Source organism: Dreissena polymorpha, chromosome 5 (assembly GCF_020536995.1).
Source record: "Dreissena polymorpha isolate Duluth1 chromosome 5, UMN_Dpol_1.0, whole genome shotgun sequence".
Classification (NCBI taxonomy): domain Eukaryota; kingdom Metazoa; phylum Mollusca; class Bivalvia; order Myida; family Dreissenidae; genus Dreissena; species Dreissena polymorpha.
In genome coordinates, this window is record NC_068359.1 from 72,562,910 (window position 1) to 72,707,088 (window position 144,179).

Consider the following 144,179-nt stretch of genomic DNA (forward strand, 5'->3'; position numbering starts at 1 on the left):
ACATTGCACGACATTAAACTGTGGGAACCCCTCCCCCCCCCCCCCCATTGCAAGTGCTACCAAAATTTGACAGTTGATCGACGGTCACCATAGTTGATCGACAGTCACCATAAAAACTTCCCATCAGATCTCTGAAATGCATAGCTTACAAGCCTACATAAATTACATTTGACAAAATAATGTGTAAACAAACATCTGAATAGCGCTCCATTGGTCGTTGTCGTCTCGGGTACTACTGAAAAGTACCCCAGGTACTCTAAGAATACTACAATATACCTCGGGCACGGAAAAAACGTTTTAAGGCATCCGACCATACCCCGGAGTAGTTTTGAGTATATTGTCCGTGCCCCGGGTACATTGTAGTATACTTCAGAGTACACGCGCTTCTTTAAAAAGTTCCTCAGCCGAAAATGACAAATCGGCCTAAAAAGTGTTTCATTTCACAATAAAGCGGTTAAAGGCTAAATCGAATTCATTTGCGAAATGCTTACATCGTTGTTATTTAAGGTTATGTGAACTTTAAGCTAAACATATTAGCAAAATATTTAATCTTTTTGCTTTAAAAGAGACATAATTCTAGATAGATTAACATTTCTGATGCCTGTTTAATGAACATACTGCGTTTTGATTCATAGACAAGGATAACTAGAATAATCATCAATATTAAAACAATGTGAACGCTGGTCAGACTTAAGAATTTCACAACAAATGGGAAACAAAATGGTTATCAAATTGTACCATCATTATGTGTATTGTATGACAATTTGAAAAAATGTCAAGGTATTGTTCGATTCATTTTATCATTTCGATTCGCTATACGCGCTGCATGTCAAGAATGTATATTGACGTACTTCTATAGCCATTGATTTCTTTCATAAAATTATAATGTATTTATTTAAAGCATAACCTAAATATTCACGTCTCGGGTAGACTTTCGACACGCGGTTAGCTTCAGCTAACATTTCAGTAAGGTACAACATGTTCTCTTAAGTTCACCTAACAAAGGCGGGTGTTTTAGACGATGTATCACTAAACGATTTCCACAAACTCCATGCTCCCTTGTGCATATAATGATAAGGGGTTATTTTTTTATTGAAAATGGGGCCTTTGATGTAAACGCAATCGATTATGGCGATATCTGAATCAATCAGTCAACGGTGCGGCTAATGCACCACTAAACTCATACAGAAAACCAGCGCCTAGTTTTTTGCGTGACGATTCCATTTGATCAGTACTCAGTGTTTGCACAATTGAAGCCAATTAATAGAGTTGTATAAGACAAGAGAAAGACTGGTTTGCAGCTTTGCGGGAACGATACCGAAAATACATGTTCTCACGCAAGCACCGTCCAATTAAAAAGTATGTTTTCAAGGTTCTATAAAAGCGAACCTTGAATAACCACAGGCAATGCTGTGTACAATGACCTGTTTTGATCTCGTTGCTCTTAATAATTGCTGTAATTCTAGGTGAATGTTATATTGACTTTGTGTGTTTATGATTTCCAAATAATTGTATTCGACTTATGTTATCTGTTAGTCCTTATATTGCTTTTAGTAGATGCTGGGATAACTAAGGAAGCAAAACACTCGACCAGCGCAGGGCTTTCGGCGGTCTGTTTAGAGTGACGATGCTTAATCTGCTATCATGTGAAATACCAATATAACAGCTGTTTCTGAGAAATCACACTTTCATAACAGAATTTCTTCGGTTGCAGGAGTTAAGTTTGACGAAACATAAGATAAAAATTCATTTAAAATAGCTCAATATACATATATTTACATAACCAATTTCAGTTGTAAAAAGCATGTCAGTACAAAGTCCGTAATTTATTGTCTTTGTTTACTTTTATAGAGCTCTTGTGCTGCAGCTTTGTTTTTTTATCAATCAAATGAACCCCAAATCATCGTCAAAGCACAATCTATTTACTATAGCGGCGTATGAATGTCATGCTCTTGTAAATTGTAGTGCTTAAAGAAGACAACAAACCAGTCTAAAAAATATACCCACCTTATACGCCTAATGAGAGTTCTTGTCGTCTTTGGCGAGTTTTAGTCCTCGCATATTGTAACTGTAGCGCATAGTCGTTTTGGTGCTTTTCTAACCAGCTAACAAATCAGAGACGAAAACACGCCAGAAAATATGCACACACATTACAGTTATGGTCGTCTTTAATTATGCGTGTATTCCGATTTAAATAGATGCGTTTTGTAAGACACACTTTATAGACTTCCAGTTCTATAAAAACGAAACTACTTTAGAATCCGTAAATAAATCATGCGGTTGGTGAAATACGGTATCGCTAGTGTACACTTATTTAGAAAATAGTTCTTCTATATATTGATTGTAATGGATTATCTTGCCGTCAGTTTGATCAAAAGAACTTATGGCTGGGTGAACGATGCATATAATTTATTAAATGCAATTGTAACGATAAATTTAAGTATCAAGTTAACGGCATTTTTGTAAGCTATAAGAAAAGCAACCTTTTGCGCTACTTTGTTGTAGTGGTTTCTAGCATAATGCATCTTGCCCTTCACGAAAAAATGCCACTCATGTCTAATGTAAATATTTTGAATAACAACGTCTATCATTGATTGTAATGGCGTTCTTTCAAACGTGTATGCCATTGTCTTTTTAACCATGATCAACGTAGACATCAAAAATAACATATTTTATATAGCACATCGAATGTAATTAATTGTGCGGGTATGACCTTTATCGGTTGACAAAGTGCTGCACCGGTCGCATTGCCATCGACGCTCAGTGATTTAAATTTTGCTTCTTGTCTTGTTGTTTTCGTTATCGTTCAAATAAAATAGCCGCACCGTTACATTGAAAGTTTAGACTAGGTCTCTAATTTTAAATGCGATTGATGAGTAAAACAAATGTAAATGTATTGTCATGCTTTGTTCGAACCAGGCTGTCGGCCAATTTCACTTCGTTAAACACGGATCATATAATAGGCCGTCGTTTTGATTACTGTCATCTTGATTATTACTACGGGATGTTCAAACGGAATCAGTTCGAATCGTTTAATATGGAAAGGTATTTAGGTAAAAATGTCTTTCTTCTTCACGACCTAGTAATGATTCTTGATGTCACTTTCAATTTGTATGTTGACACCTTTTCATGATTGATGGCTTTTACATCGTGCCTGGTGACGAATGTCTTTTTACATTCGGCTGAATGGTATTATTCCTGCGAATAGATGTAACATTCTTGATTGCAAATTGCATGCTGGGTATGTGTAAGTTGGTTTAACGCGATGGCAAGATGTGAATTTCATCCAAGCGCAGAACATCATTCAACATTCACGATACTATGATGTCAATTGAGATTTGCTTTGAAGTGCTACGAACGACTACACAAATTTACGACGTATAACGGAATGTTTATGTTATGGCAGACGCCGCCCATTTAAATATAATTGGTTGGTCCTTATTTTGAAAGGTAAAGTAGATTATCTACTTAAGTAGAGAAAACTTACAGCGCTATCGTCTGGATATGTATTTTAAAACTAAGTATTTTCTGTGTATTATTTTACTTTTAGATTCAACCTGTAATTGCTTATTTCCATCTACATGTACCTACAAATCTATTTAAATTGTTGTCCCTGCCAAAGGCGGATGGATATTGTTTTGTCGTTGTCCATCCGTCCGCCGTTCGTCCTTCCGTCCGTGTTTGTCAGGATCTGTTTCTCGGTAACTTGCATGGGATAGAATGAAACTTAAAAATGAATGTGTTTTATCGCCCTGTGAGTCGCCCTTGATGCATCTGCGCGTTTTCGCACGTGAGCGATTCACCAACCAATTTGAAAGCTGCGCTATGCGAGAGGCGGCCGATTCTCCGCAACCGCTAATGTTCGACTGGTCGCCGCCCGGCTTCGGTTTAAAGACCTCGTCGAGCATGCAAGACAAGTCAAGGCTCTCCGTATCGAAGGCACGGAAGTCGTGTCCGACTGAGCATCTCGGGACCGACAAGTCCTAGTCCCGTTCGCACCGCCGACGGCAGGTCTGTAGTTTCTTCCCGCTGGCCGGGTGTATATTCGACCAGGACCACTGCGAGCCGCTTCGGCGGCCGAGCTTCTTGCCTTTGCCAAGGGTTTCTTCATGCTGGTCTCCCCCGCTGGAAGGGCCCGGTTATGGCTCGCTCTTTACAAGCGCCCGATGTCCCTGCTCTCGAACACCTTCCCGCGACGATCAGCTTCTGTCCGAAAGAGTAGGAACCTCGCAAGAGAAAAATCTTTTGTGTTCCACCATATATGTAGAAATGTTTTCGTGTCCACCGGTACCGTCCTAACTGGGATTCTACCCACTCATCGGGACTGTCGCCCTTGACGATACACGGAAGTCGCAGCCACCGACAGATTATCGGCCGAGAACAAACCTTCGAAAGCCACCGCTGAGACGAGGACCTTCGGCCGCGTACGCCGGCTTGGCCCGCCATGTTCGACAGGGCGTCCGCGGTCCCAACGCGAGACAAACGGCCCCATGGGTCCCGAGCGAGACAGCTCAGCGATCAGGCATCGCGAGCTCGGTAGCCCGACTAGGCCCGCGAAACCAACCCTTCCATAAGCTCATCCCGGCTACAGCCGCCGTTCACCCGCGCTCGGCGAGAATCAGCCCAGAGTTCAGGCCTCGTGAGCTCGGTAGCCCGGCCCGCGCGAAGAGACCCGCGAGACGATCCCTACAAAACCTGTTTATATGCAAATAGTCTAGAGAATTCTGAAAGTTTATACGTACGGTTCTGTGGCAATGGGGTTTGAGCTATTTTATAAATATAAGGTCGATATACAATGTACATCGGTATATTATGTCTAAGAACTGCGATTATTCGGATAAAGGATGAGCCACACTTCCTACAAACGAGATCCGTTATGTCCACAGGCGCTTGATGACACTATTGTTTTTTTTATTTTTTTATTTTCAGTTACCCGTTGTTTATTATAATGCACACTTACTAAATCAATACAAAATTTTCCAACAAAACGTCTTCTTAAAAAAGATACTTCGACTATGTATATAGATCTATATACATAGTAGAACTATCTTTTTTAAGAAGACGTTGTGTCGGAAGATTTGTATTGATTTAGTATGTGTGCATTATAATGTCCTCAATAAAATACATGTATATTTCTGGAATACCAACTGCAACTTACCAATATATATAAAAACATTCACGGCAGTAAATTTCGTGTGTATCCAGTAGGCCTAATGTCTTTAATGTCAAAAATAAACGTTTTAAGTATTTAGTTTCATATATCAACAGTAACTAATTCAGTTTTTTTCAGAACAGTATTCAAAATCGTTCGAATGTTTTCTCCTTTTTCCGAAAAGCAATTTATTCAACGAACAGAATGTAAACGTGCTCCAACTGCTGTCATAGTTTGGTAACTTGCATTCTGCTTAGTTGTATTCTGGTTACTGCCTGTTGCTAACTGCCGTTGTTAATGACGCTTAGTGGCAGAACCGATTATGACTGGTTTCATCATGACTGTTGCAGTTTTATCACGTTTGTTTGATTTTAGAAGAACACATTAACCCAGTTATGTTAGCGTCTAGAAAAAAAGGCCTTGGCAAACATCGTAGACCCAGATGAGACGCCGCATGATGTAAAAAATATTCTAAATATAGAAATAATTATACTAGACATCCCTAATTGTGGAAATAAATTAGAAGGATTAGAGAGTCCACTAGGCATTAATGGATTAAAAGAACAGATTAATGGCAGTGAAAATATGTGCTAATTGATAATGAATCAGGAATAATGAACAAACAGATATTGGATAGTCACCAAGCATGTTGCAACACTCATCAAGTATAAACGAATAGACAACAAGCATGTTTGAATTGTCATGCAGCATATTAGAATTTATATCAGTCATAATCTAAATATTCGCCAGGAATAATGTATTTTTTACCTTAATATCAGTCCATAGTTTTACACATTATGCTTGACTTATTGTCAACCTTGACTTATTGTGTGTACGGAAATCGAAATTTAATTAAAAATGATTGGCAAAAGTTTTAAACTGATCCGTTTTCTAGTGGTAAGAAACTGGCACGAAAACCCAAGGATCTCAGGTTCGTTAACCCGCTCAACCCTTACCTACTTAAGCGAACATCTGATGAAACTTCCACCCAAGATGCGGTTTATAAGATGTTTTACACCGGGCAAATACAATCCAAGATCGTCTCTGAAACGGAACGTCTCTGGCAATATGGGAGAATGTTGGCGCACATGAAAACACCATACTACGCAAACTAAAAACCGCATCGTTGCGATGGTTGTCCCTACTCGTTACCTTAATGTAAGATTAGACACTTATGTAAGATTTATGTAAGCGTTGTTGCCACCACTCTTGTAAACTGATTATCTGCTATTTACCACCGTCGAAAATACGGTAAATGTGTGTGGGTGTTGTAAAATTTAGTTAATCCTTCCGTGCCTGAGGCTGCGTTATTTGAAGACCTAGAAGGCGGTTCCAGCTTTACTTCCATATGAACGTAATAGGCTTGCGACAGGTGTGACAATTTTTGTATTATAGCTGCAACTCCCGTAGATTTAGCGTTTTTACTTAATCCTGTCCTGTATGAAGTGGGAATTGACCGTAAGAAGCGCGTCTACCAACCACTGCGTTGACCGGGCAACCTACAAGGTAAATATTTCGTTATCACTACATTAAACACCGTGTGAGACAAGAGTTCATCCGGTATGTTCTACAGTTAATTACAACAAACCACTTGGAACAATTTAAAATTCTTTAAAATCCCAAGATAAGTAGATTCGGATTATGTACAGCTAATAGCTGGCATACCGGTAATTAAGTGGTTTTTTATGATAATTAATAATCCCCTTACGACTTTTGAAATTAAACGACACATTTACATACTGTTCAAAAGTGTACATGTATATAAATATATTTTTAATTTGCCCGATGGCGGCACATGAAACCACTTCATTATGTGTTTCCTTTCCGTGCTGTCTTGGACGTTTTGTTAATCGAATCGCCCGACGATGTTTTAAAACTGTAAAAGCATGTAGTTCGTAAAGCTTACAATGTTAAATCCCACTTCATGTATATGTATCGACGGTCTGTAAAACAACAATCTGTTGAAAGTTTCCAACTAAAACGTTATCTACGTTCCCAATTGCAATGAACCAATTAAAACAGTTCTAGTGCTTAGAAGTTGTAAGTACACAGTCAGTATGCTCAAATTAAAAGTACAGTATGGTTAAAAATGATAGGAATTGTCATTTTCTATAAATACGTTACCGTTTGCCATTTGTTCCTCTTTGATCGTGCCATAATGATCTTATTAAATTAAGTCGATCCTCATCCGCAGCGGATAATAATTATCATCAATTTATGAAATTGCTTTTCGTCGATGATATCTGTCATTATAATACACACTATATTAAACGGCAAACAAACTGATAAAGATCGGGCAGATTCCATTAAGGATATTGACTCATTCGGTAGTTCCCACGAGTAATTCGGCAATTCCAAAAGGACTGCGTGTAATGCTTATAAAACGACGTCGCACTCTGACAATGACCGACTTAGCAAGCAATGTCACGTTTAATTATTTGTAACAATCATTAAATGAGTTGTTGATATAATAATAATCGTGGGTTAATCGTAGAAAATCGTGCGCTGGGACATACACGGACAAAAGTATAGAATTTAATCTGTAGTTAATGGATTACACTTGGAGACTTTACTAACGCAACACTTTTTAAACTGTATTTCTCAGTTATAAGCCAAGATTTTGATTTAAAATTTTACGTATCATCATTTGACTCCATTCTGAGCAAGCTCAGGATTAAATCATTCAGCCGTGACGATCGGACGCTTTATGCCTCAGTCACAAATAATCCGGTCGCCGGCCGATGTGTCCGATCTCCAGGCATCGGGACGACTGGACACGTCGGAACCGTCCGCCGTCCGATGAGTAACAAAGTTTAAAACCTCAGTCACAAATAGACACCGATCACCGTCCGATCAGCGGCGCCGGCCGAAGATCGCAAGCACATCGGGTCATTTTGTAGCACCGGGGGGCGTCCGGATGATTTTTTTTTATATCACAGTTTGTTTTACTCGACATCGGGCCCGGGAAGGAATCGAGTTGAGATCGAAAAAAGATTGGACGATCTACGAACGGTTATCGCCCGGCATGCGCCCGACATCGGATTCATTGTACGTGTATCATAACGAGCATCGTCCGGCGTCCGTCGGGCATCGTGCGGAGGCCCTCCGGCAATCAGACGGTCGCCGGCCGATGTATATGCCTCTGGGAAATACCTCTACTTTTGCCGATACACGTTCAATTAATCCGATGTCGGGCGATCGCCGGGCAAAACCCGTGCGTTGATCAGCCGATCTTGTTTCGATCTCAACTCGATTTCTTCCCGGGCCCGACGTCGGGTAAAATTTTAAGTGATACTTAAAATTAATCCGGACGCCGCCCGATGCTACAAATTGGCCCGGTTTCCGTGCGATCATCGGCCGGTCGCCAGCCCGATGAGCGGAAAAATACGTCGGCCGCTGATCGGACGGTGATCGGTGTCTATTTGTGACTGAGGTATTAGCACTTGGTGTATGCATTGTTTCATCTGTTTGCACGTGGAAATGGTGAACCGCAATATTATTCTAAATTTATTTCAATATCATCATTTAAGGTGGGTTTTTACATCAGGATAACATAAAACTAGTTTTTAAAAATGTATGGCTCATGTGAATATTTAAGAGCGCAACCGCGCATTTTGGCAAATTGCGTGTTACCGGCAAGTTTATTGGAGACTTTTCTAACGCAACACTTTTAAAACTGTAATATCTCTCGTATAAGTTAAGAATTTTATTCAAAGTTGTAGATATGATCATTTGACTACATTCGGTGCAAGCTAACGATAAAATTTATCATCCGTGACGATCGGACGCTTTAACACGTGAGATAGGTAGCATGCAATTTACCACAATGCGCGGATGCCTTTCTGAATATTTATATGAGTAATACATTTTTTTAAATTAATTTTATGTTCTTTCTGGTGTAAGAATCCACCTCAAATTATAAAATTTAAATAAATTTACAATAATATTTCGTTTCACCATTTCCGCGTGCAAAAAGACGAAACTATACATACCCCAAGTGCTTAAGCGACCAATCGTCACGGATGAATGATTTTATCATGAGCTTGCTCAAAATGTAGTAAAATGCTCACATTGTAAACAAGAAATATCTTTAAAAAAGATATACGGCGTTGATTGTGGTCGATGTTTATGAACGATCAAAAGTTATCTCTATGAGATAAAAAGTAGCGGATGCCTTTTTTCTGCGCAGTTCTTAGCTACATCACGAGCAAATCAATTATGGGGTGTTGCGCCAGATTTCGTGGCTTATTTTGCTTTATGTGATATTATTACTCAGATATCTTTATTTACAGAATAGAAAAACACAAGAAACATGAAAATAAACGAGTGCATATAGGTCAGCCGGCAATACTCGAATCTTATTAATTGCATAATTATAGTATAGTGAATTATTGTGCTCATGCTTAATAAACTGGTCTAAATGGATAAATATTTCTAATTAATTTTATCTAAATTGGTCCTTATCATGCAAATGTTGAAAACATATTAAAAATCGATGATTGACATACCACAATAATATCGCCGAATATCTTTATTTAGTATCTTTCTGATCAAAACAGACTTCAAGTGCACAAAGTTTACGAGACGGCGTTTATTTAAAGATTTCTGCAACTGACCGCAAACTGACCTTGATACCTTGCGGATTGGAATGCAATACATTAAAGTTAGGTAACAATTCTGCTGCTGAAACGACGGCTTGTTTACGCCAACTGTACACGACCAAGGCAACAGCTGTGCCTAAAATATTGATATATCGACAAAGCGACTAAACGAACTATTTACTCCATCAGACAAAAATAGCATAGATTCCAATTTTTTCCTTCAATGAAAAGATCGCAACCCCTTCTGCGAACTCCGGTGATGAACTGTATATAAACTCTGACTTTCACACACTGGCCGCGAATTGACCGAAACCTCACGGGTTGAAATGCAATGCAAGTAAGAACTAAATATGAGAATATAGCCTTTAGTATAAACGCTTTTACGCTGGTAATTCTCTGAAAATAAAAGGTGAACGCACAAACTGTATTTATGTCGAAAATTGATTGTAAAACTGTTCTATCTATTGAGCCTTTTCATTAGAGATAAAATTGTTTCATGCGGTAAAACAGTGTTACAAAGACGCGGATATGTTTCCAATGTTCTGGTGTTATACTCAAATCAGCCAATGGAATAAATGAAGTGTATTCATTCGTACCTAGCCGCGGGAAATTTTATTTGAATATTATTGGACACTTACAAAGGTCAAGTCAGGGTGAAAAGCTGGCTTAATACAGCTTACGCCGAAAATATAATCAAAATCTCAACTCATAACAGAGAATTTTAAGTGTTAAAAGTTTTGCGTGAGAAAAGTCTCCAAGTGTACATTTTAATAGTAATTAATTATTTGATACAATTGTATTGTAATTATATTGATGCTTAATAGCTTTATCAAATCTAATTTAGTTTCTAACATTTAAACTCAACTTTTTGTATACTATGACATTTTGACAAATGGGCTTTACACGCATAATTCATAATGTTTGCGCTGTGATCATTATCGAAGTCATATGAGCATCATTTTTTATTGAATGTCCTCTTTATACCAATATTAGAAAACTGTATATCGACAAATTATATTATAACCGCCCAAGTATGCATAAATTTATACTTTTTTTAACAAATAATAACACTAAATTTATGTTCTAACTAATCTCGCGAAATATTGTAAAAATGCTTTTAAAATGAGAACCGAGGCATTGAATGCAAACGTAGACAGATATAATGGCCTTAGTGCATTTTAATATATTTGTATATATTATTTATGTCACTTTCGCATTACTATCAATGTGCTTTTTGCTTGTATATTGCCAGTTTTGTAAGTATAACGATAAACCGGACTTGTTCTAGTTCTAGGAATAAACTTTCTGCACACTGTTCTATTCTTATAATTACCGGTTATTGTATTTTAGCGCAAAACGAAGTAACTGTTTATTTACCCCAATTTAAAATGTTAACAATGAAATCAATCAGGTTAATAATAAATTTTATCAAACAATTCATGTGAATGTCTACTTTAAAAAAAATATTATGGCTTCTCCTAAAATTTAATAATTAATGTTAATGTTATCAAACAGAATCATCGAAAAGGCGAGTAAGGCATGAATCTTGCTGAAAGCATATTCAGTTATAACTGTCATGTTTTCCACACACACACACACACACACATATATATATATATATATATATATATATATATATATATATATATATATATATATATATATATATATATATATATATATATATATCGATGGTCACAATTCAAAATGCCGAACCTACATTTTTTGGCCTTCGCAATTTTGATACTGTGCAAAGCGGAAAAATCACTGCGCATATACCCCCACAATAACGAATTAGTTAACCAATCGCAACAGCTCAAAAAAGTCATGTGATGTAATGACGAACCGCAATTGGTTGAAGTCAAAAGGACGAAGCTGCAAAAAATGTAACTTCGGCATTTTGCGCGCTAATTAATACATAAAGTATCAATATAGCCATGTATTTTTAAGGTAAATTGACGAAACGTAAACTTTTGCTGATAGAATAATTCAATGATGTACATTTTATAGCATTAATGAACGCAAAAAGAGATCAAATTAGTATAAAATGTCGAGGCCTTAACTTAGTTACTTGTGGCCACAACTCATAGCTTGTTCCTACAACTTATTAAGTTGACGTCTCAACATAATAAGTTGTTCCTTCAACTTAATAACTTCTGGCCGCAAGTTACTAAGCTGAGACCACAACTTAATTAGTTGTGGAAACAACTTAACCAATCAGATAGGCCGTTTCATCTTTACCGTTTTATCACTGTTAGTACCCTTATAATCGAACTATTGTGTGTTCGGGTTTAAGCGCCGGTTTGAGCACTATCCCTGTAAGCTATGGATCCCGGGATTGAACCCCTGTCTGAGCACTTGCCTTGTTAGCGACTGGGTTCAGGGTTCCATCCGCGGTCTGAGCACTAGCAACGTAAGCGTCGGATCCCGGTTTCGAGTCCCGAAGCATTCGCTTCATAAAAGAGTGGTCCATGGTTTCTGGATTCTAACCCTGGGCCCTTCTCGTAAAGGGCGATAGCTCTGACCGGGGCTTGATCCCGGAAACCATCGCTTACGAGGCGAGTGCTAGATGCCTTAGTTTTCGACGGTCCCTGGGTTCGAATCACGGTAAGAGAACTAGTCTTTAAAGCTAATTTGGAGTTTTCGACGGTCCTGGAGTCCGAATCACTGTACGAGTACTAGCCATGAAAGAAGCTTTGGGTCTCTAGATCGAGCCTCGGTTTGAGGACTTACCCTATAAGCGAAGGCTTGAATTCCGATGTGCGAACAGTGTCGGGTCCCGGAATCGAGCCCCAGTCTGAGTACTAGCCCTGAAAGCTATGGAACCCGGGTTCAAGCCTGTGTCTTACCACTTGCCCAGTAAGGGAAGGATCCCGGTTGCGACCCTCAGTCTGAGCGTTCGCACCGAAAGCTACGGGTTCTCACAGGAACTCGAACCAAACAGCCGTCGCTAACATACCATACTGAGCACTCGCCTTCTAAGCGACCGGTTGCCGAAATAAGCACTAGCTTCGTAAGCAACATTTCCTGGTTTCGAGTCCCGGAATGAGAGCTCGCCTCGCAAGCTATGGGTGTTCGGGTTCGAGCGCCGGTCTGAGCGCTATCCATGTAAGCTATAAATCCCGCTTATTTTGAAGAACATATTGATGTGTGCTTGGTTGTTTGGGTCTGGCGCTAAGACTAAGACTTAGATCAGGATCCGTTCGCTTAAATGGTAAGTACTTCAACCGGGATTTGAGCCCGGGGCCCATAGCATACAGGGTGAGTGCTCAGGCAGGGCCTCCTAATCGGGACCCGTTACGTAGGGTGCGAATGCTCAGACTGGGGTCCCATTAGCTAACAGGGCAAGTCCTTAGACTGGGGCTAAAACCCAAAGAACCATCGTTTTAAAAAAGAGCTATCAGGCCTTGATTCGAAACCGGAATCCGTCGCTTATGTGGCTAGTTTTTACACCAGGGTTCGAAACCTGAACCCAGTCGCTAACTTAGCGATTGCTCAGATAGGGGCTCAAATCTGGAATCAATGGCTTACATGGCAAGTGCTCAGACAGGGCTCGAACTGCGGATCTATAACTAACAGAGAGATAGTGCTCAGACCGGCGCTCGAACCCGAGTACCTAGTAGTATAAGAGGTACTAATTGTGATAAAACGGTAAAGATGAAACGGCCAATCTTATTGGTTAAACTTAAAGTAGTGACCGTAACTTAGTTAGTTGGTCCCACAGATTATTTAGTTGAGGCAACAACTAATAAGTTGTGGGACCAAGTTATGAAGTAGTCGCCACAAGTTTCTAAGCTGAAGCCTCAACTTAATAAGTTGTTCCCGCAAGTTATTAAGTTGAAGTAATAACTTAAATGAACAAATTACTAAGTTGAGGCCACAACTTAATAAGTTTTGGGAACAAGTTATGAAATTGTAGTAGCCACACGTTACTAAGCTGAGGCCTCAATTTAATAAGTTGTGGGGACAACGTACTTAGTTGTTTCCACAAGTTATTAAGTTGAAGCCACAACTTATGAAGTTGTTCCCACAATTCTATAAGTTATTCCCACAAGTTACTATGTTGAGGCCACAATATAAATCAAGAATTGCGGTTGTCACCTCTGTGCCACCGTGTAAAACAGAAAAAAACACGCATTGCTTTTCTATATATAATGGAAAACCGTGGAATATATCATTCTATTGAAACAAAATCCATTACAATAAGCTGTCCAATTTGCCGAAGTATCACATAAATGCAAGTCTAAATGACGAAGATACATTTTACAGCAGATTTATTAACTTAACGTCAAAATAATTTCATACGAACATGCTCCATCATGAGACACTTTCAAAAATTTTAAAAATAATATTTATTTGATTTTGTGTAAGAAATGTTTAACAAAAATACATCTCCTGAAAACTTGCGTTTTTGTAGGTTCGGTATTTTAAATTGTGACCATCGATATATATATATATATATATATATATATATATATATATATATATATATATATATATATATATATATATATATATATATATATATATATATATATATTACTTTTGCTGGAGACTCATCTCGCAATGATTAAAATATATTTCAGTGCTTGTAAACTTCCCCCGCCCCCACTGAGGCTATTTTTGTCGACCCACATAATGCTTTTCATTTTAATTACTTCTTATTATCAAGTATATTTAGTTGTATTTTCAATTATATTTAGGGAAATATTCGATTTTAAAGTATTATTTTGATTTAACATTTTAAATAATGCATCCTGTACCAGGATACGCCAGATGGTGTCAGTACAATAAGGAAGAAGAAAAAGTATCTTAACTTTAAGTCCGTATGTGTTTGTCATTACAACATGTATACTATGTTTGGAGAAGTTTTTTTCACTTGTTGGCCGTTTTGAATAACACCGTTATGTCTGCTGTAGTGCATATATTATCTGGATGACCACACAATCGGACAATAAGTAGAACAGTCATCTCTATGTCTAAAAGTCTTTGTAGATTCTTTACAATTCAGTGCTTGACGAAGATCGCTTTTCGTTTGGACTCACATAGAGTATTTTCAGGTAAACGTCGGCACGCCTTAACATATGCTACTAAGTGTTGACTGTCATTCTATCGGACAAATGGGATTTCGGACCATCGCATTTCTTACTTTTAACTATGATCTAATTGCAATAATTCAACTCTCAGCTTCCGAGAGCCGCCATAGCAAAAATTATCAAAGGCTTTGGAAAAAACGTTTTTATGGACTATTCTTACATCCTGGTCAATTGTCTAATTGGCCACCTGTGGTATAGCTTGCACTGGCCACGCCTACTTGCAGGACACGCCTACGGCATGAATGCCTCTTTGATAGCATGTTCAGGGACAGACTGTTTTGTATGCTTGACGAGTACAGATGTAAATAAAACCAGTATAACCTTCAATGGTGTTTGTTCCTTAAATGGAGTTCCTTTAATGGTGCTAACTAGTGTATTCTGTAGATGAAACACTACAATTGGCGACGAGGATATTAAACATTCAATAACATTGTCTTAAATGATGGAAAAAGAAAACGACTATTTGCCCCGATTCGATGTGCATGGTGAACCGTCGGGATTAGCGGCAAAGTGGAAGCGTTGGTTTCGAGCGTTTGAACTGTATGTTGTCGGGAAAGGAATTAAAGACAATGACCGTAAACATGCATTGTTGCTTCACATGGCTGGCATGGAAGTGCAGGATGTATTCTATACTTTGCCGGAAGGAGAGGGAGCAAACGTTTATGCTAGAGCCGTCGATGCGCTAAGCAAGCATTTCGCGCCACAATCGAATGTTCCTTACGAAAGACATATGTTCCGGAAGTTAGATCAGTCGCCGACAGAATCCGTAGATCAATATATCACACGGTTGCGACAGAAAGCAGAGACGTGTGAATTTGAGAACACAGATGAGCAAATTAGAGATCAGGTGATTGAGAAGTGCATTTCAAGTGAATTAAGACGGAAACTTCTGCAAAAAGGACGGGATTTAACCCTGCCAGAATTGCGTTCCATTGCGAGAACTTTAGAAAATGCTGAACATCAGGCAAAATGCATTGAGCAAAGCCCACAGTCGGTAAACACAACAACAAGCCGAACAACAAAAGGTATGTTTGCACGGAAAAATCGTATTCAAAATGACGTTCAATGTTTTAAATGTGGGAAACGGGGTCACATTGCAAAAGACAGCACGTGTCCAGCGCGTGGAAAGCACTGCAATAAGTGTGGCAAGATAGGACATTTTGCGATTAAATGCCGATCGGGTGAAAAGTCGAAAAAGAAACCGCCTACTGTGCGTCAAGTTGTGGACACAACTGATGACAGACAGTTCACGTTTACTGTACAAAATAAGTACCCGACAGCAACATCGATAATGGTCGAAATTGGTGGTGTACAAATAAAGGCGATCATTGATTCCGGTTCAAGCTGCAACATTGTGGATAGGAAAACGTGGGAGTTCTTGAAACGAAATGACATAAAATGCAGGGACGAGCCAAGGAAAACAGAACTGTATGCCTATGGATCTAAGGAACCACTGAAGACTGCTGGTGTATTTTGGACAACGATTGTTTACAAGGGTGTAGCGGTAGATGATGCAGAATTTGTTGTCATTGAGGGATCTGGACAGTCCTTATTAAGCTATGATACAGCTATGCGACTTGGCGTACTTAAAATAGTGCGTCAAATGGAAACCCCGGGAATATCGGATGTTGTTAATAATTACAACGAATTATTTACGGGATTTGGAAAACTGAAAGGTTATCAACTTGAAGTGCCCATTGACCAGGCTGTAACACCTGTAGTGCAACCGACCAGACGCGTGCCATATCAGTTACGAGAAAAGTTGGAAGCTAAAATCAAAGAATTACTCGACTCAGATGTCATTGAACCCGTAAGTGGACCGTCGAAGTGGGTGTCACCTGTCGTCATAATACCAAAGAATGATGGCGACATTCGACTTTGCGTTGACATGAGACAGGCAAACAGAGCCATACAAAGGACTAGGTATCCGATACCAACAGTGGACGAAGTGTTGCAGGAAATGAATAACAGCAAGTATTTCAGCAAACTGGACATTAAAAACGCGTATCATCAAATTGAACTGTCCCCAGAATCACGAGAAATCACGACGTTTACAACACACAGTGGACTTTTCAGGTATAAACGTTTAATGTTTGGAATAACATGTGCTCCAGAGATGTACCAGATGATTTTGCAACAAACATTGCAAGGCTGTGAGGGTGTTAACAGCATTGCCGATGACATTATTGTCCATACTGCAACGAAAGAACAACATGATAAATGTTTAAATAATGTGCTATGTGTATTGAGAGACAAAGGTTTTACACTTAACAAGGAAAAATGTCAATTTTACATGAATAAGTTAGTGTTTATGGGTCATGAGCTGTCTGAGAGAGGGATAGGGGCAACGCAGGTCAAGGTCGATGCTGTAGTAAACGCGCCTGAGCCGCGAAACGCGAGCGAGGTTCGAAGTTTCCTCGGTTTAGTGAATTTTTGCGCAAGATTCATACCGAATTTGTCTACGATTTCCGCGCCGTTAAATGATCTGTTAAGAAAGAAAACGGTGTTTAAATGGGGTCGGTCTCAACAGGACGCGTTCAAAGAATTAAAAAGAAGGCTAGCATGTGCTGAAACATTGGGGTATTACGATAAAACCGCGCCGACAAAGGTCATAGTCGATGCGAGTCCAGTAGGACTAGGTGCTGTGCTCGTGCAGGTTCAAAATGGGGAAAACCGCGTAATAAGTTATGCCAGTAGAAGCTTAACTGATGTTGAGAGGAGATACTCACAAACTGAAAAAGAGGGTTTAAGCGTAGTGTGGGCATTAGAGCGTTTTCATCCATGGCTTTATGGTATCGAGTTCGAGCTTCTTACTGACCACAAGCCACTTGAATACATTTACGGACCAAGGTCAAAACCGTGCGCTAGACTTGAGCGATGGGTTCTTAGGCTGCAACCGTACCGATTTACGGTTAAACATGTGAACGGTCGAGACAATATTGCAGACGCACTGTCGCGACTTCCGCTCAAGCACAGTTCTAGGACAATAGATAGTGTAGATGACCACGAATACATTAAATTTGTTGCGCGCGAAGCAACACCCAGTGCTATGACCACTCGAGAAATAGAAGAGGTATCATTTCGTGATGATGAGATAAGCAGATTACGCGAAAGCGTGACGAACGGGACGTGGGATAAACACGAGCAAAATCAGTTCATACATATCAAAGATGAACTGTGTGTAATTGGTTACTTAGTACTTAGGGGTACGCGAATCGTTGTCCCGCGTGAATTACGCAAACGCGTATTAGACTTAGGTCACATAGGTCATCCGGGAATCGTGTTGATGAAAAGCAACTTGAGGACCAAAGTTTGGTGGCCGGGTATTGATAAGGAAATTGAAAATTACTGTAAAATGTGTTATGGCTGTCAGTTGGTAAGCCAGTCAACAAATCCCGAACCGATGACGAGAACCGAGCTACCAAGTGCCCCATGGCAAGATTTAGCCGCGGACGTATTAGGTCCGTTGCCATCAGGTGATTACATTTTTGTTTGTGTCGACTATTACAGTAGGTATGTAGAGCTTGAGGTCACCAAAGTAATAACTAGCGAAAAACTAGTGTCAATATTAAGGAAATGGTTTTTGACGCATGGCTTGCCATTATCTCTACGTACAGACAATGCTAGTAGTTTTGTTTGCGAGCATTTCGAAAATTATTTGCAGTCTCAAGGAATCGAACACAGGCGAAATACTCCCTTGTGGCCGCAAGCAAATGGGGAGGTTGAACGTCAGAACCGTTCAATACTAAAGAGATTACGAATATCTCAAAGTCAAAATCGTAATTGGCGATTAGACCTCGATGATTACCTGATAATGTATCGAAGCACACCCCATTCAGTAACGGGTATGTCACCTGCTGAGATGCTGTTCGGTCGTAAGATAAGAACATGTGTTCCTGAAATTAATACGTATAGGCGGGAAGATAGCGAAATACGTGATCGTGATTCCGAGAAAAAGGGGAAAGGGAAAGTATACTCCGACGCGAAACGAAATGCAAAAGAGAGCGAAATTGTACCAGGCGACAAGGTTCTTTTGAAGCAAAATAGAAACAATAAACTCGACACTCCGTTCAGTTCCGATAAGTACACGGTTATAGATAAGAACGGGAATAGCGTGGTTGTACGTGCCGATGATGGTACCGAGTATCGGCGAAATGTAACGCATATGAAAAAAATGAATGAACAAAATCCTCAGACAGACTCAAATGTAAACAATTCTAAAAGTGAACATTGTCAAATTAATGTATCATCTGCGGGTAAAGACAGACCGATAAGGGTTCGGAAAATGCCCGAGAAATTTAATGATTTCAAACTGGTGTAAATGCACCGCTAAATAGGCATGTAATTTAATGGTGTTCATTCGAGACAACACACGTGGCGCTTATCCCGCGGATGCTAGTAAATTTCTATTAAACTGACATGTGTATCATGCTCCGAGTGTAAAATGGCTTATAAACGGAAATTGATTAACAGCCAGTGTGGTCGCTCATTACTTTCATGTTAACGATAAAAGGGAATTGTGTGAGAACATTGTTTGTACAAGCGGCGTGCTATTTTATTTTCATTGATAGAATGTTTTCATTTGTGATGTTTTTGTTTTGATTAAATTTAGTTTAGATTGTTTCATAAATGCATGGTGTAATTTGTTATCATGAATTGTTTGTGAACGTATGGGTTTATGTTTAGAGTATGTATTTGTTGATCATGCATTATTTGGTTTGAAAAAAAGGAGGGATTGTGGTATAGCTTGCACTGGCCACGCCTACTTGCAGGACACGCCTACGGCATGAATGCCTCTTTGATAGCATGTTCAGGGACAGACTGTTTTGTATGCTTGACGAGTACAGATGTAAATAAAACCAGTATAACCTTCAATGGTGTTTGTTCCTTAAATGGAGTTCCTTTAATGGTGCTAACTAGTGTATTCTGTAGATGAAACACTACACCACCAACATCACAAATCATGTACGCAAATGTTAGAAAGTGTTGACTGTCATTCTATCGGACATATGGAATTTCGGACAATCGCATTTCTTACTTTTAACTATGATCTAATTGCAATAATTCAACTCTCAGCTTCCGAGAGCCGCCATAGCAAAAATTATCAAAGGCTTTGGAAAAACGTTTTTAAGGACTATTCTTACATCCTGGTCAATTGGAATCCGGGTCGTTTCGCCCTAAATCCCGTTATCCCCGAGTCGTTGCGCCCTAAGTCACGTTTGCCCTGGGTCGTTTCGCCTTAATTCCTGGGTCGTTTCGCCCTAATTTTTATACGTATAGCGATATTAAAGGATTTATCTTAGGCTTGTCGGAAGCTGAATGGGATATTGTTTAATACAGTATTATATTATCTGACGATGGCACGGTCTGCATATTAAATGCAGTTCGAGCTGTGATTTACGGGCCTGGTGATACTCCCTGGATGATATACCTAAACAGAAGAACCTGATATACACTATCATACTCGTAATGATGGGACAAATTATGTAAAAACCTAACGCTTATTACAGTAAATATCATTAACTGCAGACAACAATGTGAACACCTTTGCGCTTTCAATGCAAGGAAATGTTCAGCATGGAATTACATGTTATATCGGAATATATGTCATTTTATTTTTACAAAATTAGTCCAATCTATTTCCCTGTTTACATTATATACGGCAAACATTAACAGAAATATTCATTTAAATATTGAAAGGGAAAATAATGACATGTGGACAGCAACGACAACATGCAGAATATAATAAAATATATAAGCATCTCATACCTGTATCACATGTCTGATGTTGCCATCTATCACATAAATCGCATGTGATTGCATGTTGGCGAGGTGTCACTATCTAATCACACGAAATACACAGTTCGTCAGCCATAAGAACGTGTCGAAATATAAAATCACGAATGATGATGCCATAGCCAAGTTGCTTTTTATATACACTTGCGGCGAATATCTTGAGATCAAAAGATGCAAACTGGCTTAAAGTTTATAAAAACAATATAACACCTTTATAATGTCTCCTTTTGATGTTTCTGTGCTAGTAATTAGTCAATCATCTGATCACACGTCTTCCGATCTAAGTGTGTTTGCTAATTGTTAAATTGGTCCCAAAATTATTTTAATTGGCAAATCAAAGCATCATACCTCTGCCAAAATCATTCATCGTTATACTTTTCGTTTGTAACACAATGAATCATAATGTTTCTGTTAATTAATTGCAATTAAAATCAAACGGATAATTGAGCAAACATCAAATTTGCAATTAATAATCAAATTTGTATTAAAAATCTTAATTTTCCATATATGTTAAACAAATACTTTTCGGAGCGAAAGAATCATTTACAAAAGCCTAATATTACATAAGAATTAAATAAGGGCGAAACAACCCACTTGTAAGGGCGAAACGACCCGGGGCGAAAACCGGGGTGACAGAGGGCGAACGGGATTAAGGGCGAAACGACCTGAGACCTGTCAATTGCCTAACTGGCCACCAACATCACAAATAATGTACGCAAATGTTAGAAAATAGTTTATGATAAAGCAGATTTTCTACTACTTTTAAAGAACAAGCACTATGGTTACTGAAGCAGCCAAACTTGGAACAATTTAGAACTATGTTATGATTTGAAACACTGCTAATTAAGTAATTTCAATGACTAATTTCAGTGATGGCAGGTCAAGGAGCAGAAGGCTGGGATGAGAAAGAGCCAGGTCGGCAGTGGGGTCACCAGTCTGGAGGTCGTCACAGTGGTAATCATGTCAACAGGGGTCGCAGGAACTACCATAGGGGTCGGAATAGGGAAGATGAAAGGTTAGGTGTTTAAGCTGGAGAATATGAATAAAGATGAATAGTATCTTTGTTGGCTGAAATTGTTAAACCAATTGAGAATATTTTATATCTGTATTTATCTCATAGCTTTAAATGTACATGTGTTGTTGTTTTTATGCCCCCGGATCGAAAGATCGGGGGCATATTGTTTTTGGCATGTCTGTCTGTCTGTGTGTCATTTATTCATTCATTCATTCATTGTGTGTGTCCAAAAACTTTAACCCAATGGTACCGTTAAAGTTTTGCAATAACTTTTGCATTATTGAAGATAGCAACTTGATATTTGGCATGCATGTGTATCTCATTGAGCTGCACATTTTGAGTGGTGAAAGGTCAAGGTCATCCTTCAAGGTCAAAGGTCAAATATATTGCTTCAAAGCGGCGCAATAGGGGGCATTGTGTTTCTGACAAACGCATCTCTTGTTTTTATTTTAGACCAGTGTGCACATAGGGCTCAGGTATCATTTGCAGTTTGAAAGTTATTTGTGAATCTTGGGTCTTTCTTTGAGGTTTCTACTAATATAAGTTCCTCTGCATACATATTTTAATTGGAAATGGATAACTTACAGTCGGTGCAAAGCATGAGCCTTATCCAGCAGAATGAGTTGGTTAAAGATGCTAATGGTAAAACTATGACAAGATAAAAAAAAACTTGTCACTCTTGAGGTTTAAGATTCTCCTTCTTAATTGCCACATCATGCTCATATGATATCACTGACAAATAACTGTTCAGAATGTTCAACCACTTCCAACATGAAGAATATAGTGAGGACAGTTAGACCACAGTTATGGCGACTTTTGGGCACATTGGTCTTTATAAAGTCTTAACAGCTTACCCCTCTTTAAATTCATGTAAAGATTATCAATACATCATGTCACCTCAATAAATTTCACTCCTTTGATGCTTACTTTAACTCTTCATACAACAAAATGTCATTGTTACTTAAACATTTTTTAAAACCTGAAGCTTGTCCATAATTATGTGACTATAAAAGGGCCGCATACATTCTACATTTTATACGAAATCATGAATTGCTGTCCACTTCTACATATATTGTCCAGAACTATGTCTTACTCTTAAGTGATTTTAGAAACTAAGATCCAGGAACAGGATATATTTTCCACTTTTGTGTTTGCGTCCAAGAAAGACATTATAAAATTATTGTTTAGAAAGAAGATCTTGGTAGTTTTTTGTGAGAAGCTATCATGAACTATTTGAAAGTACAATCGATGCCTTTTCAGTGCCTTTTTTATTTGAACCTCGTTCTGGGAAATTTGGCTTAATGCATGTGCATAAAATGTTGTACCAGATTAGCCTGTGCAGTCAGGACACTTTCTGCATTTATGGTATTTATAATCTAGACAAAAAATGCATCCCACATCAGCCTGTGCGGACACTATGTACATGCAATAAACCCTTTTTTACCAAAACAAGGCTAACATGCATTATTTGCCTCCCAACAGAGACAAAAAAGTAAACCGATGGGGCCCATCAGAGGGTGATGACTCTTACAGATCGCGAGGGTCTGCGAGGGGTCATGGGGGTCGAGGAAGAGGGGGCAGACCCCCAGGGTTAAAGGGCAAGGACATAGGCATGTACTACGCACAGTTGTCAAAACAGAAAGCTGAACAAAGGATAAAAGACCAGGTAGACATGTTTTAGTCCCTGATCAGTTAAAAAAATTGCTTAATGTATGTGATTAAAGTGTGGTCCGAAATTAACCTGTTCAGTCGGTACAGGCTTATGAGGGACAACACTTTCTGCCTAAACTCCATTTTTACTAAGAAGGGTCATCTTTTAAACGAACAATGCCATATACCGTAGGTTTCCACGTATAGTGCGCTCCCGTGTATAGCGCGCAGGCTGTTTTTTAAATGCAAAAATGGAGAAAAAAATATTTACAGACAATAAAACCACTAAATCGGACCAAAAATGGCTGCCATTTTACTATTGCACAATCCAATAGTCCGGGGCATTGGAAAGCTTAATTAAGCATTCAAAAATTGCGTTACCCGCAAAAAAGACCTAGTTCCCACCTACCCTTGCCTGCTCTCCGGAATGTCGACAACAATCCCCATCGGAATTCATCAATAAAGAAGTGTCAAAACACAGACAAAGAAATGTCCGCAAGTTTATTCAAACAAATTTATTTTTGACCAAAACTTCTTCTACCTCATTGATATCTACCAGTAGCGACTTCTTGTTGTTTAGACAATGGCCCCTCAGTCTGTACGATTATAGGGTGGTAGTTTTCTGGAAAAAAACATGGCGGTCATTTTGATTATTTACGATTACACAACATTTTTTTTACCAATTTAGCAGCCAGGATAGCGCTGTATCAATGTATAGCGCGCACCAGCTTTTTAATTTGAATTTCGGAGGTAAAACACTGCGCGCTATACGTGGAAACCTACGGTAAGAAGAAAGTGTCATCCCATGTTAACCTGTGTGAACTGCGCATGATTATCTGGGACAACAGTTTACACACATGCATTATCAATATGATAATGATATCAGTAAAATAAAATAAAAAGACAGACCTTTTTCATAATGTGTATACCAATTCATGGCTTTCCATGTTTGCATTTTTTTATGTAGATATATGACTTTTCCTTTCAAAAAGACATAACGTTATATTTTTTCCATGTTTATCCCAGAGAGCAGCTGTGACCTTGCAAGGGGATCAGAAAAGGGCCATAACCTGTCTGCTACATGATATCCAGGCCAGCAGAGAATGTCCTCCCCAGCCTGATCGATACATAGAGGAACGTCAAGATGACAGGTAGTTGTGGTATGAAACATTAAAAACAAAATTCAAGCAAGAAAGAATGTTTAAAAGAGCCAAGCTCGGAAAAACAGGGCATTATGCATGTGCCTTAAGTGTGCTGCCAGATTAGCCTGTGCAGTCAAGAAAAGCTCTTCGCCTAGAAATGATTTTTGTTAAGAAGATACAGACTGCCTTTTAAGGAAAATTCCATAAAAAGTGAAAGTGTCTTCCCATATTTTTCTGTGCAGACTGCAGAAGCTAATCTGAGAGGTCACTTTTTGCACATGCACAGTTTTCCCAAAGCAAATATCATATAAGGAGACAAAAAATATGTTGCAAGCAAGCTAGGTCATGAAACAGAAATCTTGAGCAAGCCTAGTTCAAAATTTACCAGTACACGAAAGAATTGTTGGAGCTAGTTATGATCACTGTAACGTTAAAACAATATGCATTCATCTCTAAATCAATGCTCTTTAAAAAGAAAAATTCTTCAAATGCAAAACTTGTCAAAACTATGTTTATCTCCTGTTAGCTGCTTTGGTACATAGTCATCTGAGCACAACTAGATTTTCTGTTGGCAACTTATCTTCCAGCCAGTAACAGCCATATCTTATGACCTCCTCTCGAAACCCCCAAAACAACAATATACTGTATATGTATATAACTTTTATTGATCCATACTGAAATTAATACCTGAACGTTTTAAAAGACGTTAAGCTTTTTTACTCAAATTGTTTGCTAGTTCACCATTGTATGCCCCTGGCATCTACTGATGCTGTTCATTTATTTGATCTTGTTTCTGTCTTTAACAAAGAGGTTAACACAAATTGACAAGTTGCATATAGCATTAATAATATTTCTTACAAAGCTTTTGTTGTGTCAACATACCAACATCACACATACCTCACTTTGACCATGATATTGACTTACTGTTGGACCTATATGTATACTAATACAGAATGTCCATTTTTTTGGTAAAAAACAAAATGACGCATTTTGTCGAACCTGAATACTACCAACACTCCCACATCTTATTTATCCCATATTTACCTTGACAGGGCTTGTTTTCCTTCTTTAGCAAGGGCCTTATAAAGTCCACTTTCCCGAAAAAGAAAGGACCCCTTTCCGTAAGAAAATTTATTAAAAATGATGAAATTTTCCCAAAATTTCAAGCTATCTATAGCATTTTTTCTCTTTTTCCATTTTTGTCGATAATTTTCTCCCTAAAACAGAAGGAAGGGCCCTTTCCCCAAATCAAGAAAAAAGCCATGCTTGACATAGACCTACTTTTGGACTAAGACTTACTCAAATGAGCCATTCAATCAATCTGACAAGGCTTCCTCTGAGAGCATACATGTTGTAAACACAGCATCTTGTGCACTTTAGAAAGTCCACCAAAAAATGAATAATTAACAATTTAATGGTGATTTAGATTTTTGGTAAATAAAGAATTGTGGCTTGAGAGGCAATCAAATTTGGACAAAAACAAGATGTGTAGACTTATTAAACCATTTCAATGTGATCAATCAAGTTAAATGTTTATATTTGGCTCAAAAATAAAAGTTTGTGCTGTTTTTTGTGGTTGCATAAAATTTAGAACCTGGGGCAGTGGTCTTATTGATGGATGCTGGTCTAGGAATCGGAAGGTTCCTGGTTCAAAGCTCGTTCATACCACTGGAGTTTTCTGAGCAAAAATAATCAACGCTTGCTCACATCTGCCCCAGCTATATATATGTGTACCTGTGAGGAGATATAAGCCAATGTGCCGTGGCTACATACTGCACCTAGTGTTAATAGACGACTTATATACCAGTGATCAAGTAGGCTAAAGATGTCATCATGTTATAAATATCTGACCATTTACAGATCTTTAACCATTTAACTTTCAGAAATAGCAGATTGAGCCCAGCTGAAGAGGAAAACTATGATGGATTTCAAGGTTCAGCAAGCTGTGATGTGGGACATGGGAGAGGGAACAGGCCACCTGGTTTAAGTGGCAAACAGATAGGCATGTACTATGTTGGAGAGTCCAAGGAGAAAGCTGAGCGAAGTATGGCAGATCAGGTCAGTCTTATCTGTGTACTTAGCCTATAGGCAACAGGCCCCATGAAGGTTCATTAGTTTTATCGTAGACTTAACCTTGTATAAGCCTTGCTTTGGAAAATGGGGCTTAACGCATGTACAACGCTTTCCACCAGACTGGCTTTTTGTTGGGAAGTGGCATCCTTTTAACAAAAAAATTGTATGAAAACATAGAGTATTGTCCCTGATGAGCCTGTGCAGACTGCACAGTCTTATTTGGGATGACTCTTCATGCACAGGCATTAAGCCTAGATTTCCCAGAACAAGGCTCATATATTTAACCAATGGAAATAAATTCTCTGAAGTTACACACTTTCTGATTGGTCAATATTTTGATTTGAGAATAAGCTTTGGTCAATTTAACCAATAGAAATAAGGTCTCTGAAGTTACACACTTTCTCATTGGTCAATATTTTTATTTGAGAATAAGCTTGTCACTTTGGGTATTCCTAGGTAACATTCAGGTCATTTATAAACGTAAATTTAGTGACATTTAAGCATAAACACATTGTCTTGAAACATATGAATTTTATTTGGTAATCACCAATTCTAAGTGTAAATTTAGGCATTTGTTAAAAATAAATAAGTTATGCCATAATAATTAAGATAACTTCCAACCAACTAGAATACATATTGAAGGAAATAATTTAATGTCTTTTGCATCCAAACCTGATTTCACTTTGTACAATGCAACAATAGTAAGAACAAATGTTCTGTCTCTGATTTTCAGTCAAACAGATATAGCCAGGAAAGTGAAGATGACGATAGGTAATTTTCTTTTTTTTGTGTTCATTTTACAAGTGCCTGTAAATGTCAAGGTTTGGTCCCCCAAAATGATCATTAAGTTTAACAATGATTGTCTAATTTTGCGGTAAAACCATGTGTTTCACTCAAAAATATTAGAATATTATTCAAAAAAATAATAAAGGAGACATACATTCCAATTTGTATTGAGCTTAGAACTATGCCAACAGTTACTTACTCATCAACACATGACTGAAGCTTATTGATTTACATGTACATTATTTTTTCTCGTCCTTTGTGACCTGGGTCAGACATGTTTAATCAGTTTAATGATGATACATTTATAAAGTTAATACTTTGTGATCATAATATTTCCACCTATTTTTCGAAAGAAATTCTATAGCAATATCAAATTTGTGTCCAAAATGTCATTTTTCTTCAAAAATAATTTTGCATTCTGATCTTATTACTAGTCTTTGCAAAAGACGACATTAGGTCAAAGAAAACGAATTAAAACATATATGAATAACTGAATGAGTCTGTTTCCGTCGAACACAGATTTAAATCTATACATCTATAATTTAGCTTAAGTTTTTTAAGCAAAGTAATTTCATTTTTGGATTTTTATTGAATTTAAAAATTATTGCACTTACAAAAAAGGATGAAATTTTACTAATATATGAATTTACATGTTTGCTATATATTTATTATTTTACTTAAATCATCCGATTAAAGCTCTCAGCAAAAAAGATTTTTTGGATTTGTGCAGCATTTAACTGAAACTATGGGTACAAGGGCGATGAAACTTTACTAACATAGAAACTTCGAGCCCATCTTTGAAGTCATTTGTAAGGTCACCGACAGAAAAATATATTACACTTAAATCAGCAAAATTATTCAAGCACTTTGGCTCTCACTGGACAATATTTGGCTTTTATTGCCATTTTAACAAATTAATATAAGCCATTTTAAATTGCAAGTAGCTACTGTATTTTACAGCCAGATAAACAGCTTCATATTAACTTTGTGTCAAGCCACTTGCTGACACGAGACTTAAAGTCATACTTAGTGACTGCGTTTTCAATTATTTTCAGATACAGTAAACTGTTAACATTGGGGGCAAATAAAAATTATGACAAAAAAGATACTAAAAAAAAAATCTTCAGTTTCCTGAAACAATATACATGTATTTTTAAAAAGCTGCTAGTTTTTGCCAATTTAAATATTTAAGGCAACTTTTAAAAAATGGTATAATTTAGCAACAATTGTGATAGGCAGGGATTGCCCTGAGCATTACAACTTGTACAGCTCTTGTCATAATTGATTTCAAGGACCAGGTTAAGCCTTATTTGACTTTCATTGGGAGGGGCATTTTACGCATAAGTAAAAACCTGTATCATTGGCATGGTGTTTTCTTTACTTAGTAGTACCCTTTGCGGTAAATGCCAATTTAATGTTTGTTACAGTACACTAAGTATATACTGAAATCTCGTTGTATCCATATTTACAGCTTGGAGGAATATGAAGAAGAGGTTGAAAGTGAGGGGCCCAGTTCTGGAAGTAAGTTCTAAAATCTGAAAAATACATTTGGGCCGCGCCTAGGAAAATGGGGCTTTATGCATGTGCTAAAAATGTTAGCCCAGATTAGCCTGTGCAGACCTCACATGCTAATAGGGGACGACACTTTTTTCTTAAGTGGAATTTTTTGCTTTGATGAAGTCTGTAAGTAGCGAAAAATCCAGTTAAGGCTGAAAGTTTTGTCCCTGATTAGCCTGTACAAACTGCACTGGCTAATCTGCAATGACATTTCACCTCGTTTGCCAGAGTGAGGCTCTTTGAGGAAAGACATATAGAATATTTGTTGGATTCGGTGGATTATCGATTTTAATTCACGAGTGATAATAGAAAATATATATTTTATATGATCACGAGTGAATTAAAATCGATAATCCACCGAACCCAACAAATTTTCTTTTTATTTTATGCTTTTTTTCTCAGTTTATATACATTGTTAAAGATTTTAACGAAAGAATTTCGCTGGGAAAATGACGTCATTTCGTCAAAAAAATGACGTCATTTAACAAACAGTGAAAATTATCGATAATTTTCACTGATAATTTTCATTGTTTGAAACAGTGAAATTATCAGTTTTAATTCACTGATATTTCTCTATAAACCACCAGAAAGCATAAAATAAAACATGTTAATCTTATTGTATTTTACACTTATACCCACTGCTGTGAAATACGTTTTTTTTAAATATAATACTTGTACCGCTTTTATGGACAAATAATCAAAATCAGCAAAGTAAAATATACTTCTCCTTTAGATTGCACATCTGTTTAATAAATCATGCCAGAGTTGAAATAATTTAACTAGATATAGTAAGTCCATAGACTACTCTGTTTAACTCTTTCTTATTCAGAAGCAAAGTGAAAAGGTCTATATGCAAACAGCATAAAACCAGAACAGCCTGTGAGTAGCACGCAGTCTGTTAAGGTTTTATGCTGTTTGCTGCTCATAAGTATCTTAGAGTGGAAAATTAAGTATTTTAAACATAAGTAAAAAAGGTCTTTATTAAATATGGTTTTCTAAGGGACGACAAACACATCAAAATGGGTATCCGAGTGGTAAAGTGTTAATGTCTATCCATCAGAACTTTAAATTGCTGTTTAATTAAGAAATAATCGACGGGTGACCGTTGGTTATTGCGGTAATAACCAACGGTATGGAGTTCTGATGCGTAGGAATTAAACCACGACGGCGTAGCCCAAGTGGTTTGATAACAAGCATCGGAAGGACATACCGTTGGTTATTACCGCAATAACTAACGCTTACACGTAGATTATTTCGATTCTAACACGATTTCATTAATAAGTTATCCGCGATTTAACGGTTATAAATGAAAATTATATTAACCGAATCTCCTCCAATTTTCTGCGAAAACGTGACGTCACCACAACAATCAAAATCAAATGACATCGTGTTCATTCATAAACAGTGTGCAGACAATCAAAGTGACGTCATACTTATATCCGTTGGTATATTGGGGTAATAACCCACGGTAGTTTTCCTTCTTTGTATATAGAAAACAAGTCACGTGCCGTGGTAGAATAATGGATAAACAATTATGAACAATGATCAATTACACCAGGTGCAACAAATGTGAGTCATGAAGATCCAACAGTGACAGAAGTTCTCCAAATGCAGATGGGGGAAGACTTGCTTGTATCGGATAACAGTGATATTGGTGAGCACAGTCAAGCTGTTGAGTCATTGAGCCTAGTTGTGGGAAAACTTGGCTTAATTCGCCTGCATTAAGTGTTATCCAAGATTCTAATCTGTGCTGATACTTAACCTCTAAACTGGATTTATGTTAAGAAGAGACTTCCTATTAAAAAAATGATAAGTCCACTAAAGCGGAAAGTGAAGTATATGGGATTTCCCTGTTAATTTGCTTAGTTTTCTTAGTAAAACAAGTTCATATAGCTTTTGAAAAAATGTCTGTCAATTCTCTTTAGTTGGTCACTGTGTTGTCTTAAAGTTATTTAATTATTTAGAAGAATCGTCAAATATGTTACAAAAATTGTTCTATAGCTTTCATTTTGAAGTTAATTATACCCCCATAAACAAAGTTTTGGGGGGTATATAGGAGTGAACTTGTCTGTTGGTCGGTCGGTCTGTCTGTCGGTCCGTATTAAATGTCCGCTCTCTAATTCAAGTAGTTTTCATCCGATCTTCACCAAACTTGGTCAGAAGTTGTATCTACATGATGTCTAGGCCAAGTTCGAACATGGGCCTTGCCGGGTCAAAAACTAGTTCACGGGGTCACTTAGTGCGTTTTTTAACATTCAGCATGTTGTCCGCTCTCTAATTCAAGTAGTTTTCATCCGATCTTCACCAAACTTGGTCAGAAGTTGTATCTAGATGATCTTAAGGCCAAGTTCGAACATGGGCCTTGCAGGGTCAAAAACTAGGTCACGGGGTCACTTAGTGCGTTTTTTAACATTCAGCGTTATGTCCTCTCTCTTATTCAAGTAATTTTCATCCGATCTTCACCAAACTTGGTCAGAAGTTTTATCTAGATGACCTGAAGGCCAAGTTCGAACATGGGCCATGCCAGATCAAAAACTAGGTCACAGGGTCACTTAGTACGTTTAACACATTGAGCATGGTGTCCGCTCTCTATTTCAAGTAGTTTACATCTGATCTTCACCACACTTAATCAGAAGTTGTATCTAGATGATGTGTAGGTCAAGTTCGAACATGGGCCATGCCAGGTCAAAAACTAGGTCACGGGGGTCACTTAGTGTGTTTTAAACCTCACCATATTGTTCGCGCACTAATTCAAGTAGTTTTTATCCAATCTTCACCAAAATTGGTCAGAAGTTGTATCTTGATAATGTCTAAGGCAAGTTTGAATATGGGTCATGCCGGGTCTAAAACAATGTCACGGGGTCACTTAGTGCGTTTAAACATCACAATGTTGTCCGCTCTCTAATTCAAGTAGTTTTCATCCAATCTTCACCAAACTTGGTCAGAAGTTGTATCTAGATGATGTCTAGGTCATGTTTGAATATGGGTTATGCCGGGTCAAAAACTAGGTCACGGGGTATCTTAGTGTGTTTTAAACATCACCATGTTGTCCGCTCTCTAATTCAAGTAGTTTTTATCTAATCCTCACCAAACTTGGTCACAAGTTTTATCTAAATGATCTCTAAGACAAGTTTGAACATGGGCCATTCCGGGCCTAAAACTAGGTCACGGGGTTACTTAGTGCGTTTTTTAACATTCAGCATGGTGTCCGCTCTCTAATTCAAATAGTTTACATCCGATCTTCACCAAACTTGGTCAGAAGTTCTATGGAGATGATCTTAAGGCCAAGTTAGAACATGGGCCTTTCTGGGTCAAAAACTAGGTCAAGGGGTCACTTAGTGCGTTTTAAAAATTGAGCATGGTGTCCGCTGTTTTTTGTGAAGACGGCATGCAAAATATTATTGTGCCAATGCGGCATGTTGCGGTATTCGTCACGTCTGTGTCAAAGCTCTAGTTATGTAGGACGTTATGAATGTAACTACCATTTGTTAATTGTTCAATGTCAATCGAAGAATATTGAACAAGAAACTGTTGACCCGATCCTCCTTGCAGCTGGATTTCAAACTGCCACCACATCCTGGGACAATGCAAGGATATCTGCTGACTTTGCTGCCAAACAGACGACCACACTTTACCAGGACATGCAGGAATTCAGAAACAAACTGCCTGCCTACACTGACAGAGAAGTGGGTGGAGTTTGTGTCAAAGAGCCTCATTCTTGGAAATTGGGCTTAACGCATGTGCAAATGTATGCAGTGGGCACAGGCTAATCAGGAAGAACATTCTCCGCTTTTATAGAATTTTTTGTTTATAGGTACATGTTGTCTTTTTTGAACAAAAATCCAGTTTAGATAAAAAGTGTCGTCCTTGATTAGCCTGTAAAGACTGCACAGGCTTATCTGGGATGACATTTATCGCACATGCATAATTAAGCCCAGTTTTCCCAGAACATGGCTCGTGAGATCTTAATGATCAGGATGGTCTTCTTTTAAACACTTATCTGGGAGCCTTCTCAACTGTTCCGAAAGTAGCAAGTATTGGTCCTACCCATGCAATGTGTTTGATATTGTCTCAATAATCTGATGGTTGCAATCAAGAACAAATTAATAGTTTTTATACTAAGCCATATAAGCCTTCCATGGGGAAAATGGAGCTTAATGCATGTGCTTGAAGTGTCATCTTAGATCGGTCCACTCAGGCTAATCAGGGACAATACTTTCTACTTACACTGGATTTTTGTCTAGAAAAGACTTCCTTTAAACCCAAAATCCAATAAAAGTGAAAAGTATCATCCCTGATAAGCCTCTGTAGACTTCACAGGCTTATGTAGGATGACACTTGCTTGTGCTCATGCATTAAGACCAGTTTTCCCAGAACGAGGCTAAAAGAATCCCATGTGATACAATAACATGTTCTAGGCCTTGCCAGAGTTTTGTATCTTGGATTGACAGTTATTCAACACTGTACTTCAATTACAGAATTTTTGTTTTTAAAGCTTAAAAATATTGATTGCTTTATCTTGTTTGAAACTATGTGATAGATTTGAAAATAATTACTCTGAAGTGTGTCTTGGATGACCCTGTACACGGATATTTTGAATTATGTATAAATTGCTATGGGAATAACAAAAAAATCCCAATTGGAAGACCATCTTTGCTCTTAAATTTTAAAGTGAAAAAAAACAGAGATTTTTTTAAAACAAAAATAACCAATTATTAATAAAAAAGATACGACTTTCATCTCATACTTTATCTCAAAGACGCAAATCTTCAAGAAAAAGGGTACTTAAGTTTGCAAAATTTTGGTTTCAATAAGCTTTTCTGGTGGCCTTTAATTGAGGGATAGGGAGGTTATGCACCTCAAGTTAGCTCAGCTGGTTGAGTGCCATGCCACAAATCTGACAATTACAGGTTTGATTTTCATTGGGGAAACATCACTTATTTTATAATATCCTATTTCTCCTATCTGTGATACAGTTGTTACTTACTTACTGGTGGAAGTGCGCTTAGTCATTGTATATCGGCTTACCTAGGAAACGATAAACAGGTTAACCCTTTACCACTTAGATACGTATTTTGATTCATTTGTAGTCACTTAGAAAATGAAATTTAATTAAATAACTTTATTACTAAATTCATGTTTTAAAGGCTTTATTTCAAACTCTAAGATACTGATGAGCAGCAAACAGCATAAAACCTGAACAGACTGCAAATTACTCACAGGCTGTTCTGGTTTTATGTTGTTTGCACATAGCCATCTTGACTTTGCTTCTGAGTGGGAAAGTGTTAAAGGGACCTTTTCACATTTGAAAAAATGACAAAAGTGAAAAAATTGTTTCAGATTTGCAAATTTTTGTTGTAGTTGTCTTTTGCAAGGAAACAGTTATACTGAACATTTACCATGCTCTAAAACATGCATTATATGCATGTTTTGACGATTTAAAAACCTGAAAATTATAACGCATTACAAAGGCGAAACAATTGTATGATTTGGAAAGTTCTGTTGTAATCGTTATATTTTGTAACATTATGATGATTGCTTATACTAAGTATAGAGTATGAAATACATTTAGTCATATGTCTGCACCGATGGTCAAGTGGTTTTAGTGCTAGTATTAACTTCACGGGTCAGTCCTTCGAGCCCATTTGTGGATTGCTTTTTTTCTTTCTTTAATTTTATTTTAGTTTTATACCGGATTTACATTTATCAAATAAATCGTTCAAGGATTAGCTTCACAATATGTTAAAATCTGTGAAAAGGTCCCTTAAATATACTTCTGTGATGACTGAAATACTAATGTAAATTGTGATAAATCCACACAAAAACACAAACACTTTAATCATTTTTTTAGAGACAACAAAAGTAAATACTATGCTGACAACATTTACAAACATAGAATATCTCTAAAATGGTTAATTTCAGGCCATTGTTGATCTGATAAGCTCCAGCCAGGTGGTCGTATTGAGTGGTGAAACAGGCTGTGGAAAAACAACACAGGTGCACATAAGCCATCTGGGAAAACTGGGCTTGATGCGTGTTAATAAAGTATTATCAGAGATTAGCCTGTAAAGTCCACACATTATTGCCTGCGATGATACTTTCCACCCAATCTGGATTTTTAATAGATTAGACTTCCGTTTAACAAAAATTTCCCTTAAAGCTGCAAAGTCCCTGCATATTGCATGGGCTAATCTGGGACAACACTTTACGCAGGCTAATCTGGGACAACACTTTACGCAGGCTAATCTGGGACAACACTTTACGCAGGCTAATCTGGGACAACACTTTATGCACGCTCATCTGGGATGACACTTTATGCACATATATTAAGCCCAATGTACCCAGAATGAGGCTAAAAGATACGAGGTAGAAAGCCATTAATTTGTAAAATTGGTATTGGATTTTGTTAAAAAATAGAGAATAAAAATCTAATATAATTTTATGAAATATTCAAGTTTTTTGTTCTTAAATGAAGTTGTTGAGTTTTCAAAAACAAAGAGATAAATATGTATATATTTGTCAATATCCAAATCCCCTTTTTAAATAAGAATGTCATATCAGCATATAACCAATGCTGGACAGAGATAAATTACCTAGAAGATTTATTTCAAAGTTTTATAGTAAAGACAAATAATCTAGAAGATTTAATTCAAGTTTTAAAGTCTATGTTTTGTTTAAGTTTTATTAATTATTTATAAATATTCTATAATGTTAAAAGTTACTAATGGAATTTTTACTAATTTTTATGCCTCCTTTCGAAGAAGAGGGGGTATATTGCTTTGCACATGTTGGTCGGTCGGTCTGTCGGTCGGTCCGTCCACCAGGTGGTTTCCGGATGATAACTCAAGAACGCTTGGGGCTAGGATCATGAAACTTCATAGGTACATTGATCATGACTTGCAGATGACCCCTATTGATTTTGAGGTCACTAGGTCAAAGGTCAAGGTCATGGTGACCCGAAGTAGTAAAATGGTTTCCGGATGATAACTCAAGAACGCATACGCCTAGGATCATGAAACTTCATGGATAGATTGATCATGACTCGCAGATGACCCCTATTGATTTTGAGGTCACTAGGTCAAAGGTCAAGGTCATGGTGACCCGAAATAGTAAAATGGTTTTCGGATGATAACTCAAGAACGCATATGCATAGGATCATGAAACTTGATAGGTAGATTGATCATGACTCGCAGATGACCCCTATTGATTTTTAGGTCACAAGGTGAAAGGTCAAGGTCACGGTGACCCGAATAGTAAAATGATTTTCGGATGATAACTCAAGAACGCTTTTGCCTAGGATCATGACACTTCATTCAGGTACATTGATCGTGACTCGCAGATGACCCCTATTGATTTTCAGGTCACTAGGTCAAAGGTCAAGGTCACAGTGACAAAAAACGTATTCACACAATGGCTGCCACTACAACGGACAGCCCATATGGGGGGCATGCATGTTTTACAAACAGCCCTTGTTTTTTATGTCCCCCACTATAATAGTGGGGGACATATTGTTTTTGCCCTGTCTGCCTGTTGGTCCGTTGGTCTGTTGGTCTGTTTGCGCCAACTTTAACATTTTGCAATAACTTTTGCTATATTGAAGATAGCAACTTCATATTTGGCATGCATGTGTATCTCATGAAGCTGCACATTTTGAGTGGTGAAAGGTCAAGGTCAAGGTCATCCTTCAAGGTCAGAGGTCAAATATATGTGGCCAAAATCGCTCATTTTATGAATACTTTTGCAATATTGAAGATAGCAACTTGATTTTTGGCATGCATGTGTATCTCATGGAGCTGCACATTTTGAGTGGTGAAAGGTCAAGGTCAAGGTCATCCTTCAAGGTCAGAGGTCAAATATATGTGGCCCAAATCGCTTATTTTATAAATACTTTTGCAATATTGAAGATAGCAACTTGATATTTGGCATGCATGTGTATCTCATGGAGCTGCACATTTTTAGTGGTGAAAGGTCAAGGTCAAGGTCATCCTTCACAAGGTCAAGGTCATCCTTCAAGGTCAAACATCATATAGGGGGACATTGTGTTTCACAAACACATCTTGTTTATGTATTTATTTATTTATCAATTTTTGCAGAATAATAGCTAGTAAACATTTTTGACTAGGCTATATTTTACATAGGCATACATTCATTAATTTGTATATTTGCTGAATAGTAGCAAGTAAAAGATTACAACTATTATAAACTTAACATAGCCATAAATCGTTGCATGTGTCTATTTTTCAGGTCCCACAGTTTATTTTGGATGAATTCATATCTCAGAACAGAGGAGCTGAATGCCACATCATCTGTACCCAACCCAGGAGAATTAGTGCAATATCTGTAAGAAGGACATTACCCCTTTACCACTTAGATACATATTTCACGCATTTGTAGTCCCTTAGAAAAATATATTTAACCCATTTATGCCCAGTGGACTCTCCCATCCTTATAAATTGGATCAATTTATTTCCAAAATTAGGGTGTCAAGTATGTTTATTTCTATATTTAGAATATTCCATAAAGAAATTCATTTAAGCAAACAGCGCTTTGCAATGTCCTTTTTTCAGGACGCTAGGCATAAATGGGTTAATTTAAGACCTTTCTTGCTAGATTCAAGTTTTGAAAGCTTCATCTTCAAACCTTAGATACTGATGAGCAGCAAACAGCATGAAACCTGAACAGACTGCAAGTTACTCGCAGACTGTTCTTGTTTTATGCCGTTTGCAAATAGCAATTTTCACTTTGCTTCTAAATAAAGTGGGAAATGGTTACAATTTCATCATGTTGTTAGTGATACTTGTATGAGATGATATTACAACAATTATGTCATATATGACAGGGCTTTTTTCCTTCTTAGAGAATGTCTGTTTTTACAAATTTTAAAAGATCGCAACTCAAATTTCACAGTTTCAAAAAATTGGTGACTCAAATTTTCACAATTTTAAGTTTATTTTGAATGGTTTGCGACTTAGTTTTTTACAATTTTGAACAGTTTGTGACTCATAGATAGGAATAAAAGCCCTGGTTTATAATGTCTTATATATGAAAAGTACACTGCCATGACTCTCTTTTGAGTTTATCCTAAAAGTTAATATATACAGTCCACTCTCGTTATCTCGAAGTCGGCGGAACAAGAAAAAATATCGAGATAACGAGAGTTCGAGATATCCGATAAGGCCTTTTCAAAGAAAAAATGAGACGAAAAATTACCTTGTTTTTAACATCTAAATACCTGCTAAGTGGTCTTACTAAAGCCGTTACCGTGTGCCATAATACTCTCTACCTGATATATACGCGTTTTTACGAGGCACGATTAATTTTGCTATTTAAATGCTTAAAATAACTTTTTAAGTATAGCAGAATTGCATGAACACATGCGGTTATAATTGTTCTAAACGGTCGAGAAAACATCCGGTAATGTTGCTATTTAAAGTTATGATGCAATAGACTTCCAATCAAGACGCGGGTTTTCCATCTGAACATGCGTAAATCACGTTCCGGAATACTGAACCTTACATGTACATTTTGTATTTTGAAATGCAAAGTTCAATCGATTATTAGTCTATCGGCCTTTCGGCAGGCTGTGTATTAATTGCAGTTAATTGATGTTAAAGTGACAGGCCTTACTCAATTGTTAATGGCTGACGACATTACACACGTATGATCATTGATGCAATTAAAGGATCAATTTCCTACCGCACAGTATCGGGAGCAGCCGGGCGAAGTGTGACAGTGAAGTATCAAAGAAAAAATTTCTCACCATTTGCCGACACTGGGACAGTTATTCGCACTTCCAGATAAACGACAGTAAATACATGTAAAATCGGGAATCGGGACAAAATTTTATATCGAGATATCGAATTATTCGACATAACGAAAATCGAGATATGCAATGTTTATTTATATAGATAAAGAAAGAAAAAAGTTGGGACATTGAGCTTACTTCGACATATCGAGAATATTGAGATATCCGATGTCGAGATAACGAGAGTGGACTGTATATTATGCTGCTAACACTTTTAGATTCCTGTTCATTATACATGTATGTACGGTTTTGTGTGTGTGTTTTTTTGCATTTTTGTGACTGTTTTTATTGGTCTTATTCAAAATATGGACAATGAATGTTATCTAATTAAGTCGATAAAACACATGCCTATCAATGTTCTCACACATCAAGTAAAGCAAAAAACTAAAGTAAAAAATTGTTTGATTTTTTGCTATTTTTTTTACGTTTTTTGAATATTTAAAAAATATATTGGCATACTAGGTATAAGACTATAAGTAAATCAAACAAATGTTGACAAAGAATTCTGTTGCCATATAATTTATAAGTAAACCCAACAAAATGTTGACAAAGAATTCTGTTGCCATATAATTTATAAGTAAACCCAACAAAATGTTGACAAAGAATTCTGTTGCCATATAATTTATAAGTAAACCCAACAAAATGTTGACAAAGAATTCTGTTGCCATATAATTTATAAGTAAACCCAACAAAATGTTGACAAAGAATTCTGTTGCCATATAATTTATAAGTAAACCCCCCTAAAAAGTTGACAAAGAATTCTGTTGCCATATAATTTATAAGTAAACCCCCAAAAAATGTTGACAAAGAATTCTGTTGCCATATAATTTATAAGTAAACCCAACAAAATGTTGACGAAGAATTCTGTTGCCATATAATTTATAAGTAAACCTAACAAAATGTTGACAAAGAATTCTGTTGCCATATAATTTATAAGTAAACCCAACAAAATGTGGACAAAGAATTCTGTTGCCATATAATTTATATAAGTAAACCCAACAAAATGTGGACATACACTTATGTTGCATTATTATTTATAAGTAAACCCAACAAAATGTAGACAATTAATTCTGTTGCCATATCACAGGTTGCAGAAAGGGTTGCCGCAGAAAGGGGAGAGAAATGTGGGGAGTCAGTGGGCTACATGATTCGTCTGGAACAGTAAGTACTGGGCGGGGAGTCAGTGGGCTACATGATACGTCTGGAACAGTAAGTACTGGGCAGGGAGTCAGTGGGCTACATGATACGTCTGGAACAGTAAGTACTGGGCGGGGAATCAGTGGGCTACATGATACGTCTGGAACAGTAAGTACTGGGCGGGGAGTCAGTGGGCTACATGATTCGTCTGGAACAGTAAGTACTGGGCGGGGAGTCAGTGGGCTACATGATTCGTCTGGAACAGTAAGTACTGGGCGAGGAGTCAGTGGGCTACATGATTCGTCTGGAACAGTAAGTACTGGGCCGGGAGTCAGTGGGCTACATGATACGTCTGGAACAGTAAGTACTGGGCGGGGAGTCAGTGGGCTACATGATACGTCTGGAACAGTAAGTACTGGGCGGGAAGTCAGTGGGCTACATGATACGTCTGGAACAGTAAGTACTGGGCGGGGAGTCAGTGGGCTACATGATACGTCTGGAACAGTAAGTACTGGGCGAGGAGTCATAGGGCTACATGATTCGTCTGGAACAATAAGTACTGGGCGGGGAGTCAGTGGGCTACATGATACGTCTGGAACAGTAAGTACTTGGCAGGGAGTCAGTGGGCTACATAATACGTCTGGAACAGTAAGTACTGGGCGGGGAGTCAGTGGGCTACATGATTCGTCTGAAACAGTAAGTACTGGGCGGGGAGCCAGTGGGCTACATGATACGTCTGGAACAGTAAGTACTGGGCGGGGAGTCAGTGGGCTACATGATTCGTCTGGAACAGTAAGTACTGGGCAGGGAGTCAGTGAGCTACATGATTCGTCTGGAACAGTAAGTACTGGGCGGGGAGTCAGTGGGCTACATGATACGTCTGGAACAGTAAGTACTGGGCGGGGAGTCAGTGGGCTACATGATACGTCTGGAACAGTAAGTACTGGGCGGGGAGTCAGTGGGCTACATGATACGTCTGGAACAGTAAGTACTGGGACGCATGATAAAAATGTGCTTTGGTCCACTGCAGTGTTTTGTTTACATTTCGCAAGCAATGTGTACTTTTTCCCCATACATTAAAAAATATACGAGTCCCAAAGTTTGAATTTGAAATATTTGAAATATAGCAATGAGTCCTCAGCCAATTGTCAGAGTATAGGACTGGAAATGCGCTCCATAATGAAAGACTTTGCAAATGTAGGTCAGCAGAGCTAATAATGCATTTACAAAACAAAAACTAAAATAAAAAAATTCTATAAATCACCAGTTTCAAGCTCAATAGAAAAAATTGTTGGATTCTTATACAATTTGACAAATATTTAAGTCTTGCTCTGGGAAAACAGGGCTTAATGCATGTCTTCTTACTTTGTAACCTTTTGTTTGGAAGAGACTTCCTTTAAACAAACAAATCTATAGAAGCTGAAAGTGTTGTCCCTTATAAGCCTGTGCAGATTTCACAGGCTAATGAGGGACAACTCATTATTCATTGAGTGCTTTTTTCACGAAGCAAAGCTCAAACGTGCTTCGTTTGACTGCATATGTAGGTCACCAGAGCTTAAAATAGATTTACAAAATTACAACTTTAGAAAGAAATTCTCAAAAACCATCTTTTTCAAATGTCATGCATCCTTACTTTTTTATATAGATATCCCATTTAAACCTTAAACAATTTATGCCCAATGTAAAATTTACTGCGCAATATGTTTTATTCCTAAATATTTTTTCATTTCAGCAAGCTTCCGAGAGATGCTGGCTCTATTCTCTTTTGTACGACTGGAATCTTGTTGAAAATGCTGGAAGGGGACAAGTGAGTGATTGTTTTTTATCAAGGAAAATTTTAATTAAGTCATAATAATCATTTTTGTCAGTACAACTAAGTAAATAAGTTTATTCTTAATTACATACAGGTAACTAAAGTTTTATAAACCCTTACAACTTTTACAATATACCAAAAGCAAGCAACATTTTATCAAAATGCCAATGTCAGCATAGTATTATGTATTATGACTACAAGAATCTGCAATGTATTGTTTACATATGTTAATGTAATTATTTTGTATTATGACTAAAAGAATTTCAAATGTATTGTTTACAAATATTTATGTAAAAACACTTTTGGATGATTCTCGCAAGCTTCGCACATGCATTAAGCCCAGTTTTCCCAACACAATGCCCATAAAATACTTTCAGAGAGTTATCGTAAGCCTTGCACATCATTCTTGATGAGATTCACAAGCCTGACAGTTAAATGTTGTCCTATATTAGCCTCTGCAGTTGGCACAAGATAATCAGAGACAACACTGTCCACCTGCATTTTTGCTAAGAAAAGACTTTCTTTAAAATAAAAATATCATAATAGCTGAAAGTGTTGTCCCTGATTAGCCTGTGCCAACTGCCCAGGCTAATCTTGGACAATACTTTACGCTCATGCATTAAACACCCTTTTCACAGAGCACGGCCCATTTACAAAATTACTGAATCACAAGTTTCCATAGTAACACATATTTGCAAAATACAAAAAATCAATTTTACTGAGTAGAAGACTGATTCACGAAAGTTGTAAAAGCCTTGCTTCAGTCAACATATCCTTGTACCTTCTTGTGAAAAGATATGTGCCGTATTAGCTGTAATATGACCTGACCTAAAATTTAGTTTTGGAGAAACTTAGCTTTTTTGTAAAAAATTCCATAAAAGTGGAAAGTGGAAGAGGCTTGCATGAATCCCAGTGTTTTCCAGATTGAGACTCAAATGTTTACTTTATACAACCTTTCAGGTCGTTATCACGAGCCACGCACATTATCCTGGATGAGATTCATGAACGTGACCTGCTGTCTGACTTTCTGATCATCGTACTCAAGGACATTCTGACCTCCAGACCTGACCTGAAACTCGTGTTGATGAGTGCAACACTCAACGCTGAGGCCTTCTCCAAGTATTTTGGTGAGATCACTCATTAACAATCCTTAAGCCATTACCACTCAGGTACGAAACTGATCTGTTTGAAGTGCTTCAGTAAATCAAATGAAATTGAAGATCTTTCTTACAAGATTCAAGGCTTCATTTTCAACCCTAAGATACTGATGATCAGCAAAAAGCGTAAAACCTGAGCAGACTGCGAGTTACCTGCAGGTTGTTCTGGTTGTATGCTGGTTGCTTTAAGCCATTTTCACTTAGCTTTAAAGCAGAAAAGGATAAACATAATTGACCGGTAGATTTTGGTTTTGGCGGTAATTACCTATGGTCTTGAGTTACGATGTGAAAGAAAAAAATACAAGGGCAATGACCTGTAGTTTTTATGTCCCCCACTATAGTAGTGGGGGACATATTGTTTTTGCCCTGTCTGTTGGTCTGTCTGTTTGCGCCAACTTTAACATTTTGCAATAACTTTTGCTATATTGAAGATAGGAACTTCATATTTGGCATGCATGTGTATCTCATGAAGCTGCACATTTTGAGTGGTGAAAGGTCAAGGTCAAGGACATCCTTCAAGGTCAGAGGTCAAATATATGTGGCCAAAATCGCTCATTTTATGAATACTTTTGCAATATTGAAGATAGCAACTTGATATTTGGCATGCATGTGTATCTCATGGAGCTGCACATTTTGAGTGGTGAAAGGTCAAGGTCAAGGTCATCCTTCAAGGTCAGAGGTCAAATATATGTGGCCCAAATCGCTTATTTTATAAATACTTTTGCAATATTGAAGATAGCAACTTGATATTTGGCATGCATGTGCATCTCATGGAGCTGCACATTTTGAGTGGTGAAAGGGCAAGGTCAAGGTCATCCTTCAAGGTCAGAGGTCAAATATATGTGGCCCAAATCGCTTATTTTATGAATACTTTTGCAATATTGAAGATAGCAACTTGATATTTGGCATGCATGTGTATCTCATGGAGCTGCACATTTTGAGTGGTGAAATGTCAAGGTCATCCTTCACAAGGTCAAGGTCATCCTACAAGGTCAAACATCATATAGGGGGACATTGTGTTTTACAAACACATCTTGTTTTAAGCAGCATTTGACAATGAGACACTTTTGTAAAATCCTCAATGACCTACTTTTACAAATCATTAACACTTTTATTGATGCTAATTTATACATAGAACACTGAATAATTTCATGCAATATCCAGAACAACTTGCACCACATTTTGCTCTGCCCATGAATAGTTGCAAAAAAAACATTTTATTTAATGCTTTCCGGTGGTTTATAGAGAAATATCAGTGAATTAAAACTGATAATTTCACTGTTTCAAACAGTGAAAATTATCAGTGACAATTATCGATAATTTTCATTGTTTACTGTGAAATGACGTCACTTTACGCACATGAATTAAACCCCCTTTTCATAGAGCAAGGCCCATATCTTTTTTTTCCAAATGACTGCCTAACAAAATTCTTTGTCATTATTAATCAAAATGTTCAGTTTTTCTTCCAAGCTGTGAGAGTTGAACCAATGCAATTATAGTATTTAAAACACTTTTTTTCATAATTTGACAGTATTAGTAAGCATAAAAATCTTAATTTCCCAAGTTAAGTTAATGCGACACAATTTGTTTCCCCTTGAAGGCCCCCAGCCTCATTCCAAAAATGGTGAAGAAAAAAAAGTCCATATGAATATAGTCCATATAGGTATAGTCCATATGAATATAGTCCATATGAATATAGTCCATATGAATATAGTCCATATGAATAAAGTCCATATGAATATAGTCCATATGAGTATAGTCCATATGAATATAGTCCATATGAATATAGTCCATATGAATATAGTCCATATGAGTACTCAGATTATTATTTTACTAAAACGAATGGATGTCATACAAATATGCATATTCATCATGCCTTTGGTTTTTATACGTTTCAGATAATTGCCCTATGATAAACATTCCTGGCTACACGTTTCCTGTTGAAGAGTTTCTACTGGAGGATGTTATAGAAATGCTTCAGTGAGTCCTAAAGATGAGCTTTCTTTCAACAGAAGGCTACACAATTCCTCCTACAGCTGTTCATATGAGCCGCGTTCTGAGAAAACTGGGCTTAATGCATGTGTGTAAAGTGTTATCTCAGATTAGCCTGTGCAGTCCGCAAAGGCTAATCAGGGAAGACACTTTCCGCCTTAATTAGATTTTCGGTAAGGAGGGACTTCCTTGACACTAAAAATACCATAAAAGCGGAAAGTGTTGTCCCTGATTAGCCTGTGCGGATTGCACAGGCTAATCTGGGATGACACTTTACGCACATGCATTAAGCCCAGTTTTCTCAGAACGCGGCTCATACATGCATTGTTTAGGTTACTTCTGATGTATCCATATGCTCTAAAGAATTTTGTTTTGGTTTAACAGATATTGCATTGACTCATGACTGCTGAATTTTATTTCATCATTTTTTATGCCCCCATTTCGAAGAAAAGGGGGTATATAGTTTTGGCACTGTCTGTCGGTCGGTCGGTCGGTCGGTCAGTCAGTCAGTCAGTCGGTCGGTCGGTCGGTCACACTTCGTGTCCGCTCTCTAATTCAGATAGTTTTCATCCGATCTTTACCAAACTTGGTCAGAAGTTGTATCCAGACAATATCTAGGTCAAGTTCGAAAATGGGTCATGCCAGGTCAAAAACTAGGTCACGGGGTCACTTAGTGCATTTCAAGGATTAAGCATGGTGTCCGCTCTCTAATTGAAGTAGTTTTCATCTGATCTTTACTAAACTTGGTAAGAAGTTGTATTAAGACAATATCTAGGTCAAGTTCGAATATGGGTTATGCTGGGTCAAAAACTAGGTCATGGGGTCACTTAGTGCATTTCAAGGATTTAGCATGTTGTCCGCTCTCTAGTTTATGTGGCTTTCTGATTTATTTTGATATTCTAAGACATTTTTATGCTCTCGAAGGAGGGCATATAGTGATTGGACTGTCCGTTCGTCTGTCTGTCCGTCTGTCCGTCACACTTTGCGTTTAGATTTCGAAAAATGCTCATAACTTCTATGTCGCTTCAGATAGCAATTTCATATTTTGCATGCATGTGAATATGGACAAGGCCTTTCCATACTCACACAAATTTTGACCCCTGTGACCTTGACCTTGAACTTAGGGTCCGCGTTTAGGTTCGAAATCTGCGTTTAGGATTTGAAAAAAACCTAATAACTTCTACCAAGCGTTTACACAGTTATACTTTTATGTAGTGACAAAGTTACAGTTGGGGGCATCCGTGTCCTGTGGACACATTTCTTGTTGTAAAGTTAAAGTTCTTTTAAGGCCAAAAGTGTCTATGTACAAAAAAGTAGGTTAGTGTTGCATACTGATAAGTTTATTAAGTTAGGCTTAGAAAACCTTAGCTACAACCTTAGCAAGTGGTTTAGGTTTTTATGCCAAGCAAATAAACTTCTGGTTTCAACACTTAACTGGTATTCTATTTATCCCAACATTTTTAGATTATTCTGTCTTCATATTAAAATGTAAAGAAAAGAAAATGGCTGAAAACTACACTTGCCATAAAATGAGGTCATGTAACACATGCATTGAGCACAGTTTTCCCAGAATGCGGCACATACTTTTTTTTTGTTCATAGCTATGAGGCCCTTGAACATACCTTACACAGTGCTGTTGGTGTATCAGTCAGGTTTGTGACTAAGGTCCATTTGCTATTTGTTCATAGCTATGAGGCCCTTGAACATACCTTACACAGTGCTGTTGGTGTATCAGTCAGGTTTGTGACTAAGCTCCATTTGCTACTTGTTCATAGCTATGAGGCCATTGACAATACCTTACACAGTGCTGTTGGTGTATCAGTCAATTTTGTGACTAAGCTCCATTTGCTATTTGTTCATAGCTATGAGGCCATTGAAAATACCTTACACAGTGCTGTTGGTGTATCAGTCAGGTTTGTGACTAAGCTCCATTTGCTATTTGTTCATAGCTATGAGGCCATTGAAAATACCTTACACACTGCTGTTGGTGTATCAGTCAGGTTTGTGACTAAGCTCCATTTGCTATTTGTTCATAGCTATGAGGCCCTTGAACATACCTTACACAGTGCTGTTGGTGTATCAGTCAGGTTTGTGACTAAGCTCCATTTGCTACTTGTTCATAGCTATGAGGCCATTGACAATACCTTACACAGTGCTGTTGGTGTATCAGTCAGGTTTGTGACTAAGCTCCATTTGCTATTTGTTCATAGCTATGAGGCCATTGAAAATACCTTACACAGTGCTGTTGGTGTATCAGTCAGGTTTGTGACTAAGCTCCATTTGCTATTTGTTCATAGCTATGAGGCCATTGACAATACCTTACACAGTGCTGTTGGTGTATCAGTCAGGTTTGTGACTAAGCTCCATTTGCTATTTGTTCATAGCTATGAGGCCATTGAAAATACCTTACACAGTGCTGTTGGTGTATCAGTCAGGTTTGTGACTAAGCTCCATTTGCTATTTGTTCATAGCTATGAGGCCATTGAAAATACCTTACACAGTGCTGTTGGTGTATGAGTCAGGTTTGTGACTAAGCTCCATTTGCTATTTGTTCATAGCTATGAGGCCATTGAAAATACCTTACACAGTGCTGTTGGTGTATCAGTCAGGTTTGTGACTAAGCTCCATTTGCTACTTGTTCATAGCTATGAGGCCATTGACAATACCTTACACAGTGCTGTTGGTGTATCAGTCAGGTTTGTGACTAAGCTCCATTTGCTATTTGTTCATAGCTATGAGGCCATTGAAAATACCTTACACAGTGCTGTTGGTGTATCAGTCAGGTTTGTGACTAAGCTCCATGTGCTATTTGTTCATAGCTATGAGGCCATTGAAAATACCTTACACAGTGCTGTTGATGTATCAGTCAGGTTTGTGACTAAGCTCCATGTGCTATTTGTTCATAGCTATGAGGCCCCGTACACAATGCAGGCACGGCAGCCGAGACGCAGGGACTTGACCGCTCAACGAGAGATGGAGGAGAGAGAGGTGTGGCTACGTAACCTCGAAGGAGGGGTCAACACTGACAAAAGGTCTGTTCAGTTGTTGGTTTCTTCCTTTCTTTCTGTATTTATTTAGATGCATTTCATTCAAATAATATGCCCAGGTACTCTCATTATGTGTAGCAGGCCAGTATTGACCTACCCATGCTTAGATTTTAGCATATTCAATAGACTTAAAACAAAGAAAATACGTTCAACTTGGTCATGGAGTTCTTTCTACTACCATTGTCTTCCTATCTAAGATTCAAGTAGGGCAGTTGTCAGTTACTGGCCTAAGTATATGCCTGATGCTGCATCATGTGATGACCCAGAAGGTTTCCTAGCTCTTTTATCTAAATTATTTACTAGACTGGCAAAAGTTGTGACAAATTTTCAATTACAGCTGCAATTTCCAAAGAGTTCATTTTTGCTGAAAGATATTCAATTTTGGTGTGGTCTTGTGTTGTTGGGGATAAGCTGGGAACCCAATTGAAGCCTTCTCCTGTAGGGTATAGTGACTACATATCAACTCTCATGCACCATTAAACATGGGTCACCTAGGTGCAAAATAAGTTTACCAAGCACTTTGCTGACGTTACAATCGTTAAAACACTGACAATTTAGCTACCTGTGACAACGGGTAATCCTCAGGGATTACATATTCAGCTCTTACGTAATATATTTTGTTTGAAGGAAGACTCTTTTAAACTTAAATCCAGTCAAGACGGAAAGTGTCGTCCTGGATCAATCTTGGGCGACACTTTACGCACATGCATGAAGCCCCATTTTTCCAAAGTATGGCTCAATTATTTTCTGTTTTTTCTAGATACTCGAGACATACCATAAACCAGCTACAGAGTCTGGACTTCAATAAAGTGGACACTGAGCTCATATACCAGCTGATATGGCACATATCTTTACACAAGAAGGTATGAGGATATGTTTAATGCAGCAAGGCTTTTATAACGTTTGTGAATCACTCTTCTACTCTTTGAAATTGATTTGTTGTATCATGCAAATACGTGTTACTTTGGAAACTTGTGATTCAGTAATTTTATAATGAATTACTTCAGTAATATTTATACTCATTGAACTTAAGATCAGTCTTCATGCTAGCCTACTTGTACGAAGTCAGGGGCAAGGAAAATGACTATATGTACTCATGTCACACTATTAATTTTTATGCCCCCGAAGGAGGGCATATAGCGTTTAGGTTTCCAAAAATGCTCATAACTTCAATGTCGCTTCAGATAGCAATTTCATATTTGGCATGCATGTGTATATGGACAAGGCCTTTCCATAAACACACAAATTTAAACCCCTGTGACCTTGACCTTGAACTTAGGGTCCACGTTTAGGTTTCGAAATCTGTGTTTAGGTTTTGAGAAAAGCTCATAACTTCTATCAAGCGTTTATAGGGAACATAAGTCATCCTATGGTTACAGCTCTTGTTGCGTTCTGTATGTCGCACACACTTAAGCCTTGAACTGCTTTGAAACATTTTATGTTTGAGTTCCCAAATATATCAAGTTATAAATCCTGTATTTATTGTAGGAGGGGGCCATACTGGTGTTTGTTCCAGGATGGGGTGATATCAATGATGTGTATAAGAAACTCATGGCAAACATGGCATTTAAGTCTGCATGTAAGTTATTTCACATTTGTAAAATCATAAGTATTATAATTTATCATTTGAACAAAATAATCCCTGAAACTTTTACTTGTCAATTTTTTTATTTTTCCACTATGATCGATTTTACTAGAAGGAGCTGTATATTTACTCTCCATTGTAGGTGTTTGTCTTGCAGAATAACTGAATACTGTTATGGCTAAAAAATTACTGAAGATACTTGAATGAAACTTGGTACAATTATAATGCATGACAAGCTTACTCACAATCCATATGGGCCGTGCTCTGTGAAAAGGGTGTTTAATGCATGTGCGTTAAGTGTCGTCCCAGATTAGCCTGTGAAGACCACACAGGCTAATCAGGGTTGACACTCTCTGCCTAAACTGAATTTTTACTAAGAAGTAACTTTCTTTAAACAAAAAATATCATAAAAGCGAAAATTATCATTCGTGATAAGCCACACAGGCTTAGCTGGGACGACACTTTATGTGCATGCATTAAACCCCCTTTTCTCAGAACATGACTCTGTTGTGTTGAGGTCAAAGCTCAGATAACTCTTACTAGGAATAGAACCTTACTTAGTATTTGAATAAATCAAAGACTTCATTAACCCTTATGATTGGTCTGTTTATTCATCAGTCTTTCCATCTGCAAAAAACGGATTACATATTTTGGAAAGTAAATGTGATGAAACAGGAATATCAAGTGAGTGTAAACTGTTTGTACAATGCATAGGGAATATTACATGACTGGTGTTTCGATGAATTGTATAACAGGAGTTCATTGTATGACTTTCATTTTCAAGAGCCTGTATGTTAAAACCTATTTTAGCTCCATTTAATATAAAGCCTAAGGCTTATGTGAAACGCTCCCAAGTCCATTGGATGGGCCTAGAACCAGTTCTTGGTGTCTTTTGGGGGTAGATCTAAAGAATGCTTCCACAGTGGTGATCGAACCCTGTGCTATGAAGACACCATTATCCACTATCCACTGCGACCTTTTAAAGAGCCTGTATGACGATTGGAATAGGATTTAACACGATTAATATGTGCAGTACATTCCGTTGGAGCAAGCCAACCATGATATATTTCATTTATTATATGCTTTCATGTGATGAAAAACAGTATTTCCTCTCACCAGCAAAACAAATGACATAATAGCTCGAAACATAAACATAACATATTGAACTTTACAATTATTTACATGCTGTCATAACAAAAGAATGATGAGTACATTAATGATGTCATTCAAACATCTCCTGCTGTTTAGTACTTAAACAGATTGATCACTATGAAATTAGGAATACTGATCTGGTATTTGTTCTAGGTTTATGTTTTAAAGGCTTCATTTCGAAGGTACTGATGAGAAGCAAACAGAATAATAACACCTGAACAGCCTGCAAGTAACTTCACAGGTTGTTCTTGTTTTATGCTGGTTGCAAATAGCCATTTGTAAAATGCTTGTGAATGGGAAAGGGTTAAATGATGCCTCTACTGTTGCAGCCCACTTCAGAATTATCCCCCTACATTCTCTGATGCCTACCATCAACCAGAGGGAGGTGTTTGAGAGGCCCCCACCAGGAGTTAGGAAGATCATCATAGCAACCAATATTGCCGAAACCAGGTAATAAAGATATTTTAGTAATGTGCTTAACAGTACAAAGAGTCATGATTGCAAAAGAGTAATCTTTTATATATGTTGACGGATCTGTTTAAGATTAACTTAAGATGCAATGATGATGATTGGTACTAATTCTTCTACTGAAAAACTATTTAAATTCAAAGTGTTTTAAGCTGTTTGATGTCTCGATAAATTTAAAAGATATTTGTTAATTTGTATTTCGGAAAATATATAAAAATATGAGCTCTTTTGTATGTGTTGATATATCACTAGAGATATAATTCCAAATTGTCTACTAGTTTTGGGTAATCAAAAACTCCTTAATTATTTCTAATATGTAAACATGGATTATGGTTGCTTGAACACTTTATCTAATATCATAAAAATACTTCTTTCACCTCTTAAATGCCACTTTTTCATGTAAAATAAAATATTTCTTTTACATCTTTAAACTTGGTAAATCATATTGATCTCTTACAGTATAACCATAGATGATGTTGTGTACGTGATTGATGGGGGTCGTATCAAGGTTAAAGGGTTCTCTTACAGTATAACCATAGATGATGTTGTGTACGTGATTGATGGGGGTCGTATCAAGGTTAAAGGGTTTTCTTACAGTATAACCATAGATGATGTTGTGTACGTGATTGATGGGGGTCGTATCAAGGTTAAAGGGTTCTCTTACAGTATAACCATAGATGATGTTGTTTACGTGATTGATGGGGGTCGTATCAAGGTTAAAGGGTTCTCTTACAGTATAACCATAGATGATGTTGTGTACATGATTGATGGGGGTCGTATCAAGGTTAAAGGGTTCTCTTACAGTATAACCATAGATGATGTTGTGTACGTGATTGATGGGGTCATATCAAGGTTAAAGGGTTCTCTTACAGTATAACCATAGATGATGTTGTGTACGTGATTGATGGGGGTCGTATCAAGGTTAAAGGGTTCTCTTACAGTATAACCATAGATGATGTTGTGTACGTGATTGATGGGGGTCGTATCAAGGTTAAAGGGTTCTCTTACAGTATAACCATAGATGATGTTGTGTACGTGATTGATGGGGGTTGTATCAAGGTTAAAGGGTTCTCTTACAGTATAACCATAGATGATGTTGTGTACGTGATTGATGGGGGTCGTATCAAGGTTAAAGGGTTCTCACCTGATACCAACATGGCCTCCCTGGATTCACAACTTGTGTCAAAAGCCAATGCCAGACAACGCAGGGGTAGAGCGGGACGGTGAGTTCAATTTGTTTGTTAGCCATTATCTGGGTAAACTGGACTTAATGAATTTGCTTGAACTGTCATCCCTGATTAGCCTGTGTATTCAGCTCAGGCTAATCAGGGACAAAACTTTCCACTTTTTATGCCCCCGGATCGAATGATCAGGGGCATATAGTTTTTGGCCTGTCTGTCTTTCATTCTGTCACTCTGTAAGTCTGTCCCAAGACTTAAACCTTGGTTAAAGTTTTGCGATAACTTTTGCAATATTGAAGATAGCAACTTGATATTTGGCATGCATGTGGATCTCATGGTGCTGCACATTTTGAGTGGTGAAATGTCAAGGTCAAGGTCAAAGGTCAAATATATATATGGCTTCAAAGCGACACAAAAGGGGGCATTGTGTATCTGACAAACACATCTCTTGTTATTGAATGGTTTGTTTAAAGGAAGTCACTTCTAAAAACAAATCCGGTCTAGGCAAAAAGTGTCCTCCCTTATTAGCCTGTGTAGACTGAGTTGACTCTGCACGTGCTTTAAGCCCAGTTTTCCCAATACGCTGCTCATTATATGTTTGAAATGTTAGAAATGATGTAGCAATGAGGAAACTGAAATGGATCTCTCAATTTAGTTTAAAGCGAGACTATCCGATTTTTATATGGGTTAAATTGTAATATATTGATAAAAATATGTTACAATAACACAAAATAGGCAAGAAAAATTGTACATTGAACGCTAATTTCATCAAATGCAGCAAAGACAATTAAGCGCCCGAGCTGACAAAGATATTTTGTACATATGTTCATACAATAAACGAATCGTTCGTCTTTTTATTAGGATCGGAGTAAGTGTTCGTGTGTCTTATGAATAAATATCATTGCATGAAATTAAAATGATCCGTAAAACTAAATTTAGATTCACACCGTACATGCATGATATACATGCTTGCGAATTTGACTGTATTTTCATAGTATTTTCGATTTCAGAATAATCTATCTGGATTATTTCGCATTTTTCGACACATGTTCTTCTTAACTTTTATTTTAATTTATTTTGAAATATATGTATAATGTATAATAAGTTTTTTACACATTTTATATAAATTCATAAATATTTGATAAAATCGTATAGTCTTTAAGCCAGATAATGATAGTTAGGTTGCTTGACTATAAAATCACACATTTAATAACAACCTTCACAAATAAAATGACACAATTTCTTCCATTAAAATTACTTTGGTACATAAAATCACATTCAATTACATACTTTTCACATAATAAGTCTATCACACATATAATTACTCTGTTTTTCTCAAAAATCGCAGATCAAATCTTACACATTTTACAAGTCAAAGAAGACCCATGGGCATATCATATTACAATATTCACACATCAAATCACCCATTTCAAGACATCAAATCACTCATTTCCAGACATCAAATAACCCATTTCCAGACATTAAATATCCATTCCCAGACATCAAATCACCCATTTCCAAACATCAAATCACCCATTTGCAGACATCAAATTACCCATTTCCCAACATCAAATCACTAATTTCCAGACATCAAATCACCAGTTTCCAGTCATAAAATTACCCATTTCTAGACATCAAATCACCCATTACTAGACATCAAATCACTCTTTTCTAGACATCAAATCACCCATTTCTAGACATCAAATCACCCGTTTCTAGACATCAAATCACCCATTTCTAGACATCAAATCACCAGTTTCCAGTCATCAAATTACCGATTTCTAGACATCAAATCACCTGTTTCTAGACACCAAATCACCCATTTCTCGACATCAAATCACCCTTTTTTAGACATCAAATCACCCTTTTCTAGACAACAAATCACCCATTTCTAAACATCAAATCACCCATTTCTAGCCATCAAATCACCAGTTTCCAGTCATCAAATTACCTATTTCTAGACATCAGATCACCAGTTTCTAGACATCAAATCACCCATTTTTAGACATCAAATCACCCTTTTCTAGACATCAAATCACCCATTTCCAGACATCAAATCACCCATTTCTAGACATCAAATCACCCATTTCTAGACATCAAATCACCCATTTCTAGACATCAAATCACCCATTTCTAAACATCAAAACACCCATTTCTAGCCATCAAATCACCCATTCTAGACATCAAATCACCCATTCCAGACATCAAATCACCCATTTCAGACATCAAATCACCCATTTCAGACATCAAATCACCCATTTGTAGACATCAAATCACCCATTTCAAGACATCAAATCATTCATTTCCAGACATCAAATAACCCATTTATATTAGGGATGCAATTGGTTAACCGGTTAACCTTATAAAACGACCAGTTAACTGGTTACATGTTCCAGAAAAGGTTAACCTGGAAATTTTTTATTTGATTATGCTTTTTTTCATGGAATAATTCGTACGAGTTTACTTTTTTCGCGTGACATACTGCCAACTTAGGCTGGCGACTGGTAAGAACAACATGCCGCACCATCGCCGATAATAAATAACGTGTCAACAATCAAAGTAATAAAGCAATTAATTAGTACCTTTGTGATAACAAATAGGGGGTACGTTTTGATTACTGACACTATTGGTCTTTTGACTTGCTAAAATTTAAATACGAACTGCGGTGAGTGTGAGCTATTAGCGAAGACGTAATTGACATGTTTATTGAACTCGTGATAAAAAGCAGTTGAGACATTGGACGGCTTATTTTGATGATTTGTTAGCCAATATCCAACACTGATTGCTCGCGAAACAACCATGTTTATAAGTAACAATTTTGTGATGAATTGCATCCGTAGTTACAATCTTTACGAGTTAACGTCATTTTTGTTTATCAAAATTCAGTTTGTGAGCGATACGACGCGAACGTGATATAAGCAGCCCAACCAAAAATAAGTTAATAACACGTAAAAATGAACATTTTGTAGTTCTTTTTTTTTACTACTATGCATTAACGCAGGATAAATAAATAAAATATATAGCATACATTTACAAAATTATGAAAATAATTTGTATAGTACATTTTATTACAAAACTGACATGTTATCAAAGCAAGCGATTTCAAATTTGAAATTACTTTTGTTTCTACAGAACGGTTCTCTACTCTCAATCAATCTAACTACTTAAGGGTTTTTTCGGTTAACTGGTTAATAACTGGTTATGGAAAAAGGTTAACCGGTTAATAATTCTGCATCCCTAATTTATATACATAAATTCACTCATTTTTAGACATCAAATAACCCATTTCTATACATCAAGTCACTCATTTTTAGACATCAAATAACCCATTTCTAGAAATCAATTAACCCATTTCCAGACATCTAATTACCAATTTATAGACATCAAATAACCTATTTCTATACAATATATCACACACTTCCACACAACCATTCACACATTTTCACACATGTTATCACACACTTGCACACATTTTCACACATGTTATCACACACTTGCACACATTTTCACACATGTTATCACACACTTCCACACATGGAATCACACACTGTTTCTCACTCTCTCCTCCAGAGTACAGCCTGGTGAATGCTACCACCTGTACAGTGGCTACCAGGCCTCTATCATGGACAACTACATGGCCCCAGAGATACTGAGAACTAGACTGGAGGAGCTGTGCCTCACTATCAAGGTAACGGACAGTTTTTTAGTATTGAGCCTTGTTTTGAGAAAACTGGGCTTAATGCATGTAGCTAAAGTGTCATACCTGATAAGCTTGTGCAGTTCACACAGGCTTATCAGGGAAGACGGTTTCTGCCTAAACTGGATTTTTAGTTCAGAAAGACTACATGTTTGTATTATAAACAAACAAAATGAATAAATGCGGACAGTGTTTGCACAGGCTTATCTGGGAACACACTTAACGCACAAACAATAAGCCCTGAGAACTATGCTCTATTACAATTCATACTGCATACTTACATGATGATGTAATTGTTGAAAAAATATAAATGCTGTGCTCAGACATCTATGAACTACTGAACACAGTCAAGTGGGAAAGCTTGTGAAAACTTGCATCGTCTTTCTTGAAGACACTAAGTGTAATTACTTAAAGATTTTTGACTCTTAGAAATAAATATAAAAAATGTGTCCAAATGAAATCATAACCAGAAAGAAAACCAAAACGAATCCTTTCAATGTCTATTGTAATAATGCTGAGATATTCCTGTGTATAACATCACTAGCTGAAGAAAGTGTGTGCTTGTAAAAAATTCATCGTTAAGAAGTATTACTTTATGACCATTTGTAAATTATAAAACATGTGTACTGGTAAGTGCTGCCCAATGTTATTAACACCATTTTCATTTCATATTTTCAAATGTTAACCAGTTTTTCCTTCCTTTGTTTTTCACAGCTGTTAAACTTGGGGAAGATCGTGCCTTTTGTCCAGAAGGCGATGCAGCCTCCGTCACTAGCTGCTGTGGAGAGTGCCATAGTCAACTTGCAAGATCTGGTACTCAGTGTAGTGTTAGATTACCATGCAATCCATTGTTAGATAACTATACAATCTGTTGTTAGATTACCATGTGATCTTTTGTAAGCTAACCATGAAATCTATTGTTAGATCACCATGCAATCTGTTGTTAGATAACCATGCAATCTATTGTTAGATAACCATGCAATCTTTTGTTAGATAACCATGCAATCTATTGTTAGATAACCATGCAATCTATTGTTAGATCACCATGCAATCTATTGTTAGATAACCATGCAATCTATTGTTAGATCACCATGCAATCTATTGTTAGATAACCATGTAATCTATTGTTAGATCACCATGCATTCTATTGTTAGTTCACCATGCAATCTATTGTTAGATCACCATGCAATATATTGTTAGTTCACCATGCAATCTGTTGTTAGATTATCATAAATCTTTTGTGAGATTGCCATGCAATCTATTGTTAGATTACCATAAATCTTGTGTAAGATTTAAACAAATCTGTTGTGAGATTACCATAAGACTATTATTCAACTACCATACAATTGAGTAATAGCTTTACTTTACCTTGCAACATCTGGTATACAGTCCAGTGTTAGCTTACCTGAACGATAAGGAGAATTAAAAATATTTATGTGGTGAAATTTTTATGAGAAAGAAATTTTTGTGAAGACATTGTAATTTTGGTAATGCGTTGTTTCTTGTTTGGAACGACATTCTAATTTTATAATGCATTGTTCTTGTTTAAAAAAATATTCTTTTTTGGGGAAAGTTTAATATATTTTAAAAGGCTGTGTTCTATTTTAAGAATATTTTATTATATTATTGGAATTATTTATTCTTTTATTTAGAATGTATTGTCTTATTTGTTTGTATACATTGATGTTATTTCAGAATACCTTGTTCTATTTTTATAGTACTTGGTTCTATTTTTAGAATGCACTTGACAAGGAGGAGAATCTCCTGCCCCTTGGGAAGCACCTGGCCCGCATGCCCCTTGACCCCCACACGGGCAAGATGATCCTATACGGGGCCATGTTTAAGTGCCTCGACCCCATACTGACCATCGCAGCTAGCCTCAACTTCAAGGACCCCTTCTTTGCACCTTTGGTATGTGCAGTATATCGTTGTTATTCGGGGGCTCTTTGAGAACTGGGTCTCTAAGAATAAAGAATATTCTTTAAATAAAAAAAATCAGGAATAGCTTTACCGAGAATTGCTTTAATTTTGAGTCAAACTTGGTATCAGCTGCCTCTATCTCCATTATTCTTCATGTAGAAAAATCTGTTAACACTTAACCCCTCATAAACGTATTTTGACACATTTGAAGTCCTTTAGAAAATCAAATTAAATATCAGTCCTTTCCTAATAATATATTTAAGTTTGAAAGGCTTCATTTCCAACCCTATGATAATGATGAGTAGCAAACAGCATAAAACCTGAACAAACAGTGAGTTACACGCAGGCTGTTCTAGTTTTATGCTGTTTGCAAAAAGCCATATTTATCTTGCTTCCGAGAGGGAAAGGGTTAAAGCGAGACTATACCGTTTTGTCAAATATTTATAAAAATTTATATAAAATGAATAAAAAAAACTTATTATTAGATTGGCGAATGTCGACGGGCGGGCTGGCGGGCAGGCGGAACAAGCTTGTCCGCGCCATAACTATGTCGTTCATTGTGAGATTTTAAAATCATTTGGCACATTTGTTCACCATCATTGGACGGTGTTATGCGAAAGAATTACGTCATTATCTCCAAGGTCAAGGTCACAATTTGAGTTCAAAGGTCAAAAATGGCCATAAATGAGCTTGTCCAGGCCATAACTATGTCAATCATTGAGATATTTAATAATCATATGGCCTGTTTGTTCACCATCATTGGGCGGTGTGTCGCGGGAAAGAATTACATCAATATCTCCAAGGTCAAGGTCACAATTTGAGTTGAAAACCTGGTTTTGTGACAATTTTGTCCATTGTTCAATATAAATTAAAATAAAAGTTAAGAAGAACATGTGTCGAAAAATGCGAAATAAGCCAGATATTTAAATCTGAAAACTAAAAACGTCTGTACAGTCGAATTCGCCAGCATGTATATAATGCATGTACAATGTGAATCTAAATTTAGTGTTAAGGATAATTTTAGTTTCCTGCAACGATATCTATTCATATGACACACGAACACTAACTGCGATCCTAATAAAAAGACGAATGATTTGGTTATTGTAGGAAAATATGTGCGAAATATCTTGTCACAATTGGCTCAGGGCGCTAATTTGTCTTTGCTGCATTTTATGAAATTCGTCTTGAATGTATAATTTTTCTTGCCTATTTTGTGTTATAGTAACATATTTTTATCAATATATTACAATTTAACACATATAAAAATCATATAGTATCACTTTAAAGACATTATCACCAGTGGTAGCCCATATATCTTAAAGCGCTGGACATATTTTCTTGGTTCTATGCATACCCTTTATTCTCAAGTCTAAGAATTGGTCGGTGAATACGGGCCCTGGTTTTTGGGTTATTGTACCCCCTTGAGAAGTTTGAGAAGGGTTATATAGATGACACTTTGTCTGTTTGTCCGTAATACATTGTAAATGTTCGAAGTTTGTTAAGAGTATAACCTTCACAATTATAAACGGATTAAATTGAATCTTAATTTTTTTATTTGCAGAATGTGTAGGTTTTTAATACATTTTCCTTATCTCCTGAGATCCTTCTATTCTTGAGTTATTTTCTTTTGAACATTCTTCACAAAGTGGTGCGGGGGGGGGGGGGGGATTTGTCAGCAGCAAAGCTCTCATTTACACTCATGAAACATCTAAAAATGATCCATGATATCTTTTATTGTCATAATAACGTACTTCTTTTGTAAATGTTAAAATCTTCATTGACACATGTATAGAACAGCTAAAAATATGTGTACCTACTGATAAGTTTACTTCTAATTAATTAGGACCATTCTCTCATTTGTGCATGCGATTTAAATGTAGATTGTAGGTTTTACCCTTTACCACTTAGATAAGTATTTTGACGTATATGTGGTCCCTTAGAAAGTTAAATTTAATTAAAGACCTTTCTTACTAGATTCAAATTTTAAAGGCTTCATTTCTAACCCTTACTCGCAGGCTGTTTTGGTTTTATGCTGGTTGCAAAAGCCATTTTCACTTCTTATGGAGGAAAGGGTTAACCTTAATCTGGCACTAATTTAAATTCTTATTAGTTTAAATATACAAGTCCACACATAATGCAGCCTCAGGCCTGAATTGTTTTCAAAATGCACACACGATTGGGCTATTGTCTGTTTACACTTTTGATAAGCCAAGTACTTCTGTTGATTTCTATTCATGGGGTTATTGTAATATATCAGCCGAAAATATGTTTGGGATATGATATACTAGTCTCAACATCTGTTGTTTTTTTTCAGTCATTAAGTGGGTCTGTCCATCAGTCTCCATAAAATTTTATAACTTTGTTGAGCATGGCTTACTAAGTGGGATAGGGGTTTAATTCAGATTAAAATCTCGTGCTCAAAGCTCTTGTTTGTTTTCCTATTCACTACAAATACTTACCTTCTGTATATTTTCAGGAGAAAAAAGCTGAGGCTGACCAGGCTAGAATGAAGCTGGCAGAGAACTGTCTGAGTGACCATATCACACTTGTGAAAGCCTACAATGTAAGACTTGGATATGAACACTGGAGCAGTTTTACCACACAATTTTAAAGGGGCTTCACTATAAGCAGCTTCTTTGTGCACATCTGTCATTCATACATATGTTTAATGCATGTGTGTAAAGATTAGCCTGTGAGGTCCACAAAGGCTAATCAGGGATGACACTTTCTGCTGTGATTGTATTTTTTGTTTTAAAGTAGTCTCTTTTTAAGCAAAAATCTAGATATGCAGAAAGTGTTTATAACTGATTAGCCTGTGCAGACTGCACAGGCTAATTTGAGACGACATTGTACGCACATGCATTAAGCCCTGTTTTTCCAGAATGAGGCTCGTATATATCAGACTTGTCAAGGCCTACATCAATGTAGCTTTAGAGATGAGTTTAATTCCAGTACTTACTTTTACTGTGGTAAATTATAGACAACTCGCCTGTTTACCTCCCTCAGATTAAAATAAGCTCTTTACAAATCTAAGACATTCAGATAAGATGTATACCAGCCTTAATTGCAAAATGTAGTTTTAACAAGAGTACATTGAAAATTACCTTATACATATTTAAGTATTGAAATTTGACAAAAACCGTTTGAAAATGACTTCTAAAATTTTCTAATTTCTGTACATATTTATACCCCACAAATGAAGTTTAGGGGGGTATATAGGAGTGAACTTGTCTGTCGGTCGGTCGGTCTGTCTGTCAGTCGGTCTGTATTAAGTGTCCGCTCTCTAATTCAAGTTGTTTTCATCCGATCTTCACCAAACTTGGCCAGATGTTGTATCTAGATGATGTCAAGGTCAAGTTTGAATATGGGTCATGCCGGGTTAAAAGCTAGGTCACGGGGTCACTTAATGCGTTTTAAACATTGGGCATGGTGTCCGCTCTCTAATTCAAGTAGATTTCATCCAAGCTTCACCAAACTTGGTCAGAAGTTGTATCTAGTTGATGTCCAGTTCGAACATGGGCCATGGCAGGTCAAAAACTAGGTCACGGGGTCACTTAGTGCATTTTTTAACATTCAGCATGGTGTCTGCTCTCTCATTCAAGTAGTTTTCATCCGATCTTCACGAAACTTGGTCAGACGTTTTATCTAGATGATCTTAAGGCCAAGTTTGAACATGGGCCATGCCAGATCAAAAACTAGGTCACGGGATCACTAAGTACGTTTTACACATTCAGCATTTTGTGCGCTCTCTAATTCAAGTAGTTTTCATCCAATCTTCGACACACTTGGTCAGAAGTTGTATCTAGATGGTGTGTTGGTCAAGTTCGAACATGGGCCATGCAGGGTCAAAAACTAGGTCACAGGGTCACTTACTGCGTTTTAAACATTGAGCATGGTGTCCGCTGTTTTTGTAAAGACAACATGCAAAATATTCTGTGTCAATGCGGCATGTGGGGGTATTCATCATGTCTGTGACAAAGCTCAAAGTTTTGTTTAAATGAATTAACCTTTGCCATCGGTTTGATCAGTATTCCTATGCACTGTGTGAGTAAAAGTGTTTAAAAAAAATATGTACATTTCTGTGATAGGTTAAATATAGTTATTTTTATTGATCCTTAAAGGGAAGTACCTCAATCTTGTACAATTGGGCTAGTAATTACTCACTTGGTTCTTATATATGATATATTGAAAGAGAGTTTTCAAAACACAAAAAAGGCAGAGTGGATATCAGAGTTTAATTTAATTATGTGGTTATTTACATCCATTTTTATGAAAATAGTTCAATAGATAAATTGCTTCAAGTTTTGATGTCTTTATCCTTCACATATAACATATTTGTAGACACTAAAAAACTCACTTACATTTTTCAAGAACTAATATTTAAAAAAAAACTCTGATATTTTTGAAAAAATCCCTAATATTCACAATTAATTACAGATACTTTTGAAAATCTCACCTATCTTTCTCAAAAACTTACTAATATTTCTTAAATTTGCCCTACTAATGTTTTATCACCAGTTTATGTTGTAATTTTTATTTGATGATTTCGCCTCTTTCAGAAATGGGAGCGGTGTCGTAAGCGAGGGACCCATCGCCAGTTCTGCTATGACAACTTTCTTTCCGACTCCACACTTGTGGTAGGTAGACCATGCTGTACAGGGATTTTGTTTGCCCCAGAGGGAAAGTACTGGAACCAGCCCAATAGGAAAAAAAAAGCACGATATAACCTGAAATTGGCTGTGTGAATTTTTCAAATAGACATTTTGCTAAAAAATACTTTAAAATAATAATTAAGTGTTGTCAATGGACAATTTTACATTTACTTTTTAGAGGTTACATTTCATTTATTTTATTTCCCCCCCCCCCCTCACACACACACACACACCACAGAAAAAAGTGCCATTTTCCAGTACTTTATAAAGAAGGGAAAAAAAAACTGCGGCATCCACAACCCTTTCCAAGTAGAGTAAAAATGGCCATATCCTTTAGGCACCTGGGCAATTTTTGCAGCGAAACACTGTAGCGTATTGAAACGTATACAATTTTTCTCTCCTCAGAACCAGGGCTTTTTTAAAGGTAACACCTACAACGTTGTTAAACTGACACGTTTTTCACAATTTTCAATCCTGTAACGGATTTTCGCATTTTTTAAAATACATTTTACGGTTTACAACAAAAATCGGGCCTAAAATACGATTATACCCGTCACAGTTGTTTATCATCAAACAATTATCTGCTTAAATACGTTATAATTTGTTTTAGAAAGGGATGCCCCATAGCGGTTTCTACCGTATTTTTACGCTTTTATACAACTGAAAAATGATATGCATGAGAATACTAAAAAGAACTGTAACGTATTTTTACGAACTTTGTCAATAGCAAATAAACCTTTGCCAACGTATAAAAACATATTTTTGAAAAAATCAATACAGATAAATAAACACACATGATCCGTTGTATGATTTGATCTTTTTTGCCAAAACGTTGTCATATAAACATTCGAAATGCAGAACTTTCTTAAGTTTATACCACACACATGACAGAAAATCATTGTTTTCAAAATACCACTCATTTGCTTTTTTAAGTTGAATTTTGAAAATTTAAATATTTATTGATTTTAACTCTCAATTATTAACCATAAATGGTCGAAACTTTATTTGACAATTTTATTGTAAACAGACTGTATATTGAACATTCGAACGAACGTCGCAGTCTTTATTTAATTTTTGTCTTTGATTAAGTTTCAGTTCATTTACAAACATTGATAATTGTATTTTTTAAGAAAAAAAGTTTCAGGGTTACTACGCTTAAATGGGGTAGAGTTTGGAAACAACGAAATTGTATGCGTTCTATAACGTTGTAGTCGTTCACTGCAAAAATCACCCCGGTTTTGAGGAGAGAAAAAACGTGTACGTTCTAATACATTACAGGTGTGCAAAGGATATGCAACCACTATAAAGCCTGAACAGACTGCGAATAACTGTACTTATGAATTCTTATATTCAAATCATGCCCTGTGAGTTTGTCCAGTCTGTAACTTTGTAATTCATCAGGCAGTTTTAAAATACCTTACAAGAAATGTTCACAATCGCAAGACATTTGTATCATCGTCTTCTTATCTCAAAGATCAAGGTCACACTTCGAGGTCATAGGCCAGGTGTGGCCATAAAACAACTTGTTTGGACTGTAACTCTGTCATTTATCATGCAATTTTATAATAAATTTTCATATGTTATATATTTGTTGTGTACTTGCTAAGATGCTGAGGAAGATGAGAGACCAGTTAGCAGAGGTCCTTCATGAGCTGGGATTCCTCCGGGAGAGACATATAAACCAGTCAGAGGCCAATGTCTACTCCGGTAAGAACACAATGCACTCAGTTGTTCAAAATTTGAATTGTTGGTCAAATTGAGCTGTGTTTTGGACAAACTGGGCTAAATGCATGTGTCATCCCACATTAGCTTTTGCAGTCGGCACAGGCTTATCATGGACGACACATTCTGCCTAGGCTGGATTTTTGTCCCCTACCGGTGAAACCGGAGGGGACTTATGGTTTGCGCTCCGTCTGTCAGTCTGTCTGTCTGTCCGTCACACTTTTCTGGATCCTGAGATAACTTTAAAAGTTCTTCATATTTTTTCATGAAACTTGGCACATGGATAGATGGCAATATGGGATTATGCACGTCATTTCATTTTGTTGTTACGTCAAGAATTCTACTTGCCATGGCAACAAAAAATAGACTAGAAATTCTGCTGAAAATGGTGGTTTTCTGGATCCTGCGATAACTTTTAAAGTTCTTCATATTTTTTCATGAAACTATAAATATGGATAGATGGCAATATGGAGATTATGCACGTCATTTCATTTTGTTCCTACGTCAAGAATTCTGGTTGCTTTGGCAACAGATATATAAAAAAAAAAATTACTGACAATGGTGGAGTTTCACCGGTAGGGGACAATATTGATTGGCAATCTCTTGTCATTTAAAAGAGATGTCCTATAAACAAAAGATTCCATAAAAGTGGAAAGTGCTGTCCCTGATTAGCGTGTCCGGACTGCAAGGCAAACACTTCACTGCTGGGATGGCACTTCATGCACATGCATAAGTGTTCACACAAAGTGGCTTAGTAAATGATGGGTCAATTTGCAGTCTAATTTCTGATTCTTTTTTGTTATAAAACTTGTTGTAAATCACCTGAATACTTTAGGCAGTTTTTGGACCTTGTTTAATTCACTTTATATTGTCAAATTTTGTGGTTTGAAAATGGATGTTTTTTAAATGTAAGAATGTTAAACATCATCATCTAAATGATGAAGAATGATTTACTAATTGAATATATCTTACTATAAATGTCTCCAAAATAATCAGAATGAATCCCGTATACTTTGATGGATAGTTAATCTTATGTACTTATTTATGTTATTTCTCATATGTCATAGCCTGGTCACGCTGCCATGTTCTGAAATGTCAGTGTATATCAAGATTGAATGTTTGCGTTGAAAAGGCAAAACTTGTAAATTCACCTAATAATATATTAACTGCTCAAGAACTATAGCTTCCTCTTTCTTAGTTTGGAGTTATTAACATTGATTATGTTTTTATGTTTAACTTTCGGGGCTATAACTCAGAAAGTATAAATTCAATATTTCTATATAAGAAGGTTGTCATAACAAGCAATTTCTTCTTTTGTCAAAATTCTTACAATGTTAATGATTCATGATAAAGATATTGTCTAAATTTTATTGTCTGCTGCAATTCCATCACAGGTTCAAATAAGTTAAATACTTAATAACAAATTTCTTTTAGTTCTGAAAACCTTCATTTACAACATTCATTTTTGGGAGGTTGCTTGTATTTAAAAGTATTTTTTAAGTGATGTATATAAACAAACAAGCCATAAACCATTTTTTTTTCATTTTGTAAGACAGTTAATGACAAAAAGTGAAAAACCATTATAAAATTAGACTTATTCCACCAGATTTTGTTTCTTATTCAAACATATCTTGTTAAATTGTGTTCATTGACTTAATTATTAACTTTATAATGGTATACCTAATGGTAGCTCTATATTGCTTGTACAATTTAAGTATGTGGAAAAAATTAGCATGCAAATATCTGGTAACTTTAAATTATACAACCAACTTTAATATTTTTCTGCAAGATATGTCAATATTTTATAATTGAAGGTAGTTTTGCATTCTCTTCTCTGCAAAAAAAAATAGAAAGACGGAGCTATGAATATTCTATTATATAATTGGACGATTGCCATTGAGTAACAAACACAAGTTTGGTTTAGAATGTTGATTGCCAGACAAAAGAAGCCAATTTTGTCAGAGAGAAAGGTGTTGCTTTACGGTTTCAGACAGGAAGCAGCTTTCTGTTGATGTTGGCAAACTGTCAATGCACACACAGTGCAAATTTTAGTGATACTTTAATTAATTCAATTGACTCTTTGTTTACAATTTCTCTTAAAACAACACTTTCTTATATACAATTCTTCATTAAATTATCAAAATGAAAACAAGATTGAAGTTTAAAACTTTAATTATTTTAATTTTTGTCTTTTAAAAAGATGACGTTTTGTGCTGTAAATCAACGAGTTTTCTTTACAACATCAACAACTATCAATATTCTTGCTATGTCAATCTTTCAGTCTTTCTCTATGTTCTTTTTTCATGAACAACCTCAAAAGCGTGATTGTAATTTTAATCAATTTTCTAAGGAAATTTATTTGATATACCGGTATCACTGTCCCTTTAGGATATACTAGTACTTTTGATACACTATTGGTGATATAACAGTTGCCATCCTACTAGACAGGTTTATTTATAACGCAAGTTTTACATGCCATCAATTGATACTTGAAATCATTGACTACATTTTCGTGATATGATGTGATGAGTTTGACTGACAAGTGGTTTTTCTGGTGAAATGTTGGTCAGATAGCAATGCATAAATTATGTTTGCTACCACAAATGTCATCATGGCTCTGAGGTCAAAACAAATGGTTGACCATAGGAACAAATGAGATTTCCAGTGTAGATGAATTGCAATTGAAATTATAACCTGTTTTGTAGGTACAGTCTCAAATCCAATTTTATTAATTTTCCAATCATTGTATTTTCTTAACAAAACTTGACAACATCTGGTAGGTTATGGAGAAATAACATTAATTACATGAGTAGAATGTAATGCTGTGATCAAATACTAGTACTCAATTCTATTGCATGATCATTAGTGATCATGTGTTCATTTCGTGCAACACTGGTACTGGGTTATCTGAATAAGCTGTAAACATTCTGTCTGTACTCATGTGCTGGACTACAAATTGAAATACTAGTATTGAAGGTTGTATTCCCAGCCCTGCCGAATAATTGTGGGGGGATTGGGCATTTGATTGTTTTGAGCTCATCAGTGTGTGCACTTTGCACATGTAAACCAGTTTACCTAGAATATATGTCTATATATGTCTAACTGACCGCATATATAAGCCTCAATCTGGGAAAACAGGGCTTAATGCATGTAGGTAAAGTGTTGTCCCAGATTAGCCTGTGCGGTTCCCACAGACTGATCATGGTAGACATTCCATCTAAACTAGACTAGACTTCCTGTAAACAAATTCCATTAAAGCAGAAAGTGTCATATCCCTGATAAGCCAGTGCAAATCACACAGGCTAATCTGGGATGACACTTGACGCACATACATTAAGCCCAGTTTTCCAAGAACAAGACTCTTAACCCTTTGCATGCTGGGTAATTTGTTTTCTGCTAAAATGTCGTCTGCTGAAATTCTAAAATTAGCATTTTATTAGATTTTTTTCAAAGAATACTATCAGAATAGCAAACAGTTTGGATCCTGATGAGACGCCACGTTCTGTGGCGTCTCATCCGGATCCAAACTGTTTGCAAAGGCCTTCAAAATTCGGTTCCTGCACTGAAAGGATTAATCTTTGCAGGGAATGAGTCCCTGGTGAAGGCAATCGTATGTGCTGGGCTTTACCCAAATATTGGAATGATTGGGAAACTACCAAAGAACAAATGGAGGTAGGTATTTATAAAAAAAAAGATTACTTCTATGTAGGATATGTTTTGTAATGATCTATGGTAAATCCCAAAACTTCTGTTAATAAAAATACAAGTTATTATTTCGGAAAGTTCCATGAATGTTACCCCCCCCCCCTAAAAAAAAAAACATTACAAGTCTTCGTTTGGCATGTATGTAGCATGTTGTAAAACATAAATATCTGTTATTAAACTTAAAATAACAACATCTAATTCCTGATCTATATTGATGATAAATGTGTTTAAGAATGTCATGAACACAAACTTTTTACATTTTCCGAAAGTAAAAACTCGTGTGCACTATGTGAAGACTCCATAAAGTGAAATATGGGGCATGCCTCTATTTGACATTCAATCAGGAAAGAGGCCCACATTGAACATATGTAAATATTGTAACGCTATGTGCAAGCATCAAATACTGTTTTTATTCAACTCATCGTTGATAAACTCTAAATTGAGATTGATGCAATATGTACAAACTATTCATTGTGATAAAAAGGTACCATGTATTAGACAATTAATTTGCAGAGGAACACCACTAATAGTGGTCACATAATTCAATTTAAACGGATATTTTTTTATCACTTTCCTTCACACAGACAACATATGACAATAAATCAAAATGAATAATTTTCACAAAGGTTTCATTTTCGAAAGTTTCACACTCCAGCTGTCACCATTCGTCAGGTTCTCCACATTCTCAATCTTAGAAGTGTGCTGATAGCTTGTTTTAAGAAGCTGACTTACTGAGTAAACAATTCCCATCACTAATATGGAGCGTAAATTTAATATGATACCACAGGCTAATCAGGGATGACACTTTGCATTTAAACTGGATTATTGCAAAGTAAAGGCTTTAAACAAAAAATACCACAAAAGCAGAAAGTGTCCTCCCAGATTAACCTGTTTAAACTGCACATGCATTAAGCCCCGTTTTCCCAGAGCAATGCTCATATGTCGTGTATTTATTGTTTCCAGTCAGATCCAGTTTCAGCTGAGATCAGGGCGGTGCAAGCTGTTCCCAGGGTCTGTTGCCAGGGAGATCAGAGACCCTCGGGCCTGCTGGGTGGTCTACCACAAGATCATGAAGACCTCAGATGTAAGTTTGACAGGGTAGTTTCAAATGTAAGTTTAACAGGGTAGTTTCAGATATAAGTTTGACAGGGTAGTTTCAGATGTATGTTTGACTTGGTAGTATCAGATGTAAGTTTGACAGGGTAGTTTCAGGTGTACGTTTGACAAGGTAGTTTCAGATGTAAGATTGACTGGGTAGTTTTAGATGTAAGTTTGACAGGGTAGTTTCAGATGTAAGACTGACATGGTTGTTTCAGATGTAAGTTTGACTGGGTAGTTTCAGATGTAAGTTTGACTGGGTAGTTTCAGATGTAAGTTTGACAGGGTAGTTTCGGATGTAAGATTGACAGGGTTGTTTCAGATGTAAGTTTTACTGGATAGTTTCAGATGTAAGTTTGACAGGTTAGTTTCAGATGTAAATTTGACAGGGTAGTTTCAGATGTAAATTTGACAGGGTAGTTTCAGATGTAAATTTGACAGGGTTGTTTCATATGTAAGATTGACAGGATTGTTTTAGATGTAAGTTTGACTGGGTTGTTTCAGATGTAAGTTTGACAGGGTAGTTTCAGATGTAAGATTGACATGGTCGTTTCAGATGTAAGTTTGACTGGGTAGTTTAATGGGACTTTTTCACATATTTAGTTTTAAACCTTTTTATTTTTTTCTCTATTGCATTCAAAGCTATAGGCTTATTGAAATGCTATTAAGTCCGCTTTAAGGGTAGAACATGTAGTAAGTGATTTGGGGAGATCTTTAGAATGCTCCCACAATGGAACCCATGACTTCATGCTTGCTAGACTAACACCATATTCAATTAACCCCAGCAACACATTTGATAGTGAGATTTTTTTCCACAATTATTACTGCATCTAACTTTCCTCCAGTTCTGTAGTGCTGTATGTCCAATCTTTCAGAGGAAGGAATTCATAGAAATTTTCCCTTGTTCTTTCTGTTGTGTCAATTTTTTGTGCTCCAGGTAACTATATGAAAGACGTTATAATATTTGCTTTGTTGCTCCTTCCTGTCTGTTTGTCAAATTTGTTATTGTATGTCATGATAAAAGTTCAGAATCCCATATATTGGCATGTTTGTCAGCAGCTTAGTAATCTAGGTATTGATAAGGTCAATTTAAGCTGAGGTACACTGCTTTATAAGGAAAAAGGCACATCTTTTAGTAAATATTTACACACAAATGCATTATTAATGTTTAAATTGTTATGTCATTGATCTTGCATTCAAAAATAAGCATTCCTTTATTCTTACAAAAGCCTTGTATGAGTTGATAAATTTAGCTTCAATACAGACTAAATAACATTACTATGAACAGTTATTTTGCTTTCCAAAATAATGGAGTTTGTTTTTTTAATTGATGAAAAAGTCATTGTAACAACATTCATATACATGTATATACGTAAACAAAGTTTAAGGTTGACATGGTGTAATGTATATGGTGTCCGCCTAGAGGCCGGGAGGTCAGGGGTTCGATCCACTCTGTGGGAGCATTCTTTAGATCTCCCCCTAAGACACCAAATACTGGTTCTAGGCCCAGGAAATGAACTCGAGAGCGTTTCAATACGGCCTGAGTCTTTCGATAAGTATGAGGTAAAATGTTTAAACTAAAATAAAGTTAAATAATCACTGGCTGAATATGAGTAATTTTTGAACATATAAATTGAAACCAGACAGATGTGATGTACAAGTTCATCACAGAAAGGTATATGTTAGAAGAAAATATCAGTTGGCTTACTAAATGAAAAAAATTAATGCATGCATCACTCACAATAATCATAAATGTCATTGCTTGGTTGGATAGGCTGATAGTCATTTTCTGTAATTAATAAATGCTAAAAGCAACTATGAATTTTAATATCTCAATTAAATTAAGATATGATGAATATGATATTGTCCCCTCATTTAGTTCTAATATCTTACTACATTCCTGTTTCAATTATTATTACTAGTAAATAACCATCTTGAAAGATTAATTATTGTTGCTCTTAAGAAGCAGTAAGTTTGATTTTATTTGGGGAAATAAAAAAATGATGAATTCCCTGAACAGTAGAAAAACAATAAAAACACACAAATTTCTATCTTTATTCACATGATATAAACAAACCTTCATAGTTTGAGACAAGTGCAGGTGGGCAGGTTTGTAGCAACATTTAATATTTTCCCCAGAGCATAACTCTGCAGCATGGATGAATGTTCAAATATGCAACAAATACGTCCCTTAATATAATCCCAAGGTCAATTTTAATATTCAATTTCAAATTTTTCTTGACACTTTGTTAAGAGCACACATTTGTGCAGCATATATAGATTTTTATAAACTCACCACAAGTGATCAGCATGATGAGATGAAAAGTCATACGCAACAACCATCTAAGGCTTATATAAACGCTCTCGAGTCCGTTTCCTGGGCCTAGAACCAGTACTTTGTTTTAAAGTGAGATCTCGGACACTAATGATCTCAATTTGATGAAACATGGTCTGCAGCCTCCTATAAGGTGGACATTAGCATACTTGTCAGGTTGTTCTGCTCAAATGATTCTTGGAGAGGTATTTTTCGCTTTCATTATTAGTAGATTTATTTCCATTTTCATGGATAGCTCAGACTTTGATGAAACTCTTGATGGTCAGCTTTTCTATTTGGTTGACATGTGAATCCTTGTCAGGTTGGGCTGGTCTGGGGATTTTTATATTTATACTGGACATATTGTTTTTGCTCTGTCTGTTTGTTTGTTTGTTGGTTGGTTTTTTTCAAACTTTAACATTGGCCATAACTTTTGCAATATTGAAGATAGCACCTTGATATTTGTCATGCATGTGTATCTCATGGAGCTGCACATTTTGAGTGGTGAAAGATCAAGGTCATCCATCAAGGTCAAGGTCAAAGATCAAATATATGGGGGGACATAGTGTTTCACAAACACATCTTGTTATCCCCCGCCATAAGTGGAGGGATATTGTTTTGGCGTTGTCCCTCCGTCCGTCCATCTTTCCGTCCGTCCGGAGCCATATCTTGGAAGTGCTTTGGCGGATTTCATTGAAACTTGGTATGAGTATATATATTGATAAGGGGATGATGCACGCCAAATGGCATTGTACACCATCTGTTAATAACGGAGTTATGTCCCTTTTTATCTTGAAAAAATGCTTTTTGTTTGTTCGGAGCCATATCTTGGAAGTACTTTGGGGGATTTCATTGAAACTTGGTATGAGTATATAAATATGGATAAGAGGATGATGCACGTCAAATGGCATTGTACACCATCTGTTAATAACAGAGTTACGGTCCTTTGTATCTTTAAAAAATGCTTTTTCGAGTGTCAAATACTAGTGTAACACTTTTGTGTCCATAGGCATATTCGCAGGGGATATCAATTCAACGAATTTGCTTGTTTTGTTTCTGAGTTAGATGTCATAAATTGATGATCTTATTTGTATGAAAGTGTTTCCGCACTTTCCTTGTGGGTCGTCATGTGCATAATGTCAGGTCTTAACACTTCAATGATGTTTGAATATGATTTCAATATGATTCAAACTGTAACACCTTATATGACACAAATCTTAATTGTGAAAAATTTATTAATGCATTATTATAGACATAAGCAAAGTTTATAGCCAGCATATATTCAAATGCTGAACATGGTTATAATTATATCCTTTATTCATGAGTCACAGAATGGGTTGTGGAATACAGGCCCAGCTGTTTCTGCAGACTGTCTATTGTCTTCCAGGTCTGGATGTATGACTGCAGTGTGGTGACACCATACAGCCTGTTGTTCTTTGGAGGAGACATCAAGAAAATAAATGCAAGTACCTGAAGCCTGAAGTACAAATATGCTGCATTCTGGAAAAACTGGGCTTAATACATATGCATAAAGTGTAATCCTAGATGAGCCTGTGCAGTCTGCACAGGCTAATTAGGAACAACACGTTCTGATTTTATGGAAACCTGTTTGAAGGAAGTCTCTTCTTATGAAAATCTATTGTAGGCTGCAAATGTTGTCCCTGATAAGCCTGTGCAGACTTCACAGGCTAATCTGGGATAACATTCTTGCACATGCATTAAGCCCAATTTTCTAAGAACGTGGTACACATTTGGTATTGTCTTAAAGTGTTACAAGTTTAAGTAAGGACATAAGAGTGAAATAGATCTGTTATCAAAAGGTTACCCACAGGCTTCACAGAAGCAGGTTGAATGCCCTGTTACACCTAACTTACAACTTTTTATGCACACTTTCGAAGAAAAGGGGGTATATAGATTTTGCACTGTCCCTCAGTCTGTCTGTCTGTCAGTCTGTCTGTCTGTCAGTCTGTCTGTCTGTCTGTCTGTCTGTCTGTCTGTCTGTCTGTCTGTCTGTCTGTCTGTCTGTCTGTCTTTCTGTCTGTCTGTCTGTCTGGCTGTCTGTCTGTCTGTCTGTCTGTCTGTCTGTCTGTCTGTCTGTCTTTGTCTGTCTGTCCTGTCTGTCTGTCTGTCTGTCTGTCTGTCTGTCTGTCTGTCTGTCTGTCTGTCTTCTGTCTGTCTGTCTGTCTGTCTGTCTGTCTGTCTGTCTGTCTGTCTGTCTGTCTGTCTGTCGTGTCTGTCTGTCCTGTCTGTCTGTCTGTCTTCTGTCTGTCTGTCTGTCTGTCTGTCCTGTCTTCTGTCTGTCTGTCTGTCTGTCTGTCTGTCTGTCTGTCTGTCTGTCTGTCTGTCTGTCTGTCTGTCTGTCTGTCTGTCTGTCTGTCTGTCTGTCTGTCTGTCTGTCTGTCTGTCTGTCTGTCTGTCTGTCTGTCTGTCTGTCTGTCTGTCCTGTCTGTCTGTCTGTCTGTCTGTCTGTCTGTCCTGTCTGTCTTCTGTCTGTCTGTCTGTCTGTCTGTCTGTCTGTCTGTCTGTCTGTCTGTCTGTCTGTCTGTCTGTCTGTCTGTCTGTCTGTCTGTCTGCCTGCCTGCCTGTCTGTCTGTCTGTCAGTCTGTCACACTTTTCGTGTCCGCTCTCCAATTCAAATAGTTTTCATCCGATCTTTACCAAACTTGGTCAGAAGTTGTATCTAGACAATATCTAAGTCAAGTTTGAATATGGGTCATGCCGGGTCAAAAACTAGGTCACGGGATCACTTAGGATTTAGCATGGTGTCCGCCCTCTAGTTTATGTTCCTTCTGATTTATTTTGATATTCTAAGACATTTTTTAGGAGGGCATATAGTGATGGGACTGTCCGTCCGTCTGTCTGTCACACTTTGCGTTTAGATTTCGAAAATTATCATAACTTCTATGTTGATTCAGATAGCAATTTCATATTTGGCATGCATGTGTATATGGACAATGCCTTTCCATACGCACACAAATTTTGACCCCTGTGACCTTGAACTTAGGGTCCGCGTTTAGGTTTCGAAATCTGCGTTTAGGTTTCGAAAAAAAATCATAACTTCTACCAAGCGTTTAGAGGGGGCAAAAGTCATCTCATGGTAACAGCTCTTGTTTATGAGATGTTGATTTACTACCAATGTGCATTGTCCCTATGTTATCCAGAGATTATGCCAGTGCACTGTCTTTAGAGATGTATTTCACACACAAGAGATGTATTTACACACAAGAGATGTATTTCTGTACACAAATAGATGTATTTCACATGCAAAAGATGTATTTCACAAGCAAGAGATGTACTTCACAAACAAGAGATGTATTTCACACACAAGAGATTTATTTCACACAAAAGATCTATTTCACACAAAAAGATATATTTCACACACAAGAGTTCTATTTCACACACAAGAGATCTATTTCATGCACAAGGTCTGTCCAAGATTGAGCATAAGGTTGTTTCATTATAAAATGATCAGTATCTAAGAGTTCGAATTGAAGCCTTTAAAACTTGAATCTAGTAAGAAAGGTCTTAAATTAAATTTAACCTTCTTAGGCACTACAAATGTGTACAAATATGTAACTAAGTGGTAAAGGGTTAACATATACTATAGTTTTCCTTAAATATACAAATCAAGTGTTGTTATAATTTTGTCTTTTGTTCAATCATCATACACATTTGTTAAGTTTTAAGTAGGCATAGAAGGAATATAATTAAGGTTAAATTTGTTGTTGTTTTTTGCATTGTTTGACTAAGGGATTTATGCCAATTGAGGGACGCATCCAAGGTTTTGGTATTTGAAACAACTCTCATAAGTTTGTACATTACACATTCAATCAGCAATTCAATCCAAGCCGTATTTATGGCTCAATATATTGTCAGTTAACTCTTGCAGTAATGTGAGCTCTTTCTCATATATTGTAGGAAGATGGGCAAAGCCTGGTCTGTGTCGATGACTGGATAAAGTTTAAGGCTTCACCAGAAACAGTGACTCTTGTAAAAGTAAAGGAAAATAAAAATATTTAGTTTTTGCTTTGGACAGTAATCATATAGCTATTCCCCTTGTTTAAGTTCGTGTTCTTTTAGATGTAAATGTATTTTGGAAATCTATCATTCTATCTATACCAATACTCATTTTTGGTACAATAATCCATCATCAGTACTATTTAGAAAAGAACTTAAACAAGATTGTCTGCTTGAATAGTTAAATATTAACTGTTAAATTACTTTACATTTTTACACTAATATATTTGAGAATGCTGATTAAAAAATTGTATCCTAACCTCCAGAATCTTTTTAAAAGCTTAATTGTCATGTTAACTGTTTGTTCACCAAGTGTACTGAAACAGTGACTGCTTTTTATGCCCCCGGATCAAATGATCGGAGGCATATTGTTTTTGGCCTGTCTGTCTGTCATTCCGTCCCAAACTTGGTTAAAGTTTTGCAATAACTTTTGAAATATTTAAGATAGCAACTTGATATTTGGCATGCATGTGTATCTCATAAAGCTGCATATTTTGAGTGGTTAAAGGTCAAGGTCATCCTTCAGGTCAAAAGTAAAAAAATACAATCCAAGGGAAATAGTAAGCTTTAAAAGGGAGATAATTTCTAAACCTGTCAAATGATATATTGAAATTTTATTTTAAAGCGGCGCAATAGGGGGCATTGTGTTTCTGACAAACACATCTGTTGTTAACTATTGACTTAAAGTAAATAAAATTATACAATTATTTTCATGAATTACATCCAAAACTTTTTAAACAGACAGTAAGCACAGCACTGCATTTCTCAATTCAACCTAAACATTACATGTTTTTCTATTTTGTTTTGTCTTGCAGCAATTGCGTCAAGAACTGGACCACATCCTTGATGAGATTTTTTCCCGTAGTTGCCATGGAAACACGGTGCTGACCACCAAGGAGGAGGCCATTCTGAGGGCTATAGCTGACCTGGTAACAACTGAGGACAACTATGCAAGCACACGGTCCTTTGACAGATAGGAATAATGCATATTAAAGACAAACAGTTGTGAATTTGTTCTAGTAGACAAGAAACAAAGAAATTTGGCTCAGTTTTATTTCAACTATGTGTAGGGGATACGGTGTCAGCTCAGAAACTTGGAGGTCAGGTGTTCAATCTCCTCTGAGGGCTTTAGCTAATCTATCGACAACTGAGGACAACACACAGAACTATTGGAGCACACATTAACAACTGAGGACAATACAAAGAACTATGGGCACACATGGTGACAACAGAGGACAGATCTGGTTACAACTGAGGACAACACACAGAACTATGGGCTCACATGGTGACAACTGAGGACATATCAGGTTACAACTGAGGACAACACACAGAACTATGCGATCACACGGTAACAGCTAATGACAATACTCAGAACTATTGGATCATACTGTGACAACTGAGGACAGATCTGGTTACAATTGAGGACGGGTCTAATGACCACTGAGAACAGATGTGGTGGCAACTGAGAACAGATTTGGTTACAACTGAGGACAGATCTAATGACCACTGAGAACAGATGTGGTGGCAACTGAGAACAGATCCGGTTACAACTGAGGACAGATCTAATGACAACTGAGAACTTATGTGGTGGCAACTAAGAAGAGATCCAGTTACAACTGAGGACAGATCTAATGACAACTGAGAACAGATGTGGCGGCAACTGAGAACAGATCCGGTTACAACTGAGGACAGATACTGAGAACAGATCCAACTGAGGGCAGATCTGGTGACAACTGAGGGGCATATCTGGTGACAACACACATAACTATGGGAGCAAACTGTCCTATGACAGATAGGAATAGTGAATAAAAGCAACGAACAATTGTGTTTTGGTCTGGTAGTTGAGAAACAAAGATAACTAGTTTGGCTAGCTCAATTGGAAGGATGGCGGGTTCAATCCCTGTCTCAACAACAAAAGTTAATTGCTGGTGTTGAATTTCTTTGTATGGATTTTCGCCCTCTACTTCTTATTTAAGTAGGGCTGTTAGCAATTACTAGCATAAGTATTTTCACTTATTACTAGTAACCAGCTTTCCCAAGAAAGTGTGAGTGTGTGGTACAAGTGTGGGTTGGTAAACTGACTGTTGTGATGACTGAAATATTGTTGTCAAAAAACATCCAACCAAACAAAAATGCAGCAAAAAATAAAACAATAAGTCAAACGATTCTTTAGTGGTAAAACAGACAATCTGTGATGCTATGCAGGCTAAAACTCTTAAGACTGATATAAATAGTGCGAGCAAATAAGTTTCATGTGATCATTCAACTTTTAAATTTGGTACTGTGTTAGCCTTGCAGGAAAGCTTGAATTCCTTTTTCTTAAGAAATGTCATTTACTGGTTCTTCCCAGGAATCAAACTGGGGCGTGTCTCAATATGCGTCAACTTTTGTTAAAAGTTCAAGTAAGTAAAGTAAGGTTTAAAAATGCACATTTGCAAACCATGTCTATGTGTTTTAACATGCAAGATGAATCAATACGAGGAAACCAAGTTGTGAGGCTGTAATGGGTATGACCTGCACAACATGGTTGTATGGAAACACCATGTTACAAACTTCATTGTTGGCAACGTTACCTTACAGTAAAAAAAACAAATTATGGAAAGGATTGTTTTAGTTCTGTTGTTAACGTGGTCTGTGAAAAACGCAATGTTTTGGTAAAGAAATTTATCAAAATTGAGGCAAAGATATTTTCTGTTGTGAAATCCCTTACAAAAGCCATGGGATTGATTTGTTTAAAAAAATGTTATTTGGTTTTGAGCTCATCTATTTTTTGAAAAAAAATTATGAGCTATTGTCATCACCTTGGCGTCGGCGTCCGGTTAAGTTTTGCGTTTAGGTCCACTTTTCTCAGAAAGTATCAATGCTATTGCATTCAAACTTGGTACACTTACTTACTATCATGAGGGGACTGGGCAGACAAAGTTAGATAACTCTGGCGTGCATTTTGACAGAATTATGTGCCCTTTTTATACTTCAAAATTGAAAATTTTGGTTAAGTTTTGTGTTTAGGTCCATTTTATTCCTTAAGTATCAAAGCTATTGCTTTCATACTTGCAACATTTACTAACTATCATAAGGGGACTGTGCAGGCAAAGTAATGTAACTCTGACTGGCATTTTGACAGATTTATATGCCCTTTTTATACTTAGAAAATTGAAAATTTGGTTAAGTTTTGTGTTTAGGTCCACTTTATTCCTACAGTATCAAAGCTATTGCTTTCATACTTGCAACACTTATTAACTATCATAAGGGGACTGTGCAGGCAAAGTTATGTAACTCTGACTGGCATTTGGACTGAATTATGGGCCTTTTATACTTAGAAAAGTGAAAATTTCGTTAAGTTTTGTGTTTTGGTCCACTTTACCCCTAAACTATCATAGATATTGCTTTCATACTTGGAACACTCGCAAACTATCATAAGGGTACAGTAAAAGGACAAGTTGCATAACTCTGGTTGTCATTTTTAAAGGAATTATGACCCTTTTTTGACTTAGTAACTTTGAATATATGGTTAAATTATGTGTTTCGATCCACTTTACTTCTAAAGTATTAAGGCTATTGCTTTCAAACTTCAAATACTTTCATGCTGTCATGAGGTTACTGTACCTGGCAAGTTGAATTTAACCTTGACCTTTGAATGACCTTGACTCTCAAGGTCAAATTATTAAATTTTGCTAAAAATGCCATAACTTCTTTATTTATGATTAGATTTGATTGAAACTTTAACAAAACTACTCTTACCTGACATACAACAATAGACTCCACCCATACCATCCCCTGTGTCCTCCCCCCTCCCCCCCCGAATCCCCCCCCCCCCGAATCCCCCCCCCTATTTTTTTTTTAAAGATCATCTCACAAATGACCACCACACCCTCACACTATACTATACACCCCCCCCACCCCAACCCCCCAAATCGGTTTTTTTGAAACGGTTAAATAACAAATATTTATTTTTATTATTTTATGTTTGAAATACCGTCCAACCATCGCACCCAAGAATACCCCCCACCTCCCCCCTCCCCCCCCCCCCGAATTCCCCCCCCCCCATTTTTTTTTTTTAAAATCATCTCACAAATGACCACCTCACACTATACTATACCCCCCCACCCCACCCCCCCCCCGAATTCCCCACCCTATTTTTTTTTTAAGATCATCTCACAAATGACCACCACACCCTCACACTATACTATACCCCCCCCCCCCCCCGAAAACCCCCCCTAAATTTTTTGTTTATGATCATCTCACAAATGACCACCACACCCTCACACTATACTATACCCCCCCCCCCCGCACCCCACCCACCCCCCCCCCAATTTTTTTTTTTGAAACGGTTAAAAAACAAATATTTTTTTATTATTATTTTATGTTTGAAATACCGTCCAACCATCGCACCCAAGAATACCCCCCCCCCTCCCTCCCGAAATCCCCCCCCCCTAATTTTTGTTTTTTAGATCATCTCACAAATGACCACCTCACACTATACTATACCCCCCCCCCCCCCCCCGAATCCCCCCCCCCAAAAAAAAAATTTTTTTTTTTAAAGATCATCTCACAAATGACCACCACACCCTCACACTATACCCCCCCCCCAATTTTTTTTTGAAACAGTTAAAGAACACAAATATTTATTTTTATTATTTTATGTTTGAAATACCGTCCAACCATCGCACCCGAGAATCCCCCGACCCACCCCCCACTCCCCACCCCGATTTTTTTTTTTTCATTTTTTTCGCATTTTTGGAAAATAATGATAATGTAATATATGTCCACGTCCCCACGCTATACACCCCTCTTCACTCCACCCCTCCCTTCTTTGTGATTGAAAATGAGAGTCCCTTCACCTTTAAAAAGAAAATAGATGAGCGGTCTGCACCCGCAAGGCGGTGCTCTTGTTTAAATCAAGTTGTCATCCCTAACCTTTTAGGTGAACTTTACTTGTGTTCATACAATTTATGTATATATGGTACGAGATTGAAAGGCAAACACTTTTAGCCGAGACCGTTTGTGATTGATTGTATTGTATGTGCTGACTATGGGTGGTCCCCATATAGGTATATTGTTGATATAGTCAAGTCATGGTCTGGGAAAACGGGATTTGATGTGCGGTAAGTGTTGTACCAGATCGGTAAGTGTTGTACGTGATAAGCATGTGGAGTTGCGCAGGCTAATCAAGGACGACACTTTCGGTGAAAACTGGTTTCCACTGAAAAGGGACCTTTAAACGAAAAATACCATAAAAGTGTAAAGTCTCGTCTCTAATTAGCCTGTGCAGAGTGCACAGGCTCATCTGTGACGACTTTTTACGGACATGTATTAAGCCCCGTTTTCACACAGCGAGGCTAATATATTTTAAAATTAATTTGTTATTAATCTGTTGTTGTTGATTCCTTTTTTAATAAAAGCTTGTTATACGGTTCTCAAAAATATAATAAAGTTATAAAGTGTATTGTTGTTTTGATTGCTGTTTTGTCACATACTTATTTCTGAAAGTTAATTGTAGTTTGATTTCTAAGTACACTAATACTCAAATAAGAATACTTCATCATGAATGAAATAACAACACTATTTATTGATCATTGATAATTGATCACGGGGATTCATAACCCTGTTGCTGAATTTACCATGGATAGTAATTGACCATCTATGTACATATCGAAGTTGACAGATTGACGGTACACTTCTACGTAGCCAAGCCCCAAACTGGGCATTCTCCCAAAATCACTGATAAAGAATATTTATATTTTTTTATTATCATCTACTTTTACATCGCCGATTCCTAATGCATTTGTAAAATTTACATTTTCATAAGAATAACAAGACTTGACGAATCAAATGAGTAACTAATTCAAACTAATAAGAAACATACCTCTAAACGGGGGTGCTAAAAGCTCATTTTGTACTCATGTATGTTTTGTTTAAAAAAACAACACATTGTCATTCTACAAAACGATATGTAAAAAATAAGTTATAGTTAAACTACAGTAGCATGCACTCGGACTTGTATAGCTCGCAGTTATATACATCATATTTGTTTTATTAACTATAAGCATTTAAATATGTGAATGCATGCATCATATGCATGTGCAGGAACAACATTGCATAATAACACAATATGCCGCTGAGTGCGCATTGTAACTGTAAAATATCCAAAATGTTTTAAATATAAAATGCCTGTTGGCAATCTGTCGACTTTAATTAACAACTTCAATTCATGTTATAATTATATCAGTTTTGTGACATAAGATTATATATATATATATATATATATATATATATATATATATATATATATATATATATATATATATATATATATATATATATATATATATATTAGTGTTTTTCCCAGCAGGGCAAAGGGGCATGGCGCATTACTTTCAAAAAGGGCATTTTAGCGCGCAGTTTAGGCAAAAAAGGGCAAAAACGTTCCATGTTATTTGCTCCACGAAGCAGTTGTGGAAAAAATAACATATATATAAACAAGCACATTTAATGGTAATAGATGTATTTAACTTACTATGATTTATATTAATATATTAGCCTTGCAATGAACATTTAAGTTCCATGCTGTTTCAATAAACTGTACAGCACGACAAACATAATAAAGCAATATATGCATATGAATCTGATTATACACAGATCCACTAACATATAAATGAAACCATGTTTGTCTTATCCCATTTTCTAACAATAATCTCGACAGATGTTTAAAATAACATTGCGAGTAAATTGATCTCTAACAATATGCAAACACTCGTTTCCGTGACATACATCCACCGAGTAGATTACAAATAAATAAATTATGTTGTTGCTATCTAAAACATTTTTATGCATCGTTGATTATCACAGACATTTCGTTTATTCCTTCTTAATGTATAATCTCCATCGTTAGTTCGATCGTTTACGACGTTATTTGCCATTTTTGCCGAGTCACAATTTAATTCTGTATAGTCCGCCATGTTGATAAAATGGGCCACCCGATAAAATGTCAAATGATGTAAGCGACAGGTGCGCATAGCAACGTTAAATCGTATACGCGATTAGTATTTTGTTAAATTGGTATACGTCTCGGTAATTATTTCAATAATTAGATCTAATTATCTTAAAGACGAAATCGATAAAGAATAAATTTGTTTGTGAATTTAAAAGTAATGATGCGTAAAAAAATATGTTTTGATATAACTGAATAATGCATGCAAAGCACAATTGCCACAAGAATAACATCGAGTCTTTCATCAAATGTCTCCGAAGTAATGATTATATCGTGGAGGAGTACACATTGCCGAGCGAAAAGTGCGCTTGGTATAACATAGCCTCCGGCATTATCGATTGATACTGACACGGGGTTATTCACGCATGACTAATTCACAGCTTTGGGGCAGCCAGTAAGACGTAATCGAGCGGTAAATCTGCTCAATTAAATATAGTCGATTAGACGTTGACGCCTCTCGAGTAAATCAAGCACAGTCGGAGCGTCACAGACAATCAAGGAAGCTGATTTTGCGGACCAAGCTAGATCGTAAGGCAAATTTCGTGGCGAAATTTGCCTTTGAAAAAAAGGGCGCGTGGCGAAATTTGCCTTTAAAAAAGGGCAGCGTGGCGATCCGGGAGGGCGGCGTGGCTTTTCGCCACGCTAAAATGGCCTGGGAAAAACACTATATATATATATATATATATATATATATATATATATATATATATATATATATATATAATGAGTCGCGTTATGTGAAAATGGTGTTTAAAGCATGTGCGAAGTGTTTTTCCAGATTATCAGGGTCGGCAATTTCCGCCTTAACTTGTTTTTTGCTAAAAAGATACTTTCTTGAAACGAAAAATATCATTACAGCGGAAAGTGTCGTCCTTGATTAGCCTGTGCGGACTGCACAGGCTAATCTGGGATGACACTACGCACATGCATTTAAACCCTTTTTCACAGAGCACGGCTCATAAATATGTCATCTCAGCAAGATAACCAGGTGAGACGCTTTATTTTAAAATTGCCTTTCGAATGATGAAGTTAAGTTTAAAAGCATTGACCTTTAAATATGGACCGACATTTGTCAATTGTAAGGCGTATTTTTTTCCATTTATTTCGTTTCGACAAAAAATCTTAATTTGATAATATATACAAAAATAACTTTTTGCGATAATTTTCTACATTAGATCGCGTTGGCTAAATTGATTTCAAAGTTGAAAATTAAGAAAAAAGAATATCAAATAGAATTTTGAAACATTACTGCATGCCATTACATATTTGCATTAAAGCGGGGAATCGTAAAGAAGTGACCGAAACAAATATCGCCGACCCATCTTCCCTAATTGTTTGGTGAAGTTAGCGGAAACAGATGACACTTTCTCTATTGCTTAGTACGTTTTAGTTCAACGGTGACTTTTGGACATAAATATATTACCATCAGTACCGAAGACTGCTCTTTATTCATTAGTTGTTTGGAATGAAGTGTAAACGATTGCAGAAGATTTTACAAAAAAAAAACACGCAATAAAATACAATTATGTCAAAACAGGGATTTTCCATTTAAATGTTTACATTGCATGCAAGAACCACACGATAACCTCCAATATCGATGCCTTGAGCACGTTGAGATCAAATCACTCAGTTGTTTCCACTTATAGCGCCATAAAAGAGTGGATAGGTAGGTCGGCTAAACTTTGATTCTTTGTAATTTGTTTCTGAAACTCTTATTACATCGTCTTTTATAAGAATGTATATGACATGCAGACATGTTTATTTTTTTCCATTATTTCTTACGTTTTTTAATTAATCTATAATTAATTAAACGATGATTTTCGAAAATACAAACCTGATTACAAACCCATTAGCAAATTTAGCGAACTGGAGCTAAAACGTTCTTCTTGGAATACCCTCCCCCCAATCCCCGCCCCAAACAATTATGGCTCGGAACAGCTGGGGAAGAGGAGCAGCAAGGGGGGGGGGGTAGCAACAAATGCCAAATGCCTTAGGTTTCGTGTAATGAATTACAATGACCAGATTACTATTAAGTATTATCAATTTGTGTGTAACTAGTCGCATAAAAGTTACAATACAGAATACTAAATGATGTCAATAAAACTGTCAATAATTATCAAAAGTCCAACTAGCGTTCGAATACCGATCATAAACAGCAATCAATACGCGTCGTTAGCAGTTGATAACGTGCTTACACTTGTTGACATGTCAATTAGCCATGTTTTTGCCCTTTGTAAAGGGCTGCACCGCAATAAATTTGCGAACATGCCACGCGAACCACGCTAATTAAAAGGTTGACAAATAACATTTTTTTACAATAACAGCGCCCACCAAAAACTGATCGAAGCAGCGTCAAAACAAGCATTGTCGTTTAATGTTGTATTTAATTGCTTGTCGTTATCTTTTGCATATCATTCACACACAAAATATTCGGCTAGGAATCCAGCTGCACACTTTTTTTTATTCATTCAACAAAAATGAAATCGTTTAAAGCGATATTGTACATCGTAGTGGTGATTTTATACACCTTTGTGATAATGACGGATTCCGTCTCAGGTAAGTGTTTAGGATAATATTTCAACGGTGATCATATTTTAAGCAAATTACGGTCACCCCAATTGGGACGTGGACAAAGTCTTAGCGTAGCAAAGTCAACTTATATCAGTCTACTATAACACAAAAGAGTGCTATAGATGCTTGTGGAAGAAAGTCATATCAATATAATTATTCATCTTATCGTCACATAAATTCAATTAATAATTAATCTACCAAATTGTATCATCCTTTAAAAACACGTCGAGGATTTTAGTTGTATGTAAAAAGTATTTGACTTGACATGAAAACAATTACGTGAGCACACTATTATTAAATTGCGGAGTGAAAATACCGCCGAAGTGCGTTCAAATATTTTAAGAATGTGAAAGTCAAATAATTTAAAGAATTAGTGTTAGTCCAACAAAGTTCCATGTCAAAGGAGATGCTGGTTCGTTGATAATATTTAAAGAAAATATCCATGCAATTGGCAATTTTGTAGCAGTAATGATTGATGTTTTAGAAACGTGTTATTTTGAGTAAACGCCACCCGCATGGGCAGATAGACGAACGTCCGAACCAATCACTTTATAGGCCATCCGCGCCAGTTGATGACGTGATAAAAAACTTTTTTGTGAATATTTGTATTTTCTCATGAGCTCTCATCAACGATAAATGAAAATTTTATAAGTTAAGGTAGCCTTTTAGAATCTCAAAGATCAGAAATGCACATATCATATCATTATATGACCCGCGTGATGCGAAAATAGTCTTTTTTTCACTTCTGGTGAGAAGTTAACTTATCAGCTAATAAGAACAAGAAAACTTCAATGACTTTGCAACGGACTGGGTAGCTCCTGACAAGACTGCGCGTATTCGCAAGTTTGCTAAGAGCTATGCTAGCCGCTTCTGCCATTATATTGATATTCCCATTTGAGCATGACGCGGGTGATACAAATAATGTTGAAATAATGTTTGATTAACGGACAAAAAACACACAAAAACTAGTATAACACCCTCGCATTCAACTTCAAACGCTCTCGAACTCCAAATCGTTGTTTATTGGTCGATAAACATTGAAAAGCATAGCATAAATAAGACGCGCTCTTAAGAAAATGGGGCTTAATGTATAGCGTTAAGTCTCGTTCCAGATTAGCCTGTGCTGTCCTCACAGGCTAATCATTAGCGACACTTTCCGTCAAAACTTGTTTTTATATAAGAAGAAACTTCATTCAAACGGAAAATACAATAAAAGCGGAAAGTGTAATCCCCGACAGTCTAATCTGGGACGACGCTTTACGCACGTGCATTAAGCCCCGTTTCATGGAGCGCGGCTCAAATTTACATTTTCTTTCTTTCTACCCTTCCTTAGGGGAGATTTTCATGGACGTATTCGGCGACTTTGGCGGTGGAGAGATGTTCGGGGACCATTTCCTGCCCATGTGGTGCGCCTTCCGGATGCCCTGCCACCGGCTACTGTGGTACAGGATGATGTTCCAGTGACAACCGATAGATGGTTGTTGCGTTCGAGGGCAGCACGTTGCAAGGTTTGTTGCAATGCGTTCGTTTAACGCAGTCTTAGTTGGTAAATTAACGTCGTATACTGGAAATCACACTACAGTTTATACTGATTTTTAGTGTATACCGGTAAGTCTATTTTGTGAAAGGCTTTTCTATTTGCTTAATCGTTGGTTACATTTTTTAATACGATTCCTATGATTCAGAGAAAAAAAGCATATACTATAACCCATACAGAAAATTATCGAACCACAATGGGCATTGAACCCGGGATCTCTCGGTTCTAAATAAGACAGACACTACCGCGTCGCTATAAAAGCTAGCTCATATAGCAAGGTATCCATACACCCCATCCTATTAAGAAATTCTTCCACGAATTTCCCCATGCCACGACATCTGAGGGACGCCAGACACACATGTGTTTTTTTACGTTGAGCGACAATGTAACTCAGCCATAAAAATCTCCAAGCCACACTGGTGTTCGAACCCGGGACCTCCCGGTTCCAAATCAGGCAGACACTCTACCGCGTTGCTACAAAAGCTAGCTAAAGGAGCAAGGCAGTATAAGTTCTCCTTATACCGAACCCTGCTACAATACAAACAAGGCCGACCTCTTGTAGTGAACATTTTAATATGTTTTGTTCGTCATTGTTGATCGACCAATTAATGTTTTCTGTACAGGGGCTGTTTACAGCGCGCGTTTAATAAAGTATTCTCTTCTTTTTCAGTACGAACTGTTCCACAGAAGCAATGATCTTATGCTGAATCAAAGAAGTTCAAATGTATATTGTGTATTGTTTTTGTTAGCGGATTTATTAAATCACTTTTTTTTCGATGTTGTCATTTGTGGTTTTATTTCGGGGACTACGTTTGTAAGAATAATGTTGATGCCACAAAACCTAGTTTAAGACTTTTTAATCACTTCCTTAATTGTGCAAGCCAGGGAGGTTCTAAATTTAATTGACGAAGCATACATATAAAATATCATAACAATTCACGTGCTTGCATTCAAACTAAATGACTTTGCAGAAACATTTGAGTCTTGTTCTGAGAAAATTGGGCATAATGCATGTGCGAAAAGTGTCGTCCCAGATGAGCCTGTGCAGTTTGCACAGGCTAATCAGGGACAACACTGTCCGCCTAAATTGGATTTTTGCTAAGAAGAGACTTCATTTAAACGAAAAATGTCATAAAAGCGGAAAGTGACGTCCATGATAAGCCTGTGCGAACTGCACAGGCTAATCTGGGACGACACTTTACGCATATGCATTATGCCCAGTTTTCTCAGAACACGTCTCATTTGATCTTTTTAGTAGCAGTGATCATGACCCGACTAACCCTACGTGCAAGTCAATGCTCAGTGTGACCTTGACCTTAATGTTCTTACATGCAGTGTGAAGTGGACATTTGTAACAAGTTATTATAAAATTGCACATGAATGATAAAACCCCGTTAAACATGTAAATAATGCACAAATTTGAACGTTTCAATCTTATAGTGACCTTGACCTTTTGAGCTTGGGACAGCAGTCTTACATGGCACACTTTGTTCCTTAAAGGTGAATATTTCTAATAAGTTATTTTAAAATTAGTTGATGGATAATCCATTTAAGTTTTCACAAGCTGTATTATCTTCAATTGTTTTTATCTTGTTAAGTGATCTACATATTTGATACATGAATATGGGTCGCAAACAAAATCTCTCCCAATGGTTACTGTTTGGATATAGAAATATTAAAGTTGTATGTTGTATTTTAAAATGATTTTTAAATGAGACATTGGCCCTACATGCGACACATCGTCTTCATATTGTAAACATTTCTTATGAGTTACACCCATTTTATCAATTGACAGCTGAATCAAGCTAAATCACAACTATTGACCTGAAAATCAATAGGGGTCATCTGCCAGTAATGATCAATGTACCTATGAAGTTTCATGATCCTAGGCCTAAGCATTATTGAGTTATCATCCAGAAACCATTTTACTATTTCAAGTCACTGTGACCTTGACCTTTGACCTAGTGACCTGAAAATCAATAGGGGTCATCTGCCAGTCATGATCAATGTACCTATGAAGTTTCATGATCCTAGGCCTAAGCGTTCATGAGTCATCATCCAGAAACCATCTGGTGGACGGACTGACCGACCGACCGACGGACATGTGCAAAACAATATACCCCCTCTTCTTCGAAGGGGGGGGCATAAAAAAGCTTACCGCAAAATTCCCTTATTAAGCACAATTGTATTTATACCCTGAGAAATCAATGTCATAATTTAATTAACATTTTAATTTTTATGTTTTATTAAAAACACAATACAAACACTGCCATGCATACATAAATTGATATGATGCTCATACTCAATCATCATGATCATTCAAAAGTTATTACAACTAAAGCTTTGTCACAGACGTGACGTATACCCCCACTTGCCGCATTGACACTGACTATTTTGCATGCTGTCTTCACAAAACAAGAGAATCAAATTTATGGCGATTTTTACGAATTATTATGCCATTATCATTTATAGCCATTATGACCTTTGAACTCCTGATTTCTTTTACATAACACGCCGTCCAATGACTGTGAACAAAGAGCCAAATGATTTTAAAATCTCACAATAAACTACATAGTTATGGCCCAGACAAGCTCATTTATGGCCATTTTTTACCTTTGAACTCAAAGTGTGACCTTGACCTTGAAGATATCAAAGTAATTCTTTTGCACGACACACTGTCCAATGATGGTAAACAAATGTGCCTAATGATTTTAAAATCTCACAATGAACGACATAGTTATGGCCCGCACAAGCTCATTTATGGCCATTTTTGACCTTTGAACTCAGTGTGACCTTGACCTTGAGATATCAACGTAATTCTTTCCCACAACACACTGTCTTATCAACACATGTGCCAAATGATTTTGAAATCTCAATATGAACGACATAGTTATGGGCCAGACAAGCTCATTTATGGCCATTTTTGACCTTTGAACTCCAAATGTGACCTTGACCTTGGAGATATCGACGTAATTCTTTCTCGGGGCACACTGTCCTATGATGGTGAACAAATGTGCCAAATGATTTTAAAATCTCACAATCAACGACAAAGTTATGGCCCGGACAAGCTCATTTATGGCCATTTTTGACCTTTGAACTCAGTGTGACCTTGACCTTGGAGCTATCGACCTAATTCTTTCGCGACACACACCGTCCAATGATGGTGAACAAATGTGCCCAATGATTTTAAAACGTAACAGTGGATGACATAGTTATTGCCCGGACAAGCTCATTTATGGCCATTTTTAATGGATTAAATTTCGGGACAGACAGACAGACAAAAATACTCCTATATAGCCCCCATTACCAATGGTAATGGGGGTATAATAAAATGGCATTAATAATGATGTATGTGTTTACACAATGCAATACAACATTCTGTAGTATTATAGGGGCTTGTTCAAAGATTTTTGTGTTCTTGAAAAATCTAATAATAAAGGATTAGCTGTCAAATCTAAAATAATTTTATAAATTATAAACTAAACAAGAGCTGTCAGAGGACAGCGCACTCGACTATTCGAGTGCTTGACAGTATAATGTAAGCCATGATGGGGAAATTGTTCATATTCAATAATTTGTAGGGGGGTTGAGAGGGGGGTATAATGTGGGGTGGGGTCATTTATTAGGCGATCTTTCAAAAATAAGAAAAGGAAAAAAAAATGGGGGGGGGGGGTGGCGGGGTTGAGAGGGGGGTATAATGTGGGGTGTGGTAATAAATTAGATGATCTTTCAAAAATAAAACAAGAGGGCCATGATGGCCCTGAATCGCTCATCTGACTTACCAAATACAATTCCAACCCAGATTTCATCAAGATAAACATTCTCACCAAATTTCATAAAGATTCGATGAAAACTGTGACCTCTATTGTCTACACAAGGTTTTTCTATTATTTGACCTAGTTTTTGACCCCAGGTGACCCAAATACAATCCCAACCCAGATTCCATCAAGATAAATATTCTGATCAAATTTTATAAAGATTGGATGAAAACAGTGACCTCTATTGTCTACACAAGGTTTTTCTATTATTTGACCAAGTGACCTAGTTTTTGACCCCAGATGACCCAAATACAATCCCAACCCAGATTTCACCAAGATAGACATTCTGACCAAATTTCTTAAAGATTGAATGAAAACTGTGACCTCTATTGTTTATACAAGGTTTTTTTATTATTTGACCTAGTGACCTAGTTTTTGACCTAGTGACCTATTTTTTTGACCTAGTAACCTATTTTTGACCCTAGATGACCCAAATACAATCCCAACCCAGATTTCATCAAGATAAACATTCTGACCAAATTTCATAAAGATTGGATGAAAACTGTGACCTCAACTGTCTACACAAACAAATTGTTGACGGTTTTTCTATTATTTGACCTAGTGACCTAGCTTTTGACCTCAGATGACCCAAATACAATCCCAACCCAGATTTCACCAAGATTAACATTCTGACCAAATTTCATAAAGATTGAATGAAAACTGCGACCTCTATTGTCTACACAAGGTTTTTCTATTATTTGACCTAGTGACCTAGTGTTTGACCCCAGATGACCCAAATACAATCCCAACCCAGATTTTATCAAGATAAATATTCTGACCAAATTTCATAAAGATTGGATGAAAACTGTGACCTCTACTGTCTACACAAGGTTTTTCTATTATTTGACCTAATTTTTGACCTAGTGACCTAGTTTTTGACCCCAGATGACCCAAATACAATCCCAACCCAGATTTCATCAAGATAAACATTCTGACCAAATTTCATAAAGATTGGATGAAAACTGCGACCTCTATTGTCTACACAAGGTTTTTCTACTATATGACCTATTATGTTACCTAGTTTTTGACATAGTGACCTAGTTTTTGACCCCAGATGACCCAAATACAATCCAACCCAGATTTCATCAAGATGAACATTCTGACCAAATTTCACAAAGATTTGATGAAAACTGTGACCTCTACTGTCTACACAAACAAATTGTCGACACACGCACGCACATACAGACATCACACGGTCACATAAGATCACCATTTTTATTCAAATTTTATTTATTTATTTTTTTTTTTGGGGGGGGGGGGTTTGGGCAGGGATTCTGGGTTGGGGCGTGGGGTATTGTTTGGGTGGAATCCATTGTGGTATTCAGGTAAGAGTTGTTTTGTCAAAGTATTAATAAAATCTTAATATAAATAAAGAAGTTATCACAATTTAAGCAAAATGTTCGATTATCTAAGTATAAAAAGGGCCATAATTCTGTCAAAATGCTTAATACAGTTGTCTGCTCTTGTTTATAGGTTGGGGTCATGAATCCCGTTTTTTAAGAACATTTATAGTAATGCCTAAGTGATATGCTTTATGTACGCTAAGAACTCAAAATATCGTCATATTTTACTACATTTTTTATTATTTTCTTTTCAACACTATATACAAATACATGCACACACACATACAATGATATAAAGCTCATACATGCTTATAATTTGCAAGGTATTAAGACATTATGGATGTTAATTCTGTCAACACAACAAAATACTATGTTATACATTCTTAAAACGGTTTGTTCACAGGATTTTCGTGCTCTTGAAATATGCCATTTAAATAGATCAGGTGTCAAAACAAACGGGAGTTTGAATTATTATAATTATCATAAAAACAAGCAGAAACGATATTAACCATGCCTGCACTAAGATTTGTTTTACTATGCTTAACTTAATTTTCTTCATCATATCTTGACACCACAAACACAGCAAATAGATGAAAATAATATTTCAGCTCAAGTCACAGGGCAGATAATCATTTTTTTCAAACAACAGAGTTATGGCCCTTCAAATGAGAGAGATTTAGGTAGACACTTGAGTTTGGGGTAAACTGTCACCATTCATCAATGGCCTTTGAACTTCACGAAATTCTAACCCATTATCCGGTACGTCATAACTTCTGTTTTTTAATATCCTTCGAACGAATAAGATCAAAAATACAACTACTGCCACTACAACTATGAAAAGCCCAAGTATTATCCACAGCAAATTATTACTCTTATCGTTATTATCAGGTGGATTATTCAGGACTTTCAGTAGGCCATAGCAACCCGACTGATCTGATCCTTTATAAGTTATCGAAATATTCTTGTCCCCAGCAGACACATTGAAGAGGGTCAAACAGAAATTAACATGCTTATAGTGTGGAGCAATTTTATATGTGCAGTTTGGGTATATTTTAACATGATTCTGATTATCAAATCCAGGCATTGTGTTAAATGAACCACAAGTATCATTATTGACATGAACACTGCAATTTTCCCTAAGAGGAACCTGGAAACATGAAGTGACATTGTCTCCTACAGTTGCAACCTGATCCCTTATTGTAGGTGTGCATGTATAAGGCAGGTTATCAGGTGGATTTTTCAGGACTTTCAGTAGGCCATAGCAGCCCGATTGATTTGGTCCTGTATAAGTTATTGAAATATTCTTGTCCCCAGAAGACACATTGAAGAGGGTCAAACAGAAATTTCCATGCTTATAGTGTGGAGCTAATTTCATTGTGCAGTTTGGGTCTACCCCTACATTATTCTGATTATCATATCCAGGCATTGTGCTAAATGTACCACAAGTATCATTATTGACATGAAAACTGCAATCTTTCCTTGGAGGAACCTGGAAACATATAGTGGGATTGTCTCCTACTGTAGCAACCTGATCCTTTATTGTAGGTGTGCATGTATAAGGCAGGTTATCAGGTGGATTATTCAGGACTTTCAGTAGGCCATAGCAGCCCGATTGATTTGGTCCTGTATAAGTTATCGAAATATTCTTGTCCTTGGCTTGGAGGAACCTGGAAACATGAAATGGCATTGTCTCCTACTATAGCAACCTGATCCTTCATTGTAGGTGTGCAAGCATAGGCATGAGGCAGATTAAAAACTATCAAAAGAATTGCTACAGCAGCATTCTTGCGTAAAATGTTATGTGCAAAGGCTACCAACGACCACATCGATACCTTTGGTGTGCTGTATCTTGCATAGTGTTTTTGTTTCTGATCAATATTTAAAGTTTTTTGTCTACCAGTTTTATATGTTAGCCTTGCGTTGTCTGCAACAGCTCCTTTCAAGTCTGAAGATTGCTTTTCTGAAGACAAAACCTCTGAAAAAAAAGAAACATACTAGCAGGCGACTTGTGGGGTTACAATTGCCAATTTTTATTACACAATTAATGAAAGACACAGGAAAATGTATAGGTAAACTAAAACGGCAAGGATTGAAGTGTTAAGAATACTGAGAGCTGTCTCTAAAGCTGATTTTGCCCCATGTGCCACATAAATACTCTTATTCAACAAATATTTCTGATAAAAAATTTTGTAAAATAAAGTTAACCCATAAACAAGAGATGTGTTTGTCACAATGCCCCCTACTGCGTCGCTTTGATTTTTTCTATCATTTGGCATGTACAGATAAATATCTCCCTTTAAAGCTTATTACTTCCCTTGCATTTGTTTTTTTGACCTTTGACCTTGAAAGATGACCTTGACCTTTCACCACTCAAAATGTTCAGCTGCATGAGCTACACATGCATGCAAAATATCAAGTTGCTATCTTCAATATTGCAAAAGTTATTGCAAAACTTTAACCAAGGTTAAAGTTTTTGCTTGGTTAAAGTTTTGGGACAGACATACAGACTCACACAATGACAGACAGACAGGCCAAACATAATATACCCCCAATCATTCAATCCGGGGGCATAAAAATTAGTGTTCCTTAAAGCAATAACCAAAATTTCAACGCTAGATGTGGTTTGGTTGCATAGATGAAACGAGATGCAAAATGCTCGTTTTTTTGTCACAAAATATTCCATGTTAATTTTTGGCGGCAATATCGTAACATTAACAAGCAAACAGGGGATTGGTTTCAGGCAGCTCATGAGAACTATGTTGTTCTTCATTGTCGATTCAAAGATATGTGATATTGCTTTTTCAACTCTATATATACCATGGGAGCCCTGTGATGTGGCCTCTTTGGCTCCAATGTTGTATTCCAATCCACATCGCTGCTCCTTGGTGTTCATGGAATTCTGTCCCGCCTTCAAGATTTCTAGCTGGCTTCCCGTCTGATTCAAGTTTGGCTCTTTCTCTGGAATAAGATGCATAATGCACACTTTTCTCTCAGCAGTTAATAGAAGAACATTAATTTTTAAAGCTTATTCAAACAAAACTATCTGAGTTCCGAGTGCATATTGTAATGCCCATAACTGACAACTGCCCTACAATCAGAGGCACGGGAAATCAGAGGTTACAGTACGTAAGGAGATAACAACTGTTGACATATTGTCATGACCAATCCCTATCAAATTACGTGGCCTGGCTAGGCTTTGAACTAACGATTCATGTACTAACAGTCCTGTGCTCTTCAAGCAAGCCAAGTGAGCATGAAAGATTTTAAAACATGAATTTCATATTTGTTACTAATTTCTCTGTTGCTGACTTGAATCTGAGTTAGGGGGCAAATTGACAAAGACATATCTTTACAAGATTCCACCTAACAAATAACAATATGTAGCCAGGCTATGATTCAAACCCATGATTCTGCAGAGTTTTTTTATGGCAATTTCGGGGCCAATTCGACCCATTCCCCTAAAAAAAGAGTATATATTTTCCCCCAATTTTGTAGAAAAAATCCCCTCCAGAAGTTAAAATAATTTATTTTTTTTAGAAAGAACTGTCTAATGATATAGAGGATATTTGTTGGATTCGGTGGATTATCAATTTTAATTCACTCGTGATCATAGAAAATAATATTTTCACGAGTGGCCGGCCACGAGTGAAAATATATATTTTCTATGATCACGAGTGAATTGAAATAAATATTACACCGAATCCAACAAATTTTCTTTTTATTTTATGCTTTTTTTTTACAGTTTATATACATTGTTAAAAAGTTTAACCAAAGAATTACGCTGGGATAATGCCGTCATTTCACAGTAAACAGTGAAAATGATCGATAATTTTCACTGATAATTTTTACTGTTTGAAACAGTGAAATGATCAGTTTTAATTCACTGATATTTCTCTATAAACCACCAGAAAGCATAAAATAAAAATATATCTCAAATTCATTTCATTAACAACTAACAAAGTATATAACTATACTTAATATGATTTTTTATTATTATATAAAGAGTTATATTAAATTAGTGGACTTTTCACATGAATTGCATTTTTTCCCAAAATGGCCAGGAAAAGGCCTGATGTATCTATATTGTGTCAATATTTGTTGATAAAAAGATTCCAATTTGGTCCATTTTACTGATAAAAAAAGCTCAAATGTGCCATTTTATTGATTAAAAAAAATCCCAATTAGACTCAAATTAGCTTGGAAAACTGAGACTGTGCATGACTGCTGAACTGTCTGAAACTAATGTTGAAAAAACTCATTGATATATATTTAAGAAAAAGGACAGACACATTCAGTTGTGAATATTACATTCATACATACATGTTTATTCATATAATAAATCTCATTTCATATAAAATAGTGAATTTTTAATTTTCCCCTTTTCCTAAAAACAACGAGTTTTTCCCCTTTGGACAGGCCTTGCCACCATTACCCTATAGGTGAAAAAAATCCCAGATTGACCAGCCCATGCAAAAAGTTTTTTTAAATAATGTATTTGCATCTTTCAAGAAGAGAACAATGGGACAAACTTTTTCACACAATACAAAATGAATACTTTACACTTCATTTGATAATTTCAACCTCATGTTCCCAGTGTTTACATACAAGCATGTAACACTATTAAAGTCAGGTTCAAAAATTTATTGATGAATGTGACTTATTTCAACCAACCATTCCTTAAATTTCATACCTCCTAGTATGTCAACTTGCTGCTCTTCACTGATGTTCGCCTTTCTAAACATCCTTGTCTCGTCTTGTTCGACCTGTCTATGTTCCAGATATTTATCGTGCTTGCTCTTGCGTCTACGGCTCTTCTTTTTTGTAAGCTCTTTTGGTCCTTGTGTTGATTTATCATTACAGGATTTCCTAAAAATACACATGTTAAGCTATTGGCACTGCATAAAACAGGTGAACACTTGTTTTGTAGGTGCAGCAATATGGCAAAAGTAAAACAAGGCAAACATGTATGAAGCCTTAATTTGACTAATTTTAGCCACAATGTCAAATCTATTAAACAGAGTTAGGCAATTCTTTTCTACAATTATGATAAGCATGTAATTCTAAACAAGGACTTGTAGGCTTTTTATCAGTAGATTAAAAACCATAGCGCGTATTCACCATTCCATTATTAGACTTAAGAATAGAGAAAAGACCTAGACCCAAGAAAAATATGTCCAGTGTTTGAATATATACAGGGTAACACTGGTGATAATTCTCAAACAGAATGTTCTACATGAAGAATGGTGTAGATAGAGGCAGTTAATGCCAAGTTTGACTTATAAAGCAATTCTTGAATATTGCAAGTTGAGTAATATTCTTTTTTCTAAGATTTAAGTCTAAGAAATATTTGGTGAATACAACCCATGTCAGCCAACATTTTTAATACTATCATCATCACCTAAATTATTAATTGCGGAAAAAAAAACTGTTTACTGTGGAGAAATATCAGTAATTATATTTAATACAAAAGCACAGTGGATTAGATATTTGTAAAAGTAAACAGTACTGCAAACACTTCATTTATTGCAGTTAATTGTGTTATATTGAAATCTTACTCATATGCAATACAAAATGTAATTATTGCAAAATTGTAGCAAATAGGTTTTAAATGAGATAATATTTGAAGTTAATTAATATTCAATTTGGCAGTGTAGGTCTAATTCAATGACTTGCAAACGTTCACTGTGATTCTCCTGATCATGTTTATGGCGGGAGAAATATGTTTGAAGGCTAATATGGGGCTAAACATGGGTCCTGTTATACCAGGTTCTTAAATTAATATTTACCACTGAAGTGGCTGAATTTTTCCCTTCACTTTACTAAGTGGTCAAGATAATAATGCCAAGTGTTACAAAACGATGTTAATATTATACAAATTGTATTTGATGATTATCTTTTAATGACCCATTATGTTATTATTATTTTTTATTTGTCAGGTAGTTTTATTGTTTGAATATAATGCATACATTCTTATTTTAATCTTTGACTGTTTTTCTAAGTCATCAGTTTGCTTTCCTGTGAAAATCCCTTACAAAGGTTTCTGAGCAGGGCCAAAATAATGACCCTAGACCTTAAATTGTGCCCTTTACCTTTCACGTATGAGAATGGGAATTGTAATCCACGCATTATTAGTATATGGGTAATTACAATTCAAAGTGATATTGAAATCCTCAGAGGCATATTAAAGTTATATAAATTAATTAAAACAGAAAGCTGACAGACGGACCAAACCAACCTACAAACCAAAGATAGTTCAACAAATATATGCACCATTGAAGGATATACAAAATACCACAGCCACTGCTAAATAAACAAACACCAACAGTGGACTTACATGTGTTTGCTATGATCCTCATGGCTCTGATGACGCTGTAACTTCTCTCTGTCACAACTTCTGGACTTGATATTGTCAAAACTGCTTGGCTCTTTGATGTCAGAATGGCTGATCTCCTTGCTGTCAAAACTGATGGAGGTCTTGTCACAACTGCCAAATTCCAAGTTGTCACAACTGCTTGGCCCCTTGTTGTCACCTGTGTAATGTGTATGAGTAAAGTTTTTTTTCAAGCTGTGGTCCTTATTATAATTTTTGAAGACTTTTATAACCATGTGACCCGGGAGAAATGGACATTTTGACCCAATGGTATCTTTTAAAACATTGTTACATGCCAAATTCTACACTTCTGGGCCTTGTTCTTTCAAAGATTATTACAACAAAATATTGTTAACAAAGTTTATTTTTAAAATGTGACGCTGGGTAATGGTGTGTTTGACACCAGGGGCATGATTCGAACAGAACCACTATCTGATGTTACATACCAAATATCACAGTCATGTGACTTGTGGTTTTATAGATGGTTTTGTTATTTTGCTAAACAGGTCTTTATTCATCATATGACCCCTGGGTTGTACCCAGGTATGATCCACTTGGCACTTTAAAACAAATTTTGAAGAGGACCTAAATATTTATGTCACACAACACATAATAAACCTTGTTTTACCAAAAATGAAGATCTCAAAGTTTTGTTTTTGTTTTTTAAGTCTGAATCTCTTACACCCTAGAAAGTTGGCAGTTTTTAACCCCAAAGGGCACTTTTTGAACAAAATTTGTCAGAGGACCACTATATTATTATAAAAACCCCAATAGTAAACCTCTTAGTTAAGTTTTATTGGTTAACAAGATTTTGCCTTTGTTATTATGGACTAAATTTAAGGACTATGTTATAGCCTGCACCACTCAGAATGATTGTGTCTACTGCAAAGTTTTTTCAAAATCCTTTATTTGCTTGAGGCTAGTTTTTGACCTTTCACCTTGATATGTGATGTTGAGGATGGACCTAGTGACCTGGTTCTTGCATGAAACATTTTGTATTATTGTTATGATCATTTATGGTTGAAAAAACTAAATATGACCTTTAACCATAAATTGTAACCTTCAGCCCGTATCATGCTGATTAATTCACTCACTGGAAAATCCATCCATGCTGGACAATGTTTTTCTCCAGACAAAGAGTAAAGTACAACATTTTTACCAAATATTTTTAATTGTAACCTTTACCTTTTACCTAGAGACCTGGTTCTTACATGCATCATTAAGTCTCATTATAATACTGTGAAACCATTTATTTTCGTCGGCACAAAATTTCGCCCTTTTCATAAAAATGACTATATATATTGATATATCTGTTTACTACGTAACGTAAGCTTTGTAATGATATATAATTTGTCAAAATCGGCCGAGAAATGAAACTATAATTTAACAAAAGACGTGAGTGGGTACATCAAAATGTATAATCTCGGCACTTCGCTGTACGCTAATCGTAAAAGATCGATAGCCACAACACGTTAAAACGCGCGGTGGTAAAACATAAAATGTGTATTTCTTGTGTTTAACTCGCTATAAATCCATTAATAACAACGGGAATATACTAAAAGTTATATTTTTTTGAAAGAGGAATTAATAAGCAACAAGATAAAATCGGATGAATAGTTTTTGCATAAGATTGAATTTACTACAGTAAGGGTCAAATACTCGATTCATCTCCTGTCAATATACACTCCGTGATCTTAATAATTTGATCATTTCAAGAACAGTAATTTGAAATAGTAGATGCAGTTAAAACCAAACAACCAAACACAAATCAAAATGTTCTTTATTAATTTGTAACAAAGCGCAGAATATATTTCAGTCAGGTGTTGATCACACATCGTCATATTTTAATTGCGTTTAATAGTATTGTCTTTAATCCGGATTCGCCGCATATGGGTATTCGGACGTTCAAAAAATTGACCTACGGTTTAACGTTCACGCCGTCAAACGCATTTAGCAATATAACTCGTTTTTTTTCACTATTTCTTTATTTGCGAAAAATACTAGTGGCTAATAACTTACCTTGCAATCTTTTTTTCTCGCATTTTGCGAGTGTGCGAGTGTTAATTTCGAGCCCTGTGTATATGCGTGGATTACGCTGGATTTAAATGCCTCATGCCTACGGTAATTCAGTCTTATTTGTTTCAAATATGAGACATGATTGTTCGTTAGGATCTTGAATTCGTCCATCGGTCGAAGGACGAAAAAGGCGAAAATGAATGTCGGACGAATAATAATGGTTTCACAGTAATACATTTGCCTAGTAATTTGAATATCCACCCTTGCTGAACAAAGTTGTACTCCCGACAAGTCCAACATTTTATCTTCAATCTTGTATTATACATTGTAAATTTGCCCTTGGACCTAGGGACCTGTTTTTGCATACCACATTCTAAATTTGACCTTTGACCTTGAATTGTTACCTTAACCTTAGACCTAAGGACCTGTATATTGCGCATGACAATCTGTCACTTCAAACTTATCGCTTACTGCAAGTTATTTGAAATTCAATCCAGTCTGGATAAAGTAAAGCTCTGGTTCCCACTCAGTTTTCCCACAAGGCCATAGAAAATAAATAACTAGATTCTCATCCAAATTTTGGGGAAAAATTGGGGCGGGAGGGTGGGTTTTAGTTTGTATTTTTTATTTTTCATTTTATGTGTCGGACCTATATATAAGTAATGATATGTTCACGAATTTGTTGGTTTATATACATAACGCTTATATGTATGTATGTATGTATGTAAACTTATTTAGAATAAAAGAAATACATTATAAAAATTGGACTATTGTCTTTTTTTTTTACCCTTTTAACCCATTTATGCCTAGCGTCCTGAAAAAAGGACATTGCGAACAGCGTAGACCCAGATGAGACGCCACATAATGCAGCGTCTCATCTGGGTCTGCGCTGTTTGCTTAAAGGAATTTCTGTGAGAAATATTCTAAATATAGAAATTAATATACTAGACATCCCTAATTTTAGAAATAAATTGATCCAATTTAGAAGGATGGGAGAGTCCACTTGGCATAAATAGGTTAATAATATCACGTTAAACATATTACGACATTCAATAAAACATTGACTAGACAATACATTGACAAGAAAAAGTATTAAAGAAAATACATAATTAAATTATTTGTTCAGTATGACTAGATATCATTGATTAATACATGGTATGCATTCAATAGACAGCATTTACTATTTCAAGTTCAGTTTGTATTAATTCGATATAGATGTTGAGAATGAAGATGATACACATTTAAAATGGGAAGTTTCAGGGGCGCCTCCAATACTCAAGTCAATAAAATTTCCTAGGCAGCCGACAGTTTGACTAACTGTAACATCGGGTGACACCTGTGTCAATTCTAATTTATTTCGGTCGACGAAGGCACAGGCAATTTTCAGGTGGTCAACTTTCAATTGTGCTTGATCATACGAACTACAAATGACCTCATCGTACAGGTCCGCGAGAGTTAAAGTTTCTAAGCATTATGACACCTCGTACCAATCTTTTACGGCTGTTACGCCGTTTCTACACCTCACAATAAGAAACATTTTGTTGTTGTTTTCGCTCGATCACTTAAATTTCAGACGACGTTCGTGCGCCGTTAAAAATCGATAAGCGTCTCGGAGACATTTAGTTGCCGATTCACACTTCGCTGTTTTCATACTCAGTCAGCCGTTTCGTCCTGAGTGTTTTGCGGCTCAAATTTTGTTTGTGGATTTTTTTTTTCAAAATAAAAAAGTTCGGGCGGGCCGATTTTCGATGGGCGGGCGGGGATGAGAATCTAGGAATTTGTTTTCTATGGCCTAATACGGCTGTTCTTTTACACCAGTGTATAAAAACAAACCAAATAAAGTTGGAGAATAAGAAATGGGTCACCTGAAATGCAGATACCAAATTTAATCAATTAGAAAGTAAGCTATATATTAGATGACCATTAGGATAATTATTAGGTAATAAAACTGTCAAATGGATTGATATTTAGAAAGACTAATGAAAATGACACCCCCTCCTGAAAAACAAAATACTCATGCAAGAACAGTTACGATAATACTTTAAGACTTTCTTTAACAACTAAAGCTTCATTTGGATTGACTGTACCTGGATGATCATCTTTTTCAGCTGGTATGGCCCTTGTTGTTCCAATAATGACTTCATCAGGATTTGGTACAGGGAATGTCATGAATCCTGCAATCACATAGGGGATAAGCAAACATTTAAAGGCAAATCTTTATTGTTTAATACTTAAATTCTCAGGACTTGTGTCTCACACTGACACAAATTCCAACTGTCAAGTATGGAAATGCAGACATGTTTACCAAAGCATAAATAATAAGGTTATAATGCTGAAAGTTTTTACTTTTACAACATTTAGAATATTTAGTTTATACTCAATAACTGTGAGACTGATTTGCAAGCATCAAATTAATAACCTACAAACTCAGGAATAGGTGTTGTTGGGCAAGAAAAATGTCTACTCTTACACATCTACCGTAAAAACTCAGTAGTCAAAACTACATGAAAATGAGAACATGAAAATCTTCATCAGTAATTTTCCAACAATGACAATAGGTTCATTAGTACTGAACGGCCTCCAGCCTCATCGAATTCATTGTGGAATTTTATAGCACAACTATCAGTTAAATACTTTTGTTATATTAAATATAATCTAGATATTAGGGTAGCTAAAAATATCATATACTATATAGGCGTATATTTTTTTAATTTAGCCATTAGATTAGCTTTATGGATAGAATTTCAAACTCCTGTGGTAAATCAAAACTAATTGGCCTTTCTTGGAAAAGCTGAGATAAGTAAACTTGACTTCTCAGAGACAGGACATTTAGTAATGATTGCCAATTGGAACTGAAAATGCGTGAAATGTGTGCGTATCTGGTACTGCTCTTATCCTCTTATTCCACCTTTATTCTTGGTAGATGGGAAAGGCAGAGTTATGCACATGCTTTTATATAATTTGAGAATCGCCCTTGAAAAACAAACACACGATTGGTTTAGCATGTCACTCGCTTAACAAAAAAAGCCAATTTAATATGCTTGAAAGGTGTTATTTTTGTTTTCTTGACAATTAGTGCATTTCTTTGATGAGATCTAACTGTAAATTTACAAATCTAATTTTCATGAGGTATTCATGCCCACGACTTTGTGTTTAAAATTTTACTGTTAAACAAAATGTCCGCTAACAATTGAATTCTGATTAAACTAGAAATGGCGCGGCAGAGGCCGACGCGTATCCCCATGCCGCATGTTTGACTCAGGGGCGCCCAAGGGTTGGTAATCGGGCCATGCATACTTGAGATTGACTGTATTGTCATAAGAGATGTTCAGTATACATTTGAAGTAATTCGGTGTAGAAATGAAGAAGCTAATGTAAAATAACATAAAAATTGAGTGAACATCTATACCCTAATTTCTCCTCCTCTTCCTGCTCTCCTAACAAATCTAATCATGAAATAAATTCACTGTAGTCAATTATGTACATGTCATCCTAATTGGAATGATTTATGAGATGGCTAAACATGCTCTCTTACAGCCAATCTTCTTGCTTCTGTTTTGGAAAAGTTATGTTTTGAGGTTAAATGGTTGACTAAATAGTAGTGTCTCAGAAATTTTCTATCGCAATCTTGTACACAACAATGAATATGTTGAATTTCATGTCTGTCTTTGATGTGCCTGTTCAAAGTCCATCTTGCTTTAAATTGTTTCTCACATTTTTCCCACTTGAACATTTTGACAGATTTTCAGTAATGAGTCTAAAATTGTAATTGAACAAAGTGAAAGTTTCAGCCCTGTTATAGATTCTTGAGGCTCTATTCCATGAGTTTCTCATGCTTTTTATGCTTGACTGCATTATTTCTCTTCTGTCATATACAGGTGTCCCTTTGCGCCAATATTTTAAAATCCCTTGTATAAACATTAGATGGATGAGCTAAACCATTTCAAAGATGAGTTAACACAAACAATTGAATACTAAATACATCTCTGCGCCACTACTGTGTAACTCTATGCACCGCTTTGATTTATTAAATTTTTGTATATCATTTGGCAGGTTATTTACTAACCTCCCTTTAAAGCCTATTACTTCCCTTGGATTTGTTTTTTTTACCTTTGACCTTGAAGGATGACCTTGACCTTAACCTTTAGCCACTCAAAATGTGCAGCTCCATGAGATACACAAGCATGCCAAATATCAAGTTGCTATCTTCAATATTGCAAAGGTTATGGCAAATGCACCATACCAGGGGACATAAAAATAAGTGAAAATCTCTGACCTGGCCCCACCCAAACCCCCATAACTTTTGACCCAGGGGTCAGATCAAAATTCCGAATAGTGCAGGGTCGCACATATGCTCATAGCTACCATGTGTGTAAGTTTAAAGGTTCTAGTGCTTATAGTGTAGGAGGAGATAGTGGCCAGGACTGACAGACAGACGGCAGAGATAACCACAATATCCCCCCCCTTTCAAAAAGTGTGGGGATAATTATCAAGATAGAAAATCGTAAAGTTGCAAATGTTTTTCATTTTGTAGAAACAAGTTTAGTACATGTTGTATTTATGAGTTTGAATTTACCATTTTTGTTTGGCATAAACAATGGACGTTCTTTATTAATCCCTGGAATCGCATCAGTCTTTTCCTCATCATTGTTCTTGACAGCTTCTTCTTCAGTAATTACTTGTAGTTCAGTCATAATTGAGATTCTGTTAACACAACATCATTATCTGGGTGAATCAGTAAATATATACTGCAAAAACTTGTGTTATTTTGTTATAGCTTTCTTTAAAGGAACATAGCCTAACTACGTAGTTTTTAAAAAAGAGGCCACCTAAATTTTATAAGTTTACTGGTTTTGCTTTTGTAAATAACATTTCTACTACTACACAATAAACAAAGTTGTACACTTTCAGGACAACTTAAGACGTATTCAATAGATTGCTACCATTACACTTTATTTACAATAACACTCCCAGAACTACATTCATACATTTGTATGTCAACAACAATACTCTTCTAAAAGATATATCATAATTATGCAGTGATTTTTTTCCTTCTTTGAACGGGTCCGGTAAACAGACCCGTTCCCAATGACCTAGGGACCCGTTCCCAAAATGAACCGGACCCGTCCCAATTTCCGAAAGAAATAATCCAAATCAAAATCGAGTAAACAAGCCCCGAAAACGCCAACTTGACGTGAGACCGTTTTAACTTGCGGCCGATTTGACTTCTAAATCATTGACTTGTTTAAACATTAAACGTTACATTCGTACATTAAATACGTGTATGTTATTACGAAATATAAACCAGTCTGAAGTTTCGTACGCTTCCGGTAATATTCGCCATGAGTCACAATAGTAAGTATTACAGAAAGAAATTAAAGCCTAGTGAAGTCAAACGCAAATTGTTAAGCGATTTTGGCTTCGTAAAAAGTTTTGCGTCTGTTTCATCCACCCATTCCCCTCAGTACACTGCAACAAAACAATTCGAAAATGACAGTAGTCAGATGCAGATCGACAATTTTCTTGATAATAAATTATTTAATACCGAGAATGTGTAACGGTTAGTTATAACTAGCAGGGCTTTTTTCTTGATTCTGGGAATGGGCAACGTTTGTGCAAGACTGTGAATAAAAGTTTATGTTGCTTTCCTGTGTCATTTAAAGCAAACAAAAGTTAAACAAAGTCATTAAAATACAATTCTTTAATTCGTACAATTCACAACTGGATTTTTCCACAATTAGAATATTTCGCAACGCGTTTTTTCCCAATTTGTGATTTTACGACGCAAAAAATTCCCAATGGCATGGGTTCCGGACCCGTTCTCAATTGGGTGAAAAAAATCACTGATTATGTGTCAGTTGGACATGGATGCCACTATATTCCACTATATAAGCACATTATACTTCTGTTTTAAAACTCAAAATACAACACCCATTTTATGAGTATGGATAGCCGAGTGGTTTAAGTGATAGACTTTTATTCCAGGAGTTAGTTGTTCGAGTCCAGTTGAGGGTTACTTGTTTTTTTCTTTCTTTTATTTTATTCTTGTTTTTTACTGGAGCTTTTTAGATCCAATGTTTACATTTATCAACAAGACTATTGCCAAGCAATATATGTCCCCTACCGGCTCCACCATTGTAGATTTAATTTTTTGGTTGCCATGGCAACCAGAATTTTTGATGTAGGAACAAAATGAAATGTCGTGCAATAATCTAAAATCTCAAAATGAACGCCATAGGTATTGCCCCGACAAGCTCAATTAATTACCGTACGCAGTAAATAACACCTTTTACACCCTTAAAAACAAAAACCTGTGAAGAACACCGACCACAAGTGACAATTTCCAACCCGTTCCCTGCTTTATACCTATCCGCAGCAGACAACTTACCTATGAACGAGACGTTAATCAGACATTCCCAAAAGTGTCGGACCGTCGGACCTGACCGATGTTTTAAAGACAGGTCCAATTGAAAATGCCATGTTGCCGGTCCGAATGTCAGGGAAATAATTCAAGAAGAAAAGTTGATTTATTTGATAGAATTCGTTCCAGTGTGCGATCATTTGAGAACGAATATTTCTAGGCATTCCAGAAATTTGCGCTTGGTACCAATTTCGTCCGGTCTTTTATTTATCGATTTCTAATTGGTTAGCGACTGGCAAAGAATGAACAGTAACCGACGAAACCTCTAAGCTACTTTCCAAAAGATCTTACGATTCTGCGAAATGCTGCTGATGTCCGCCATCTTGAAATTTAAAGCGAGCAATGTTAAATACGATATATATGTTTGTACATTGATGTTTCGGTCATATGAATCCCAGTCAGGTCCTGCAAGTTATCTAAGACTACCGGACCAGATGTCCTGTGGACTTAAAATACATTTGGGCATGTCTGGTTAATTCTGACAACCATATGCTTAGATAATTCAAGATAAAAAACATTTAAAAGAAAAAATAGCATCTCTATGATTTAGACTTATATAAATTGACCATTCTACATCTAATTCTGTATATTTCTGTATGACGGGTACGAGTTGACTCGGGTAAGGACGAGTTGACCAAAAAACAAGGACGAGTTAACCAAAATTGGTACGAGTTTACCACGGGACGAGTTGACTTGGGGACGAGTTGACCGGCGCACCATGAAATGACTCATCATAACATGCAAAGTTTCAGCTCGGTAAGCTAAACCATCAAACATATGAAAATATCACTAACAACCAGAAATTTTATATTATTAATCTTACCTTACTTGATGGATAATCGTTTTCGTTACAGTAGAAATCAGTGGAAGTAATTGCAAACGACAGTGCCCAGTTAACAGCTCACAATCGTGATACATCGGCTATCTCCGGCTTCCTCCGTAAGATAGGCTTAAATTAATAAATCGTATCCTGATCCAAACTGAACAGCTCCCTGAAAATGATCATTTAGGTCACAATATACTAAACGTTTTCCTTATAAAATTCAATTTAAATTTAAAAAGCTTTAAACGAAAATAAATGCAGCTTTTTGCCAATCTCCAAGCAGAGTTGTCGTTCCATGCGCTAACATACAATCTCTGCCATCACACGAAAATCCTATCAGATTTTGTAGGATTTGTTTGATTAAGTATTATATTGAGAAACGTAGTATAATTTATTGTATATTTTGAAAAAAAAGTGTATATGTTGTAGTGTTTCTGCCGGTTAGCTCTTCGTGGGTTTCGTCTACAATTATCACAACCGCTAGCAAAGATACTATACTAGGCTACTCACATGGGCATCGACCGCAGACCTCGTCAGGATGCACAAATCGTCCTCTGCAGTACACACTACGAGGGAAACGCTCGTCTGCTATCGTCGGCTACACGCCACTGATCCTTCAGGAACTGCTTACCTAACGCATAGGCTAATCCCCAAGGGCAACACACACAGTCACAAGCTAATACTTACACGTCAGGCTCACATACACATGCTCATAAACACAGGCTAATACATACCGACACAGGCTCACACTTATGCTCCTGGAAATACTTTCCTCAGGACATCACATCCGCTCACGTCAGCGGACTGGGTAGGAAGAGAGCATGGTCATCCCAGAGCGTTCCCAGCAGGCATCCGCTTCCATCCGATTGGCCGCACGTCTCCACATCATGCAGCATGACCCGACAGCATGTAGTCGGGTGCTAACTCTGCATGGGAGCGTGTCACAAGATGGTCACCGGCACTACACTCCACTCACTTTTCTCCTTTTGGGATGACCCCCTACTCACAAAAGGAGTCGTCCCGGCGCGGACGTCCCATGCACCCCGAAGAAGTATATTAACTAACTCTCGGACCCAATGCCCCTTTCGTAAGCAAGGAGGGCGCCTTCGCTACCAATGTACTCCCGGACCGTAGCGACCTCGAATAAGTGTCATAGTCGTCCCGCCGCAGACGTCCCATCACACCCGAGGAAGTACATTAACTATCTCTCGGACCCAATGCCCATTTCGTAAGCAAGGAGGGCGCCTTCGCCACGCAACGTACTCTAAGACCGCTACGTCGAAGCCGTCCAATGCACCCCGAGGAAGTGTATTATTATCTATCGGACCCAATGCCCCTTTCGTAAGCAAGGAGGGCGCCTTAGCCATGCAATTTACTCCTGGACCGAAGCGACCTTGCGGAACTATGACCATGCCCGGACTCCCCAAAGTCGGGACAACCTAATTGTTTCGATAGCCACAGGCACGCCGCACCGTGCGTGTAGAGTGAGGGCCTCAACCCTAGGTAGAACACAACTAATTGAACCCATTAGCAGGTTTTCGTGTGACCACCAAAAATATATAACTATGCATGCATACCCCAATTAAGGTTTAATACCCTTCATAAAATGACAGTGACCCCTGGTCTGAAATAAATCTAAATAAAATGCTAACATTTTTAGTATTGATTTATATTGCCGTTCACAGTCTCATGCCGAGAACTGAAAGATGATATATTACAACCGGCCAAAGGACCCTTAACAAAAAACAGGAGTTAAGAAACTCGGAGAATAATGGGCTCGCCCAGCCAGTCCATCCACAAAACTTGAACCATTGACAGCCTTTGGCTGCCAACAGTTTCACTAACATTTCACTAAAAAGCATGAAACAAAGGTTGAGAACAACTAACATCTAAATAATAATTAACACCACTTTGGGTGAAATGCAAGGTTTTCTACAGCAGTGACATACAACAGTTTCCCACACATCCGGATAAATAATAGTGGGCTGAAAGCTCACGGTTAGATCTTATAAGAATACTACACTAGATGCAAGCAACTTTATATTAAGTGTCTACATGTCTCGCCCTGCCGCCTACTAACCCCCAGTATTCAGCGAGGCGACGTGTACCTATAACGACATCAGGCGTATTCCACGCGCGCGAGAACACACCATCAGTCAAGGCACGAAATAACCCTGAGAATGTCAAAATATTAAAATGTCTACAATGCTTGCATTTTTTCAAGTCCATACCACAATTAAAATAATACTAATGTTTGTCTATATATTTTCGGGCGGCAATACAAACCCCAGTTCAGCATCTCAGGGGAACATGAACAAAAAGGTATACTTTGCAGATTTACATTTACAAAAAATATTGCTCCTATTCACTATCAAATTGAGCCATTCATGTCTTGCCAGCATGCACAATAAACAACCCTACATTCTGTAGGCAAGATATAATGTTACTTAATAATAACCAAACAAGAAAAATCAAAGAAATCAGCATACGAGTTTCATTCACGGGAACCCGTCCACAGACAAAAAGAACCAAAACAGAAAATAGTAATGGACTGGTGGGCGAGGCCAAGAAGGGACTAATTAAATAAAACATGTTTTTAATATTGAGCACCAAAATAAAACAACTAAGGTGGGCACGTGGCTGGTTAATCAAACACATCTAATCTATCAACAGAATTGTTTGACTCTAAAATGTATAATAAAGTGACACTGACATTAAGTGGAGCGAAACACAACTAAAAAAACCCAGAACAACACAAATAACAAGAGCTGTGAGAGGACAGCGCACTCGACTATTCGAGTGCTTGACAGTATAACGTAAGCCATCATGGAGAAATTGCTCATATTCAATAATTTATTAGACGATTTTTGAAAAATAAAGAGAAGATTTTTTTTTTGGGGGGGGAGGGGGTTATGAGGGGGGTTAAGAGTGGGGTATAATGTGGGGTGGGATCATTTATGAGATGATCTTTAAAAAAAAAAAAAGGACAAAATAAAAAAATTAATGGATGGGGGGAAGTGGGGGGAGTTGGGGGGGGGGGGCAGGGATTCTGTGTTGGGGCGTGGGTTATTGTTTGGGTGGAATCCATTGTGGTATTCAGGTAAGTGTTGTTTTGTCAAAGTATTAATAAAATCTGATCATAAATAAAGAAGTTATGGCAATGTAAGCAAAATGTTCAATTATCTTAGTACAAAATGGGCAATAATTCTGTCAAAATGCTTGATACAGTTGTCTGCTCTTGTTAATAGGTTGGGTCATGTTGGCCAACAAGTATGCAAAATATGAAAGCAATATGTCAAGGGAAATATTTGTGGTAGTACGCAAACTTTAACATAGATTTATCAATAATATGCATATTCTAAAAATAAAAGGGGCAATAATTCTGTCAAAATGCTTGATACAGTTGTCTGCTCTTGTTTGTAGGCTGGGGTCATATTGGTAAACGAGTATGCAAAATATGAAAGCAATATGTCGAGGGACATAGGAAATATTTGGGGAAGTACGCAAACTTTAACATAGATTTATCAATACTATGCATATTCTAAGTAAAAAAGGGACAATACTTCTGTCAAAATGCTTGATACAGTTGTCTGCTCTTATTTATAGGTTGGGGTCATGATGGTTACCAAGTATGCAAAATATGATAGCAATATGTCAAGGGACAATAAAAATAATTGGGGTAGTACGCAAACTTTAACATTTGCATGCTCACGGAAACGCCAACGGCAACGCCAACGCCGACGCCTGGGTGAGTCGGATAGCTCCAATATATATATTTCATATATAATAGTCGAGCTAAAAAGGTACCCACCACCACCCTTTAATTATATAAATACCTCAGGCCCCATGCTTGCTCAGACGCTTACCTAATTTCCACCGCTTGGACCACTCCCAACGGCGAGAACTTGAGGGTCGCACCCTTCAGAGAAACGCCTGAAAGGCCCCCGAGATGCATCCTCCGAGCTCTCCCGGCGTGCAACCGCGGCGACTCCGTATCTGGTCGCACACTTCCGGCGGTCACCCGGGGCGACATGGTTACTGCATGCAATGTTCCGGCGGTCTGCCGCGGTGCTCTCATAGCTGTACAGCCCCTGCTTGCTTTTACCAGTGGGATTCTCATAGCTGGACGACCCCTTTTGGCGTTTGCCAGTGGGACTCCAATGACAAGCCACCTCTCGGTTTGTTACCGTGGTGCTATTATAGCTGGACAACGCATGCGGGCGGTTTATCGCGGTGCTCTCATAGCTGGGCAACCCCTGTTGGCTTTTACCAGTAGGATTCCCATAACTGGACGACTCCTGCTGTCTGTTTACTGCGGTGCTCCCATAGCTGTGCAATACCTGCTGGTTTTTACCAGTGGGATTCCCATAGCTGGAAAACTCCTGCTGGCTGTTTATTGCGGTGCTTCCATAGCTGGGCAACCCCTGCTGGCTTTTACCAGTGGGGTTACAATAGCTGGACAACTCCTGCTGGCTGTTTACTGCAGTGCGCTCATAGCTGGGCAACCTCTGCTGGCTTTTACCAGTGGGATTCCCATAGCTGGACAACTCCTGCTAGCTATTTACTGCAGTGCTCCCATAGCTGGGCAATCCCTGCTGGGTTTTAACAGTGGGATTCCCATAGCTGGACAACTCCTGCTGGCTGTTCACTGCAGTGCTTCCATAGCTGGGCAACCCCTGCTAGCTTTTACCCATGGGATTTCCATAGCTTGACAACTCCCGCTGGTTGTCTACTACGGTGCTTTTATAGCTGGGCAACCCCTGCTGGTTTTTGCCAGTGGGATTCCCGTAGCTGGACGACTCTACCGCTGTGCTCCCAAAGCTGGGCAACCCCTGCTAGTTTTTGCCAGCGGGATTCCCGTAGGTGGACGATACTACCGCTGTGCTCCCAAAGCTTGGCAACACCTGCTGGTTTTTGCCAGCGGGATTCCCGTAGCTAGACGACTCTACCCCTGTGCTCCCAAAGCTTGGCAACCCCTGCTGGTTTTTGCCAGCGGGATTCCCGTAGCTGGACAACTCCTGCTGACAGTTTTCTGCGGTGCGCCCAAAGCTGGACGACTCCTGCGACTCAGGATACGGCTTGCATCTGTTGTCTCCTTCCGCTGTTGCTTTACCGTCACCGACGCCGCCAGTCTTACCATTGCCTCCTACAGTGCTCATGTCGGTGCACACCCCGTTGTGACGGACAACTTCGCGAACTGTTGGTAGCGCCAACGGAACCGCATCATCGATGCCTTCTTCACTACCGCCGACGCCGCCAGCCTCACCGTTGCCGCCTTCAGTGCTCATGTCGGTACACACCCCAATGTGACGGACAACTTCTTGCACGGTCGGAAGCTTGCTATTTCCAGTGTTGACTCGGTAACCGCACGCACTGTTCCAGCGGTCTTCCGATGTTACGCTTTTCCCCGGCTGTCTTCCGCGGTGATGCTAGCCGGATCTGCATGTCCGGCGGTCGGGGTGGCCCTATCTCCAGACTGGACCGCCACCCGCTGCACGCGAAACGCACCGGCGCAACTAGAGCCCCCATAGTCCCGCTCAGTGCTCCCATCTGTGGATCACGGACGACTTCTTGAGCTGTTGGCAGCGCTATCGGAACTGCGTCATGCACGTGGTCGGTACGCTGTAACTGGGCCTACGACAAAACACTGCATGGAGGCGTCCATTCGTGTCATCAACAGCTTGACATCGAGACGCTTTGGAGGTGGCTGCTTCATGGCCTTATAGACCCGATCTGAGATGAGGCTGACCTCCGCTGTCGAATCAACCACTGCATCGACCATTACGTCAACAACCTGATCTTTCAAACATAACTGCGCAGCTGAACCCGACTGGTTGACGCGACCTGCTTCCGGTCTACTCCGGAAATGTTCCAAATCACCAAACAAGCACGATAGGTCCCGCCTAGCCATTCCTGGATACTCGTCTCGATTTGAACCATATCTGCCTCGCTTCGATCCCTCGGGGCGGACATTTGAATTTTGGTATCCACTACGGTACCCGTTGTTTCGCTGGTTAACGGCGCTCACAAGGTAATCAATTGGGCCGGATCCCCTTTCGTAGGCATGTTGGTTCCGATGCCCACGTGGACCGCCGCCACCCATACCCTAGGGACACCTTACCTGGCGTGTTTGGTTGAACTTCCGGTTCTGGGTGCCGTCTTCATTGTAGCCTTCGACCGTATACTCGCCATACAATCCCTCGTCTCCATCAGAACGGAACACCTGAACCGATGTCTGACGCGGGAATCATCGCCCTGGCCTCCACAAGAGTTCGACAATCGCTCCACAGAACCTAGTAGTTGATCGACCACCTGGGTCAATTTGTCGGCCGCCGACCCACTTACCGTATCTGGAGGTGCTCTCCTAACCTCGTAAACACACATCGACTCTTCTCGCTCACCCTCGTGGGGATCCTTCGGACGAGTTCAATACAGTCAGATCTTATATCATAAATAACTTACAGGTTTAGTGGTTTCCTGGTAGCCTGGGGCCAGTAGATTTAAGCATAGGAAACTAAATTTCAAAAGTTGGTTACAGTTGGGCTAAAAAACAGGGCAACTAGCTTTTTCAAAGCTTGAAACAACTCAATTCAATTAAACAAAGAATACAAATTGGCGACTGTGGATCAATAAGGCATAGGAAATGATTCAATTCCGGCTCACAACAAGACATGGTACATGAAAAGACTGTCATGTCGGCAAAATTGTTGCTCAATAATTAAAATAAAATAAAATAAAATAAAGTATGACATACACATAACACAACATGTACATAATTCTAGGCTTGTTATTCGTTAGCAAGGCAACCAAAATTCTTAAGATGGTTGACAGTGCAGCAACCAATTGCGAGAAACAAGAGACATATTGTTTTTATTTTGTCTAAGTTATCTCTATAACATAAATATGAGGATAAACAGTTCACCCACATCTCGACCTGTGCTTTAAGACACACTTTTTATAAATTTGAATGGGTTGTGTTCATTTCAAACTTGCTATATAAAAAGCTATAACATAATGTTGAAAACTGAATTGCGTCTAAGATTATGCAAAAGCGAACAACCTCAGTGCCTTCAGCGCTTTTATTATAAAATGGTATCGGAAAAAACGCGCTCGCAGTCAGCACTAGACACTGGTAAAACCAAACACTTTTATAAGTTTACACACGTTTGGATAGGATGTGGATATATCATCATTCTGAAGCACACATTCAGCTATATCAGTGAAATTTATCCGCCAATAATTGTTGTGCATACAATACTTGAACAGGCACAGCTCTGTTATGATTAACGGATAGGGGTTAATCGTTTCCACCATAGAACTCAGTGAGTTTGTGGATTCCCTCGTTTCCGTACGTAAGTAATTCGTCGTCAGATGGCAGCTTTGATGGATCGAAGATCGAGAAAAAGGATACGGTCCCGTTGTCTGTGAATCGCTTGTACAAATTGTTTAACGAGCGTCTAAGTACTTTTCCAGGCTCGTTCTGGTGAGCGTCACAAGGTTAGGTGAACACTTGATCTTATTACGTCGGCCCTCTACGCCATGCTGGAACCTATCGGCGTAGTTCTCTGGGAGGCTTGTCATTAATTGTTTTCAGGACGGGCCCATGTACCGTCTTCATTGAGCGTAATGCACTGACTGCCGCTCTGAGTTGGAAAGCAAGCTAAGACACTGTTAGATATTGTCTCTGAAATTTGTTACTAAGAATGTTCAGCGTGTTAAGTACGTCTTACATGACGTGGGAGGTATACATGAAATGGTAGTCTGTTATGACATTCAGAAGACCTGTCGCCACTGAATCACCACACTCAGCTGAATCCATTTCCATACACGTCACCATCACGTCATTTTAGTAGCAAGTCGTCGACAGCTCCCTCAAACGACAGCCAGCGAGTATGGAACTCTGTTTAAATTTTTCTTTCTGCCATTTCATATTTTTAAAGTCTAGACTGATGTTTTGGTAATGATACTTGTAGATTGTGTTTATCATTGCTTGATATTTCTTTAAAGTATTTGTCACTGTCGGCGGATTGCTCACTGGCCAGGGCTAGTCTGTGTGAGATGCAGTGGATACTGAGCATGAGACCGTTTCGTTGTTTCACAAGCGTTGTAACGCACCCCGTACACCTGTCATAACGCTCGCGCCGTCGGTTGTCAAACATGCTATGTTTTACATGCTTAGGCCTCTCATTTCGATAATTCATGTGATGGTCTGGTACAAGTTACTAGCTGTGTACTCGTCGCCGTTCAATTCAGTGACATCCAGGAACTTTGTGTTTGTCCCTGATGAGCGTATCGAACGTAGGGAATGAGAGTCTCTTTGGTGAATACGTCCGTTGATTCGTCGAACATGACGGAAAAGATGCCGCTCTGCTTGACGTCTTCGATCAACTGAATTCTTCAGCCATCGCATCCTGCATCTCCTGGACACTTGAGTGATGTTCGTATGGTAGTGATTTGTCCGCTCTCGTTGAGCAGTCGAACTTGGAGATGCGATGATGGGTCAGTCGTTTTGTTAAGGTCACTGATGGCACTTGACGGATCGTTTTATTGAGCTAAGTAGTATACATTCTTAATATTGCCCTTATAACGAAAGGATTCGTAGTCGAAATAGATGCTTTGCGTATTTTCACTGCTACAGTATAATTACCTCCCTTAGTTTAAAATTTGCCAGGTAAACTATATGAAATTGAAACTTGTTCTTCATAAAGTTAGTTAATTGTATAGCCAAAAATAATGTATTAAGCATTTAAAGAGTATTTGATATATAAGGAATGTTTTTAGTAAACTCCTGCGTATATATTCGGCTAGTTTCTGTGTAAGTGAAGGAGAAACACTGATCGGTTATTTCCGTAGAGTGCGGAGGGAATTCGGAAACGTCGGTAGTTTCCGGATCGTGTTTTTCCGTTGGCTAGGTGGCGCTCTGTTCGCCAGTATATAAAGGCTTGCAAATAGACAAGTTAGGCAGTCCTCCGGTGTATGCGAGCGGATCAACATCTGCAGAAAAGGGACGTTACTCTAAAAGAACAGTATTCTGGAGCAGTTGGGTATTTACGTTGGCTGCAAGCTTTAAACGGTGCTGCCCGGGCTGCAGAGTTCCTGTTTTTGGAGAGGGTTTTCAGAGTGTTGGATACTACGGACGTCGTACATGGCAGTGACGGAAGATTCACCTAAGGCCTTGGGGTGACGTGAGCCAGTGTCTTCTCGGAAGCCAGTAGCCTCACGGAGGCGGAAACCAGTAGCTTCACGGAAGCCGGAGGATTCGTTGAAGGCATCAGTCCCCTCTTTGGTCGCATTGTATATATCTGAAGCGACTCGATTATTTTAAGTTCACAATCAGAAGGCAGGTAGCCTAAGGAAAATTATAATTACATTGTTATTTTGTAATTGGCCTTCCGAGGGTTTCGGAAGGAACATCGGCATTTTGAGGCCGCGCACATAGCGCTCGGTGGCGGTCTCAGGTAGTCGGCGGCTCGCGCTACATATTTGGTGGCAGCGGTGATATAGGTTACTGAAACCTATCGACAGTTCTAACCTGTCAACCCCAAGACTCAAAATGGCTCAAGTAGGTGATGCAAGTCTTCGCGAAGAATTGGAGGCTTTGAGGCGGAAAAATGAAGCCCTCGCCGAAAAATGTGACACATTGGCTTTGGAAAGGCTTTTGGAGTTATTAAAGCGTGATAACATGCGGACTGGCTTGTGTACTTCTGTTCCTGAAAGAGAGACACCTGTGCCTCAATCAAAGTCAAATGATTTTGAAGGAAACGTCAGATTGATGAAGACTCCATTGAAACCTTTGAGTATTATGAAGGCAACTACGTATGATGGCCAATCATCGTGGCGAGATTATAGAGCACACTTTGAGACGTGCGCTGAGATTAATCAATGGGAATACAGCGACAAGGGATTGCATTTGGCAGTGTCGTTGCGTGGCCAAGCGCAAGGGGTATTGGGAAACCTTGCACACAATTCCAGAGATTATGACTCACTGTTGCAAGCCTTGGAAGAACGTTTTGAGCCTCCTAACCAGACGGAACTGTACAGTGTGCAGTTACGTGATCGCAGACAAAAAGCATCGGAAACGTTGGGAGAGCTGGGGCAAGACATTCGAAGATTAAACATTTTGGCATATCCCTCTGCACCGGCAGACCTGAAAGAAACATTGGCCAAAGATCAGTTTCTTCATGCTCTTCAAAGTGCGGACATGAGACTACGCATCAAACAGGCCCGACCAGTAAGCCTCAATGATGCCATCAGGCACGCTGTGGAGCTCGAAGCTTTTTATCGTGCAGAAAGAACTAAGCCTATCAGACATGTGTCTGCGGTAGGTACCGATGACAATAAGCCAATGAAGCAAATGAATGAGCTTCAAAAGATGGTTGACATGCTCATCAAACGGCTAAGTCAGTTCATGGGCACCGCGGACACCTCACAACCAAGATATGGTTCAAGTCCAAGCGTCATGGAACGACGGTGTTACACCTGCGGCTCAAAGTTTCACTTGAAGAGGAAGTGTCCTGATAATGGACGTAGGTCTCGCGATGAAGAAAAGACGACGTCAGGAAAGCCGAGTGTCTTCGACGCAAACGTCACTTTGCGAGAAAGACTTTTATTGAAGCCTTTAAAGGTTACAGGTGAATGGTCAGCATGTCTTGGAGAAATATGCGGAGGCACGGCAAGCCTCGGTGACATTATCATTGGGTATGATAATGGGGACTTTGTGTTTTCGGTTCAGTACGAACCATGTTAAGTAGTGAGTAGGTTTTTTTTGGCACTGATGTTGATACATTTATTATCTCAGGAAGAGATTCGCTCTTGCATTGTGTTAGTTAGCTTTTGTTGAAGTTTGCTTGTGTGCAGTTTTTGGATTACTTGTAATGTTTGATTGTATTAGTTTTGTGTATTGGACTCATGAGGGGACTCATGTCAAATCGGAGGCGTGGGTAATATAACGAAAGGATTCGTAGTCGAAATAGATGCTTTGCGTATTTTCACTGCTACAGTATAATTACCTCCCTTAGTTTTAAATTAGCCAGGTAAACTATATGAAATTGAAACTTGTTCTTCATAAAGTTAGTTAATTGTATAGCTAAAAATAATGTATTAAGCATTTAAAGAGTATTTGATATTTAAGGAATGTTTTTAGTAAACTCCTGCGTATATATTCGGCTAGTTTCTGTGTAAGTGAAGGAGTCAGGTCGAACCTCAAAGACCTCGTGAAGAGGCCGGTAGGACCTGTAAAAAAACTCTGATTCAAAAAAAAAAAGTAAGTGAAGGAGAAATGCTGATCGGTAATTTCCGTAGAGTGCGGAGGGAATTCGGACACGTCGGTAGTTTCCGGATCGTGTTTTTCCGTTGGCTAGGTGGCGCTCTGTTCGCCAGTATATAAAGGCTTGCAAATAGGCAAGTTGGGCAGTTTTCCGGTGTATGCGAGCGGATCAACATCTGAAGAAAAGGGACGTTACTCTAAAAGAACAGTATTCTGGAGCAGTTGGGTATTTACGCTGGCTGCAAGCTTTAAACGGTGCTGCCCGGGCTGCAGAGTTCCTGTTTCTTGAAGAGGGTCTTCAGAGGGTTGGAATCTACGGACGTCGTACAAGGCAGTGACGGAAGCTTACCTAAGGCCTTGGGGTAGCTTCACGGAGGCGGTAGCCAGTAGCTTCACGGAGACGGAAGCCGGTAGCTTCACGGAGGCAGAATCCAGTTGCTTCAAGGAGGCCGGTAGCTTCACCGAGGGATTGGTGAAGGGTTACGGCATAATTGAAGCTGGGAGTAATAGGAATCCGGAGGGTTCGTTGAAGGCATCGGTCCCCTCTTTGGTCGCATTGTATATATCTGAAGCAACTCGATTATTTTAAGTTCATAATCAGAAGGCAGGTAGGTCTAAGGAAAATTATAATTACATTGTTATTTTGTAATTGGCCTCCCGAGGGTTTCGGAAGGAACATCGGCAATTGTGAGGCCGCGCACATAGCGCTCGGTGGCGGTCTAAGGTAGTCGGCGGTTCGCGCTACACCCTCAAGGCCGTTAAGTTGTTTTTCAGCGGCTTTGATTGAAGACTGCACAATGCCAATGGTCGCTGTCTGGGCGGAGATTGCGAACTTGAGGTCAGTGGTCAGTACATGTTTTTGGATGGCGTCGAGCTTCATATTGTCGCATCCTGAAGTCCATATATTTTGCCAAATTGTATCCTCGCAAATCACGCCGATCTTCTGCTGGCTGTTTGCATTGTATCGGATAAATGGGAACTTATTTTTCCATTCTGACTTGAACCTCCGGTCTGATGGCGTAATCGGCGTACATGGTCGTTCTATGAAGAGGACAAAGACAACGAGCGAAACCAGGCATTGTAATGCGCATTGGGGGTTAGAGGGTTAGGGTAGGTTTAGGGTTAGGGATCGGGTTTGGGTTAGCCTTAACCCTAACCTTAACCCGACCCCTAACCCTAACCCAACCATAACCCAGGCTTATCTCCCCAAATACCATGCCTCGCTCGTTGTCGTTGTCCTCTTCCCTGGTTGGTCGTGTTGGTGTATATACGACGGGGATTTCATTTACGTCCTTGGTCGGTGTCTTGTCATCACCAATGATTTTTTGCTTTTTCGTGGGAGTAAAGAAACTAAAAAATGTTTTCATGCTATCTTCTTCAGATGGAATTTTACATTTATTTGACTTCTTAGCAAACATGTTTACATAACCATTGATAATTTGCGAATGACAAAGTTTGAAAGAAATGTCATTTACATCATGCTTGGCAACATTAACACTTAAATAAAATGAATTAACATACAAACTTCTTTAATCGAACCGGTTTCATATAAAGAGTAGAGACTTAATGTGGTTTGAGACAGTATTAGAACAAAGCATAGTTTTTACGATGAACATTTAAAAAAAAAACATACAGTTGGGCCAAGTTAAAAAAAACATTGACATTATTTGCACTATCATTCCATGTCGAACACCGAATATTGAACCCCTGATCATTTCTGTTTAAGAGAATAACATTATTAAGGTTACTGACTATATAAGATTAAACAAATCACATAACAACCCCATTATGATTTATGAACAGAGACGAATGTTCACGTTTATAGATATTTACTATTTACTTTTTAATTAATATTTACAATTCTTTTTAAAAATTTAAGCCCTTTGAAGTAGCAAGTTAGAACCCAATGCACTTTACATGTTGGTTGAAATAGAACAGCATATTTATGAATCACTAAAAAAATATTTTAAAACTTTTGAACATGATATCAGTCTTGAAAGTAACCAACTCGACTGCCCACCAAGTCGATTGATATTTACGTCGATCAGGTGAAAATGTCTAACCGGTAGCCCGATCGATCATGTGCTGTTAAACTTATCGTTTCCGAACTAAAACGGCCACCGGAAAAACTTTGCGAAACCGAAATTTCGCAAACTTAAGTACCCTTTTTCTTGAAGGTTTGCTTATTTGTGATAAAGTATAAGATAAAAGTCTAACTTGTGATTAATAATTGGTTATTTTTGCTTGTTAAATGCGTTTTCTTCACTATGAACTTTATTTGCAAAGTTGGGGTTCCCATGGGATTTTTGTATTTTCCCATGGGATTTTTCATTATCCCATGGGAATTTTGGTTTCTCCCATGGGATTTTTCTCCAGCTTTTTTATGGGAGAAAAAATCCCATGGGATTTTCAAAAACATAAAACACGTTCGTTTGTGCTTAGTTATCGATTTTAAGCATTGTTAAAGCATTTGTGCTTATTTTCGTTCAATTTACTTTGATAGAAAAAAAATCCCATTTTTTTATGGGAAAAAAAAATCCCATGGGATTTTTTTTCTGATTTTTAGAGATGTATTCATGTAACCTTCAGAAACACTACCTTTTAACAAATGATGAGCATTTCTCGCGATTTCAACGCGTTAAATCGTGTTTAAAAAAAATATAAAATCCCATGGGATTTTTTTGTCCCATGGGATTTTTTTGTCCCATGGTATTTTTTTTCCCAAGGGATTTTTTTTCCAATGGGATTTTTTTAAGGTATAAGTTTCTAAAAGCTATAAAATAATAATAATAATAATAATAATAATTATAATAATAATAATAATAATAATAATAATAATAATAATAATAATAATAATAATAATAATAATAATAATCGTGCTCAATATGATGAATTTGTACTTTTAAGCGACTAACATTTTTATTCAAGCCGATCGTCGAGTCCGAATGGTGAGTATAAGAGCAATTTACCAGTACAAATAAATTTCACTTGTGTAGAGAACGCTACCGTACTATAAAATAATCTTGATAATAAGTCATATCATTTCTCGACAGAAAATGAAAACAGTATCCATATTGATGTCAGCAATGTCCCCTGCTATGATAAATATTGACAAAATGACAAACCTTTACAATAATTTCGTGTCGAATACGCATTAGATTATTGCAATCATATTCATATAAGCATTGATAAGATAATATGCGAAAATGGGTCTTATGTCAAATACGGCCAGCGTAGCTCCATTCCATAATGTCCGGTATTAAGTCACGTCAAGTTTCGTGGTCGAATCATAGCATAATTATCATTTTCACATTACGCGAATCATATGAGTTTCCCTACATATATTGTGTTAAAATTTATGTTACACTAATGTGCGATGATGAAAAGGGGATTTCGGTAATTCTACATTCGCCCGCCTAGTACCGAAATCCCCATATTTACGCCTTAAAGGGTCAATAGGTCATCGGTATGAATGGTTTTTGACTTCACATGAATGTTAAGGTGCAAAAAAATGATATTAATTTTAATTATTAAGCACTCTTGACAGCATTAAGTTGCCTCTCAGTGGGGATTTCGGTAATTCTACACTAGAACTTAAACGCGCGCCGGTACCGAAATCCTGCTGTACAAACCTTCAAGTGTCAACAAAATTATTATAGTGTTTTTTTTTTCATTAGCAACCAGTGACATGTATTATCTCCCATTCGGTTACTTCTTTTGGAAAATAATTAGCGGGGATTTCGGTACTGCTACATTCGTACGCCCAGAGCCGAAATCACCCATGTTTACGCCAATCCCCCATATTACGCCTTAAAGGGTCTATATGTCATTATGTTTGGGTTTTGGCTTTGCATTAATGTTGATTTGTACACAATCATATTAGTGTTAATCATTTAAAAACTCTTATCAGAATATTTTTTCCATTATTAAATAGTTTATTTATGTGAAAAATGTGTAAACGAATGTAAAAAAGGTAAAATGTACATTTAAAACATTGGTTACACAAAAGTATATGTAAATATAACATGACATAGTAATAATAAGTCTTCAGAAAGTATTTTCCAAACAAATCTGATGAAACAAATGATATCGTACTACCTTATTTACAATATGCTATACACTTTTGCAATTTAGTTATCAATGTTTAATCAAAGCATAAATCAGCATATGTTGCCTCTTAGCGGGGATTTCGGTAATTCTTAACAAGCACATAAACCCGCGCCGGTACCGAAATCCCCGCTGTACAAACCTTCAAGTGTAAAAAAATACTGATTTAGGTTTAAATAAAGGGAACAATAGTATTTTTGGCCACCAAAAAGCACTTCCGCGTCAACAAAACGATTGAAATTATGTCAGAAACCCAGCTTTTCATTGTATATATTGCAATACACCATCGGCCGCCGAGAGCGGAATACTGCGCTTGGCCGCTAAACAATGTGGATTGCATCAAATTAAATGTCAATTTTCGATTTTATTACAAAAATAAACACTGCCTTTTTATAAATATGTCAAGCACGTACACTTAACAAAAAAATCGATATATCTTTATGTAATGTAGAAAAGTAAAGCGCTTTATATATAACAATGATTTATAATGTCTCTCTGGTTGAGAAAAAAAACCTAAACAAAACCATGTAGAACATATAATATGTTTTCATAATTAACAAAAAATTTAATGATGCACGTTATGTTTTATAATTGATATAAGTTCACGTGTCATTGAACGAGTTAAGGGAGAGATGCGAATTAAATTACACATAATTAAAAACTGATACTATACTGTCAGCTTGATTTATAAATTGTGTTCCATCGCGCCAATATATTCATTGCTCCATGAAATTGTGTATAAAAGCAAAACGATTGAAATTATGTCAGAAATCCTGCTTTTCACATGAAATGATCTTTAACACTTTATTTATTCCAATCAGGTAAATAACAAATACAATAATAGGGGAAGTCTATACTGTGTATTAGAAACTTGTTGTAGTGATCCCTATCTTATCCGCTCAATACACATCCACCTGGCTACTGTACAGAAAAAAATAGATTTACTTCCAAAATAACTGATTTCATTAATTGCTAACTTGTTGTCTACATTTTAAATTAACAACGATAATGGATCAACATCACCGTTGCACAATTATTAAGTTCACAGTAATCTGTACTTTAAATAGAGATTGCCTAATTAAAGACGGTGCTAATAAAGAACAAAGCGTGAATGTGGATATTAAGAAATTAGATCCTTTTTTGCATGACACTGGCAGTATATCATTTTATCTTATATAAATAAGCCACATTTAAGACATGGATAAAAATAAAATAAGACACATTTGCATCTTTCATTTCTTGAAAAAAAAGCACGCAGTCACATATAAATAAGATAAATTGAAGACACAGAAAAAAATAAATAAGACACATTTGCATCTTTCACTAAATTTTCTTAAAAAAACATGTGAAACTGAAGAAAAACATTTATTACTGACACATTATTCTAAAAGTCGACTGACAACTTAAGTTCAAAGAGGGATTTACAATTAAATAAGATCCATTTTCGCATGATGCTGGTTGTAGAGCAAGCAATACATTTCTTACTGACACATTATTCTAAAAGTCGACAGGCAACATAAATTCAAAGAGGGAACCACAATTAAATAAGATAAATTTTCGCATGATACTGGTTGTATAGCAAGTAGTCACATATTAATTACAGCTTGCATTAGTTGCAATAATTTTGTTAAGTGCGCGTGCTTCTGAACGTTGCGTTAAGCGAGAGTGTTGTCATTTTGTTAGTTTTATATTTTGGTATTATGTATGATTATTGCATGTTTTGAATTTGAAATAAACGCTTTCTGGCAAATAAGCATCGTCTTAATTTTAATACAAATAATGAACATTTGACATACAAAATGTCCAATAACATACCGGCAATAACATTATATATATGTTAATTTCTTTGCATTTTTATACCGAAATTATAGCCGACATCGGCAGTTAGGGAAATTTTGTGACACACTTTAACACATCAAACATGCATGATAGTTCTTTTTCATATGATATTCCCCTGGTTGCTTACCGGTGTATTGGTGCATTTGATAACCCCGCCGGGACTACAGTAGGGTGCTAATACACACGTGTATCGTGTTCAATACAATCGTCCTTATTTTAATACAAATAATGAACATTTGACATACAAAATGTCCAATAACATATCGGCAATAACATTATATATATGTTAATTTCTTTGCATGTTTATACCGAAATTATAGCCGACATCGGCAGTTAGGGAAATTTTGTGACACACTTTAACAAATCAAACATGCATGATAGTTCTTTTTTCATATGATATTCCCCTGGTTGCTTACCGGTGCATTGGTGCAGTTGATAACCCCGCCGGGACTACAGTAGGGTGCTAATACACACGTGTATCGTGTTCAATACCCGATCCATGCTACAACGTGTAAGAACGGGAATTTCGGTAATTCTACCTTTTTAAGCTTGCGCACCTCTAATGGGCACATATCCAAATATAATTTAATTAATTATTTTCCTAATCAGCATCATTTCACTAAACTACATGCAAATTTGTAGGTAGGCTTTCCATGCTTAAAAAAAAATAAACCGATATTTTCAAAACCACCCTCACGCTCGGCTTTTGTCCAGTTTATTTTCACCCCTGGGGTATATACAAGTTCCATAATTCATTCAAATTTCCAAATATGGGCATGCAGTTGATGTGTACAGATGCAGTAAAGGTGTTTAAAGTTTAAACAAGATGAAATAAGTATTCTTTTACAGACATTTATTTTTTACAAATTTTAATCTATGGAATAGCGCCATGAAATGTAAGTGATTTCAGCCAAGTAAAAATTGGGTCGGTTAAAAACAAAGTGTCATAAAATTCCAAATAGTATCATTTAAGTTATATTTTAAACTAAGTTTTTATAGAAACACTATATACAGCAAAAATACCAAAAAATAGACAGATTTACCGTTTACTTTTTTAAATAAAAATAAAAATGCAACATGCATCATTCGTATTTTCAGCAGTAAATTAATCAATTTAGCCATAACGTTGTTTTAATTTTAAAATTGAAGGATGTGCATACAATTTTCAACATATTTAACAATAAACATAGCTTATGTGCTATATTAAATCAAATAACGTTAGAAAAGAAATAAAACGCGTCGCAAAAAGTATGCGATGTCGGCAGGAATCGAACCTGCGCGGGAAAATCTCAAACGATTTCTTATTCATCGCCTTACCCACTCGGTCACGACAACTTCACATCTGTGTAACCTTAAATTAGAGATATATAAGTAAACAGGTAAAAAGGCTCGCTCGATCTTTGAAGAAATCGCGAAATCGTATTTTTCAGATGATAATTGGATCAAAGTCAATATTTATAGTGAAAATAATGTAATCTAAATGAATAAGTTAAACATATATCAAAATTCGAAGTTTGAAAAAAATAAAATGCATCTCTCGGGAATAAGCGATCATTGAAGATCGGCAATGGCTTATGTATGAAGTGAAAGGACAGTTGAAAGTTTCCATTTTGCACGTTAATGATTCTGATAATATGGTGACAAAGGCAGCAGTCCTATGTAGTATTGTGTTTGACCGGAGAGTAGCGTGATCTGTGTCGGTGTTGGGCGCTCTGAGGGCGCAATCCGGCTACATAGGTACATAGGAACCTCTTGTGGCTATAGTCCATGGATCGGGTTCGGCAGACAGGGAACATGTAAATTGTTATATGTATGTTTTATATCTTAATTACCTAAACGTATATTTATCCTGGTTACTTATTAACTGAGGTTTGAGTTAGTCGCAATGATTGTAGATACGTTGTACTATATTTAGTAAGTATTTGGAGGACGAGTGGCACGGGCACGCGCTTTATTATCACTTATGCAAGGAACGCGTTTTGTTTATATACGTATTTTTGATATTCCGATAGGCTTAAGGGAGGTAACTTATTCAAGTAAAACGCGATATTTTTTGCGATGCCTTTATATAACTCTTGTTTAATTAATTACATACGAATATACAGCTAAATTTAAGATGATTTTTACCAGAAAAAAATTTCGGAGAAAGATATATTGAGATTTTGATATTCCATAGAATGCGAGTCTCCATATATATTTTCTATTGCACGGGAGGAAATTTAAAATTTTTAAAGTCTCCGAATTGGTCTTTGTTGTATCTATTTACGTTTATTTTCAAGCTAATGGCGATTAAAAAATTAATTATTATTAGTATGTGCTCACATGGATATTGGTACGGATACATCGTGTTCATATAAGTGTTACTACAGCCATTTCATTCATCATTCAGGTCGGGCTACACAAATCTCGTGAAAAGGCAAGTAGGACCTGTAAACAAACTCTCATACACACACTCTTCACTCATCGTGGCGCTCTCGCATGTCTGAGGCGATATATAAGACCGATGTCATATATAATACTGTATTCGCTGGTATTTTCGGTTGATATGTTTGATTGCTTAGGACGCAATGAATATAGTGTATTTATATTTAATCGAAGTGAGCTCATTGTTGTTTCTGGCGGTATTCAATTTCTGGTAATAGTTTCGCGATTAAAGACGTCGGTTCTCGGTTAGGTGTGGAATGTTCTTATTTGTAAATGTGCGGTTTATCGCACTTTATTAGTCGGCGTTTCAAGAGAATGGGTAATAAATGCAAATCAGTAGGTGCTTAGAAGACTTAAGTACGGCAAGAACCACAACTCACTCTGCTAGGAACGATTACCACTGCCTGTCTGCAGCAGACGACAAATGATTCTGCTCTAGCAGTGAATGTATATACCAGCTTGTAAACGCCATTGGCCAGTCTAGTGTTTATCATAAAAATATGCACATATTGGCTGCTTTCATGGAAAACGAGGCTTAATGCACGTCAAATAAGATTAGCCTGTGCACAATGATAAGCATATGCAATGCGAACAAGCTAATCAATGACAACAGCGAACAACTTCAGTGCCTTCAGCGCTTTGATTTATAATATACATTATGTCCTATGTTATATGGCGTATAGCTACTAATATATGTGTGTATAAAATATGTTAACCGTCTTTATTTTTTAAATAAATGAAATCATACTGAAACTCTACGAATTGAGGATTTATATGTTTTTATGAGCTGTCAAAGATTATTACAAACAACAAGTATTATCTTTTTTAATGCAGACACTTTAAAAGACTATGGGTGCGGACCCAGGATCCTGCGATAAATCAAACGGAAAGGTACTTTAGGTACTTAAGCTACGTTGAAGAAACTCGGATATTGTTGACGCCCTGTCTTCAATAAATACTGTTTTTGAGTGAGGTAAAACTTACAAATGTATTTGTTAGCCAATTGACGTGTATCGTGGTATTTTGAAATTATTTTTAAAATAACTGGGCTAAGCATTGGTTTCGGTAGAAAAGTACTGCAACAATATCGCTAGATTTGAACACATTTTAAAACTCCGCATTATGATATTTTGATTCAATTTTTCATATTTATACCAAGTGAGTTTTCATTTGACCGCCTTGCGGATACAGATCCATTAGCATGTGCTTGTGTATTGTAATCACAATTAATGAGTTAATTTACTACTTACAGTATCGTTATTTTCATCAACATCATCGTTTTCATCGTTATCATCATCATCATCATCAACATAATCATCATCTCATCATTATCATCATCATTATCATCATCATCATCATCATCATCATCATCATCATCATCATCATCATCATCATCATTATCATCATCATCATCATCATCATCATCATCATCATCATCATCATCATCATCATCATCATCATCATCATCATCATCATCATCATCATCATCATCATCATCGTCATCATCATCGTCATCATCATCGTCATCATCATCATCATCATCGGCGTCGTCGTCGCCCTCGTCCTCGTCCTGCTCCTCCGCCTCCACCGCATCATCAGCAGCAGCATCGTCATCAGCAACAGCAGCAGCATTATCGTCACTATCAGCAACAACATCGTTATGGTCGTCATCGTCGTGATCATCATCATCAGTGTCGTCATCATCATCAGCATCGTCATTGTTATCGTCGTTGTTCTCCTCCTCGTCGTCGTCATCGTCATCATCGTCGTCATCGTCATTCTCATCATGAACAATTTCAACAACCGTAAAACCTATCGCTAAGCTCATTTTTGCAGTGAATTCGGATGTCATATCAAATCTTTTTGATTAATAGAGTTTGCTGCTTAATGTATTAATAACTAAATAATAATGTTGATAATATTGAAAATAAATGGTTTCAATTTTATTCATCCGTTTAAGATGCAGTATTTGACCAAGTCAATTTGTCGCTAAAAGTATTCATTACACATTCAATCCAAAAAGCGTTACGAGTTGCAATTGAAACTATAATCGCATTCCGATAAAAATGGTGTCTGTATTAGGGCCTGTTTAATTTCTACGCTTCATTGCAATTCATAAAAATATTTTTAAGGGTACCGGTATATCAAGACACACTCTGTTATCAAAACAATCCTTGTGATCATAAACAAATACACAATGAAATATAAATAAAATTAGATGATAAAAAATGGTATCTTCCTTTTTGCTGTTGCTAGTTATCAACAGAGTAGCAAAACTTTTAAATATAAATTATATTCAATTCAAAGCACGCTTAAAGATTTGAAGTTTATCTAAATCTATAAGCACAAACATATTTATGTTTGATAATACAAAGCTGTAGCAGTTTGAAAAGATGTGATTGTTGTTGTTGCATTAATAGTATCATTAGTTTGTATTTCCAGATTAGGTATTCCACCATACATTTTGTTTTTAATCAGATGTCTTATAATTGGCATTGCAATATTTCAATAACGAGTAATCAACACAATTGACTTTATGTATTTTTAATTGTTTATCCATATTATCATTAACACTTGAGGGAAAAATAAGCTGTGTCATTTTTTTATTTTTTATTTTACTTATGGTTCAGACAACTCTGCTTTTACTATATGCCGTAATAATTATAAGTTTCCGTTCACTTAAAGATATTGTTTTTCGTGTTGGAAAATTTAAATACGAAAAATATTTAGAGACAAGTGTGTTATGTTTGTTTGTCAATTATTTAATTGAAGTAGAAATAATACATCAGTGTACATAATTTTATTGTGTTGTTCCCTTCGTTCTTTACTTTAAAAATACAACTTAACAGCTTTGCAATCAACTGAAATAATATATAAAAAGTAAAAACAATAAACGTTTGGCTTTCTTAATACGATATCATTTCAAACGCTGTTGGAAGGAACCATTGCTTATTAGAGGTTTACAAGGTAATTTACCCAAGCACGCAAATGTAATGGTCGATTGCCCTTAGGCATGATTCTGTTTTATTACTTTAATCCGGTTGTAAAAATGCATGACCAAAGGGTCATCAGATAAGCAAAAACAGGGCCAAAATCGGATAAAATAGCGCTGTTTAACTGACTGTACGAAAATCCGTATGTCCGAAAATTTAGAATCATTAAAACATAAATATTTTGGCTTAACAAGGAAATGTAAGAAAATTTAGAATGTAAGAGAAAATACGGTGGTTTTATGGTGTTTAAATCGATTAGAAATAGCAAAACCTAAAGACATTTTCTCAAGTGTGATTTTTAGCATAACGGCTAAGTTGGTTTTTACTAAGATTGCAATAGTGTTTATTTTATTATTATGAATCTTATGAGGCTAATTTTGAAAGTATGACACAGAGTATCTGAAGAAGATATATACATAATCACATATGTTGTTGTTGTTGTGGTTATTGTTTCAACATTTTTATGAGTATCATACATTCAATGACGAATAGCTATCAATTTGTCATACAAACACCATAATTATTATTGGATTGCGGAGATTAAACAAATCGATTCCCTAGTAACTGATATAACTGATACATTTTTTGAGCGACAATTTGAAACTAAATCTAGTATTATTTTAATTTGATTATTTTAATTGCAGACTTTTTTTATTAACCCCAATTAATGTGTACGCAACGTTTCTTTTATTTAAATCGCTGAGTAGGAAGCATCAAGCTTTTTTTTAATTAATTGACAGTGATCTTTAATGTATGTCATAATATAAATTGAAATCAATCTTAATTAAAGCTTGAGTGGTTGGTTTGTAATAAGTTTTGTAAATGTTGCTGTAGGATATGTATGCACAATAAATACTAACGCTCTGGCATATTGTGATGGTGATATGATTATACATTGCACAATGAATATGTGATGATGTTCTTGTGATAATATTGAGGCTATAATTAGTTTTTGAATTAAGCTAGCTAATTTCAAATAAGATACAAACACATCCCAATCCTAAAATTATCAGTAAGTTATAGTATTGTTTGCCTCTAGGCGCATAATTAATTGAAGGCCTAGTTTATCTGTTAATCCTCGCCCCATGTGGTGTCCCAGTGGGTACACTGATATTAATACACGATGTATTGGTCCACAATTAAATCTCTTATAAAAACATGTCTCTCAGGTGACTGAAAAATGGCTGTGTAGATACAACAAATACTACTACAACGGAGACTAAGATAACACATGTTACAATTAATTTGTCTTCCTTGCGTTCTTCTTATACGACAAACACTTCTAAAACAAAAAAGCAAAAAGCCGCTACTGCTACTGCTTCGGCTACTCTTACTGCTACTGCTACTGCTGCCGCTGCCGCTGCCACTGCCGCTGCCACTGCCACTGCCGCTGCCACTGCCACTGCCGCTGCCACTGCCGCTGCCAGTGCTGCTGCTGCTGCTGCTACTGATAGTGCTACTGCTACTGCCACTGCTACTGCCACTGCCGCTGCCACTACCGCTGCTGCTGCTACTGATAGTGCTACTGCTACTGCTGCTGCTGCTGCTGCTGCTGCTTCTGCTGCTGTTGCTACTGCTACTGTTACTGCTACTGATACGGCTACTGATACGGCTACTGCTACTGCTACTTCTACTGCTACTTCTACTGCTACTGCTAGTGCTACTGCTACTGCTACTGATTCTGCTACTGCTACTGCTGCTGCTGCTGCTACTGCTGCTGCTGCTGCTACTGCTACTAATGATAATAATTCTCCTTCTTCTTCTCTTTCTACTATTGCTAGCGATGCTTCATAATTTATTTTTAAATGTATCATTTTGTTAAAACAGGAAAGAACTGTTATATATATTTTCTTAAAGGTGTAAAGAATCTAAACTTTTCTGCGATTAAAGTTTTATTTAACTGGATTAGTATAGGCCACATAACAGACGCTATTGTACTGATTTGTACTAAACAACATTTTGTCATAATCAACAGTTTTAACATGCCGCAGTTTCCTTGGAAGTTAACCTTTGATTGGAGTTATGTATAAAACATTAACACGGTATTTGTTGACAGTTTGTCCTGTCACAATTATATATTAGTAGAGCCAAACGTGTGATAAAGATCCCTTTTGGGGTGGCGATAAATACTATTTATATTGTTCAACAGTGGGAGACTGAGAAAACATATGTTACAATTAATTTGTCTACTTTGCCTGCTTCTTTTTTATATATTTTTCTTGCTAATCGTTCAAGTTTAGTTTTAGTTAAGTAGGTATATCAATTTACATTTTTTGATAGATATTTATTTGGATAGTAATAGTATGTTTTATTTGACTTGACATCATTGAACCGGTTTATTCATTGATAAGATCGGGATCTCCACAGGTGTTTAATCTCGATTGTTAGGTGGGGAGAAGGGTCCGAATGATAATGTTGTCGTCGGCTTACGAATCACATTTCACAAGTTTTAGACAAATATGCATACGTTATAAACCTAATTTAAGTATTACATAGATAATAACTTATCTTTATTTTGATGAACTACGTTTAAGGTATAAAACTATAATTATCTATGTGTTGTGTGCCGCATACATACCATCTTGCTTTTTTAAATTTGATCACAACGGTCCGAAGTCATAAACATTCATTATGCATGGTTGCTAAAGCACAGTGTATACTAACTAACCTATGTTTATTGTTGTTTGCTAGGGTTATTATTATTTTTATTTATTTTTTTTATTTAGGAGGGGGGGGGGAGGGCTTTTATAGAAGATTTCAACTAGTCCTTCAATTAACGTTGTTTATGTTAAAACTTCTTGTGTACATATTTGAACTAATTGTGACATTTGCGCTTATTAAATAATCTCATTTGACCGTCCATTGTTTCGTGTCGAATAGATAGCAAAACAGGAGTATTTCATTTTGTACTACGTGATACTGATGCCGATATTTTTAATAAACTTCGATAGATGTAATGTCAATTAAAACTTTATACTGATAACTAAATTTAAATAAGTGTTTATCATTCTTGACTATGCTTTTTGACTTGACTAGATTGTCACTCGTAAGGACTTTGGTTTTGAATCAAGGCAAATGTTTGGTCATATTATTACAATCTTTAATACTGTTGATTTGTTTGTAAATATGTTCACTGTTATCTCTTCATTCATGCAAATAGTTGTTTGTTGTTGCTGTTGTTTGTTCTTTTAAAACGTAAACTTAGACATAATATGTGTAAGTCATGCGTTTTTTATGCATATTTATATATATACTTTCCATACGACTCGCCTTGAGTTGTTGTATGTAAAGGCTGTTTTTCTGGATCAATAATCCTGTTTACTTGTTGTTTCGTTGATAGGAAATCAATCTATAGCTCGTTGCTAATGCTATCTTACATATTACAACATGCCGTAAAATATTATTTTATACGTCTTGTGTAGAACGTAAATTTGTATTATTGTTTTTCCCTCTTTCTCGGCCCATCGCGTGCTGTATTTTCAGGCTGCATTATTCGACCATTTGGCTATAAAATAAGTAAACACATCTTATCACAATTTCGAAATCTAGTCAATGTATAGAACATGTTAATAGGATTAAGCCTATGTTTAATACTCTCATTGTCAGTACACACGTGATTTGAAGTTGTTTTAATTTATCATGCGAACATCGTGGCCGTGATGAACAGTTTTTATTAAAATGCATCTATTGTAAATGAACTGTACTGATTTACAATAGTAATTTTTGGATTTCAGTGAATTCATTTTTTGCTAAGTAGCTTAACCTAAGTCATTGGTTGTGAAGTAAAATTATGTAGTATAAGAGAAACCTGTCACCTACTAGGGATTAACCAGGTGATTTCTAATTATATGTATTCACCATGTGAACTACGTGTCGCATTTATCAGTTTTAACAAATTGAAATGCATCCAATCACTTATACTGAGTACGAATAGTGATTCTCGGACTCTCGGATTATAGTGAATACGTTGTTGTTGTCCTTTTTTTCACGTAATAATCCATGTCCTCGGGTTCTTTGCATTATTATTGTTATTCACACATAGTTATCATGATCGTCTGTCAATTTTCCGATATTTATTTCACGTAAGTGTAAGTAACAGATATTAGCCTTTGTAACTGGGGATTAGTCGAGTTCTGGTTTAAGTCTTATACTGTAAACGCAAATGAGATATTCTGGCCACTATTTACTGCAGATATTGATGTTATGCTTGTGCTACTGTTTTTTTTTCTGTCTTTATGTCAAACGACATTTCTCAGGGTTCATAATTGACTTTATTATTTATATATTCGCTTTAAAAATACTCTCTTCCATTATTTTGTTTCAAATATCATGCCAATTGTAGTATTGTAAACTAGGATTACAAAGCCATAGATCGTTGTTTATGCTAGTTTTCAGCAAGTAACGTAAGAAAGTCTATGGATATATTTCAATATATGCTACTAATGCATGTATGCAGAGCTCCAGATAAGACGCTTAAAGTCGTAAAAAAATGAATTAAATTTAGTAAAGAAGTAGACTTAAATTCTGTGCGTACGGTTACATATTGGACAAATAAAATAAGAATTCAAAATGTGTGATCATGCGTAAAACTTAATATCAATGCATATAATGTAAACATTTTATCAATGAGTTCCCACTCGTCTAGGCCCTCATTACAATTATGAAATCAACAGCACTTCAACGTTATTATAAATAACAGACCATCTTTACAACAGTCGAAAAGCCGAACGTTTTCCATTATCTGGTCATTTTATCGCAAAAAGTTTGCTGTAACCCGGCAATTGTCATGAGCTCTTCTTAGACTATAAACCTAAATGCGGATGTGCCAAAAATTATATTTACCTGAAAAAAAAGAATTAATAATAGACTTTAAGGCTGGATTATTATAGAGTGTAAACCAAGATTTTGCTGAAAAAGTTATCTGGAACTTTGCATGTATGTTGAGAGGAAATCGATTACATAATTTCAAATTTACTAGAGTACTTTTATATTGCACCACATAAAATGCTATAAAACTATAATATTGAAGTGCACATATAAACTTTATTATAGATGGGTAGGTATTTTGTGTCAATCTCTTTCACATATGACAGAGCTGTTGGTCATGCTGCTTTAAGTACATATAGATGCATGGCACAATTTAGATTAAGCAAAATAAAACACTAGGTATTTCCCAAGAGTCAAATATATACGAGCAGTAAGAGCGTAATCGTGCACAGCGAGACTTACTCATGTAAATTTGAAACTCTTATTGCTTTCTTTCGAAATAATTTCATGTGTCCGATCTAATATGCAATATGCCCGGTGTTTTTTTTGCGGATTAATGTTCCGTTTGTGATCCATAATTAACGAATGCCTCAATATTTTCAAAAATTAACACCGGAATAATGTTCACCGACATTTTTTCATACAGATTGGATATAAATATTATAGAGCTTAACAAAAAATACATTAAGCCCTGTTCTCCCGGCACACGTGCTGGACACACAGGTGGTTAGCGTGTGGCTGTGATAATAATTAGTGAAAACATCTTTTTGAATGATAAATAATCATATTAAAACGAAGAATCAAATTTTCTATAAAAAAAAAATCACTATCGTTTTATATATAACAAGGTATCCAACTCGAAATCATCCGAAAACGGGGTGCATCGTTTTGAGCAGCCATTACTAAATTAATTTTGCAGCGATTTTCATGACCCGGTCTTATTCAACGCAGAAATGAATTTCCTTTTAGGAAATGTATATATATTGTTATATTTCTACACATGCTGGGTCAAATTTTAAGAACTAAAGCTATACATAATTCGCTTGACCCAGTTGTGATCGATCAGACCCTATTTATGAATGAAATCTCCAGTTGTAAAGACACAACTCCGCATTGGAGCATTGAAATCACTCTTGTGTTTAAAATGTCAGTTGGTTGAAATGTATGTAAACAAAGGTTTGAAAATGCACTGGACAGTTAGTTTTGATGCATAATGCTACGGCAAGCACGGTACGAATTTTGTTTCATACGTTTTATTGAATTATGGTATCGAGGTTCGTGAACTTTGCAGGGAAAATGCCCTTTTCCCCGTGAAGATTTCAGTCATGAATACTGTCTGATCGATCACAGCTGGGTCACGCGAGTTGTGTATCGTGTTATTTCTTAAAAGTTGACCCAGTATTTGTAAAAATATTGCAAGACATATACATTTCAAGAAAGGAACTTTATTTCTGCGTTGAATAAGACCAAGATCGTGAAAATCGCTGCAAAATTGATGAAGTAATGGCTGTTTAAAACGACGCATCCCGTTTTCGGATGATTTCGAGTTGGATATCTTGTTGAATATATATTTAACCTATTTTTTTTAAGAAAAGTTGATTTTTCGTTATAATATGATTACTTATCATTCTATAATATGTTTTCACTAATTAGTATTATAGCCACACGCTAACCACCTGTAGCTGGACACTTTTAAAAAACACTATACAAATTCAAGTTCTTATGCACTTAATTGATTGTAAACAATGACGGTTGAAATCCGTGCGTGGGAATTTTTCTGGTAACCAAGAGCGACGTCAACGTTCATGACAAACCTGTTTATATGACATTTATTTATTGATTGATTCCAACTTGATTGAAAATTATGTTTTATGATATTTTAATACATGTAGATGAAGTAGTTGTTTTCTCAACGAGGAGTACAATAGTTGTACAGTACTAGACACGAGTACTTGTAACTTTCAGGTTTCTCTTTATACCACAGACATTATATAGTCATAAAATGATAAATATGTGTATATAGAAATTGTAATTATAGCATGGTAAACAGACTAGAGAAATCTGAAAGTTTCACGCACAGGTCTGTGGCAATGGGGGTTTGGGCTACTTTATAAATATGAGGTCGATATGCAATGCACATCGGTAGATTACGTCTACTGTAATTATTTGGACTAGGGAAGGGCCACAATTCCAACACATCAGCCCCGTTATGTCCTGAATAAAATACATGTATAATTTCTTGAGTGCCAATTGCATCTTACAAATATCAAAAACATTCACGGCAGTCAATTCATTGTGTAAACCTACTGGTCTTCATGGCAATAATGAACGTATTTAGTTTAATGGAGATTATATAACGAAGGGAACTAATTCAGCTTATTCAGTTTACTAGTCAAAATGATTCGGATGTTTTCGCTTTTTTTCCGAAAAGTAATTTATTCAACATACGGAAAATAAACGCGCGCCACCTGTTGTCCTAATTTAGTAACTTGCATTCTGCTTACTGCCTGTTGCTAACTGCCGTTGTTAATGACGCTTAGTGGCAAAACCGATTATGGCTGGTTTCAGGAATAATGAACACACAAACATTGGATAGTCACCAAGCATGTTGAAACAATCATCAAGTATAACCGATAGAGAACAAGCATGTTGGAACTGTCATGAAGCATGTTAGAATAAACATCACGCATAATGTAAATATTCATCATGAATGATGTAATGTTGCAGCAATCATCAAGAATAAACGAATAGACAACAATCATGTTGGAATTGTCATAAAGCAAATTAGAATAAGCATCAGTCATAATGTAAATATTAACCACGAATGATGTAACTTTTACCTAAATATCCTTCCATAGACATGTGTTGTTACTAAACTAGACATAGAGATTTGAGCATTGGGAGTGACCTAATCATACTGTGCTTTAGCAGTATTACGGAATACCGTTAGTGCCATCGTGGTTACACATTAAATCCAGAGGGCGAGAACGCGAGAACGCGATAGTACGATGGCGACAATGTGACAATACGATGATGACAGGGTGACAATGCGATGGCGACAATGCGATAGTACGATGGCGACAATGCGAGAACGCGATAATACGATGACGACAATCAGACAGTGCGATGACGACAGTGCGACAATACGATGGCGACAGTGAGATAGTACGATGGCGACAATACTACAGTTCGATAGTGCGATAATACGATGACGACAGTGCGAAAATACGATGACGACAGTGCGACAATACGATGGCGATAGCCGACAGTGAGATAGTACGATGGTGCCAATGCGATAACGCGATAGTATGATGGCGGCAATTCGAAAATGCGATGGCGACAGTGCGACAATACGATGGCGACAATGCGATAGAACGATGGCGACATTGCGATGATACCACGGCGACAGTACGATATGACTATCGCATTGTCGCCCCCGTACTATCGCACTGCCGCCATTGTATTGTCGCACTGTCGCATTGTCGTCATCGTACTAGCGCGTTTTCGCAATCGTACGAACGCATTGTCGCCATCGTATTGTCGCACTGTCGTCATCGTACTTTCGCGTTCTCGAATTCTCGCCCTCTGGATTTTAATGAGTAACCACGGTGGCCCTAACGGTATTTTGTACAGTAAAGTGCGTAAAATCTGGTTTGGAATAACAATTCATATGCCGAAAACAGATGTTGAAAACCAGACATTGATTTATAAGTAGTAGTCTAAATATACAATGAGTTTTCCGAGCATTAAATAAACATATTAAAATAAAATTCATGTTCGTATCGGTTGAAGTTCTTGTTAATAGTAGAAGCAAAGAACACAATAAAACGCTGATTGGGCTTACTAATTTGAGGCAAGAAAAAACACATCGCGCTATGATATATAACATATAACGCGCATCCGCAAAGTTCGAGCGCCCGTCTCGGTGCCGTCGTTTCCGGTGAAAGTTTCGCACAGGAGCTACCGAGTTTGGATATGAGACCACGAATCATGGCTTGACTTTATATATCAGTCAGCGTAGAACCTGACCAGACTGCGCGGTTGGACAAGCTAGGATGGACCAACTTTGGCCGCATATGACATTAGACCCATTTTCGCATGACGCGGGTCATCTGACCTTTATAATGTGTATATAGCTTTGAATGGAATTTGCACATAGTTTTTGGCATGGACTTATTGTTATGTTAATGTGTTGCACGCTTTCAAAAGCAGAGGGCATATATAAGATCAATTATACTACGGAGTTCATTTTCTGTTGCAAAATGAAATGCAATAAAGATTGTTACTCAGCGGTGTGTACAGTATGACAGCGTTTTCATTCTGCGATGCATTTATACTGGTTCTAAGCTGGCATACTCACCAATTGGACTCAACCATCTGCTCGAACAAGAAATGATAAGTTATACTAGCATAAACCTTTAATTGTAACTCATTTTAAAAATATTCATGTTATTTATATTATTCAATGTATTATTCAAAATTATAATTATTATTTCCTTTATTGTTGTTTTTCGCATTAAGAAACTAAATCGGCTTACGAAACTGAAAAATCCCATTGGAAAAAAATCCCATGGGAGAAAAAATCCCAGGGGATTTTTTTTTTAAACACGACTAAACGCATTAAAATATCGTAGTTGTTCATCATTTCATAAAATATGATGTTTCTTAAAGTTTCATGAATAAATCTCTCAAAATAAGAAAAAAATCCCATGGGATTTTTTTCTCCCATTTTAAAATGGGATTTTTTTATTACTATATATTTATATATATAATTGGCATAAAACCAATATACAGTCCTTAAATAACGTTAAAATACTTGCAAACGCAAATAAAACACGTTTTTTAAAATGTTCAAAATCGCATGGGATTTTTCTCCCATTTGCAAATTATGGGAGAAAAAAATTCCCTTGGGAGAAAAAATCCCATGGGAAAATCGAAAATCCCATGGGAAAATGCAAAAATCCCATGGGAACCCCAACTTTGCTTATAAATTTCATAGTGAAGAAAACGCGTTTTTTGAGTGAAAATAACCAATTATTAATCAACGATAAGACTTTTATCGTATACTATGTCTCAAAGTAGCAAATCTTTAAGAAAAAGGGTACTTAAGTTTGCGAAATTTCGGTTTCGCAAAGTTTTTCCGGTGGCCGTTCTAAGCAAAAAATATACACAAAGAGTCAAGGAAACAAAAGCTTTAGCCGTCGTGGAAAAAAATCGACCATGGCTTCATTTTGATGCGGTTCAAGAAGTGATTACATGCAAAGTATGTCAGCAGTTTTCGAAGAGGTCGAATTTGAAACGCTCGACACAATTATCTCAAGACTATCAAAATCACATAACCAAGTCTCCAATTAGTGACAAATTTGTTTGAACCGGCAATTGCTTACCGGCTGGTATGTGTATATCATAAAGTGAAATATGTTGTTCAAATCATGCCATTTAATATCATGCATTAACGTACAAGTATAGTTTATCTTTTAAAAGCCAATGAATACGTAGAATCAATGAATAATTCGTACAATATTTTGTAAAGCAAACACATACATAAGCAATGTTCCTTAAAGCAATAACCAACATTTCAATGCTATATGTGGTCTGGAAACATAGCTTTAACAATATAAAAAATGTTGTTTTTGTGCGACAGTATATTCAACACATGTTCATGTACCATGTTAGTGTTCGTGTTACGTATGAATAGATATCGTTGCGGGCAATTAAAATGGAATATATTGTGCCACAAAAAATTAAAAACGAGCATGGTGTATCTCGTTAAATCTATCTTACCATACCAAATCTAGCGTTAACATTTTGGCTTATGCTATAAAGAACACTGATTATTTATGGGTTAACCTTATTTTACGAAATATTTGTTGACTTTGAGTTCTGATGTTACTTCATGTTAAAGGGGCCTTTTCACAGATTTTGGCATTTTTTTAACTTATTCATTAAATGCTTTATATTGATAAATGTAAACATTGGATCGTAAAAGCTTCAGTAAAAAATCAAGAATAAAATTAAAAAAAGGAAAAGAACATTGCCCGGAGCAGGTTTCGAACCAGTGACCCCTGGAGTACTGCCAGAGACCTGAAGTAAAAACGCTTTAGCCTACTGAGTTATTCCGCCGAGTATACATACTTGACGTATTTCATACTTTATATAAGCAATCTTCGTAGTTTCACAAAATTTAACGACAAAAACAGAACTCTCCAAATAATTCAATCGTTTCGCGTTGCAACGCTTTATAATTTTTAGGTTTTAAAATCGTCAAAAGATGCATATAATGGCTATATTAGACCATGGTAAATGTTCAGTATTACTGTTTCCTCACAAATATCATAACTAAAACGAAAATTTGCGAATGTGAAACAACTTTTTTCAATTTTGTCAATTTACCAAAGCGTGAAAAGATCCCTTTAAGGAACAAATCCTTACAAGAATTTTATTTGAGTATCGTATTGCATTTTTGATGTCCACGTCGTCAGGGCAAAGCGGCGAATCGGCGTTGTCACGTAATTATGTATCGTTCGTGGAAAAGACACAGTAACAAACAAAGTTCATTTCTGATTTCTTTGCGTTTTATTTCTGCTTATTAACACAACACAACGTTTCCAAAATGTTTGTCAAATACAAGAGACATGCGAAGCCCGCAACGGGCCCATCCCGCGAAAGCCAGCAATAATGCGACTTGTATGTTCGACCGTTTTTGTAAGACTCCATAAATATAGATATAAACAACCAAAGCTTTGATAATTGTTATGTGTACAATTCTGATTGGCTGTGTAACGTCACGTGTCTTCATGTACAATTCTGATTGGCCGTTTGTTAAGTCACGTGTCTGCAACCTAAATATACGTATGCAACGGACACCTAACGAATACATACGGAAATGACCGAAGATTAACACATACGGTAAGCAAATATTCGTGTCCGGTAATTATAACCCGAGGCTAATGATTTGTTGATCCAGATGGCTGCGTATTTAAGATTTTATGAAATGTGGTACAAATTTCGATCATTATATAAATCCAACAATGCCCCAAATGTGCGTTTTGTGTGCGTTATGTTACACAGTGTCACGTAATCGTTCGTAGTTCATAGACGACACATAGTTACTAACAATGTTCATTACTCTTAAATTACCGGTATGTAGCCTATCATTCGATATCTCGTCATGCGCGAATTGCCAAGATGACGAGTTTTGTATTAACTCCCATTTTCTCGTGCCGCGCATGGGACAAGTCGGTCCCTCTCTATTTATGTTAATTTCTCTGCATAATACAGGATAAAATATTCAACAACACCATGTATCAGTTTCTAGTCCAATTTAATGTCTAACATACTTAATATTTTCGGTTATACAAATACAGTCTGAGAGCTACATGATCGTATCTTTCTCGATCCGCACACCTCCAAGTCTAAACGCTAACTGTCTTGTTTCCCTCTAACATCTGCCCGTGAAACTCAGTTATGAATCCCATTGGTCAGTGTTCTATGTGTGTTTATTTCTTGGCTGAATTACAATCTGGAGAAGTCACTATTCAAGTATGCACACGTTAATGAGCGTTGTGGTACAAATAATAAATAATGCAAATACGGCCTAAGGCTTGTGTCAACAGCATTGTAACCCCTTTGTTGTTAATGCATACTCGCTACTGATATACTTGTCAATATTTCGTACATAAAGAAAACCCAAATATTTCACCCAATTTCTCATCATTATTTGACACAACTTATCCTCTCAATTTGATTTTTATGTATTTTAGGATACAGAAAAATCTTTAAGAATGTAAGTATGGAAGTAAACGAAAACATATTAATACATACGATGTAGAAAATCAAACACGCAAACATGAAAACATCAGTGACTAAAACATATATATGATGAAAATCTGCAAATTATTAATGAAAGTTTTAACGAATGTTTCTGCTGAAATAATAAAACGTCAGAATATTTCAATAGTCAATGTCAATCACAATGACGTGGAATGCTTCACTGATTTGGGAAATCCAATACGATTAGTGTCCATTTTTGACATCTTTGCTGGAGGCGAAGTGGCGTATGGGTGAAGAGATGAGACGTCTGGTTGGAAAGTATATGACATCTGGTTGTAGATGGTAACATGCAGTCGATTGAAACGACGGCTTCCAAATGAAGGCGATGATGGTCGGTCGGAGAAGCTGTTGGTCCTCGGCTGTTGCATGATTTAGAATACTTCAAACGTTTATTATATATAGTTCTGGAGAATGTCTGCATTCATGACTGTAGTATTATAATTAGTGTTTATGTACATGAAATAAAGGTAACACACAAATATATATATATATATAAGTTCATAGACGATAAAATGTTCACCTAATATATCTACAAAGTACGCGCGATTTTTCATCATCAAGTCCATTCATATCATCGTATTTTTTAAAATCATTTTTGATGACGTGTGAAATGTCCATTAACAGTCCACTCGTTGCATGGTACTGATACTGGTTCACAATTTGGATCCATGTCGACAATGTTGGATCCTAATTGAAGTCGTCTGTTACGTCATCTGATTCTCGACGGATACATCGTCGTCGAAGATATCGGTATGTCGATGACATATTCTTCTTCTTTGTCGGGGTGTTAAGATCTGATCACGATCTCAAATGCGTTATGAACGCATGTTGCTGCAGGCAAACCACGCCAACGATGTCAGGAGTGCTGCTTTTCTCCTTAACTTGTATCGCATTGGTAAATCTTATAGGGTCAATTACATGAAATGATAAACGGGCCTTTTATTTACATATTAATGGAATTTGCTATATAAACACTCAGATAACTATTCACACCTATGATAAGATATACCCAAATAAAATTAATGTGCTAAAGGAACGCGATTCTCATGACGCAAATTTATGATGTTTTATTTAAACTATACGCGTTTGTCTATTCAATGAAATGCATTGTGGTTTATTATGTTTTATTTACTTTGAGAACAAAAATTTACAAACAAAATCCGTTGTCTTAATGTAGTTATTCTTATAAAGAAACGAAAAAGAATAAACTACATATTCGATCAGTATCAAATTGTTAATGAATCATATCAATATAGTTGTATCTTTTACATTGTACTAATACAAGGTCCACTACTTTGCTTTCAAGGATATTTACAAACTGTATTAAAATGTTATTTATGCCTAAAATGGTGTTTACCTGAGCGCTGTAGGGCATAAGTTATCGTTGGTTAATGTCGTTGTCAAGTGCGTTGTCATAAGCTTGTCACGTAATCGAACGTACTTAGTGAGTCCGCCTATTTTGAGGGTTATTTATACCAATTTCGTTACGTACTCGTCTAATTCGTGACCCACGCCTGTCATCAAGTAATGGGCGTCAAACGTGTGTATCTTGGCGTTCATAGACAGATGACAGACCATCCCTACGTTTGTACGCCTTCTGTATTCGCGGGTCTCCATTTAATTTGACAAGCCAATTTGTATTCACACCTGGAAAACGTATCGGAATGTCGCTCTTTCTCACTTAATGTACTTACTAATTGTTTGTATGCATTTTGCGAGTCACGATCCTT

General features: G+C 36.9%; 2 protein-coding genes and 1 long non-coding RNA gene across 4 annotated transcripts; 2 read left to right on the forward strand and 1 right to left on the reverse strand.

Moving 5' to 3' along the window:
- The first annotated feature begins 14,678 nt into the window (after positions 1-14,678).
- On the forward strand, positions 14,679-77,152 carry LOC127831952 (ATP-dependent DNA/RNA helicase DHX36-like). Its single transcript, XM_052357044.1, has 31 exons — positions 14,679-14,813; positions 21,516-21,660; positions 23,143-23,326; positions 24,337-24,461; positions 26,336-26,510; positions 27,259-27,296; positions 28,783-28,832; positions 30,427-30,522; positions 32,421-32,554; positions 34,791-34,865; positions 37,113-37,208; positions 39,761-39,834; positions 41,543-41,617; positions 42,584-42,750; positions 44,679-44,760; positions 47,679-47,804; positions 48,580-48,682; positions 49,308-49,398; positions 50,886-51,006; positions 52,104-52,247; positions 55,776-55,893; positions 56,617-56,715; positions 57,640-57,813; positions 60,299-60,385; positions 62,382-62,459; positions 64,082-64,181; positions 67,781-67,868; positions 68,865-68,985; positions 72,701-72,779; positions 75,236-75,309; positions 76,146-77,152. Exons 1-31 carry the CDS (start codon positions 14,729-14,731, stop codon positions 76,305-76,307), a joined length of 3,366 nt encoding a protein of 1,121 aa, XP_052213004.1. The 5' UTR covers positions 14,679-14,728; the 3' UTR covers positions 76,308-77,152.
- Positions 77,153-84,471: 7,319 nt separating this feature from the next.
- LOC127831964 (uncharacterized) lies at positions 84,472-87,203 on the forward strand. Its single transcript, XR_008026585.1, has 3 exons — positions 84,472-84,877; positions 86,226-86,400; positions 87,100-87,203. It is a non-coding gene; the product is annotated as an uncharacterized LOC127831964 (long non-coding RNA).
- A 3,723-nt stretch (positions 87,204-90,926) lies between these two features.
- Positions 90,927-107,816, reverse strand: LOC127831953 (uncharacterized). 2 transcript variants are annotated; one of them, XM_052357045.1, is made up of 9 exons: positions 107,731-107,810; positions 107,221-107,389; positions 104,553-104,680; positions 102,064-102,150; positions 97,925-98,120; positions 96,281-96,456; positions 94,408-94,548; positions 93,258-93,565; positions 90,927-93,079 (listed from the first exon to the last, which is right to left on the reverse strand). In XM_052357045.1, exons 2-9 carry the CDS (start codon positions 107,313-107,315, stop codon positions 92,267-92,269), a joined length of 1,944 nt encoding a protein of 647 aa, XP_052213005.1. In that variant the 5' UTR covers positions 107,316-107,389; positions 107,731-107,810; the 3' UTR covers positions 90,927-92,266. The 2 variants fall into 2 exon arrangements, with proteins under 2 accessions (XP_052213005.1, XP_052213006.1); XM_052357046.1 differs by lacking the exon at positions 90,927-93,079 and having other exon boundaries at positions 93,361-93,563; positions 107,731-107,816.
- Positions 107,817-144,179: the final 36,363 nt, after the last annotated feature.

What these genes read in the sequence shown, in the direction of transcription:
- LOC127831952 (XM_052357044.1), top strand. Translation starts at nt 14,729, where the DNA reads ATGTCTAAAAGTCTTTGTAGATTCTTTACAATTCAGTGCTTGACGAAG. An exon ending in ACCCCTTCTTTGCACCTTTG is followed by an intron (nt 57,814 to 60,298) that starts GTATGTGCAGTA and finishes GTATATTTTCAG; the next exon opens with GAGAAAAAAGCTGAGGCTGA. An exon ending in TTTCCGACTCCACACTTGTG is followed by an intron (nt 62,460 to 64,081) that starts GTAGGTAGACCA and finishes GTACTTGCTAAG; the next exon opens with ATGCTGAGGAAGATGAGAGA.
- LOC127831953 (XM_052357045.1), bottom strand. Translation starts at nt 107,315, where the DNA reads ATGTATCACGATTGTGAGCTGTTAACTGGGCACTGTCGTTTGCAATTA. An exon ending in ACGATTATCCATCAAGTAAG is followed by an intron (nt 104,681 to 107,220) that starts GTAAGATTAATA and finishes TTGTGTTAACAG; the next exon opens with AATCTCAATTATGACTGAAC. An exon ending in GTTTATGCCAAACAAAAATG is followed by an intron (nt 102,151 to 104,552) that starts GTAAATTCAAAC and finishes ATGTGATTGCAG; the next exon opens with GATTCATGACATTCCCTGTA.